The sequence below is a fragment of the Chanodichthys erythropterus genome, chromosome 3 (assembly GCF_024489055.1).
Source record: "Chanodichthys erythropterus isolate Z2021 chromosome 3, ASM2448905v1, whole genome shotgun sequence".
Lineage (NCBI taxonomy): Eukaryota > Metazoa > Chordata > Actinopteri > Cypriniformes > Xenocyprididae > Chanodichthys > Chanodichthys erythropterus.
In genome coordinates this window covers 16,183,243-16,327,421 of record NC_090223.1, presented here as the reverse complement: position 1 = coordinate 16,327,421, position 144,179 = coordinate 16,183,243, and the positions used below count along the sequence as shown (strand labels likewise).

The 144,179-nt window shown below is 37.8% G+C and overlaps 4 protein-coding genes and 3 pseudogenes across 4 annotated transcripts; 3 read left to right on the top strand and 4 right to left on the bottom strand.

The window, feature by feature from the left end:
• Positions 1 to 9,709: 9,709 nt before the first annotated feature.
• On the bottom strand, positions 9,710 to 25,393 carry LOC137008874 (alpha-2-macroglobulin-like protein 1; annotated as a pseudogene).
• A 650-nt stretch (positions 25,394 to 26,043) lies between these two features.
• Positions 26,044 to 33,804, bottom strand: LOC137003726 (NAD(P)(+)--arginine ADP-ribosyltransferase 2-like). The gene is made up of 4 exons (XM_067364019.1): positions 33,767 to 33,804; positions 28,068 to 28,169; positions 27,265 to 27,991; positions 26,044 to 26,084 (listed from the first exon to the last, which is right to left on the bottom strand). The coding sequence occupies exons 2-4, from the start codon at positions 28,116 to 28,118 to the stop codon at positions 26,044 to 26,046; spliced, it is 819 nt and encodes a 272-aa protein (XP_067220120.1). The 5' UTR covers positions 28,119 to 28,169; positions 33,767 to 33,804.
• Positions 33,805 to 49,417: 15,613 nt separating this feature from the next.
• LOC137009005 (interferon-inducible GTPase 5-like) lies at positions 49,418 to 52,645 on the top strand (annotated as a pseudogene).
• A 5,437-nt stretch (positions 52,646 to 58,082) lies between these two features.
• LOC137008867 (nuclear factor 7, brain-like) lies at positions 58,083 to 63,303 on the bottom strand. Its single transcript, XM_067370618.1, has 6 exons — positions 62,735 to 63,303; positions 62,550 to 62,645; positions 59,921 to 60,151; positions 59,817 to 59,839; positions 59,617 to 59,735; positions 58,083 to 59,434 (listed from the first exon to the last, which is right to left on the bottom strand). The coding sequence occupies exons 1-6, from the start codon at positions 63,125 to 63,127 to the stop codon at positions 58,935 to 58,937; spliced, it is 1,362 nt and encodes a 453-aa protein (XP_067226719.1). The 5' UTR covers positions 63,128 to 63,303; the 3' UTR covers positions 58,083 to 58,934.
• An 11,134-nt stretch (positions 63,304 to 74,437) lies between these two features.
• On the top strand, positions 74,438 to 114,445 carry LOC137017185 (uncharacterized; annotated as a pseudogene).
• Positions 114,446 to 117,234: 2,789 nt separating this feature from the next.
• On the bottom strand, positions 117,235 to 125,525 carry LOC137017186 (nuclear factor 7, brain-like). The gene is made up of 6 exons (XM_067381175.1): positions 124,960 to 125,525; positions 123,945 to 124,040; positions 122,807 to 123,037; positions 122,714 to 122,736; positions 122,514 to 122,632; positions 117,235 to 118,152 (listed from the first exon to the last, which is right to left on the bottom strand). The coding sequence occupies exons 1-6, from the start codon at positions 125,350 to 125,352 to the stop codon at positions 117,668 to 117,670; spliced, it is 1,347 nt and encodes a 448-aa protein (XP_067237276.1). The 5' UTR covers positions 125,353 to 125,525; the 3' UTR covers positions 117,235 to 117,667.
• Positions 125,526 to 129,426: 3,901 nt separating this feature from the next.
• Positions 129,427 to 143,781, top strand: mcoln1b (mucolipin TRP cation channel 1b). Its single transcript, XM_067370603.1, has 13 exons — positions 129,427 to 129,604; positions 131,426 to 131,676; positions 133,105 to 133,272; positions 133,829 to 133,985; positions 135,182 to 135,263; positions 135,541 to 135,637; positions 136,969 to 137,068; positions 137,144 to 137,250; positions 137,334 to 137,483; positions 137,569 to 137,670; positions 138,296 to 138,418; positions 140,663 to 140,869; positions 141,403 to 143,781. The coding sequence occupies exons 1-13, from the start codon at positions 129,562 to 129,564 to the stop codon at positions 141,532 to 141,534; spliced, it is 1,719 nt and encodes a 572-aa protein (XP_067226704.1). The 5' UTR covers positions 129,427 to 129,561; the 3' UTR covers positions 141,535 to 143,781.
• The last annotated feature ends 398 nt before the right edge of the window (positions 143,782 to 144,179 follow it).

Sequence of the window (144,179 nt, the reverse complement as noted above, 5' to 3'; positions counted from 1 at the left end):
TCAATCGCGGCACAAGTTAGTTTTCCACACCCAACACGCTACTGCTTACTCCACTGAAGTCATTAATCACATGTGTTGTTTTTAACCTTGTGTGACATTGGTGGGCGGAGCTACTGTAAATTTGCAGTTAGTAATAGACACTCAAAATAATCTTGTTTTCCGTTTACATTAAGATTGTTTTTATTACCACACTGACAGATAATTTTACTTAAGTAAAATACACTTAATTTAGACCACCAGGGAATTTACTGTGTTGCATCCCAGACAGCAACATAGTGTGGCCCAGATCCAGCGAACATGTGGTACATGTGGATTACATGCAGACCAGATGTGGGCCGACACAATGTTGCTCTCAGATATATATTTAAAAAATCTTAAACAATATTCCATGAGAAACTGTTAACCCATTTTAATAAATTACATGTGGATTAAGATTACCATAATTTTTTAAAATGTCAACAGAACTGAACAGTGTCCTTACCTTGTCTATTCTCTAGAAACAGAAAATCATGCAAACGTCAGTATTGCAAAATGTCAGTCCAATGAAATCTGCTGAATTTTCATACTCATAAAAAAAATATCACTGGATTCTCTGTTGTCACTGTTCAACAAAGAGGATTTCCCAATCTGCTGTCTAGTCAATTATGATGATTGAGGAGTGTTTCAGTTGTGAAACTTTAAAACATAGTAAAGTTTAGGGCGTCAGCATCAGATTCAGCTCCTCCTCCAGCTATTTAAACTAAACTGAGATGTCAGTTTAATTTAGATCTATGTAGTTTTTGTGGGAATGTGTTCATAGGTTTCGCAGATTATTTATTTAAAAAAAAAAAAGATGTTGAACTAATTATTTTATTATTGTAGAATACAATATTTAATATCATCTTATTGTAATTATGTTCAGAAACATCTTATGTGTTTCATGTTCACAACCATGACTTGCACCATAACCAAGATTTAGGCATAATCATTGCACAGTAAGTCTTTTACAAGTCATTCTGGAAAGTTGAATAACGTTCATTATAACCTATTTATAATTCAGTCTTGCTCTTTATTCTCACAGTTTTGTGTAGGAAAAAGAAGCATTTGAGAAGCTGCAGGGTTGCAAATGCTGATCTGAATTTGAAACATTTAGGAAACTGTGGTCAGAAATTTCACTTGTGCATTTTATGGTGACTTCCGCTACCATTTAACTCGTCCTGTTTTGAAGATGTGTTAATATTTAATGGGTTGTTTAAAACTGACATTAAAGACTATAATTGTTGGAGTGTTTATATCTTCTGCACATTGAGTTTTATCTCTCTCTCTCTCTCTCTCTCTCTCTCTCTCTCTCTCTATATATATATATATATATATATATATATATATATATATATATATATACACACACACATATATAGTACAGTCCAAAAGTTTGGAACCACTAAGATTTTAAAAGAAGTTTCGTCTGCTCACCAAGGATACATTTTATTTAATTAAAAATACAGTAAAAAACAGTAATATTGTGAAATATTATTACAATTTAAAATAACTGTGAACTATTTAAATATATTTGACAAAGTAATTTATTCCTGTGATGCAAAGCTGAATTTTCAGCATCGTTACTCCAGTCTTCAGTGTCACATGATCCTTCAGAAATCATTGTAATATGCTGATCTGCTGCTCAATAAACATTTATGATTATTTTCAATGTTGAAAACAGTTGTGTACTTTTTTTTTCAGGATTCCTTGATGAATAGAAAGTTCAAAAGAACAACATTTATCTGAAATACAAAGCTTCTGTAGCATTATACACTACCGTTCAAAAGTTTGGGATCAGTAAGAATTTTTATTTTTTATTTTTTTTGAAAAGAAATTAAAGAAATGAATACTTTTATTCAGCAAGGATGCATTAAATCAATCAAAAGTGGCAGTAAAGACATTTATAATGTTACAAAAGATTAGATTTCAGATAAACACTGTTCTTTTGTACTTTCTATTCATCAAATAATCCTGAAAAAAAAATATTGTACACAAATATTTTGTACAATTGTACACATTAAATGTTTCTTGAGCAGCAGATCAGCATATTAGAATGATTTCTGAAGGATCATGTGACACTGAAGACTGGGGGCTTGGGGGGTGTCAGAGGGCAGAGTTCAGTAGGGAAAAAGCTGTTCCTGAATCTGCTGGTCCTTGTCCGGAGGCTTCTGAATCACCTTTGAGAGGGCAGGAGGATAAACAGCCCATGGTCAGGATGAGAGGAGTCCTCAAGAATGCTGTGAGCTCGACGAAGACAGCGTTTTCTCTGTATGTCCTCAATAGCTGATAGTGGTGTCCCTGTGATGCGTTGGGCAGTTTTCACCACCCTCTGCAGTGCCTTGAGGTCAGCAACTGAGCAGTTCCCATACCAGACTGTAATACAACTGGTCAGGATGCTTTCGATCGCACACCGGTAAAAGTTCATCAGGATGGCTGGAGACAGCTTATTCTTCTTCAGTGTCCTGAGGAAGAAGAGGCATTGGTGGGCTTTCTTGACCAGGCTAGAGGTGTTTGTGGTCCACGACAGGTCCTCCGAGATGGTGGTTCCCAGGAACATGAAGCTGGAAACACGTTCAACAACCCTCCCGTTAATGTGGATGGGGTCATGCATGCTTTCTTTCTTCTTCCTGAAGTCCACAATGAGCTCCTTTGTCTTGTTGGTGTTAAGGAGCAGGTTATTGTCAGTGCACCATGTGGCCAGGTACTGTACCTCCTCCTGTAGGCAGTCTCATCGTTGTCTCTGATGAGGCCAATCACTGTGGTGTCATCAGCAGACTTAATGATGGAGTTGGATCCATGCACAGGCTTGCAGTCGTGGGTGTAAAGGGAGTAAAGGAATGGGCTCAGCACACAGCCCTGTGGTACGCCAGTGTTGAGTGTGATGGTGGTGAAGCAGGTGTGGCCTGACCTAACATGCTGAGGTCTATTGGTCAGAAAGTCCATAATCCAGTTGCAGAGGGAGGTGTTAATGTCCAGGTCTCTAAGTTTTGTGGACAACTAGGAGGGAATGACAGTGTTGAACGCTGAGCTACATACTAAGTCAACAAACAACATTCATACATATGTGTTGTTATTGTCCAAGTGAGTACAGAGTGCAGCACTGTTCATACTGCATCCTCTGTGCTCCTGTTTTTACGGTAAGCAAATTGGTGTGGGTCCATTGTGGGTGGGAGACAGTCTTTGAGGTGTGCTAGAACCAAACGCTCAAAGCACTTCATGATAATAGGTGTGAGTGCTACAGGACTGTAGTCATTCAGGCACATTGGGGAGGAGTGTTTTGGCACTGGCACAATGGATGTGGACTTAAAGCATGTTGGCACAGTTGCTTGGGTGAGGGACAGGTTGAAAATGTCTGTAAAGACCCCTTCAAGCTGCTCTGCACAAGCCCTAAGCACACGACCAGGAATACCATCCGGGCCAGCAGCCTTATGTGCGTTGATCCGGCTCAGTGCGTTATGGACATCTGTGAAGGTGAGTTTAAGAGTTTGGTGGTCTGCTGAGAGTGCGATTTTGTTGGCTGTCTCCTTGCTGTTGCTGTTGAAACGAGCATAAAAGTCATTAAGCTCGTTAAGAAAGGAGACATCTGTGACCGTTGGAGTACAGTTACCTGTAAAATAATAAATAATAAAATAATAAAATAAAATAATTAATCCTTATTTAAATAAATAACAAAAAATGTTTTACAGAAAACACTGTTATTTTACAGGTATTTCCTGAATTAATTCAAATGACTGGCAGCAGCACAACATAAAACAGTAACAGATCTTTCAAGATCTCAGCATCTTTTCTTATTACAATCCAGTTTGACATTATTTTTTTCATATAAAGATGTCTGGAACAATAATAACGGTTGCCTTAAAAAAACTCACTCTGGGGGTTCAGATAGAATATTTCACATGTGAAAGGGTTAAGATTCTTACACAACTTCTTGATTTCCTTGTGAGTCTATGATTCTGGCTAAATATTTTCTCCATAATGACTTCATAAAATCTTTCAGAGTATCACAACACTGCCGGAAATTCTGCAGTAGTATTTGCAGGAAAAATTAACAACTAATATTAAACAATTTAAGCAGAAATTAGACTCTGGTATCAATGAATCAGGCCACTATATGACAACTATAACATCACTAAAAAGTGACCAACAATATCTGATCAGAGTTTTCCTTGCAGTTTTTTATTTTCAATAAAACATCAACATCTAAACATCTGTTAATTCTCAATAAGAACTTAAGTATGAAAGAAATAAAGTCTGGCTTGTAAGTGAAGATGCTGAAAAAAAGAAATTGAAAATTATATAAGTTTTAACCTTAAATGCTCATCTTGAACTAGCTCTCTTCTTCTCCTCTATTACAATTCCAGCAGTGTAGACACTGCTAAGCATAATACTGCCCTCCACAGGTCAAAGTTTGAACTAAATTGTCATATTCAATATGCTAGTGCAAGTATATAACAATTAGTTCAAACTTTGACCTGTGGAGGGCAGTATTATGCTAAGCAGTGTCTACACTGCTGGAAATCTAATAGAGAAGAAGAAGAAGAAGAAGAAGAAGAAGAAGAAGAAGAAGAAGAAGAAGAAGAAGAAGAAGAAGAAGAAGAAGAAGAAGAAGAAGAAGAAGAAGAAGAAGAAGAAGAAGAAGAAGAGAGCTAGTTTAAGATGAGCATTTAAGGTTAAAACTTATATAATCTTTTTTTTTTTCAGAAAATGAGCGTTGGTTTCTCTAGATAAGACCCTTATTTCTCATCCTCAACATCAGTCACAGACCCTGCATATTATCCACCCTAAATAGTATTGGATATTACTAATGTCACATACTATTTAGGGTGGATAGAATGCACATTGAGACGCAGCCACAGAGTCTTAATAGTGTTGCTGTAGTGCTGGATATCAGTCATGTGATCAGCCAAGAGTCATGTGATCAGATGCAGCCCAGTCACAGCTGTACTGATATTCAGATCAACAGCACTCTTACTCATGTGCTGTGGATTAAATACATGATGAGTGTAAAAGATGAAAGCAGCTCGATCCAGATCTATTGGTGTAACAATTATTGACTATTGACCGGTAAGATCCTCAGAGAGGAAAAGCACTCAATCACGAAATCATCATGTTACATTTAACAGTGTGTAGTGTGCACACTGCGCAGTGTTCATTTCATCTGGGCTAACCTATGTGGGGCCTACGTGGAAACTGAGGGCAAAACTGGCTGGGACCCAGTTAGGCAGCCCAGGTGACACCGTTCTGGGCCCCACATGGCTATGCTGGCTGGGTCATTCACTGAAACATATGTTTAGCTGCATTAAATTTACTTCATGTGACAAACATTTTCCCACTCTGTGACCCACAAATGGGTCGTGACCCACAATTTGAAAACTCCTGTGTCTACCAATATTAGTCAATGGAAACTCTGAAAAACAAAAAACCTCTGTTTTAAATAAGCTGAAAAACACTGTTATTGTACAGGTATTTCCTGAATTATTATGACAACTATTATGATCAAACACATTCACTGTAAAAAAAAAAACAAAAAACAAATGACTGGCAGCACAAGGTGCCAAACAAAAACCTTAAAATGAAAGTAAAATCTCTAAAAATTAATTTCAAATGACTGGCAACAACAGAACATTAATCACTCTCTTAAGATCTCAGCATCTTCACTTATTACAGTCCCATTTCTTTCTTTCGAATCTTAATGAGAATTAATTGAGGTTTAGATGTTGATTTATTGAAAAGAATAAAGTTTGACATTACCATTATTGTAATCAGTGTTTGCTTTAGTTGGGCTCTTGACCCTGGACTTCATATTATCATCTTTTATCATTTTACTGTAACAGGCTCCTGAAGCACATTTGTTATTGGAAAAATTGCAAGAGAAGCTCTGGTCAGATGAAATTGGTTACTTATTGATGATGATTCAGTCATTATATGGCTTGATTTTCTGATCTAATCCAGAGTCTATTACAGTAGTTGTGCATTAGATAAAAATCACATATTCAGATTGTTTTTTACTAATTATATAGAAAGTGTTCAGCTGTGTATTTTAGACTCACACAAACATCAAGAATCAGCAAGAATTTGAAGACGTGTCAGTACAAGTTGCTTTCAGTTAAAACAGCTCAAACAAGCATTTTAGTCGAGGACTAGCTATACTAGAAACTGGGGGAAATTCTCTCACGCGTAGAAGGTACAATTAAAAGCTAGAATCAGAAGGAGGAAGACTGCATCTGTATGCAGTTAAAAGTTCAGACAGATATTGTGGCACTAAACCATTCAAGGTCTTGTCGGTGAGCATGAGAATTTTAAAATAGATGCGAAACCTGACCAGGAGCCAGTGCAATGACTCCAAGATGGGAGTGATATGCTCACTTGTCCTTGTCCCACTGAGTTTTGGACATACTGTAATTTGTTTATGGTAGATTTAGAAACCCCAGCAAGCAGCGCTTTACAATAGTCGATGCGAGAAAAGACAAATGAATTGATCAGTTTATCAGCCACCGAGAAAGATAACATGGGGTGCAATTGTGCAATATTTCTAAGATGAAAAAATGAAGTTTTGACCATATTTTGGACATGAGGATCAAATGTTAGATTTGCATCAAATATCACCCCCAAATTTTTTAATTTAGTTTGAAACTCCAAAGCAGAGCCATTCACCAGGTTACAGCATCAGCTTTGCGAATTTGTTGGGTGAACCGATGAGCATAACCTCAGTCTTGTCGCTGTTGAGACAGAGAAAATTATGAGACATCCAAATTTTTATCTCAGAGATACAATGTTCTAGAAAGCCAACATTCGCCAGGTTTTGAATGAATATAAATGTGGGTGTCGTCTGCATAAAAATGGAACTTAAGACCCAAGAATTTGAGAAGTTGGCCCAGGGGAAAAAATGTACATACTAAAAAGCAAGGGACTCAAAACAGATCCCTGGGGAACTCCAAATTGCACTGCCCCAACTTTGGATCTGCATCCACCCAGGGACACAAACTGCCTTTGATCTGAGAGGAAAGACTTGAACTAATTTAATACTTTGTCAGTAACAACAAAAACAGTTTCCAAACGATTAAGTTAAAGAAAATGATCCACTGTGTCAAAAGCTGCGCTGAGATCGAGAAGAATCAGAATTGAAAGACAGCCAGAGTCCGCAGCAATTAACAAGTCATTTGTGACCTTAACTAATGCTGTTTCAGTGCTATGTAATTTGCGGAAACCAGATTGGAGAGGCTCAAAAAGATTATTGACAGAGAGGTGAGCGTATAATTGAGAAAGGGGAGATTTGAGATGGGACGAAAAGTATTGAGGTTGTCCCAGTCTGTTTTGGTCTTTTTTGGTATAGGTGTTACAGCAGCAATTTTAAGAGCAGCAGGCACAACACCCATGCGCAGTGAGTCATTTACTATACTCAATTTTGAAACCTCCTTTCCAAGGGAAACAAAATCATGAAGAAAAATATTGAGAAATAGGAGCCATAAAAATGTGTGATCCTAAAAGCCGAATCAAACGATGCAGGATTAATAATGCATTTGCGAGCATTGGCAATCTTTGAACTGAAATGATCAAGAAATCTATTACAAAGATACACTAGAGGAGCTGTTTCCTTTGAGAAGTTTGTTAATGGTATGAAACCAAGCTTTGTGATGCACATTCAGGCCAGAAAGACGCCACCTTCGCTCCATCTTACGACAAGCTGCCTTCATAGAGCGCAGTTCATTATACCAGAGAGCAGAATGCACAAAAGCCACAGACCGGGATTTCATAGGTGCAAATCAGTCCAGACCAGACGTAAGAACTGTGGGATTTTGATCCACTCTTTACAGATCCTCTCTAAATCTTTAAGGTTTCTTGGCTGTCTTTTGGCAACTCGAAGTTTCAGCTCCCTCCACAGATTTAAGGTCCGGAGACTGGCTTGGCCACTCCATGACCTTAATTTGTTTCTTGAACCACTCCTTTGTTGCCTTGGCAGTATGTTTCAGGTCGTTGTCATCATGCTGGAAGACCCATCATCAGTGTTCTGGCTGAGGGAAGGAGGTTCTCGTCCAAGATTTTAATGGTACATGGCCTCGTCCATTTGCTAAATGCAGTGAAGCAGTCCTGTACCCTTAGCAGAAAAACAGGCCCAGAGCATAATGTGTCCTCCTCCAGGCTTGACTGTAGGGATGGTGTTCTTGTCTCGACACAGTTGTCCACGTTTCCACCGCCACACCTGACACAGGCATTACATAACATTTCTAAATGGCTTGAGTTGTCTCATTTAACTCTTAAATGTTAAATAAAAAAAAATAAAATTTCCATATGCTTCTCCATAGGAAAGAGACCTGAAATGGATGCATTTGAGCTGCAAATCAAGAATGAAGTAATTGAAGCAGTGAATGAAGTCAAGTATCTTGGGATCATTCTAGAGAATTTAAAAATTTGATAAAGTTTTTGTTTGACCTTCTTACAGATGTACTCAACATGACTTATTAGAAGGGATTTCTCATGTGATTAATACCATTGGAAACTATAGGCTGCTGAATTTAACCCACTAGTGTCATTCGGTCTTTTGTTAAAAAAAAATAAAATAAAAAAAATATTGCAATGGTGACTGCTGCAAAAGTTAACTTTTTGTACCAAGTAAACTCAAATGAATGGAATAGGCTAAAAATACTTAAGTCATATCAGTGAAGATTTGACCATCATTTGGACTAAGAATGGATAAAAGAGGTTATAACCTAAACTATTAAACCATACCCATTCTAGAGCATCCTAAAAAAAAAAAAAAAGCTGCAGCTACCACTTGGATTATCTGCATTTAAAAAGGGATACACACCAAAACTTTTATTTTAAGTCTTGTAAAAACGGGTATAATTGGTGCCCTTTAAAAGTAACAAAATGGACATAAAATAGGCCTGTATTATAATGTTAAATATCAATATGAATTTCAATTATATGCAACAGAACCAGATTTAAGGTTTTTTTTTTTTTTTTTTTTTAAATCAAAATACTATTAGTCTTTCAAAGCCATTATCAGAGAATGTGAGCAGACAGCAGGGTGGATCAGTGAATGAAGGTAGCATAACTTTACCAGCTTTGCCCAGTACAGCCGTTACATTAGAGTAGAGCTATTGCACGAGAAGTTTCATGTCAGTATGTTATTGAGCAGACTTTTCCAGTGAGTCAGAGGTACATTGAGCATTTGGGCCATGGTGCAATTGTAGCCAGGACTGAGCAGAAAGCACACAGACCAGAACATTGAGCAGATGTCTAATGCCAACCAGTGTTTAACAAGCATGTTCATTAAAATTCAGTACTAATATGTTTATATAGACATGCTTGATCTCAGGCATCACCAATATCTAGTTCATATACATAGTCTAGACCCAAATGCCCACAAGTTACAAAAAAAAAACCCAGTAAATTAGCACCATTGATGGAAAAGTTTCGCTTAATTTATATAATGCCTATAAAGTTCACCTGCATTTAATGCACAAGTATTTTTAAAATGCTAGTGGAAGTTAAAAGGCTCCTACAACTTGGTCCATTTCAAGTTAAATGGACTTTATCCCCCTAAAGTCAATAGCATAGGAGCCAGTAAAGTAAGCCTTTTTGGAAGTGTATACTTACTGGCGTTAAGACCTGCAACACTTTGCAAATGTCCAACAAAAAAGGCAAACTACTGATTGCATAAAAGGGACTTTATTACCATTTAATTTTTGTCCTATAGCATAATCATTGACAGGGGGATGTGTAGGTCGTCTCAAACGCATCACCTGAAAGAGCAACATGAAATGAGCTTGATCATGTTCAACAAGGAAATCAGCAAGAGCAAAGCATGATTAGGATGAAAAATGTACTTGTCTGATAGTAGTCATAAACATTGATGACCGCTGGCTTGAGATTTTTCACTGCAAGAACCTGTTTTAGCTGCAGAGTGTAAGTCATGGGGACGCCTTTGGGAACCTGAAAGACAGGATGAACAGCAGCACATACACTAGCACTCAAGATAGCAGCTCCTGAATACATCCAGTATACACAGTCTCACCTCTTTCAGATACACTAGGACACGATCATCTTCAGAATCGACCCGCTCCACCAGCGGGGCGAACGACTGGGGTGGAGATCCAAGCTGAGTGAAAGACCATCATTTAAATGAACAATTACAACTGAAGTAGGTTCAAGCATCTTAGGACTTTCCAAATCTTACGAACCAGTGACGTATCAGCTTCGAAGCCTGACAGGAGTTTAACATCCACTAGAACCATGTTAGTAGTTGCTTTGGCTCCATTGTATCTGAAGATAAATAGGAAGTTCAGTCAAGAGGATCAAGAAAGCAGTTGCCCTTTGTAAGAATCATAAGAGTTGGTTTCAGGACACAAGTCAACTCTTCTTACGTCACTGTGAAGTTCAACATGAGATTGGCTCCAAGCGGTCGGCAGTCTGCCTTCACCTTTGCGTCGACGCTCAGCGTCCTGGCAACTTTAACGGGTGTCGGAATGTTGTAGAAACACGCAACCTGTAGTACGAGAAGCACAGTAAGATTTTGATGTGCACAAACAGACAGAGGGGTGGGGGGGGGGGGGTGGTGAAGATACAGACCTGCACAGACACACAAGTGGAACCTGATGCTTTAACAGTGTAATTGCCGGTAATGTTCTTCAACGGCTTCTCCTGATACAGCAGCCTGTTGTCCCGATTCACAGTGAAGCTATAAGACTCTCCTCCTGCCACTGAGGACTGTACAGTAACAGTGCTGGAGCCCTCCACGCTGAACACTTTAGCAGCATACACAGACAAGGCATGAAGAGCCACCACAGTGTCCTAAAAACCAGCATCACATTAAAGATTTGACCCGTATAAAGAGTGACTGAACTGGTTTGGTGGTCAGAGGTACCTGGGTGGAGGAGAAGCCTCCAAAGGGATTCTGCTGGGTCACGAGCCAGTTGACAATGCGGTTAGCATAGCCCAGGGTTGCCGTCGTGAGAGGCTGTTCAGTGAGAACCGCTAGCAGCACGTAAGAGCTGATCTCCACCGCCAGAGTATCACCAGATGAAGTCTGAGACCAATGCAGCTTAGTGCCTAAAGACGAGAAGGTGGGGGAAAAATTGACGACAAACAGCCTCAAGTATAAGCCCACTCAGGTGCACCAATCTTTTCACATTGGAGCTTGGGCCAAGGTGCAAACATACAAAATACAAGAGTTTGGGCCAACGAGAATTAAAATCAACTCAATGTTTTTGAAAGATTCTAATGCAGTCACAGTATTACCGTTTTAACCATTTAAATCATTTTCAAACGTAACGGATACAAAGCTCATTTTCATTGGCCATTATTCCAGTCTTCAAGTGTGGAAACTGCCATAGTGTTTTGCATTTTTGAAAATGCACGTCTAAAAATGAACAAGTCAAGACTTCATTAGAAAAGCCTCAGCTCAAGATGAGGATTGTTATTCTCACTTTCAGAAATGGCAAGGTTGTTTAAGGAGGTTAGAAGTTGTGATCGAGTGCTCATCTCTCCAGCAAGGCTGAAGGTGTAGGCCAGCAGAGCAGTGGCGTAAGTGTTTCTCAGGTTCCCAACGACAGGCCTCAAGCATGACAGAGCATTGGTGATGACAGGATCCTGAAAGCAAAGCAGATTAGACAAAAGCCACAACAGGAAGGTCATCTGCAAGCAACTCAACTACTGGAGATATTTTACCGTGACAGGGACACCTAGTTCAAGCAGAGATGCAACAATGTAGGCGGTCATGGTCACATTATCCCCAACTCCACCCTTTAAAAAAAAATAAAAATAAAAGCACCTGGATTAGAGACAGTCTGAGTCTATGGGTTACAGTCCATTTGATAACACGTACCTTCATTTCATTGTGGTACAGAGTTCCCTGTTGTATGAAACAGCCATTTGAACCCTGCTGGCTTATTATCCAGTCCTTCGCACTCTGAAGGACATTCGGGTCAATGAAGACAAAGCGCTTCGCTAGACCAAAAGACCTCAGGACAAAGGCAGTCAACCTGGTCATGGAGGAAGTTTCATTAAACTAAAATCACTGGTGATAAAGGATAAACACTAGAATGTGCAGCATTAAATTCACCATGTATTGGATGCATCATAACCAAATGTGCTGAATGATCCATCACTGTGCCTGTAGTTCAGTTGTCCTTGGTATCCTGTTCAGGGCAAACAAACATGGAAATTCATCAGGATGTACAAGCAATGATGGATAATTTGGTAATCAAGGTCCCTTGAATCACTAAGGTTTTGGAAAACCTGGATAAGAGGATATAGGTGTGATTTCTACACCTATAGAGTTGTGCAGTTTAATTAGGAACAACAAATTATCAGGTTTCTATGCCCTTGACTCAAAGCACCAAAACATTTTAGTCAGTTAGAAATGGGAGTGGGAGAGACTTGATATTTCATACACTTTAAAGAGCAAGCAATCTCACTACAGCAGAAGTACCAGAAAGGGTCTTGTCCAAATCATTATTTGAAGGCCCTCAGTGTAAACCAATAGTCCATATGATTTAATGTAGTGAAACCTGAATTATGGCTAAGTCCTGTGCCTTCACTGTAGTTTGTCAGACTGTTTAGTCTCGCCAACACTCAAATCCATACCGCTCTGAAGGTAGCCTATGGCGGTCTCTCGGATGGCTGCGGTGAGTTGCCCCGTGACTTCCAGGTATAGCAAGATGTAAATATTGGGAGCAAGAATAATCATATTCTGCTCTCCACAGCCAGATGGCATCTTTAATAACCCATCCAGATTCTTCAGCGCACGACCCATTATGTCTCCTATGAGAGGTCAAACATAAAACCCACATCAGAAACAAGTTATTCTGGCAAACATCACATGTCAGTTTCTACTAAATTAAATGCTTTACCAAGGACTGAAACAGAGCATCTGGCTGATCCCTGAACCACATTTGTTGGAAACGTCACAGTCACGTTTTCTGAAAGAACGCTTCCTGCAGACCGAACAGAAGCGAGCGTTAGGCTAATGTTTAGCTGTACAGGGAGAACTTGTTTGGGAATCATTGATTGCAAACAAACCCTTTGGACACAGTAACCAACTCTGGGTGTTGGTCCTCTCAACTCCTTCAGGCTAAAAAGCAGTAAAACACCCCATCAGTAAAGCAGCAGGAGCTCCATGATCAAGCTCCAGAAGGCTAGTTAACTCACCAGGACAAGTAGACTTCGAGTGACTACATCAACGCGTCCTCTTGTCGGCACGGTCACGGCTTCAGTGCCACAGAGTCTGGGACGGTTCAGCTGAAGCATTGACTGTCACATTGACAGCTCCTGCAGAGACAGACAGTGAGTAACACCTAATACACTCAATTTAAGAGGGAGACAGCACAAGACTAACCAAGAACAGAAGCAGTAAAAACCCATTTAAAGGTCTTTCTCCCATTAGCACAGAGACAGGATGAATACGGCTCATTAAATGCTCCAAGAGTGAAGGCTGCAGATGAAGCTGGAGTTACTTTAACCTGCCAATGAGAGCACATGGAGCAAAGACACATGACCTTCTATACAGATTTGTATAAGAGGAAAATAAACCATGACAGACCATGATGCACTTGGACAGATAGTTGAAGACAGTGGCCTTCAGCTCAAAAGACTCTCCACGGACGATGGAGTATGGCAGGGAGAGCTCCAAGAAGAAGGGCTGGAAGACTGTCAGCAGAGCAGGAGGAGCCAGACCAAGACCTTTGGAAGACAGACAGAACGCCTCCGTCTCCCATGTGGTGATTGTGTCAGGAACCGTGAGAGGAACTTGTGTGGATCCAGTAGCTCTGAAGGACAGAAGAGAGAAAGAGGGAATAAGTAAACACTGTGCGCAAGTAGCTTTAAAAGGGAACAAAAAGTGTATTACTAACCCCACTTCAGAAAGCTGCCAGATCCATGTTTCTGGAAAGTAAGTCCTGATGGTCACATCAAGAGAGGAAGAGTCACCCTCACTTATTTCTTCTGGACCAGCCGCCATTGCCATGGCTCCAGGATGACGGAAAAACATCACTGAAAGAGAGTTTGCAACTCTAGTCTTGTTCTCATCGGTCTATGCAGGAGTATTTGACTTGCACAGACCTGATTAATAAACCATACAAAATTCATCTGCCAATTTGTAGAGCAAGAACAGACATACCATCACGGAAGTTGCGGTAATAATTCTGGCCTCTGTACATCAGACACTGAGGTACTCTGATAGGCAAATTTGATGAGACCTTCAACCCCATGCTCTGTCAGAACAAGACAAGACATTTGAAAATGAAGTTGTGTTTAACAGGATAATGAACCGTTTTCTACCTTGAAGGTGTCGTAGGCATAGTCTACAGAAACAGCTCGACGGGGTCGAACATTCAGACACTCCTGTTCATCATCAACTTCATACGGATAATTTGATAGTGATAGAACTGGGAGCAAGTTGAACACCTAAAAACATGGGGAGTGAGGAAAAAAAAAAAAAAAAAAAAAAAAGCCACATTAATCTAGTACATAAGTCCAGCTGAACAGACTTCGTATTACTTTTGACTTTCTGCGGCTTGTCAAATCTGTTGCATTTGAATAGCATGCCACTTCAGTTTACTAAGTTAAAGCTCAAGACATGGTAACAGCCAGTGAATACCTCATTTTCAGGTCAACCTGAGCTAAAATGGCTCACATTACAGTGCATTCTGGGTATAACATTTATGAATTTGGCAGATGCTTTGATCCAAAGTGACTCATTGCATTTAACATCTGATCACTTCATTAAACTAACTAGTCGTTCATTTAAAAAAGTAACTTTGTCACCACTCATTTAAAATGGTCCGTTTGTCTTCATTGATGCCTTCAAGGATACTAAGGAAAAAAGGCACATGAAGGCACCCTTTTTAAAAAAGGCACATGAATACCATTTCAGCACTCAGACGTCTTCCTGACTCCAAGATCCGGACACTCTGATCTACAGCACTGAGGCCACACAGAGATCCTGCTTGAGCAGAGACAGTCAGAACATTTCCCTCAGCAGGAACGGCTGTAGCTGGAGAGAACTGCAAAGACACCTGGAACAAGGACAAATAATGCTGTAGGACACACCACCATTCCCCATTTGTAGCCAAAAGATAGTGCACATCATACCTTGTTTTGGAAACATGCTTCTGTCTCAAATGATGCACTACCAACAACTACATTCTCACTGGGCAGAACACAATAGACCAGAATCTGCACTGCTGGAGCCATGTCAACACTGACAGACAGCTGGAACGACACTGAGCCGCTTGTGACTTTATTAGAAACACTTGCTGTGACCGTCTGAAATCCATGGAGGACGATCACTCCTCTGGACAAGACCTGACCGAAGACAGTTGAATGACGTGCTGAAAAAAAAAACAAAACAAAAAAAAAAAAAAAACACCCAAACACGCCACCATCCCACAGTGTTTCCTCACCATATAGACAATGTCAGCACTGTAGCCACCAGACTCTCCAACAAAAGAATATTTCACAGTCACTGGAAATGTAGCACCACATTTGAGCGGCTGCTCGAGCTTCACTATAGTCAGTTCACTAAATGATGGGTTATCAGGAGAAGCAGGTTGGAGAAGCTGAACAACCCTCATATCTGTAGTGAAGTATGGCGATTTGTAACTATAAACCACCTCTGGAGTCACACTTGCCTGGGGAGCAATGAATGAAATCAGTGAGAGCACAAGAAGTCTTCATGTCACAATATATAAAGAGCAAATCGTACCACCAGATTCAGATCCGCTTTAGGAAGATTAACGGTGTTGAGAGAGAATGTGACCAGTCCGTTCTGGTTTGTGGTCAGATTTAGCAGCAGTTTGTTATTGTTACCATCAAGGAGATACACAGCTTTGTTCAAAATTGGAGTCCCATTGAAACGAGACACTGTTATCTGTTGGGAAAGATCAAAGTTAGGAAACAGCTCATCCCTTTCTCAGAAGCCTTATTGGCTTTTACTTGCCTTTCCATTAATCGTTGATCCAGGTTCAAAATAATCCAGGAGGTCCAAAAATGTGACCTTGCCAACTTCAAATGTAATGGACACGGTTGCAGATTTTGACATAACTACATCTGAGGTAAAACAAACAAAAGTGCACAGAATGAGCAAGTCAACTTCAAACACATGCTGTTGATTCAGATCAGCCAATTGCTCACCTGTTCCCTCCTCCGTGACGTTCACATTTATAAGAAATGAGTCTTGCATATTATTTTCAAATTTGGTGTTGAAAAACACTGCCGTATCGATAATAAGGGAGGCACAGCCTGTGGCATTCATCTGGTAGCAGGACAAAGTCACATTTAAGTCAAGCACAAACAGAAGGAAAACCCCCCACAAGGCAACGGTCACAGACCTTCATGGTTTTACGCAGGCACTGGCGGGTCACGTCTGGAACCTCAATATATGGAAATGGATCACGGCACACCTCCACCAATGCTTGACCAGGTACAGGTTGGCCATAAGTGTATCTGAGAAACATCACAAGGAACAAGATCAGGAACAGACCAACCACAAGACAAGAAAATAAGAGCCTCACTCACTTGGCACAAGCCTCAACTTTCAGTCCCACATCTGCAACACTGTATGTCTGTGGTGCGTTTATGGTCACGTCAAACTTGGGCAAAACTAAACCAGAAACACCACACACCAGATTAAGACCTTGGTTCCGTTATTGTATGTGCACATTTTATGCACTACTTACCATATTTTTTCACCTCAAAAACCTGGGAGATCATTCGGTCACCAATAAAAGCACTTAGTGTGTACATCCCTATCTGAGCCTCTGGGTTTAACTCATGAGAAAGCTGCAAAATCCACCTCGTTGAAGAAACGTTTGTCCACTGACCAATCCGGTTATTATTATTGTCCTATTAAAACAGTTAACAGCTCAGAAACTGCAAACAAAGCAAAACTACAAAAAGCTGTGTCGGCTCAATTTAAAAGACTTGCACCAGAGCAAACTCACCTCCACCACGACCAGATTGTACTGCAAGACACAAAGACAGGCATTTAAAAGCACACAAAAAAAAAAAAAAAACAAAAGCCACAAACAGTCAAACTTCAAAAGTGAGAAACTGAAGTTTGTAAAGTGAACCCATATTTAAATTTGTAATGAGCTCATGGTGAGACCTTACCATCTGATCAAGAGGCACAAATTTGGCATCCATGGTGACAACTCTGAAATTCACTGCAAAGGCAATTAACACATTCATTGCATAATGCACTTCAAGACATCAGAACTTGTAGAGCAGGAGTGTCCAACCCTGTTCCTAGAGAGCCAAGCTGCACCCAGACACCTAGGTAGCGGACTTGCTGCCTTATCAAGCAATGACTTGTAAGGCAGCGTTTGTGCATGAAGGCACCTCAGACTTCTGAGGCAGCATAAGAGTTTAATGATCTACAGCAATATTGCGTGAGCATTGGTGAAAACTAAACATTTAATTACTACAGTTTTCATTTATCGCTAGAAATGACATCAAGTGGAAAATGTTGGTCAAAAATGTACATGTACTCGAACTGGCCAGCAAACGCAACTTTCAAATGCAATCTTTAATTTTCTAGCTCAACTGACAGAATGGAAAGCACAGGATTGTGGGACATCAAAGGCAGCGAAGGATACATCTATGCTGCCTTCTAAAGTCGATCAGATGAAGGCATCTCAGGAAACCGGAAGAGAAGCCAACAGTGAATTTGGACGTACCTTTATGCCTTCTTAATTTGGAAAATACGGTCTTCGGAGGACCCATTTCAGTTTTCGGACACAGCCTTACTGTCCTGCAGACTTCAGTTCCAACCCTGCTCCAACACCTGTCTGTAATCAAGCAACCCTGAACACCTCGATTAGCTGCTTCATGAGAGTTTGAATGGGGTTGGAGCTGAAGTCTGCAGGATGGTAGCTCTCCCGGAGCAGGGTTGGACACCCCTGTTGTAGAGTAATGGACTTGAGACACCCAATATTCAACCTAGGGTCATTCACAGCTCACCCATTTGTCCTGGATTGTAGATGGGTTTGTCTGTTTGGATGAAGGTCAAAGGTAGGTAACGTCTGAGCATGACTTTCCTCTCTTCGGTCACTCTGAAGACCCTCCCTTGAACTTCAACCTTCATCTTCTGCACAGACTCAACATCTACTCGAGGAGCCTGTGGAGAAACTTATTTAACAAACCAGACAAAGAATAAAACAGCCACATGAGTCTAGACGACAGACCTGGAAACTAAAGCTGCGGTGAAATGGTGTTGAAGAAACCTGCTGCACAAGTTTAGTTGTCCTGTTTTTGTCATCAAGCAGAGAAACCGTCAGTGTGAGACTCTCTTGGGGTTTCAGAAGAGAAATGCATAATTTGGCTTCAGATCCAGACTCAATCACTGCAGGGAACGTCACCATGAAGAACCTGAAGAAATATGATTAAAGAAACCAATGTCTGCTTAACATGCAAGAGTCACTAAATTTTGAAATTACATAATTGTGCATTTTGCCAACAAAATGTTTAATATACCCTGCACAGATTCATAGTAACATGAACTTGCACATGGTTTAGTGCAGGGGCTCCAAACCACACTGATTCAGTTCATCAGACTCCAAGACCTAAAATAATGTTTAAGAAGAAATGGTTGGGAACCCCTGGTTTAGTGGTAAACTGCTGCCATCTACTGGAAAACAAATTACCTGAATTTTCAGATACCTGCAGAGGATTACATTGGCTCATTATAATTATATAATATTTATACACATTACACACACACACACACACACACATCAAGTTTATTCATTTAGAGGTTTAAACATTCAAGTACAAAAAAAGTGAATTCTATAAATACGTTGTTTTTGGGGGGCAGTTATGTAAAGATTAAACCGGAGCATGGTGGATAACCTTGTTTCACAAAGTTCTTTTTGGAAATCATAAAATCGTTAGCAATTTCATCAGCCTATGAGTAGAAAGCATGAGGGTCCGTGTACGTTGTGATATTTCATTTAAAATTTGAAAACTACGCATAAACGAGTAAACGGTCGTTTCCCGTTTTTTCATTTGTTAAAAAAAAACAAAAACAAAAAAAAACATGATTTTGACTCGATTTTCGTTTTTTCTGTCACTGATAGAAAACTGAAACACGACTTCAAAACTCCTTTTCCACATGGGCGATCATTACACGCCCCTTTCAGCCGATTGGTCAATCAAATCTGAGCCAGTGATGTCATCTTCAGTTCTTTCAACAAAATAAGTCCTCTACCGCTAGGGGAGTCCGGCAAGATGGCGGCGTGAATAGTCAAAAGTTGCGAGCTCTCAGTACCAAACCTTTAACAGGAAAGTAATAGACGTAACTGTCAGCAAAATTCATAAGCGTTTGTTTATAAGATAGTTTTTGCTTAAAGCATGCCCAAATCTGCACAAAAAAAAAAAAAAAAAAAAAAAAAAAAAAAAAAAAAAGTCAGTGACTCCGGAAAAAGTGATTCACATGTGCCTGCTAATAACGATCATAGCTACGAAAGTGGTTTGATTCGAGACAAACATATGACGGAAGATGAAGACGATTTTCCGCCATACCCTGTAACTCCGTCTAAACCTCCACTTGCGAAAAAGCCAACATTCACCAACGTGAAAACAGGGAATTCTAATCCCGATGAAATAATCTCGACGCTCGCCAACCTTATCAATACAAGAAGTGATGCTCTGGAATCGATGGTCCAAACCGCCTGCGCAGAAATAAAAGAGTTGAAGAGCAAAATGCTTTACATGGAAAAACGGATCGACAGGGGTGAACACAGCCAGGCTGTGCATGAGTCGGGTGACGGATTTAGAGCGGTACGGTAGGCGTTGGAATTTGCGTCTATATGGATTATCAGAGGCGATAAAAGTGAACGTGCGAGAAGAAGTTATCCGTGTGTGCCAAGAGTTGCTTCCACATGAAGCGACGAAACTACCAGATGCTATAGATGTCGCTCACCGACTGGGGCTGCGTTCCAGTTCGGTTTTAGACACGCACTCGCGAACTTCCCTAAACACTTCCCCTCGGGGGAATCCCTGCCGCCATTTTGAAGTGCGTTCCACTTCGTGAAGTGGACGAGGGAAGTTTATATGGACAGACCCTCGCTCCCTCGATTTTGACCGAGGGAGCGAGTCTACTTCATATGTACACTTCAGGCAGCTCCATAACCCACAATGCAACACGATTGTGACGTCACCGCATATTGCGTTTAATTTACCCCACCACAAACAACTATGATATTCTAATTATTTTTTAAACATTTAAAACACACATATATACATATAGAATGCTGTATTAAACAATTTTGTAAGGGGAAAAAATAAATAATAAATCAGCTCCATTGCGGATTCCAAGTGATCAAGGGCTTAGGACGTTCCAGTTCAGCCCATACAAAGGTTCCGCCAGAAGTGGGCACTCGTGCAACGTAAGCAATGACGTACATCCGAGTCAACGAGACTGAGTGAAGTTAGCGAGGGAAGGGCATTTAAAAACCGAACTGGAACGCAGCCTGGGTACCAAGCGCGCTAACGAATCGAGGCCCCGTGCAACAATCATTCGCTTCACGGCCAGGAGATTCAGAGATGCTGTTTGGAAGGCGGCTAAGAGCAGCGAGTTTCTTCGGAACCAAGGCATGCAATTTAAAGAGGATCTGACGAAGGAGGACAGAGACAGTAGACTAAAGTTATGGCCTCTGATCAAAAAAGCCCGTGATGATGGAAAATCTGCTTACTTTGTCGGAGGTCGCGGATTCATTGAAGGCACTGAGGTGACAGAGTGAGAGGAGCAGCCAAGGACTGATTTCGATATTTTCTCAAGATTTTCAAAACGTTAATTTCTATGTTTCCATTGCTGCTATAAACTCCAATAATACGGTTATGTTTACACTCAAGTTCGAGTCGCAACTTCGGTTTGAAAGGGTGTGACCTGCCCTTTGGAATGTTTCACAGTATTTAAATGCTGTTTGTTTAGTTTTTTCATAATATGGATGTTTAAAGAGACATGTTACGTTTCGTCAGCCACCGTTGGTAATCTTGTGTTTAAAGATTACTTTCCTTATGTTTATTTAGTGGTGTTAAAGGTGCTGATCTTGATACTACTTTGATTTCAGCGTTTATACACTGATCAGAGGTTTCATTTGTTTAATATTCTTTAACTACGTTGTCATTTCTATCACTTGTTTCGTTTAATGCTAGGGGGTTAAGAAATAACGTTAAAAGGAAAGCTCTTTTTCTTTTTGCTAAACAATTTAGGGCAGATTTGTTTTGTACAAGAAGCTCACTCTACTAAAGAGGAGAGTAAATTTTGGACGTCACAATGGGGTAATTTGGTATGGTTTTCTCACGGGTCTGAACACTCGGCTGGAGTTCTTACCTTAAAGAATAGATTTAATGGAGAGGTTTTACATACACAATGTGATCCTGCAGGGCATTTTATTTGCCAAGTAATTAAATATGTTGATAATATATTAATCTTGGGGAATTTATATGGATATCACAATCTGGATAATAATAATCTTTTTGAATCCATAGAAAATATTTTTATTGTTTGGTTAAATAAATATCCAAATGCCACTGTATTACTTGGAGATTTTAATATTGTATTGGATGGTTCAATTGATAAATGGCCACCAGGTCGACCAAACATAAATAACAATAGTCTCAGAAACTTCATGGATAAATTCAATCTCATAGATATTTGGAGAGCCAAATTTCCACATAAGTCATTTACCTGGAGCAATAAAACAGGGTCCAGTCAATCCAGAATAGACTTTTGGTTAATGTCTGAGAACTTTAATAAAGATGATGTGGTAGTTGATATAGCTTTATGGTCTTTTAATGGAGTAGAAGTAATAAGTATTAATATTAAGTTATCTAATACGAATTGTTTCAATAATGGATCATACTGGAAACTCAACAATTCATTGTTGATGAATGAGGTGGTAAAACAAGAGATTTCTAGATTGAGAAGCCAATTTTGGTTTAAAGCCAACAAGGAGAATTCTTTTTGTTCAAATTGGGAACTTCTGAAATTTGAGGTCACAAAATATTTAAGAACATTTGGAAGCTGTTTAGCCAAATACAAAAGAGCTGAAGAAACCAACATTATTGTTGAAGTTACAAAATTAGCAAATAAGTGTCCAGACAGTTTATTAGATGAAGAAATTATTATTATCAGATCTACAAATTAAACTAGATGAACTCTATAGAATGAAAGCTGAAGGTGCATTTGTTCGATCAAGGAGACGTTGGCTTGAAGAAGGCGAGCAAAATTCACAATACTTCTTTAATTTAGAGAGGCACCATATTAATAGTAACATTAGTAAATTAAATGTGAATGGGGTTGTAACAAAGGACCATAAACTAATTTCTAGTTATTGCTGTGAATTCTATAAGAAAATATATACCTCTAATTACTCCCCAACTATTTCTGATGCTTTTTTGAGTTCTATAGAGGTGAAAACTATTGACAAAAACGTAAGTGAACTTTGTGATATGCCTATTTCTGCTGAGGAAGTGAAGGCGATTAATCATCTGAAAAATAATAAATCGCCAGGTACGGACGGTTTGACCGGATAATTTTATAAGCTATTTGCTGACGATTTGGCCCCTTTTTTACTCAAAATGTTTAATGAAAGTATTATTAATCAGTGCCTTCCTCCCACCTTAACTCAAGGATTAATCACACTAATTCCCAAACCAAAAAAAAGACTTATTTCTTCTTGATAATTGGCATCCAATTAGTTTACTCAATAATGATAATAAAGTATTTGCCCTGATTTTTGCTAAAAGACTCAAATCTGTGTTAGATTCAATTATAGAAGAAACACAATCTGGATTCATGAGGAACAGGCATATTACAAACAATATAAGATTAGTATTAGATGTTTTGGATTATCCAGAATTTAATGTAGACGATGGATTTATTCTTTTTCTTGATTTCTGTAAGGCCTTTGACTCTGTAGAGCATCAGTTTATTTTTGAGTCACTTGTAAACTTTCTTTACTAACGCAATTAAAACCCTTTATAAGAATTGCAACAGTTCAATTAAGTTGTTGGGTGGCACTTGTAGATTTCATTTGTCTAGAGGGATTAGACAGGGTTGCCCTGCTTCTCCATATTTATTTTTGATAATAAGCCAACTCCTTACAAATCATGTTAAAGCCAGTGCGATTAAAGGTATGTCTATTATGAATAGAGAATTGGTTATAACGCAGTTAGCAGATGATACCACCCTTTTTCTCCAAAATGAAAACCAAATCCCTATCGCAATTAATGTTATAGAAGAGTTTTCTAAAGCATCTGGTGTTTACTTAAATGTAAAGAAGTGCGAACTTATGGTAGTTAAAGAATGTTCTGTGGCATCTTATTGTAACATTCCAGTCAAAACGGAAGTCAAATACCTAGGAATTATAGTAAGAAAGAATGAACAGAATAGAAGTTTTTCTAATTTTAATCCCATTATTCAAAACACTCAAAAGAGGTTAAATCAATGGCTTTCAAGGGATTTATCATTAAGAGGAAGAGTTTTGATTTCCAAAGCAGAAGGTATATCTCGACTAACTTATACAGCTATGGCTCTTCATGTTGATAATAAAATATCAAAGGAGATTGATAAGATGCGGTTTAATTTTGTTTGGAGAAATAGAATACATTATATAAGGAAAAATATTTTAATGAACTCTTATGAGAATGGTGGCCTCAACTTCCTAGACTTTACTACACTAAACAATACATTTAAATTCAATTGGATTAGACATTGTTAAATATCCAACTTCTATTTGGAATGTAATTCCCTTTCATATTTTATCCAGCCTGGGCGGTATACATTTTTTTCTTGTTTGTAACTTTGAGATTAACAAAATACCAGTGAAGCTCTCTGCATTTCATCGTCAAGCTTTTCTTGTATGGAATCTGATCTTCAAACACAACTTCTCACCGCACCATTACATTATTTGGAATGATAAGGACATTTTATATAAACAAAAATCTATTTTCTTCAAAAATTGGTTTCACAATAATATTGTTTTAGTAGATCAGCTATTTAACTCAGAGGGTCTTCTTTTTACATATGAGGAATTCTAAAAAAAAAAAAAAAAAACAAATATTCCCATAACACCAAAGGATTTTTCAACTGTTTTTGGTGCAGTTTCTTCTAGAATATGCATGTTGTATAAACAAACAAAAAAAAAAAAGTTAATTATCAGCAACTTCCATGCCTCTCACCAAATCATTCCCCTGTAGGTAAAATATGTTTCTCTTGTAATATTTATAATAGATCAATAAGAGCTCTTTTCCAGAAGGATGTTGTGTCGAAACCAAATGTAATTCTAATCAGTTTGTGAGTGATGTTGATTGGAAAAAAGTCTGGCTTCTGCCTAACCGGTATCTCTTAACAAGGTTAAAGAAGTGTCTTTTAAGCTTCTCCACAAAATATACCCTGCTAAACATTTTTTAATTAAGTTTAAAAAAAGATATAGATGTAAGCTATAGCTTTTGCAAGCAGAAGCCAGAGACAGCTGTTCATTTATTTTGGCACTGCCCTTATGTATCTTTTTGGCAAAATGTACTTGACTTTATTGTTGGAAATGTTGATGGAAATTTTATTTTACAGTGGAAAGATGTTCTTTTAGGCATTATTGTAAACTCCAAAAATAAACAGACTTGCACTTATTTTATTAATTTTTTTTATTTTAATGGCCAAATTTCATATCCATAAATGTAAATTTTCAGGTAAAAAAAAACATGTTTTATAGCATTTAAAAATGAAGTGAAATTTTATATTGAATCTATATTGCCCTCAAAGAAACAAAAAGCTATTAGAATTTTGCAAGAATGTACACTTTTTTTATTTTTTTGTATATCCCCCTAGCATTTGAAATTTCTGGATTGTTGTAACTGTATGGAATGTGTTTTTAGAGATCATAAATCGGCTTTCTGTGCAACCTAACGCTTATTTCACAGAAATATGTATGCACAGATAAAAACAATGGTTAAAAAACCTACAGTAAATTTAATTAAGTCTGTTTTTAAGATGTCATTGTAGATGCCTCTACATCTGTTATCAAGTGTGACATTTGGGCTACTACCACCGATCAATAATGATAGACTTCTCTATTATAGATCAGTGGCTACTCCACTCATTTTTTGTCTTATTATTCAGGTTGTTTATTCATTTTCTACCCCTGAACGAAAATGCGAGAAAAAAAAAAAAAAAAAAAAACGAATGACCAAAAGATACACGGACCCATGAGCTTCTGTTCACTTCAAATCCTATTTAACGTTAATGGTACTTACGGTCCTGATGGCTGTCCGCCAACAGCAAAGAGAAAAAGAGCTAAAATGAGCCCTTTCCAAACACAAATCTCCCCCACAGCCATGAATAGCGATCATCCAACACTAAACGCGAATCAATTGTCTCTTTCAGAAACCCCACAGATACTACCGTTTACTGCTCTACAGTTTCTCTCAATCATCTGCCCCAATGGCAGCGATATATAAAAACGATCTTAATCATCGGAACAGGTTGATTTAGCACTTTATCCTCAGGCAATGAGGGCGGACAAAATTAATTCCAGGTGGTGGCCAATCAATTAAATGAATGAGATTCATTCCCCGACACTTAAGAGTGTTAAGACCTCTGTGGTGAAAACCAAGTTTGTAATGTTTTTAGTAACCGTGTGTAAATTCAGTTTTCTCCTTAAAACTCCTTTGTATCCAAAAAACCTTAGTAAAAAAGACTGCCCCAACGCAGTTTGAAACCACTTTTACGAGATTTTCAGTGTCTGACATTTTGTTTCAGTGGTCGGAGCATACATGAATTATTTCATGAGTTTGTGCCTAAAATTAAAAAAAAAAAAAAAAAAAAAAAAAAAAAAAAAATATAATATATATATATATATATATATATATATATATATATATATATATATATATATATATATATATATATATATATATAAAATATTAGGAGGAGCTCAATACAGGACTGAAGTACTTATAAGAGTAACTTCAACACAAAGAAAACATTAAAGGAGAAAATGAGGGTAGGGTACCATTTGGGATTCAGCCTTTGAGTTTCTCTCTGTGTAAACTGCAGATCTCCTCTGATGAGAAAACAAAGTTCTTCTACAGATACATTTAGTGAATCCATTTTTACTTTTTGAGTTCCAGCAATCTAAACTTTACTTTATGAATGGCAGACAGAAATGAGAAAGTCAGTCTCTTTCTGGTAAGAACTGCTTTCTGCTTCAAGTCCACTACTATTTTCACTTTATTAAGAAACATCCTGAGCACCAAACCAGAGTCATTTGACCTACTACAATTTGTGTACAGGGCAAACAGATCCACAAAAGATGATATTTTTAATTTATCATTCACAAAATTCAAACCCACTTGGAAAGTAAGGACAGTTGTACATTATTACTTTTTGTTGACTTGACAGTATATTCAGAATAATTGAGTTGTTATACTTTAAAGCCTTTTCTCCCATAATATTATGTTATACTTTAAAGCCTTTTCTCCCATAATATTATATTTTTTAATATAATATTAAAAAATACAATGTTGGATTTACGTAAAGAAACGGCTCTACAAAAGTTATATAGATTCTGCTTGTTAACAGCAAGTGTTCATCATTAATGCTCAATCATCACTTACATATTCACTTAATTATCTCACTGCAGCATGTCAAAGTTACTTGTAGTGTGGACATTACATGACTTACCTGTGGGGTTGAAAGGGTTAAAGGTGCAAGAAAAAAAAAAACACACACTCACAAAATGTATTTTAATAGTAATAAACTGTGAGAAAAAAAAACAATGATATACTGGACACATTTGCTGGTAGTTTAATGTAAAATTTAATTTTTTGGGTCACCCTTGTGCTTCAGTTCAGGAGAAGAGAAGACCCAAAACATTGATGATGCTGCATGTTGCTTTATTTAACAGGTGGTGACTGCAGTTGCTGATGCAGTGAAAATCTCTTTATTTAAAATATTTTTAGTGGAATCAAATGAAATAAGTTCACAGTAATAATATGGTCTCATTATTAGCATATTATATTAGTTTATACATTTAAATGCCAGTCTGACAATTTAGGGCAGTCTATCTGTGTGGTACCTTTACAGTACTGCAGATTACAGTTAATAATTAAAAGCCTGGTAAGGTATAACAGTGTCCAAACCATAGCACTTCTTAATTAAAATATACATTACATAACAAATAATAATAATAGTTATAATAACAGAAAACCCAATAATAAAATTAATTGAAGGAGCATTGGTACTGATATCCATGGATGCCACTGCACAGTTCAGGTCACTTCTTGTTCCAGAGCTGTGCAATATGAACACAGTGTCACACCAGAGATCCTTCTGACCTTTTCTCGTGTTGACAGCAACGACTTTGAACTTCTCATATGGAGGAATCAGCACCTCTTTCTCAGAAGGAAATATAGAGTAATGTGACACATCAGCACCTTCACAAGTTTTGATTTTAAAACAAGATTTAGTTCCAAAACCTTGTGCTACACTTTGATATAAAGAGGAGGATGTAAATGATCCAAAACGAACATCTTTGTTCAGAACATTCTTATCAAATTCCTCTGGAGTACCACGATACGTGAAATAGCATCTATTTTGTGTTTTCTTCAGAATCTGTATCGCATCTGTTAACAGAAAATGAAATGAATACCATTTAAATGTCTTGTCTTTGTATTTTTGTTTCTGACTACGAACATCATTATTGAAAAATTCATACAGTGGACTTGAATGTGTGTAAACATAAACAGCAACTGAATGATTTTTTGACAAGTTATCTTCTGGTGTTTTGGCTTCATGGACACCCTCTTCCCAAAGTTTTGCAAATTCATGTTCAGACTGAGATTTTTCTTTCTCTAGAAGTTTTGTCTCCACAAGGTGTTTCATGTTCTCTATACAACCCTTATACTGATCATCAACAGAATTTGGTGCCATATCCAATGGAAATATCTGTCCTGCAGATCCTCTGTGATCCTACAGCAACAGAAATCATAATGATCATATAATCAGTATTCATGTCTGTACTAATTATACTAGAGCACAAGCTTACCTGTCCTAAATCAGCAAAAATGAGAAGAAGAGCTTCAGTAATCAGCAGCATCTTGATTTAGCCAAATTCCCAAATGAAATAGTTGATATAGAAGAACAGATGCTGAAAGAAAACCATAAGTACAACAGCATTTCATAAAGACTAAATCTATTACTCTAATATGTTGCACAATTAAACTGTTTCCAACATAAAACAGTTTTAAAATTATAGAAGTGGCAGAACTTTTTGAATAATAATCATATTAGCGTGACATTTACTGATATGTTGACCTTTGACTTTAACCTCTAACCTTTTACTTTAAGATTATTATTCATGTCGGCACCAATGATGTCCAACTTCACCAGTCAGAGATCACTAAAATTAACATTAATGATGTGGGAACTCGCAAGTACGATGTCAGACCCTGTAATTTGCTCTGGCCCTCTTCCTGTTCGTTGGAGTGATGAAATACTTAGCAGACTGTCATCACTCAATGGCTGTATGTCTAAATGGTGTCCACAAAATAATATAGGGTTCATAGACTTTTCAATTGGAAAAGTTTTTGGGGCAGACCTGACCTGTTGAAAAGAAATGGTATCCATAGTGCCGCTCTTCTCTCTACACTCTAAAAAATGCTGGGTTAAAAACAACACAATTTTGTTTATTTGACAACCCAGCTCTGATGTAAATATTGGACAGAACATATGCTGGGTTTTATACACTAAACAATTTGCCTTTTTTTTTTTTTTTTTAAATCAGTGCTGGGTCAGTCAATTTGATAGTTTTTTTTTATTTTAAATAATAAAAAAAATTGTTTGATGGAAACTTCCATGATGGTGCCGGCATATCTTTCACTCTGAGTGTAGTTGGTGTGTCTATTTTCCCCCCACAATATGTTTAAAAATGAAATCTCAAAACATCTTATCTGTGGCATAAAGGTACTGTTGGTTATAATAACAATAATGAACAACCACTCTTGGTCAGGGATGAGACTAGACAATTGGTTTTCTTCTTGATGGTGTAAACCATATCACCCAATTGCTCTTGTTTGTGGCCTCTTTTATAACAAATGATGTGCTTCTGTAAACATTGTTACAAAGACCACAAACTTAACATAAAAACCAAATTACAGTGCCCAACTAAATGAAACACTGATAACCATAATGGTCAGTTTCAATAAAACATCAACATCTAAACCTGTTAATTCTCAAAAAGAACTGTAGACAAATGACAGAAATAAAGTCAGTCTGCTTTGTCTTTTCAGTTGGTTTCATCTATGGCTGTGGTTAGATGTCAGATGTAGTTATTGTTTTTTCTCTTTTCTTCAGCGATTGTGATCGTTATCATCAGGGGCCCATTTCAATAAGGAGGTTCAACCAACTCTGAGTTAAAACTTGAACTCTGAGTTGACTTACACTGAGATGGGAAACTCTGACCTTTCTGTTTCAGAACAGCTGAATTGAGTTAGTTCAATCAACTCTGATGACTCTGTGTTAAGCTTGTGCACCACGACTATGAAAAGCCACGATCAATGGAGCTCCAATATTATGATTCACCATGGCAACAGCACCCAACAAAAACTGGCAGAACGTTAAGTGCTATTCATGTTAAGTACTATTCATTTTCATGGTATCCCACATGCAAAAAATAATAATGAATAATAATTTAAAGGATTAGTCCACTATTAAATAAACTTTTCCTGATAATTTACTCACCCCCATGTCATCCAAGATGTCTTTGTCCTTCTTTCTTCAGTCGAAAAGAAATTAAAGTTTCTGATGAAAACATTCCAGGATTTTTCTGCATATAGTGGACTTCAATGGGCACCAAACAGTTGAAGGTCAAAATTAGTTTCACTGCAGCTTCAAATTGTTCTACACAATCCCAGATGAGAAATAAGGGTCTTATCTAGTGAAACCAACGCTCATTTTCTGAAAAAAAATTTCAAATTATATACGTTTTAACCATAAATGCTCATCTTGAACTAGCTCTCTTCTTCTTCTCTATTAGAAATCCGGCAGTGTAGACACTGCTAAGTATATTACTGCCCTCCACAGGCCAAAGTTTGTACTAATTTTTATATGCAATATGTTAGTTGAATAGTATATAACAATTAGTTCAAACTTTGGCCTGTGGAGGGTAGTAATATACTTAGCAGTGTCTACACTGCCGGATTTCTAATAGAGAAGAAGAAGACAGCTAGTTCAAGATGAGCATTTATGGTTAAAACGTATATAATTTTAAATTAAAGTCCACTATATGGAAAAAAATCCTGGAATGTTTTCATCAAAAACTTTAATTTCTTTTCGACTGAAGAAAGAAAGACATGACCATCTTGGATGACATGGGGGTGAGTAAATTATCAGGAAAAGTTTATTTAAAAGTGGACTAATCCTTTAAGTGAATTAATTTATTTTGCAAATTATGTTCTATTCATTATGTAAAAGTAGCAGTTCTTTGCAATAAGTGTAAACAGTAATTAGATGCTATTTATACTTTATACTGGTAGATACACACTATTCGTATAATAGTGTAATTTAATCGTATAATTTAATAATAATTTATTATTATTAAACCCTCGTTAGGCATTTTACTTCCTGAAAAATAAATGCCTTTCTGATGTGATATGTGATGGGAAGAGGGAGAAGAGTGAGCTCGGCAAAAGGTGGATTCAAACCCAGTCAATCGCGGCACAAGTTAGTTTTCCACACCCAACACGCTACTGCTTACTCCACTGAAGTCATTAATCACATGTGTTGTTTTTAACCTTGTGTGACATTGGTGGGCGGAGCTACTGTAAATTTGCATTTAGTAATAGACACTTAAATAATCTTGTTTTCCGTTTACATTAAGATTGTTTTTATTACCACACTGACAGATAATTTTACTTAAGTAAAATACACTTAATTTAGACCACCAGGGAATTTACTGTGTTGCATCCCAGACAGCAACATAGTGTGGCCCAGATCCGGCGAACATCTGGTACATGTGGATTACATGCAGACCAGATGTGGGCTGACACAATGTTACTCTCAGATATATATTTTAAAAATCTTAAACAATATTCCATGAGAAACTGTTAACCCATTTTTAATTAAGGTTACCATAATTTTTTAAAATGTCAACAGAACTGAACAGTGTCCTTACCTTGTCTATACTCTAGAAACTAAGAAAATCATGCAAACGTCAGTACAAAGTCCAATGAAATCTGCTGAATTTTCATACTCTTAAAAAAAATATCACTGGATTCTCTGTTGTCACCGTTCAACAAAGAGGATTTCCCAATCTGCTGTCTAGTCAATTATGATGATTGAGGAGTGTTTCAGTTGTGAAACTTTAAAACATAGTAAAGTTTAGGGCGTCAGCATCAGATTCAGCTCCTCCTCCAGCTATTTAAACTAAACGAGAGATGTCAGTTAAATTTAGATCTATGTAGTTTTTGTGGGAATGTGTTCATAGGTTTTGCAGATTATTTATTTAAAAAAAAAAAAAAAAAATGATGTTGAACAAATTATTTTATTGTTGTAGAATACAATATTTAATATCATCTTATTGTAATTATGTTCAGAAACATCTTATGTGTTTCATGTTCACAACCATGACTTGCACCATAACCAAGTTTTAGGCATAATCATTGCACAGTAAGTCTTTTACAAGTCATTCTGGAAAGTTGAATGACGTTCATTATCATGCTCTTTATTCTTATATATGCAACCCTGCAGCTTCTCAAATGCTTCTTTTTCCTACACAAAACTGTAGGAAAAAGAAGCATTTGAGAAGCTGCAGGGTTGCAAATGCTAATCTGAATTTATATATATATATATATATATATATATATATATATATATATATATTTTTTTTTTTTTTTTTTTTTTTTTTTGATGAAGATACTCAGTTGCTCCCCTGAACATAATAATCACCAGTACTGTTTTTGGGAGCACTTTATTTAAACCCTTCATGTATTATGCATTATAAAAGTATTTTTAATGCATTAATTGTGCTTTGTAATGCACATTATAATGCACTGTATTAATAATTGTAACCAGTTATAGTACATTATAATAAATCTTTAGAAATTATATTGCATTAAAACATGACAAACAACCAATTTCAAAATATTTGAATGTTATAATGTATTTTAACTTTGGTTGCAATTATTTTTGAAATGATATAGCACATACCTTTATAATGCAGTATACATAAAAGCTTTAAGTAAAGTGTTACCCCATTTTCTTTAAATGTAGGCTACCATGGTATTCTGTGAACCACCTTGAAGTATCATGTAAATAACATGGTACATGAATTTGTCACATTAGACTATTAGGCTCATAATCTACATCCCACATAGCAAGCGATCTTGGCAATTGTTGGTTGGAGGAATGTGGCCCAGATCAATCCCGTGATCATCTACTCCAAATCAGGATTGTGACCTTGGGCCAATTAAGTGCACTTTAATGCAGTTGACTTGACTGATTTACAATTTACTTCATTTGAAATGATAATGTTTTATCTGTCATGACTTGGCATTTTAAAGAATAATTTTAAACAATACTACATTTTTAAACATACTTAAAAATATTATTGATTAAATTGTCTGTGATAATTTAACTATAATCAATATTTCTTTAATTTGGTTCATCATCATAAAATACACTGTGTTTTATTCCTGTGCTGCAATCCAGATCCTCGGGATGTGATGCTTAGTGTGAGGAACTGTTGTAGAGTGAGATTTAAAAGTTGTATGTGAAAATTTACAACAAGTCTAATGCAGTTCAGATTACCTTAAAAAACAGCAAAGAAGAAGCTGTTGTTTGTGCATGTGGAGACACCTGTGATGTGGTTGATTGAACTGCTTCCTGTTGAACTCAATCTTTAATTCTCTGACCTATCTCTCTCAAGTTATTGCAGGAACAGATCCAAATTCATGCTTTTATTCAGGGATATGTATCTCCTTCCTCAAATGACTGGCAGCAGTGGCTGTCAAACGACAACAAAAAAAAAACGTTAAATTAAAATAAATTATCCTAATTTAAATAAATTACAAAAAATGTTTTACAGAAAACACTGTTATTTTACAGGTATTTCCTGAATTAATTCAAATATTTTCTCCATAATGACTTCATAAAATCTTTCAAAGTATCACAGCACTGCAGGAAATTCTGCAGTAGTATTTGCAGGAACAAATTTAATCGGAAATCAGGCCACTACATGACAACTATAACATCACTAAAAAGTGACCAACAATATCTGATCAGAGTTTTCCTTGCAGTTTGCTGAAATCTTGTGAGATCTGTTAGTGTTTAATGTTCTTTTGGGATTTTAAGAGTTTCTGTATCATCTGTTTTGTGGGTCACTATTTTTTTCTGTACAAAGTTTAACCCTCAAAGACCCAAATATAGAAAAAAGTCACCGTTTACATGTTGTTGAAAGAGTCCTCTAATGCATTTAATAGGCTTATTACCGTAATCATTATAGTAAACCAGACCTCGATTATTGACACCAAAGAAAGAAATAAATACATTCATATTCTAAGTTATACAAAACTTTAAAATTTCAAAAAGGTATAATAGTATTCAATAGTATTCTCTCAAATTCTTGATTCTCTCAAAATGAAGCTCTAGCGCAAGTTCTGCTGGGAAGACTCAAATGTTGCGTCACTTATTAATTCAGATCTAACCAATCATTATCTAACACTTGGAGTATAAAAGAATGGTACTTACACTTGTCTGAGTTCGCAGATGCTGACGCAAACTTTCACCTCCATCCTCCCCACCACCACCAGGATGGTCCCTGTCCATACTCCCCGGGGGTCGGCTACACCCCTGCCTTCAGCTTCAGGCAGGAAACGCAAAGCGCAAAGTCTGCAACCCTCAGGGCATGAGCTACGGATGGGGCCTACGCCAAAGAACATTAACTTTTATATATTCTGCTTGCTGTTTGGTAATAAATACCAGTGTTATGTTATCTTGCCTCCCGAGTCTTTCTGGTAGAAATGCTAATTAAATACAAATATCACATGATTGGAAATTGACCTACACTATCAAAACATGATCTTGAAACCGGTGGTTCAAACAATGTAACCATAAATACACGTCAAACATGAATGAAAATTTAAATATGAAATACATTATAAAGACATGATCTTGAAACAGCAGTACAAGTCAAAATTTACAAAAAACAGTTAAGAATCAGTTCTTCGTTCATACCTAGAGGATATAAGCATTTGAGATCAAAAATACATTTGCACTCTCTCTGTAAAAGTCTTTGCTCTATTATCACCTCTACTATTATTACTACCAATAATGCTGTCACAGACACATCAGGTTCCACCTCACTCCCTTACCCACGCACTCAATCACCAGCCTACTAATCACCGCCACCTGCACATCATCACCGCAGTCATCAACCACAGGATATAAGCCACACACTCACACACACACACATCGTCCGGTCTTGTTTGTGATACAACCTGTTGTACGCTTACCTTCAAGGATGACAAAGAGTGATACTTACCTGTCTCCATTATCGCCTTCATCTCCTGGTTTCCCTGTGTGCTTACCTCCCTGTGTGTGAGTGTGTTCATCTGCCAGCTCCAGCGTCTTCCTCCAAGATCACCTGCATAAAGAAAAAGGACAGTATTATCTACTATTCCCTTCCATTATCCTCATTCACCAGTTTACTCACCTGTGTCTCTGCTGATCACGTCAATAAACCACTGCATTGCTTTTATCTCTGCCTCCGGTGTCTCTGTCATAACAAATGCAATGTACTTAATAACTACAAAGTTTAGATCCAGGCAGTTCTTGTCCTCCGGGAAGCGGAGGTGGACATTGCACTTGCTGCAAAGTATTTTGGTGTATGCTTTACCACAGAGTCCGCAGCATCCTCTATTTTGTTCATATCTTCTGACACAAACTTTTGGAAATGCTCCAAGGAGACGGGGGCATCATTGGTGATATCCTGACCTGAAAGTGTTGGGACTAAAATCCTTTATCAGTCAGCGATGCTGTTCTGGAATGACTTGATTTTGTTGGCATAATGTTCACATACTCATCAGGTCGGTGTTTTCTGGGTGTTTCTTTCCATTTTGGACGGTATCAATGACATCATACACTTTGTAGATAACACTGGTGGTTGGTGGCATCCTCAAATGAGAGGAGAAAAAAAAAAAAAAAGGTTAATTTCCATATCCCAGTCATACTTACACATTCCACAGAATTCACACAGTACACTCTGGCTAGCTTTTTGTCCTCTACTGATCATGCTAATAGCACTGATACCCACATTCCCGAACATTATCACCTGTCCCTCATGCAGCAAGCAGATATTTGGACAATCAAGTAAAGCCCAGAAATGAAAACAGCAGCAGTAAAGTATATTTTATAACTGATAATGTACAGATAGTTTCAAATATTGCTGCACATACTTTCAATTTCTCCAAGAAATAATGTATTCCTTAATTCAACTTGAAATAATTAAATTTAGATTAAAACTACTCAAAATTGAAAGAAAGGAGAAATTTAAAACTTAATCAAAAACATTGTTTCTATTAGTATTTCTTTCACATGAGTAAAATTCATCCATGTAAAAATGTTGCTACCCATTTCAACCAGTGTTGAACACAACATCATTACAAGTTCAAAATTGATGATTAAAGTAATCATAGTAATATATATATAATTATAATTGGCCATTTTACTTGAATCTTGATTTATCCAGTCCAGTAAAACATGAAGGTGTGCTTCAAGGCAGGTTCGCCGGTTGAGTTCATGACAGACCTATTCACAATATATTCCATCCAATAGCATTATGAGGCTGAACAATAGAACCTATTAGTTGTGTAAATGTGTTCTTTGAGAGAAAAAAACATCTGCAATTTTATTTTAGAAGACCTAAAATTGATGTTATAATATTACAACAGTGGGCCTTATTGTAAATTTACAACATTTGACAGTGATTCAGCCCAAGATATTGCCCCTCAAAAACAGTTTCAGTGCTTTACAACTATAGGACAGGAAGAGCTAAATAAACTTATCATTGCGTCAAAACCAACATCTTTATCCAGTACACACTAAACTACTGAAAGAGCCTCTTCTCGCTATAGGTCATCATGTCCTAAGATCGTTCAAGCTGGCAGTTATTAAGCCTCTCATTAAGAAACCACAATTAGATCCAAATGTATTGGCAAATCACAGACCCATTTCAAATCTTCCATTTAATAGTGATGAAATAGACTAAACTGAACCAAGTCCATAAGACAGAAATCTTTTAGCTAAATATCCAGATGCTGATTGTAAAGCTATAGACGCAGGTGTAGATTGTAATGCCAGAGATCTGGATGCTTTGAAGCTTGACAGAAATGACATGAGAAAACACAATGTAAACTAGTGACATATTCAGGCCACCAGATATCGCCATTAGGTCAGCAATGCCCTTCTTGAATATCAAGTCATAGAGGTATATCTTAGAGATAATTACAAGGACACCAGCATAGACTTTCTGAGTAAATTTGAAGGTTTATGAAATAATATAGTCAAAAAAACATGCACAGACAAACTGTTCGGTTTCTTGCACAAACCAATTGTTTCGTGTCTTAGGACATCAATGTATCGTCACGAGCCGCAGGGTTTATCTCTTATAGATAGAGTTCCCGTTGACATGCATTATACGACTGACAGACTGCAACGGTTGGAGTTAAAAATCATCATTTGTGTTCTACTGAAGAAACAAAGTCACCTACATCTTGGATGAGCTGGGGGTAAGCAGATAAACCTCATCAGTCACAGACCCTGCATATTATCACCCTAAATAGTATTGGATATTACTAATGTCACAAACTATTTAGGGTGGATAGAATGCACATTGAGACGCAGCCACAGAGTCTTAATAGTGTTGCTGTAGTGCTGGATATCAGTCATGTGATCAGCCAAGAGTCATGTGATCAGATGCAGCCCAGTCACAGCTGTACTGATATTCAGATCAACAGCACTCTTACTCATGTGCTGTGGATTAAATACATGATGAGTGTAAAAGATGAAAGCAGCTCGATCCAGATCTATTGGTGTAACAATTACTGACTATTGACCGGTAAGATCCTCAGAGAGGAAAAACACTCAATCACGAAATCATCATGTTACATTTAACAGTGTGTAGTGTGCACACTGTGCAGTGTTCATTTCATCTGGGCTAACCTATGTGGGGCCTACGTGGAAACTGAGGGCAAAACTGGCGGGGACCCAGTTAGGCAGCCCAGGTGACACCGTTCTGGGCCCCACATGGCTATGCTGGCTGGGTCATTCACTGAAACATAAGTTTAGCTGCAGTGAATTTACTTCATGTGACAAACCTTTTCCCAATCTGTGACCCACAAATGGGTCATGACCCACAATTTGAAAATCCCTGTGTCTACCAATATTAGTCAATGGAAACTCTGAAAAACAAAAAACCTCTGTTTTAAATAAGCTGAAAAACACTGTTATTGTACAGGTATTTCCTGAATTATTATGACAATTATTATGATCAAACACATTCACTGTAAAAAAAATAAAAAAAAAATGGTCAAATGACTGGCAGCACAAGGTGCCAAACAAAAACCTTAAAATGAAAGTAAAATCTCTTTATTTAATTAATGTCAAATGACTGGCAACAACAGAACATTAAACACTCTCTTAAGATCTCAGCATCTTCACTTATAACAGTCCAATTTCTTTCTTTCGAATCTTAATGAGAATTAATTGAGGTTTAGATGTTGATTTATTGAAAATAATAAAGTTTGACATCGCCATTATTGTAATCAGTGTTTGCTTTAGTTGGGCTCTTGACCCTTGACTTCATATTATCATTTTTTATCATTTTACTGTAACAGGCTCCTGAAGCACATTTGTTATTGGAAAAATTGCAAGAGAAGCTCTGGTCAGATGAAATTGGTTACTTATTGATGATGATTCAGTCATTATATAAGTGTTCAGCTATGGAGTTTCTTTTGTGTCTTTTTTATTCAAACAAACATATTGTGTTTGAGAGTAAAACTAATCATTTTGTAATTAAAAAATATATATATTGCAAAAAAAAGTCTTCTTAAGGTTCAAAAATAAAAAGTTGATAACAGAATTATTTGCAGTGCGTGTAAATCTTTAAAAACCTTTATTATTTTTTTTGCACTTCGAGAACTTTTCATCCCAAACCCACACATTTTGCTCTCTTTTCTGCTGTCTTTTTTGCGGGTCAAAATATTTTGCTTGCGAGGTGAATAGGTTTGCAAGCTGAAAAGTTTTGCAAGTTGAAAAGTTTTGCGAATTGAAAAGTTTTGTTTGCACGTGAAGCTGTAGCTCAGTGGGCGGTCTCTACCAACCAGGATGAAAGGCATTTTTCTATTGGTCACCCTCGATTGAAGTGACAAGTTGGCCACGCCCACTACGGTTTCCCGCCGCTGCTGCTGCCACCGAGAAGATAGAGAAGCGAGAATGGCGAGCAACAGGTCGTTTACTGGGTAAGATAACTAATTTAGTATCATAAACGCAGTGACAAGTGAACTGAATGATTCTCTCTTCTTATGCTGTCCCATTTAAATACTTAACGTTGGCTAGACCAGTCTGTAGTTAGTGTTACCGTTGACTAGATTTTGTTAACGTTAGCCAACACTAGCAGCCAGAGCCACCTTTAGTAACGTTTGCCGTGTGGTCGATGTCCAGTGTTGCTAGCTGAGCTGACATTCATAATCACATTGTCTGCGTCCGAAACCGCCTACTTCTCTACTATTTAGTAAGGGAAAAGCAGTAGGCGAGCGAATAAGTATGTCTGAAGCAAAAAGAGTAGGCGAAAATTACCTGCGTGACGTACTAATTCTCGCGAGATTCGGACGAGTGCCTACTTAAAGTGCGTCCGAAACCGCCTACTTACCTAATATATAATAGGGAAAAGCAGTAGGCGAGCAAATAAGTATGTCAGAAACCTCAGTAGTCATAAAATAGTGGTCGAGGAGTTCCCGGATGGCCTACTACTTCCGCCCGGATTCTGAAGTATTCCTCGCTGGATACTTTTCTATCCCAGGAGGCCACGGCTGAGGATACGTCATAAACAAACACGGAGGAGAAAAATGTGTCCAAAGTGAGTATTGAAAACCAAAAACACATTTGCTGAACTACTGTAGAGTAAACTGCTGAATGTGTAAAGATGCTAGACACTATTGTTGTGATTTTGCAGTAAAATCACGATTTATTATGTATAGATAACGGGATCTCTATTAAACACCTTAATTTTCCAAAGTGGTTTTACATATTCTAAACCATATACATCTTAAAGATGCTTACTAAATGTTTATTTAACATCTGACACGAATATCTTCTGCAAGTATTATGATTTATGAGTGCTGGATTATGTATTATGAGTGATGTGTTTGTGCTATTATTCACTGTTGTCAACACTGCTTACATTACATGAATGAAAAGAATGTAAATAAACAAATCTACAGTAACTACACAAGTTTAATCTATTTTATTTGTCCATTAGTACTGTTAATAAATTAAGGAACATTTGTATTGGATAAGAAGTGAGTTAACACATCATCAACATGTGAATGTAGATTTGAGCACATAAATCTCAGAGGAAACTTGAATCTGGGGAATGATGCCATCAAAGGCTTTGAGTGTGGATACTACAGAAATGAATACAAAGTCTATTTAAATCTAAAGTCTAGTTTATTTTAATTATTGGAATTTAAACAGTTATTACAGCACTTTTCTGATTCTTGATGTCTGCATTTGCTGCAGAGCTTTGGTGGAGCAGGACCTGCAAGAAAAGCTGACGACAGTATTTGTTAGGAAAAAAAGAGGAAAACCTGAAACAAAATAAAAATGTATATAAAGTAACAAAATATAAAGTAAGATCACTTTGTTATTTCTAATGCAGAAATCAAGTGACATTGTGCTTTTAAAATGACTGCTTTTGTATTATATTTGTGCATTATTGTACAATGTGAATGACCTCAGACTGGATGGAGAGACACAGCAGATCCTGGGAATGGTTCAATGTCATGGACGAGATCCTCCATCACTCCTCCTTTCAAGTGTCTCTATCAAGGACACACTGGAGGAGACGCTGCAGAGATCGAACCAGCAACCTTCTGCTGACCAGCTCAGTGGTTTAGACCATAAAACCACAAAACGAATGAAGCCACGACAAAAATTAGCAAGTAATGGTAAAAATATGAAATGCCATATGCCAGAAACAGAATGCTGACATGAATTAATTGTAAAATGTTTTAATCTGCTGATTGAGCGCACATGAATGTTTGCAGCAGCAGATTGTCCCGCACAACTTCTCCCACTCCTGCTTCAAAGTTGAGGGGTTATGGGGTCCATCATCATCATCTTCATCTTCAGCAGTGAGGGACATGATGATGAAGGTGTTCATCAGCTGCTTCATCAGAATAAAGCTGCAGAATTGGCACAGCTGTGTTCAGATGACAACAGGACTGTAAATACCTGATTGTTAGATCAATACATTTGAATAAAGCTTTGTTTTGTGTGTTGTTGACTTGTATATGCATTTATTTGTCATTATTACTTTTATTAATTCTTTACTTATTTATTATGCTATTATCAGTAAATGTATATATTAAGCAATGAATTAATGCATGAATTCACATCAGCTGTGTTCATGCACAGCTGTCATATAACTAAACATTACATTTTCCTTGTTTTATTAAAGTAGTAAAATGAAAAGTAATAAGTTTTTGTCAGCATTTATCATCATTATTGTGTTTGTTAGAAAAGCAGCTCATTCTGGTGTAATCTTAATTTTAAGTATTTTTTACTACTTTGAGTACAAAGACGAGATCTTCGAGCAGCTGTCTGATGTTGCCTCTGTGCAGACATCACTAACACTGAGGAAAACCACTCTAGGTAGGGTTCAGTTACTGGTGCTGTGAGGTGTTGGTGCACCTGTCACTCATACCTTTATTTTTATTGCAGGATCTACAATTCGTATAGTTTGGTCTGGGGTAAAAATATCCGCTTGTTAACTCGTGACGTAAGAAAACAACAAACGGTGCTAATATACAGACATAATGTGGTGTAATACTACAAAAAATATATATATATAATCATAACCTTTACCTCCATACCAAAATCCCAGATGGCCAGACAGTGATTCATCTTTTATAAATCGTTAAAATATTAATGTCTGTGACGCTGTGACCATGGAGACTGTTGTGTAGACTAAGTATTTTAAACGTGTAACTTTAAAATGATAAATGTTTATTATGAATAAATAGCGCTCATAAACGGCCGCGGAGATGGCATTCTCAAATCAAACTAGCCGGGGCTTGGACCCAGAAACGGCGTTCCTTACGTCACGAGTTATCAAGCGGATATTTTTACCCCAGAACCTAGGCCCAACTCTACGAACATCGAAAATAGTGCCTCTCAACCTTTACGCTGAGAAAATCCAAATGTGATTATGAATGTCAGCTCAGCTAGCAACACTGGACATCGACCACACGGCAAACGTTACTAAAGGTGGCTCTGGCTGCTAGTGTTGGCTAACGTTAATAAAATCTAGTCAACGGTAACACTAACTACAGACTGGTCTAGCCAACGTTAAGTATTTAAATGGGACAGCATAAGAAGAGAGAATCATTCAGTTCACTTGTCACTGCGTTTATGATATTAAATTAGTTATCTTACACAGTAAACGACCTGTTGCTCGCCATTCTCACTTCTCTATCTTCTCGGTGGCAGCAGCAGCGGCGGGAAACCGTAGTGGGCGTGGCCAACTTGTCACTTCAATCGAGGGTGACCAATAGAAAAATGCCTTTCATCCTGGTTGGTAGAGACCGCCCACTGAGCTACAGCTTCACGTGCAAACAAAACTTTTCAATTCGCAAAACTTTTCAACTTGCAAAACTTTTCAGCTTGCAAACCTATTCACCTCGCAAGCAAAATATTTTGACCCGCAAAAAAGACAGCAGAAAAGAGAGCAAAATGTGTTGGTTTGGGATGAAAAGTTCTCGAAGTGCACAAGGAAAAATAAAGGTTTTTAAAGATTTACACGCACTGCAAATAATTCTGTTATCAACTTCTTTATTTTTGAACCTTAAGAAGACTTTTTTTGCAATATATATATTTTTTAATTACAAAATGATTAGTTTTACTCTCAAACACAATATGTTTGTTTGAATAAAAAAGACACAAAAGAAACTCCATATTCAGCTGTGTCTTTTAGACTCACAAAAACATCAAGAATCAGCAAGAATTTTAAGACGTGTCAGTACAAGTTGCTTTCAGTTAAAACAGCTCAAACATGCATTTTAGTCTAGGACTAGCTAGACTAGAAACTGGGGGAAATTCTCTGAAGATCTTAGCAGAGGAGGATTAAACAACTCCACAAACAGCATTACCAGCTTAATTTATTAGTAACCAGATTGACTTTATTTCTGTCACACATCTACATAAGCTCTTTTTGAAAATTAACAGAGGTTTAGATGTTGATGTTTTAATGCTCAAAAATGATTCCCCCATCATGGTGGTCAGTGTTTGTTTTAGTTGGCCTCTTGACTCATTAATTTTATTAGAATAACTTGCTTTTAAGCATTTGGAATAAGCATTTCACAGCAAACTTTTGCACATTGGGGAAAGAAAAGATTGAAGGAACAGTTCAGCTGACATATTCTGCTTGTAAGCCATTTGAATGAACAAGATCTTTTTTATTCAGTTTATTGGCCATGGTTCAGGTTTTACAGAATTACAAAAAAAAAAAAAAATTAAACAAATGCCACTGTAATATTTCAGTGCTGAAAATGAACGACTATTACCACTAAGGCTTAAACATGAACATTTCTCATACAATCCTCAACAGTGGTGACAATAATTATTCATACTGCAGTCAGTGCATGATGGGAGTTTTGTACTATGGCGATACCCAGCATGCATTGTATCAGTTTCAGCTTTTTGTTGATTATCACCATTGTTGAGGTTCATATGCTGATTCCCGATGTCTCCGTGTCAAAGGGTATATTTACACAATTATTAAAATTCATTTCTATTGCAAATAATAATTGATCTGATGTCAGCCACTTAAACAATCAACTGCAAACAATTAAAGATCTCAAGACATCAGCAGAGGATGATTAAACAACTCCAAAACAGCTTTATTTGTTTGTTTGTTTGTTTGTTTGTTTGTTTGTTTGTTTATAATTTAAAATAATTATTTTTGAAGTTTCCGTTTCCTTTAGTTGTGCTCTTGATCCTTGAATTTTTTGAATAACTTTTTTTGCTGCTTTAACTCCCTCGGGTCGGCGGTCACGCCGGCGTGATCACCGCGTTTTTTTTTTCTAACCAGTGTGAAAGAGACTCAAAATACTCCATCAATGTTGCACATACAATTAAGAGCTATACACCATTTCAATCTGTGGAATATCTTCTTTTATTTGTGTACACTCAGAGTAAAAACAAAATGTTGTGCTTTTTGTAAAATAAAGAAAAGTAACATGATGCGTGATCTCTCGTCTCCCTCTGAACGAAGTCCAATCTGATAGTTCTCAGAAAATGAACTGTAACTTAGTGAATACTAATCACAAAAAAATTAGACTTGTGTCTAAAGAAACGTTGAAATGTCAGGTTTTAAATCGTGCAAGTCAAATCGAAAACAAACATTCTGTGTTTATGTAATCTGTATGAAAAGAGAGCCATGTCAGAACTCCTTGATTCAGCTCATTATCCGCTAATGCGGCCACGCCCACGGAGCCAGTGCTATTCAGACGCAAATTCAGTCAATACATGCATTCATTGTCTCAATCGTGTATTTATTGTCTTGAAAAGTGTTTTGAATAGCCATAGTTAGCGATCTCTGGCCTCTGTTAGTTCATTTATTTCCTGGATTGCCTATTCTTCTTTAGTGCTCAGGCATTTGTGGACTAAAGGTGTACAGAGCGCCCTCTGGCTGCAAGCATGAATTCAAAACACAGTATCCAGCACTCATAGTAATGACTATAAATCCTGAATAAATATTACTCCTCTGTATAGAAAATTTACATAAACATGAGAATCCATCAATATTTCTCCAAATGTGCATGCTTTTAAGCTAAAAGCCTATATAAAATGCCATAGAGGTAACATAACTGTTCAGACACTTTGTATCATAGAAATGCATTATATTTTAATAATAGAATACCATTATTTTAAATTGTAATAATATTTCACAGTATTGCTGTTTTTTCTGTATGTTTGATTTACATTATGATGAGCTTGAGACATGATCAACAGAGGGTTTTTTCACAGCCTACCTGACTGAAAGAGCTCATTATTATGCAAGTCATTTCAGGTCATTATTATGTGATTATTTTGTCTTCTCAGGTGAGAACCACCCATTATTCATGATTATTCAAGCCTCCACGCATACTGTGTTTCTTGACCAAAGATGTTTTAGAAAATTTAAATCTCTCTATTGTTTTATATGAAGGAGTAGGAATGATAATTTTTACATAATTTTGAAGCAAAAACTCAACAGTCTACAACCTCCAATACCCAGAAGTTTTGTGAACACAGATTTAATATATATTTTTTGGCTTTATTTCAGTGACTTAAGTTTTTTGTTTTTTCAATAACCACTTGAAAAAAAAAACTTGTTAACGATAAAAGCATCATAAAGTAGTTTGTGTCACTGATTGTTAAGGTTTAGTGTTATTAGTGCCTATAAAATGTCTATACTGATCTTGTGATACTGCAGCATTTGCTCCAGCAGTGTCACAGCAATCAAAGCATTTGAAGCACTTAAAAATAAAAACATGCTGGACAGTAAGTTTTGAACTATGGTATCATTCAGACACACACTGACATCAAGAATCAGCATGTGACAATCAGCAAAAACAATCAACATGGTGTAACCCCCTCTTCTGGTTCTTTCATTTGTTTCAACCCTCCCAGAAAGGATCACACGCACACAGAGGCTGAGCTCACACGTTTTTACTGGACTGGAATAAATGAAATGACACCATACAGACGTGAAATATAGTCCATCCGGTCACATAACATTCTCCTCAAAAGCTTAATGCGACTGAGGAGAAAATGGCCGACTTCACTGATAGATTACCCTAGTTACCTGTAGGTGTCCCCATATGCCCTTCTTTCAGGTACTTAATTCATTCTATTCAATTAATATTTTAGAATTATTGTACAAGATAAACAAACATTTTGGCACAATTCATTACGATTTTCTTTTCCCCGTTACAGTGGCATTGTGCTTGCCTGTGGTGTCTCCTCCTCTGGAATCTCTTCCGATTGCTCCACGACCATGGAATGATATGGGGCAAGTCGATCATGATGGAGCACCACCATTCACCGCCGTTGCCCTCCCATCTTGACCCGGTACACAACATCAGATATCTTGGCCAGTACTTCACATGGGCCATGCCAGTAACTATAAAGCTTCGGAGAGTAGCCCTTTTTTCTTTTTGGGGAGTAAACCCAAACCTTGTCCCCAGAAGCAAAGTCTCTGTCATTACTGTGGACATTGTAAGCCCACTTCTGTCTGGCTGATGCAGCTCCCTGCCCGGGCTCCCTCGTGTACTACGTGGAGTCTGTTCTGCAGCTTTTGCAAATACTCCAACCCCGGCCCCCCAGGGATCTCTAGTTCAGGTGGGGAGTCTAAGACTAATTCTACCGGTGCTCATAGGTTCCGGCCAAACATGAGCGTAGCCGGCGTGCACCTCGTACACTCTTGAACTGCTGTCCGGTAGGCCCAGAGAACCAAGGGTATGTGCCTGTCCCAGTTGCACTGGTGCTCACTGGTTATGATGGTTATTTGGGTGGTCAGGGTATGGTTGAAGCATTCCACCAATCCTTCGCTTTGCATTGGCACACTTCTTGGAACACTTCGGGTTCGAAATTATGTCACAGATCACTGTGGATCTCATCTGGGGCTCCGAATCGGCAGAACACCTCCTCCACCAACTTATCTGCCATGGTGGCCACACTCTGGTTGGGTATTGCATATGCCTCTGGCGACTTAGTGTAGTAGTCCATGGCGATTAGGATGTAACATTTCCCAGCCCCTGAGACTGGGAAGGGGCCCAGGATTTTGACCCCCATGTGCTCCATGCGAGCCCCAACCTGGTACTGTTGCAGCAGAGCATGGGGTCGCCACGTGGGTCCCTTCTTGGCCATGAATGCTTTGCGGCAGTGGACATAGAGTTCACTTTCCAGCAGGCATCCTGCCCAATAGAACGGCTTCTCAATCTCAACAGGGTCTTTGACACTCCAAAATCCCCTGCCCCCACTGAACAATGCATGAGCTGTAGGACTTGTCGCCGCAAGGAGTGGGGAACTAGCAGCTGCAGTAAGCTAGCCTCACTGTCGGGTGTCTGCCACTGACAGTAAAGCAGACTCTTTACCACCCACTCTTTAGATTTTTTCTTCCGTGCTTTTGAACTCCCTGCATGAATATAAATGCAGGTGCAAAATTAAAAGACAATTTCAAAAGAATTATAAAGATTCTATGCGCTATAATATTTTATTTTTTATAAAACTTAGCTGTGAGAGAAAGAGCACTATGTATTAACATTGACACAAACTGAGAATATTGTAAACATCTTTCGGGCAATAATTTCAATTTGGGCATTTAGACAAACTTTGACATCAACACTCACCATACAAACCTCAACAAAGGTGAAAAACACTTTAATTCATGCCACAATGCATGCTGGGAGCCCTGGATGAGTTTTGATTGGTGCACCCAGATTGCACGGCAGCATGAAGCTTTTTGTTGATTGTCACCATTGTTGAGATTCATACGCTGAATATTGATGTCAGTGTGTTTCTGAATGAAACTATAATTTAAAAAATTGTATTATTTATTTATTAATTGTTATTCTTCCAATGATCAGGTTGCCATGACATTGCTGGAGCAATAACAATCCCTAACAATCAGTGATAAAGTTTCAGATGTGATCAGTGACACAAACCACTTTATGATGCTTAAATCAAGTTGCAAAAAATCATCATATCACATTTCTGGCTTTCTTTACCACAACAAATATGATATTTTCTTTTTTAAACACAGTGTTAAAGCAGCCAAATAAAAAGTTAATTTGAAAAATTCAAGGATCAAGAGCACAACTAAAGGAAACGCTGTTCACAAAAATGGTGACTTCAAATACAGTTATTATTGTCATATATAAATAAATGAAGCTGTAAAGCTGTTTTTGGAATTTTTTAATCATCCTCTGCTCAGATCTTGAGAGATTTAATTAAATTGCATACAGTTGATATTTCAGTGGCTGACATCAGATCAATTATTTTTTGCAGTAAAAATGAATTTGAATGAAAAAAATCTCAACCGTAACCGGTTGAAACATTGAAATAAAACAAATATTTACAACTGACATAAGAACAACTGAAATAAAATAATTATTTATTTGGTTTAACTAAGAAAATAAGTCAAACTGGGTTAAATGAACATGAAACTTAAAAAAGTAAGTTCACTTTACTTTCTTAAAGTTATTCCAACTAATTCTAGGCAACCTGTGTTTTTGCAACCTTCTACCTGTAAAAAAGTGCACTGGAATGGCAGTCAAACCCGTGACTTCCCACCCGTGAACTCGTACTAGATCGATGTACTTCCAGTTCTGTGCTTTGTTGTCACATAGCCCGCGAAACAACAATGGCAGCTCCTACAGATGTGGTGTTTATGCAAGTGGTACATGGTGAGAATATAGACTTTAGGACAATATAACGTTGCAATCAAATTAATAGTAATATAACATCTAAATACCACAATTCCTTGCGCTCAGGCAGTTTGGCGTGACTTGCCTGGAACGCTACAATGTTGTGAGTCGTGGTTGGAAGTGGTGACTTACGGGCTCAAAAACCTGCCTTGAACGCAGCATAAACTATATAAGTTCAAAATAACTTAATTTGTTAAGTTGAAAATACTTAAAAATCTGAGTAAATTCAACTTAACTCAGTCAATGTAAAAAGATTTACCCCCGGCGTGACAGACAAGGCTTAAGCTGTCCTGGACTAAAATGCGTTTTTTTTAGCAGTTTTCACTGAAAGAAATTTGTACTGATACATCTTAAAATATGTTAGTGCCATTGTTATCAAATATGTTATCGCCACTTTAGTAAACGCTCCTATGAGTCATATTTCAGGGAAGTGACAAACGACCTATATGGTCGTATTGGTTGGAGAACATGTTGTGTTTCTACCACGCATAGCCATATGACGTAGACTGACGTACACCTCTTCAAAAATGTAACAACGTGTCAATTCTATGCAGACCGCAAGCGCTGTGATTCGTCTGCTAGATCCCATCCCTCTGGTCAAAAAACTGGCGCGGAGCAATCGGAGAAGAGCGAGCGCTTTCAACTTCCATAGGAATGATAAACGCTCTGTTTCAGGGGACACATGCAGTCAAACTGCAACAAAAGTCATTACCTATTTGCCGCTTCTCTGCCATTTCTATTTGTAGGCTTCTCTGACATCGTACATGACGAGCTGCTTCTTCTTCAGCTTTTGCCTTGATACTCAACATTACCGCAGACACTGCCTACTAGTGGTCTGCATGCACGTGACGCGCACAATGACGTAGAAGTATAAATGAAAACAGATGCATAGCCTACGGGGCAGAGGCTCCGGCGTAAGTCCAAAGCAAGAGTGTAAATCAGCCTTTAGGCTAAGCCCCGTCTGCGAAACCGGGCTTACTTTCTTAAAGTTGTTCCAAATAAATTTTATGTTCAAAATAACTGAATTTTGTCAAATTGAAAATACTTAAAAATCAGAGTAAATTCAACTTAACTTCACTAGTCAATGTAAAAAGATAACTCAAAAAGTTAAGTAAGTTTTCAGTGGCTAAAAACAGATCTTAACTTAAAAAGTAAGTTCACCTTGCTTACAAAAAGTGAATCCAACTAAACTTTATAAATCCAAATAACATTAAATTTGGCAAGTTGAACATTCTTAATATTCTACGTAAATACAACTTAAATGAGTCAGTGCAAAAAGATAACTCAAAAAGTTTTCACTGAGTGAATGATTTTTATGTTTTTACAGTGTGAAGTGCATAACAGTTTGGGGTTGGGTAGTCATATAATGTCACAAATCATGGTTTTAAAATCATATTAGCTAATCTTAATTGTTGTTTAACAACATAACATGCAGAGCAATGCAGAAACAATCATATAGATCCTTGTAACTTAAGTGCATCATTCCTGAAGTTCCAAAGATGAGGAACGTTACTTTAGTACTACCAATAAATAAACTGCTATCATGCAGTCCTTCCAAGGACTGACTATCCTTCTTATAAGATCATTTTTAAGATAAATGAGATTTATTACAAGTAGACAGTTGTGCTTATCAACGCATAACAGGTCATAACAGAAAGTAATGCAATTTTTATGTCATCCAGCCCATTTCTTATAAATGTGGGTCTACAGAATCACAGGCTTTACTTTCAGATCAGATGCTATCGGTGCCAGCTTGCTGTCACTTACTCAGAAGAATTTGGTAAGAAAGATTTACACCTCTCTCCATGAGAGTGTATAATTGTTAATTATAATTTTTATAATTGTTTGAGAATGTTTAATTGATCATTCATATGTTTAGAATTCTGATAAACTCTTGACAGCAACATCATTCTTGTTTTAAACTGAAATAGAACTTAGCAACATCTGATCAAATACAGTCTGCGTTCTATTCTCATACACATTATTACATTTATAATTCATGTAAAGTTCTGCAATGTGAAATGTATTTGCCAGATGCTTTCTTCCATAAGGGTAATGATTGAAAATGTCTGACGAATCAAGTAGGGTTCATACTGTTATTAATGTATTAATGTATGATATTTAATCATATGCCTAGTCTACACTTAACATAAAGTATTTACATCAAATAGACTGGCTTTAGCTGCAAAACAGTTCTGATCATTTGATCGTGATATATCATTTTGTATTGGGAACAACAGCACTTGCATCTGGCTTTAATTCTTCTTGCTTTGTTGGTTCTGAAGCATAAAGGTAAGATTTTTAAATTGTATTTTTTGATAACTTGTGTTTACATTTTAGTTAAATACAATGATATACAACCTTAAGACAATGAAATCAAAAACCTGTACTTTCATAAATTGATTTATTTAATTTTAAGGATGTTAGTCTTTTATATTTTTATAACAGTGCTCAAGGCATTTTTATAACACTGTTTACATGTTTTATTCATTTTTTTTTTTTAGATGGCTACAATTTTGCCAGCAGAAAATTCACCTGCAAAGCTCCTGGAAGATATAAAAGAATCCATAGATACTCAGGATCTCCCATCAGCCATAAACACGATTAAAAAATACCTTGAAAAGCAAGAACTTGAAGAACTTAACATTGGTGTTACAGAGGAGACTGGTTCTGGAAAGTCCTCATTTGTCAATGCTTTCCGGGGTTTAGGAGATGATGAGGAGGGCTCTGCCAAAACTGGTGTAGTGGAGACCACTATGGAACCTGAGGTTTATCTTCACCCAAAATACAAAAATGTAAAATTGTGGGATCTTCCTGGCATTGGAACACCAAAGTTCCAAGCCCAAAAATACCTTGAACTGGTTAACATTAAACGCTATGATGTATTCATTATCATTGCTTCAGATCGATTCAAGGAATGCCACGAACATCTGGCCAAAGAGATCATAGGAATGGGGAAAAACTTTTATTTTGTTCGTTCTAAGATTGACTTTAGCATTACTGCTGAGAAGAGGAAGATGAAGAACAAATTTGATGAGAAAAATACACTTCATTCCATCAGAGAGGACTGTAAAAATGGTTGGTCAATGCAGTGCTTGGCATTACAAAAAACTGCAATCACTGCTCTGTCATCTTTTATCAACTTTTTTCTCGCACATAAATATAAGAAGTATATATTTCAAATAATAATATATTTTATAAGTAATAGTCTTCTATCAATTAAAATGTTATTCATTTCTTTTTTGCTGATTTATAGGGCTGAGAAAGATTGATGTGAAGGATCCTGTTGTTTTACTCATCTCTTCCTGGGAGTTGGAAAAGTATGATTTCAATCTGATGGAAGAGAAGATAGAGCAAGATCTTCCACAGCATAAGAGGGATGTGCTGCTATCAGCTTTGCCAAATATCACGCTGGAGATTAATGAGAAAAAGAAGAAAGCTCAAGAGAAAAATATTCCAAGAGTAGCCTTTCTGTCTGCATGTGTGGCTGCGGTTCCTCTTCCTGGACTTTCAATTGCTGTGGATTTAGCCATTATACTAAAAGAGACAGAAAGGTATTTCCATGTTTTTGGTCTTGATGATAAATCCTTGCAGAAACTCTGTGAAAGATCTGGGAAGAGCGTAGAGCATTTAAAGAGTTTGATGAAGTCACTACTGCATGGTGGAATAAACCCAGCTTCAGTGTTAACCTTGCTGGGCACTGGCTCTGGCTGAAGATGCAGTTGAGTATGCTGTGAGTTTCATACCCATTATTGGCTCTGTGTTGGCAGGAGGAATGTCCTATTGGACAGTCTCAACAATGCTGCAGAGAGCTCTGGATGACATAGCAAAGGATGCCAGAAATGTGCTTTTGGATATAGTGCAGACTGAAGTGTAAACAGAGTCACAGACCTAATTGTCTATTTCTAACTGCTATTGGGGTGTTAAAAGAATAAACAAAACTCAAATATCTATTTATGATATGTTATGATCATTTAGCAGCTATCTTTTAATATACAAATGCAAACAAATCATTTATATGCAAGACTTGATGGAAACGTATTACTGTTAGTTTAAACAGGTTTAAACAAACAAACAAAAAAACAGGTTTACATGTTTTTTGCACATAATGCTATAGTAGAGATCTTGTTGGGATTTAAAGGGTTTCTATTGAGTTTTGTGGGTCACCATTGTGCTGAAGAGTAGATCCTGTGCTTTAGTCAGTGATGAGCTGATGTTTTGCTGCATGTTTCTTTATTTAAAGGCAGTAACTGTGTAGTTGCGGATGCAATGAAAATCTCTTAATTCCTGTTGCACATGCATGTGTGCTGTGGTTAGTTTGCAGTTATCTTCAAAAGATTTTAGTAAAATTGATGTTTTTGCCTAATTTGGTTAACTTTACTTTAAGATTTTTTAGTAGATTCAAATGAAATAAGCTCACAGTAATAATATGCTTACATTACTAGCACACTATAAATATTAGTTTTTAAACTTAAATGGTAATTGGCCAATTTAAGGCAGTTGATTTCTGCAAATGAAATGAGTTAACTCAAGTTTTCAAGTTTTAATGTAATGCAGCTGTGCTGCCAATATATTGTTCTTTTTTATATATATATATTTCTTTTTCTTGTCATTATTTTGTGTGATAATGCTTTGGCAATATTGTATGTAAACACAACAATGACAATATACTTTACACTGGATTTAATTGAAATTAAACTTGATTAAAAAAGCTTCTTTCTATCTTTCTTTCTTTCTTTCTTTCTTTCTTTCTTTCTTTCTTTCTTTCTTTCTTTCTTTCTTTCTACTTACTTTCACCCAGTGAGTAAAAGCCAAAGGCAATATTGCTTGAACCTGATCTAAACAAGAATCTTGATTGTTTGTTTTTCTGGAAAATATAAAACACAGGATACAGTGATTTAAATAATTAAATACATGAAAATAAAACATGATTTGGTTGCAAAATTAGCTTCTGTGTGTGAGTCAGTGAGAGGATTAGGAATGAAATACTGCTGCAGAACACCAACAACAACACTGATGTTATGCTGCATGTTGCTTTATTTAAAAATGCAGTATGTCATTTTTTCGTCCGCTAGAGGGCACCTATTTCAAAACAAAGGCGTAGCTTGATGACGCCAAGTTTGAGCGTGGAATCCTGGGACATGTGGTCTTCACCTCACAGTCAGTGCAAAAGAATAGGGATAGGACTCGGACAGAAATCCTGTTCATGGATGAGATTATTAACGTTACTGTAGTATGAAGCAGAGTAGGACCGAGTGTTGTGGGAGCTGAACGAGGAGCTGGAGCAATTGATAATGAGAGATGAACATAACACATGCCTCGAGAGCAGAGGAACCTTTGTTATGCCACAGTCGCCAGCACCACTTCTATTTTTCCCGGTCAAGCATATGAGGTAACACAGCTCTGTTTATCATATTATATACATTTGACTGTGCTGAAAATTATGTTATAATATGTTTCTAAGTGCTATTTCTAGAAAGTTCCTCAATGCCACACATAGATTGCAATATTGTACTTGACTATTACGTTTTTGTCCTTTTCTCTGAAAATAATGGGAGTATGTCCATCTCACAAATGTAGAATCCATCGCTGCGTATTAACGGTCATCAATATCGTAAATCCTGCAAAGTTTTTTATATTTTCATTTTTTTTTAAAACTACTATTGCATTGAATTACAAAAAATCTAGTTAACGCTGCTGTGAGGGAGTTTCTAATACAGCGGCTGTGGGAGTGATGGTAAAAATGACATCTTTCTCTCTTCTGACTGCTGTTATCAACTACTGCTATTTATAGAAGTCTCTCATTCACCGCTATATAAGTTTACCCTACTATGACGACTTGTGCTTCTGAGAAACAGAAATGTGAAAATGGTATTCCAGCAGCAGGAAATATACATACTATTTTACCCGATTTTTTCCTCTGGTGCTGAAATGTCTTGCGCTGTTGGTAAAAATAGAACAAAACTAACACCACTTAATTTCGGGTTAAAATGCATTATTGTAATGTGCGTTACTGAGATTGTAATGAGTATAATATTACCAAAATTTTATTAGTAATGCGTTATATTACTGCGTTACAGCAAAAAGTAATAAATTACTGTAATATATTTACTTTTGTAATGCGTTAATCCCAACACTGAATTATTAACACTCTAGTAAACTACTATTAACTAACAAGAAACTCTGATTAATGAATTAGTAAGTAATAGTGCTCAGTTGAAGGTGGTAGTTCACTATTAGCTAATCAGTAACTACTGTTTTTTCATTCATCCCAGAGAACTACTAAGAACTATATACAGGTTTATAATTAACATGAATAATGTATAATTAATTCTAAAGTGAAGGCCATGGTAACACACTAATGACTGAAGTATTACTAAATACTTAAGAAGAAATTACTAATTATTTGGATCAGTATTCTAAAGTGAGAAACATGATAACTCTCTAGTAACTACTGAAGTCATTGTAAACTTCAGTTTCTTGTTAGTTAATAGTAGTAGAGTGTTAATAATGCATTACTCATTTGTTCCTCTGTAGTTATTCATTAATGAAGGATCAGTATTCTAAAGTGTTACCAAAAATACTTGTCCATTAAAGAGGACAAATAAAAGAGATTATCTTGCTCTATCAGTGCAAGTGTATATATAGTTGATAATATATAGCTATAGAGACTTAAACATACAAAGTCACATGTAGTCATTTTTAAAGAGTATATTTACTCCTTATTTAGGCCTATATTACATATGATCTATATATAAATTAATAACCATTGAAACTAAGTGCTTAATAACTACTGTTACACTAAACTTGCATGTGTGTAATGGATTAATAAAAATATAGATCATATAATTATACAAATCATATAAATTATATTATCATTAAAAACAGACAATTTCATCGTTAAATATTTGTTTTTACTATATAATGACCTTTAATTTAGAGGAAGATAAACTGGGGGAGTGACTTTATTGTGTTGAGTGTGTCAGTGTCACTTAGCTTACATCTGATTGGTCCAATTTCAGTTTAAAATCTCTAACCCAGAACATAACCTGCACCGGAGCAGGTTAGCCGTGGAGTGTATGTTACTATGGCGATGAACACCGAATGAACATCTGAAACTTACCTGGCTAGCCAGCTAATCCGGCTTCATGGTACAGGCCCCTGGTCTTCACAGACACTCATCGCTAGATCTTGTTTATGTTAGTACTGTGTTTCTGTGTGAATATTTGCACCACGTTAACTAATCAGGGGCTTACTCTAGTAGTGATGTGATTACGACGTAGCGAGCGGAGGCAGAAATCCAAAACAACAATGGTGGACAAAATCATCATCACAGTATGTGGATAACCGGAGCTGCTGTATGATACACAATTTAACGTGCAAATGAAGCGAATTTCACACACAAATGAAGCGAGTAAACTCAAAATGTTCAAGCGTTCAACTACGCGCAAATAGCATGATTTATTAGCACAAGTCGCGTCTGGTGTGAACGCCCTATAAGACAGATGCCAGTCACAAGCACTGCAACCAAAACAGCAGCCACGTTCCTGAACCAAAACAATGAGCTTATGCTGCTTTCACACCATAACTAATGTAATTTGGAAGAGATTGTATCCAGTGACGTTATACTGAAGAGTGGTTTATGACTTGAATTAATGTATTTTAATGGCAACACTATCATTGCCGAAATAAATCTGCAGCAGTCAGGTGGTACGGTCAGTGCTCTTCAAGTTGTTTACGTTAATGTTATGTGCTTCGAGACATGAGGTATTTTAATGGCATCTTTTGTTTGCTTCCTGCTCAAAGCGTTCATATGTTTTGAAGGAGGCATGGCTTTGGAGACACTCCTTTAAAGCTAGCTCGCTATTGCTAGCCTCTCTCCTCTCTCCCTACTTTTAAGCAGCAGTGTGCAGAAAAGCGCAATTCAACCCTTTATCACCTGAGCCCTGATGATAACCTCTTGTATGTCAAAAGCTCAAGGAAAATTTGATTTCTCAATTCATGACCCCTTTAACATATTATCAAGTAACTTATAACCTGTTACGAACTTCTCTGAAACACGGTTAGAATAATCAAAGGCAGTCGTATGCAATTCTCTGTGCCTCTGTGATGCCACCTGGGATCCAAACTAAGCTTTTTTACAGCTTGATTTTAAAAATGCTTTTTTATTGATGACAAGTACGCATCAAGTTATCGAACTTGAACATAAAGACCTCTTATAAGCCAAAAGATTTTGATTTCTCATGTCATGACCCCTTTAAGTGTAATCGACAATCGTAATCCACATAAAAGAAAAATAATCCAAATATCTAACAGAGTCCAGGACACAGGCAAACAAGGTAATCCATGAAAATAGACCATAACATATGAAACAGTAAGCACTCAGAAATGCAGTGGTAACATAACACAACTTCACAAAGTGAGAGTGAAAACATAGAGCTTATATAGGCAAACACTGGCAACTTAATGACAATGCAATCACACCATAATGAGTACAGGCAATGAGGTATTGGAAATAAAGTTCATGAAGGGAAAGCAAAGGAGTCGCGACGATGCCCTCTGGTGGAGATCAGGAGCTCTCCAGCTGATGGATATAACAACCCAGGAGAAAAAGAAAAAAAAAGTACATTTCTATAATGTGCTCTATTTCCACGCACTATTTGTGTACTTAATATACAAAAAATTATTCTTTAGTACTGCTTAATCTTAAAAACATCTAAGTGTACTTAACTGTGCTATTTTGAGACACCATGAAATGTGAACTAAAATATGCTTTTAATATACTATCTCTGTATTTAAAAAATGAATTTAGTTACCACTTACCAAGTGTACTATTAGTGGTAACTAAATACATTTTTTAAATACAGAGACTGCTTCAGAGCTTTACGAATCAAATCAGTGAATCGAGCGCCAAAGTCACGTTTGGCCGCTTGATAGGAGATCCGAATCACTAATTCGAAACAAAAGATTCATAAAGCTCAGAAGCTTCATGAAGCAGTATTTTGAAATCTGCCCATATAGATGTTGTTGAAAAGTCATTATTTTGTTTCTTTGGCGCACAAAAAGTATTCTTGTCACTTTATAATATTAATATTGAGCCACTGTACTCACATGAACTGTTTCAAATATGTTTTAGTACCTTTATGGATCTTAAGAGTTTGAATGTCATTGCTCTCAATGGAGGCCTCACTGAGCCATCGGATTTCATCAACAATATCTTAATTTGTGTTCCGAAGATGAACGAAGGTCTTACGGGTGTGGAATGACATGAGGGTAAGTAATAAATGGCATTATTTTCATTTTTGGGTGAACTAACCCTTTAAGTCTCTTTGTTTTCCGCACTTTGTCATACAGTGCTTTGTGCTGCAAGACGAAATGGATCAACTTGTCAGACAACATTCTGGATTTTGGCGTTCGCTTGTACAGTGGCTCTGAATTGTTAAAACACCTCTTAAAATGCTTGCTACAGATGCAAAAAAAAAAAAAAAAAAAAAAAAAATTCAGAAAATTTAACCCGATCCGATTTTTTTATTTTTTTTATGACGGAACGAAACTTTCGAAGGCAGTGTGTAAACGTGATTGACACAACGTGAGGTAGTATTTATTTTTTAATATGCGAGCATTTCGGACAAGAATTTCAGACTCAGTGTGCAAGGACCTTAGTTACTCCCATGCTCACGAGCACATCGGGCGACAAGTTTTCTCCATCAACATCTGTCAACGTAGAGGACAGCTGACAGGATGCGTTGGAAGCATGGTCTCGGAGCTGCTTGATTTTTTTTCCCCTCTTATCGATGAGCTGCCAAGAAAAATCTTGGATCCATCTCTCGTGACGGGTAGCATGGCGGCGATTAATTCACTCAGCCTTAGAACTGCAGATTTAATTACATTTTAGCTTTCATTAATTGTCATCCAGAGCAGGTGATAATGTTGAGTTTTCAGCTTTAGCTTTACACTGGCCACAACAAGGTAATGGTTAGACCCGACTTTTGCACCTCGAAAGACACAAACAGAATGATGTCCATCGTCACTGGCTTATAGAAACGTGGTCAATTTTATTTTTTTCAGTTTTTCCATCAGGTGATCGCCAGGTTTTATTATGGATGCGCTGGTATTGGAAAAGCATGTAACATCAAGAAAACTGGACATTTTAATATCCCCATAACCAAAACTGAATGTTTGGAAAACATTCTTAGAACAAGCATTTGCTAGCTGGGCAGTCTTTGTCTCTGAAGAAACTTCTCTAGTCAGGAGTTCCAGGTGTTAAAAGAATAGACTTTATTGTTGCCAGCTGCTCATCTAGCAGTCACATTCAAAACTCTCCTACAACTTGTTTACAACTTTACTTAACCAATGAGAACCAAAATAACCAAAATAATCTTTAATACTGTATATGATTTACAATGTCATTGCATCATCACTCTTGATACATGAATCTTCTTATTAAAAACACTTCACGAAATGCACTATAAATATTGTTGAAAAGATACAATAAACTCAAAGACGAAAAGACACTGTAAAAGTGAGCAGAGTGTACTCTTATGTGAGACCCCCTCTTATGGACATCTCCAGATCTTATTTCAGAGAATTCATAATTAAGACTGAGAGGAATCATATTCATCCATGTCAGTGCAGAATATCATGTGGATTCAATCCAAACAAAGAGTCATTTTCACTCCATTAGTCAGATATCATACATACTGCAGAAAATGATTGAACTCAAAACCCCTGATAAACAAGACCGGGATCTGAACAACACCAGTCACTCATGTAGGACATGTAAAGACTTCTCTTTGAGTCAGAACAACAAAGACTGAATATCTGACAAACAGACCTACATTACAAATGATCTAATGTTGTGAGACTGAATCTGAACAGGAGCTCATGGACCACTGAGAAAATCAGAATCATGTTGATTCATGGAAAGGGAAGAAAGAGCTTGATTATGAGAAATTAGATAAGGGTCTTCAGTCTGGACTCAGAGAGCGTGTATTGTACAAAAGGGCAACATCATTTTTGTTTTTTTGTCATGAATCTTCAATGGGAATTTTGTAGAATATGTTTAGTTACATTTGACAAAATTCAGACTATGTAAGATGGCTAGTTACAATATAAATTTTAAATTATTCACTGGCAGGATCAGATGATGTTTCGGTGATTTTCTGTTGTTACAGTTTAACTGGTAAAATCCTTAGGAAGTTAATTTCATCAAGATTACAGAAGAAAGGAAAGAGTGTGTCAGTGAAGGTGGTTGTGAATGTGTGTAGATGTGTATTAGTTACAGGATCAGAGAATGACACTGTTCCTCTGTAATAGTCCAGATCAACTCTCACACGATCAAGCTTCTGTTTAACGTGAAAACCAGACCCAAGCAATCTGTATGGGTCATACCGCACACTCCAGACATCAGAGTTAAAGAAATCACGTCCCTTCCTCTGGTTTGATGCTGTAGTTACTCCAAGACTCCAGTCTAAACTCTTTTGAACCTCCACATCCCAGCAGTGTGTTCCTGAGTTAAATCCCTCTGAACCCAAAACACAGTAATAATTGTTAAATCTCTCTGGATTATCAGGAAGTGACTGTTCGTCCCAGCTGTATCTCAGACTGGTCAGATCATCTGAGAGGACAAGAAATGGATTTGCAGTGTTTGGATCCAGAATCACAGGAGCTGATGAGACACAATCAACATCTGCTTTTATTCTGATGTTCATGTAATGATCAAGAGTGAACTGACACAGATTATTATGAATTATGACACTCATCCTGTTGATCAAACACATCAGAGATCTTTAAATCTGTAAAAAAATAAATAAATAAATAAAAAAACATGTGTCATTTAATCACACTTACTATATTGGACAATGTCATACATTTTCTTCCAGACTCTGAACTGCAGGTTGCCCAAGTAACATGACACATGAATCAAAGCTCCAGAAGCCATCTGTGGATCCGGCTGTAAGATCTGGACTCTGGAAGAACATACAGGAGTCAGAACTGCAGTGGCTTTGAATCAGAATCAGAGAGACCAGAAACACCAGCAGATCACTCACCTTTCCATTGAGACTGGAAACTTCTGCAGAACAAACACACTGTTTATCATCAAGAACTCAATCAATCAATCAATCATCAATCAATCAATGATGTGAAATCAGACCTTCAGAAAGTAGACGTCATTGTCTTTCATCATCTCCTCCATATCTTTGATTGTGTGTGAAAGAGTTGAGATGTGTCTGTTCATCTCCTCCAGCTTCTTCTTCATCATCTGCTTCTTCTGCTCCTCTTCCTCCCTCAGTGCAGTGATTGTAGCTTCTTCTTCATCTCTGAGAAACTGATGAAGCTTCTCAAACTGATATTTAATCCAACGCTCTGTGTGCTCAGCTTGAGACTGAAATCAAATCACATTCACTTCAGTCATCTCAAAGGCCCATGAGAGAATTTGTGAATGGCAGTGAAGCAATACTGCTGACTCTAGTAGGTCTAGTAGGCCCTAAAAGTATGTACTCTTTCTGTGAACAAAAAGTACTTACTTTTGAGTGTGTAGCAATAGAGTAGACAAGCTTTGGGACATACTATCAGGTCATACAATTACGTCTTTCCTCTCTATCGCATCCAGTCACCATAAACTGGCCTGTCAATCATCTTACATCCTCCACATTTAATTTAGCTAATTTCCTACCGTATCGGAGAGAAATGCAGCACGTTGATCTGCAGTCGGGGTCTTTCATGTGGAGAACTCTCCTCATATTAATGCATAATGATGCATTTAAAAGTTAATGGCCAATCAGATCTTTATAAAAGTCCACATTGGTATTTGCAGATGAAAAATAACACATATCACATTAAAATAAATATTTTCTATCAGGTTAAACTGATTATTAGTCACTCAAACAACCTCTCGGCGTCGATCGTGCATATTCGCCATGTTTTGTAGTTTTTAACACTTTTTACTCGTGTTTGTAGTTCATAGTGTGCACGGATCCACACTTCGAAAATCTACCGGAAATAGTAGACCATCCGGGGACTTTTGGCATACTCTTTTCAACATACTATGCTTTGGGACACACTTATTTTAATTTCACATACTATTTAGGATGGATAGTATGGACATTGGGACGCAGGGACAATTTGGGTATCTCACATATTCTTTGGCAGAATTCAAATGAGCCATTTTAATCTAGATTAATCTAGATTAAAAAAAATTAATCTATGCCCACCACTAGTTTTTACTCATTTTTACATTTATTCCAAAATAATAACTAAAGGCAGTTTAAACTATTATTTATATTATTATTAACTAACATTCAGATTTTCTTTTAATAATTTTCCTTTTTAATTAAGACATTTGCAGAATGAAATGAGAGGTAGAGCAGAAGAAGCAGAAGACACAGAAGAGATGTGAGAAGCAAAAAGGGCAAAGAAAAGCTAAACTATTAAAGACCCAGTCCGTTTTATACCATAAGCATAGGAAAACTTGCATCCCACTCAAATGTATGTTTTGGTCTAATAAGAAAAGGTCAAACAGATTTATCCATTATGTCATAGTTGGTGTAGGTGGTTAGGTCAGAGTGACTGGTCAAATGTCAAAAATAGATGAAAATAGATACAAAAGGTGTTGTTTTGACACTCTTAAGGGAATTTTGCAGATCTTGCATTATCACAGCTCTGAAGAAATGAAAACAGACATATTTTCATACAAAGGTACATCAAGTTCAAATGAGCAAAACATTGTCTCTTCTGCAGTACTTGGCAGGCGTCCAGTATCTAACCACAAACGTGTCAACATGACCTGTCACATTGGAGCACTTTGAAGAACAATGAATATAGCAAGCATACCCTTAAAGATAAAAGAAGAATAACCATAAAGGAGTACAATAAAGAGTAAATACTTGAAAATATGATATGATGAGGATTAATATATGATATCAGGGTAAGTAATTATATGAAATCAAAGATAATGTTGACAAATCATAAGCCATAAATGATAAAATGATTAACATGAAATATGAATATGAATATTGACCATTTTGGATCCAGCATTTTAATATCGATTATTTTCTCATCCAGTTTTTTTGAGGACGCACTGCCTCCCTTGACTTATCAGTGGAAATGCCACTGATGAATACACACATTCATACTATATCGAACAAACTTTTAAGCAGACATGAAGTAATTACTTATTCAAAATAAGTACACAGCAAAATCTCCAAAGTTAAATCAACTCTGCTCAGAGAACATATGGTCCCTCTCTACATAGAGTTAAAATAAAACAGAAGCAGAGTTAAAGTTAATGAGATAATATGCTGTTTGTGGAGTTGTTTAATCAGATCTTGAGAGATTTAATGTATTTTATCTTCATTTAATTTCATCTAAGACTGTGGCTGGAAGTCCTTTGTAGTTTGTGTTTATTTTTATATTATTATTATTGTGTTTATTTTCAGTGATTATGCTTGTTAACAGCAGGTGTTCATCACTAATGCTCAATTATAACTTAATCACTTAATTATCTCATTATCTTTCACTCTGCTTCAGTGTTACTTTAACCATATGTAATCTGAGCAGAGATGATTTAACTCTGGAGATTTTGCTGTGTACCTGCTCAAGAGAGTGATGCAACTGTGCATTTGTGCTTAAATGGTCTACTGAGTTGCACTGTAAAATACATAATTTTACTAAATGTTTACTCTTACTCTATATCTTGTTAATATACATAATTTTACTAAAATTTTACTTATGTATATTATTATTTTACTAAATTTGTGAATGACAGAACTATCAATCCTCACCTTGATGTGTTGAACTGTTTTCCCAAAGTCTCCTTTAATGTTTTTATTGTGTTTCAGTTTCTCTTGTAAGGACTTCAGTGCTGTATTGATCTCCTCCTGGAATTATTAAAATTATATTCTATAACATGTTCATATATTTAATACATAACATGAGATTAAGTGTTTATCATATGCAAATATATTACCTTATATGATGAAACCACTTCACTGATGGGTCTGAATTTATGATTTTCGTGTTGTTGTGAATCTCTGCACACTAAACACACAGGCTGTTTGTCCTCCAGACAGAAGAGTTTGAGTTTCTCACTGTGTAAACTGCAGATCTCCTCAGATCCTGATGAACGCCTCTCATTTCTCTCCTTCAGGAACGACTCACACAAGTTTTTTAATGCAAGATTAAGTGGAGGCTCGTGTCTTGACACTCTCCTGCAGACAGGACAGTCCTGAGTTTCCTTGGTTCTCCAGAACTGTTGAAGACACTCTTTACAGAAACTGTGACTACATGACAGAAGAACAGGATCCTTGAAGATTTCATGACACACGGGACAAGAAAAATCATCTTCGGACAGTGAAGCCATTTTCACTGTTTGAGCTCCAGCAATATAAAAATTACTTTCACTTTCTGAATGTGGTTTCAGAAATAAATAGCTATTAGAATCACAAAGTTCTTCCGTTCAGAAAATAACTTTGCAAAAATCCTTCATGAACGAGTTTTTCTTTGTTCTCCACAGATCGCTGATTCTTATTTGCTTTTGTCAAGACATAGCATGACCGAAAGAAAAAATAACAAGTTAGTGGGTGCCTCTCAATCAGCTCCTCCCTCTGAAAATCTCAAGGACCACCCTCAAAATTTTTCACAAAGTTACTGAATATGAAAAGAAAGTACATACAGGTCTGCAATATGAGAATATATATATATATATATATATATATATATATATATATATATATATATATATATATATATATATATAGTTTATTTATTTGTTTTTAAATCCACTATTAACATTATTAAAGATCCCCCCCTCATATAACATTACTATTATTATATCTGCTACGTTGCTGTAAGCTCATTGCAGGAAATAAGCTCTGCCCTAAAGAGAATAATGGAATTGCCAGCAGTTTGGGTTAAAAGGTTAGTTCACTTTCAAATTAAAATTAGCCCAAGCTTTACACACCCTCAAGCCATCCTAGGTGTATTTGACTTTCTTCTTTCTGATGAACACAATCAGAGAAATATTAATAAATATCCTGACGCATCCAAGCTTTATAATGGCAGTGAACGGGACCAATAAGTATGAGCTGAAGAAAGTGTTTTTATCCACATCCATCCATCATAAATGTACTCCACACACCTCTGAGGGGTTAATGAAGGCCTTCTTAAGCTAATCAATGTGTTTGTGTTAAAAACAAAAAAATCCATATTTAACAAGTTGTGAAGTAAAATATTTAATTTCCGCCAGACCGCCTTCCGTATTCAAGTTACGAAGAAAGTGTAAACTGGTGTCGTGTCAGTTTCACATTTTCCGTAAGTTATATACAGAAGGTGTAGGATGTAGTGTAATCATTTTGAACTGCAAGAGTTCTACACTTTCTTTGTACGTTGAATGCGTACGTCTGGCGGAAGCTAGATGTTTTACTTCATAACATTACATTTTTACACAAACACATCACTTCAGAAGGCCTTTATTAACCCCCGAAGCTGTGTGGACTATGTTTATGATGGATGCAGTTTCTTGGATACAGCTCATACTCGTGAACCCTGTTCACTGCTATTATAAAGCTTGGATGCATCAGGATATTTATTAATATTTCTTAGACTGTGTTTTTTTAGAAAAAAGAAAGTCGTATACACCTAGGATGGCTTGAGGGTGAGTAAAGCTTGGGGTAATTTCCATTTTAAAGTGAACTAATCCTTTAAGGACCTATCAGCCCATGGCAATTTGGTTTCATGACAGAATTTTGTAGTTCTGTCATGACAACTCTTGGAGGGTTTGGCATGGTAATGAATATGACAATGATAATGTCTTTGCTCTAACCACTGAGCTTTCCTGTAGCTCAGTGGTTAGAGCATGGCACTAGCAATGCCAAGGTCATGGGTTCGATCCCAGGGATTGCACATACTCAGATACAAATGTGTAGTATAATGCAATGTAAGTCGCTTTGGATAAAAGCGTCTGCCAAATGCATAAATGTAAATGTAAATGTCTTGGCAGAATAGATCTGCTACACTGCTGCTGCTCTTGATAATAGCTGCCATTGATTAAATATTTTATTTATCCTACAGAAAACAATTGTAGAACTAGTTTGCTTACTATAAAAGCCAGAAATGTTTTGAGGCCTCATGGCCTACGTGACTGTAGGTCAAATGTACAAGGGTCGAATGTATCTGATAGTTAGCTTGGCCACTAAGCATATTTTCTTGGGGGTTTTCCACTAGACAACAGGTGGCTGTGAAATAAATAAGATTAAAGGTGTCACGTGAAGGCTTCTTGCCTCTGGGGAATGTTGATTGCATGTGAGAAAGGGTTGACCAACAATTGGCAGAATTCCACAATTGGGGCGCAAGTCAAAAGAAGAGTAGTTGGCAGTCGGCCACCCCTACAAAGAGAAAAAGATAGCCAATTAATGAAGTGGCTGTGGTGAACATGTTGGAGAGTACTTAGGAGATTCCAGGAAGAGAAAGGGATAAGAGCACCTGTAAATGAGATAATAGGAAAGAACTGTAATCTTACCAGAGAATTATGCCACTTTGATGTAAAATTACAGATAAGAAAAATGTATAAGAACTACGCTTTGGCCAATAAACCAACCAGAGTCTCATCTCCCATGCCCTTTTAAAGCCAGTTGTGCCCTCGTCATGGTGGATTCGCTATTTACATAGCGGAATTTGCAAGTGGATAAACTGAACGCTTCTCTAACGAGGAAGAGGATTTCCTTGTGTGTGAGATTAAAGCGTGTGAACAGACCATCCAGGGGCTGTTTATAGAGACCAATGTGAATAAATCTAGATTCAAATTCAAAGAGACAAGATAGTCTATGCATGACCTGTTGTTTAATTCTTAACCAAAATGTGGCGATCTAAACATTACGGAGCGCTCACTCTCGTGTAATGTATTTCATTCATACTGGAAGCCGGGGCGTTCTCTCACAGAAACGGTTTCGTATAAGTAAATCAGCTGTAGCAGCAGCTGAATAAAATCAAAGAATATACACTAACAAGAAGCGACACTCAACAGAATGTTCCATTGCAACACCAGTGCCCAACAGCAGCCCTGCATTTCCGCCATTTTGTGGTGAAAGCGACTAGGCAGTCCACTAATTTCTATGGCAATATCAGCTGCTTTGTCAAGGCATTTGATTTAGATGACTATGTGTAATGGTTTAAATAATGTTAGTTAAATTCATGCATAAATTGGGAAAACTTGCCATTGGCTATGTCATCAGAAGCAGAGTCTCGCTAAAAAACTAAGTTTGGATTGTTTTCAAACTTTAAAAGTATAAACTTTCTCAAAGTCAGTTTTTGGATTACGCTTTATTGACTGTTGGTTCTCTGTTTACTGTGGGTGTCGCGGAGGAATGCGACACCTTATCTAGTCATGTAATGGCTGCCGCACCAGAGGACACTCACAAAATGGTGGCTACCATAATAACAACACCAAGTCAAGTTAGCACTGACTATCCTGAACCAAGTCAAGTCACAGCTGATCTCCATGAAGAAAGTCAAGTCACCAATGATCTTCATGAGCCAAGTCAAGACACAGCAGATCTTCATGAGCAAAGTCAAGTCACCGCTGATCGGCCAGACTCACGTCACGTCTCCACTGATCACCCAGAGTCATGTCACGTCACTGGTCCTGTCCGAGAGCGGAGAGGATTGCGTTCCAGTGTGGCTGATCCACCGCTGACTTTAGCACGAGTGGCTGACATTCCTAAGCCTCCGCCAGCCGCCTCAAGCCCGCCGGCCACTTCGCTCTCAAGCCAGCCGTCCGCTTCGCACTCAAGCCAGCCGTCCACTTCGCACTCAAGCCATCCGGACGCTTTGCACGCAAGCTCACTGGTTGCAACGCACTCAATTTCGGCGGTTGCAATGCACTCAAGTTCGGCGGTTGCAACACATTCAAGTTTGACGGGTGCAACGCACTCAAATTCGTCAGGTGCAACACACTCAAGCTCGCCGGTTGCTATGCACTCAGACTCCCTGGATGCAATGGACAAGATGGCCGCTTTGCCAGTGCCCACAGGCAAGATGGCCGCCCCTTCGGTGTCTGTAAACATTGGGGTCGTTCCAGCCATTGAGTCCGCTCCAGAACCCGCTCCAGCCAGTGAGTCCGCTCCAGAGCCCGCTCCAGCCAGTGAGTCCACTCCAGAATCCGCTCCAGTCCTTGAGTCCATCCCAGAGCCCGCTGTGGGCCCAGAGACCACTCCAGAGGTCTTTCTTGCTCCGCCCAAGCGTCTTGCCTTGCCAGCATTACCCGAGCTCCTTGCCCTGCCAGCGCTGCCCAAGTGTCATGCCCTGCCGGCGCCTCCCCAGCTCCTTGCCCTGCCGGCACCAATCAAGCTCCTAGCCCACAAGCCCATCACTTCCACCATTGAATCCCCCAAGAAAATTTGTTGGGGGGGGGGGTATATACCTGTGGTTGGGGAACCTGTGGGTAGGTTTACAGGCCCGAACTTCAAAGCCTGTAGATAAAACTAAATGCAGTTACTTGTAATTTTAACTACTTAAATAATTATAAACAACTTTATTACCTATAATACCTTTCGAGTTGGGATAACATAAGTGCTCCCTAAATGCAGCTCCCTTGATGCAGCATCTTCCACAATGGAAAAGTCCTTGATGACCATGTTCATCAGGGCCTCATTCACTATTTCTTTTTTGGAATCTATAATGAAATACAATGCTTGTGTATTGTAGGAGCCTAACACATTATTTAAATAAAGAATTTTTTTAAATGATGTATTACTTTGAGTACTGTTTGGATTGTTAGTTGTTTCTGCATTTTCATGCAGTGCTCAATAATGGAGGAGGTGTTATTCCTGTATGTCAGCTCCTTCTGGCACAGCAAGCATTTCACCTTGAAACATGAAAATAATAGACATAAAAGATTATACAGCCATATAGTGAGGATTATAATTATATTAAAACAGTAAAATATAACAATTACACATACCTTAATGTGAGCAACCATTTCAAAATGCTCCCAGACAAGGGAGGATTTCCTCTTTCTTGCTGGCTCCATTAAGGGGTCACAAAAAAGCAAACAAATCCAAAAGGGCAATCCAAATCATAAAGCAGTCCAGTCCAAAAATCCAAAGCAATCCAACTAATCTTATCTAATATAACAATAATATAATATAACTAATATAATAATGAAAATATACTAACACTAATATAACCTAATATAATGTAATAATATAGCCCTAATAATACAATAACGACAATGACACAACTGTCTAACTCTGACTCTAACTCTCCTAAACACCGACAAAGGTTGGTGCGTTTCAAAACCCCTTTATCCAGAAGAGACACTCGCACCAAAACCGATGACGTATTCCACACAAACCAAGGCCTCGTTTGTCATTGGTCACGTGATTTCACAACACGAATCAAGGCTTCATCTGGCACGCCCATTTATGCTCAACACAAACTTCGAAGCCTCGGTTCAAATGTCACATAACTAACAATAAGATGAAGAGTGTGTTAACTGGCCTGCTAGTGAACTCCGAACTTCTATTTCGTTTAAAATTTCTCATGCAACATCGATGCACTGTATTCTAATCAGCCATTTGGTCGTGTTTGTCCCAGGTGTTTTATTCAGTTTTATCATGTTAAAGTAAAATATCAGCCCTAAAAATAATATCAGCCCTAGTGTTAGCTATTAGCACCATTTTTGGGGTGTGTTCTTCTCTCTGTATTTCATTATATACACTATGTAAAATATTGATCTCTTAAGTACATAGTTTCTCTGTATTAATGTGAATTGACTGTATTAGTGATTTATATTTTATTATTTTTTTAATATATGTTTTATTTAGAATTTTGCCTACTACATGTTTACGATCACTTTGTAAAAATGTGTAATCAGTCTCATATCTCATCCTACTTACTTGAATCAACATCAATGCACTGTATTTTGACCAGCTTTTGGTCCTGTTTGTACCAGTCTTGTCCCAGGCCCAGTAAAGCAACCTTGAGTGACCATCCACCTGATCTCAGTGTGAATTACTCCATCAACACACACACAGTTACATTGGTGCCGTGGTCCAGATGGGAGTGAGGTTTAGGGGGGTGAGCGTAACGGAGGACAGGTAGTAAGAACTGTGCTCTAGCGACTGATACTAGGGGTTGCAGCCTTTAGCTTCCATGTTAGAGTGTCCAACTCCCATGCCAGAGACCCAGGTTCGAAGCCTGCACAGAGCGAGGCAAGAAGGACCTGGGTAGAGGGTTTACATATAGTTAAAGGGCTAGTTCACCCAAAAATGAAAATTCTGTCATTTATTATTCACCCTCATGCCGTTTCACACCCGTAAGACCTTTGTTCATCTTCAGAACACAAATTAAGATATTTTAGTTGAAATCCGATGCCTCCCTGAGGCCTGAATAGGCAGCAATGACATTTCCTCTCTCAAGATCCATAAAGGTACTAAAAACACATTTAAATCAGTTCATGTGAGTACAGTGGCTCAATATTAATATTATAAAGCCAAGACAAGAATATTTTTGGTGCGCCAAAAAAACAAAATAACAACTTATTTAGTGATGACCGATTTCAAAACACTGCTTCAGGAAGCATTGGATCATAAATGAATCAGTGTATCGAATCATGATTCGGATCATGGTTCAAACTGCCAGCGGCTGAAATCACGTGATTTTCCAAACAGCAGATTCAACACGCTGATTTATTTATGCATTTTATCAAAAATATCTGAATTTGTGTTTCGAAAATTAACGAAGGTCTTACGGGTGTGAAACGACATAAGGGTGAGTAATAAATGACAGAATTTTTTGGTGAACTAACCCTTTAATATGTTGATGGTGATTAATGATGGTTAAATGTTGGTGTAACACAGTTTGTATATATGGGAAGAAGGAGGCGGGAACCGGCGAACATTCAACATAACTTTAATATAAAATAAACAAATCCAACATAAAAGTAATGCCAGCAGACCCTTGCGGACATCTGCCGGCCACACCAACATAATAAAACATAAAATAATATCCAGGCCTGGTCCTCTCTCGTCCTTCACTGTCATCGCTGCTCCTTTTATGCTCCCGGAACTCCTCCGTGAGAGACTCACGGCCGGTGCGCCTCCCAGGTGGAGCTCGTTAACTCACGCCTTGCGCCATTCCCTCACGGCTCTCGCTTGCCCTGGTCGCCACATACCCCCATCGCCCCTCGCAGGCCAGGGGGTACTCCCGCGACTGCGCTTACTCCCCCCCCCCCCGGGGCCTGTCTTGGCAACCGCAGCACCTGGGGGTAAGGACAGACGAGACGAGAGAAAGGAGATGGAAGCAAGGGGAGCGGCAGGAAGAGAGGGGAGAGAGGAAAAAGAGAAAAAAAAATTCTGGGTCCGGCTTCCAGACACACTGCCGCTCGGTCCTCAGCCAGCCGAGAGGCTCTTCCTCGCGGTGCCATGCGATGGCACTGGACGCTCAGTGTACGGCCCGATCCTCGACCGCCTCCTGGTGGCCGGCGATGGCTCCTCCGGTTGAGGGCAGCCGGCAGCAAGTCCGCCGTCCCCTGCTCCTCCCCTTCATGGCGGACGGTAGCAGCTCCGGCCCACGGCAGACAACGGCACTCCTCCGCTGCCTCCAGGACGGCAGCCACCCCACCTCGCCCCAGGAGCACGGCATCCGGGTCTCCGTCCCACCTTTCACAAGGCTCCAGTACCACTGCCTCGGGCAGCCTCTCGCGGTCTTCACTCCCGCGCTGCCCGAACTCTGCAGCACCGCGATCCCCCTCAGCAGCGAGGGCTCTCCGACAGCATGTCACTCCTTCCTCCCAGGTTTCAGCACCAATGTAACACAGTTCATATAAACGGGAAGAAGGAGGCGGGAACCGGCGAACATTCAACATAACTTTAATATAAAATAAACAAATCCAAAACTAAAGTAATGCCGGCAGACCCTCGCGGACGTCTGCCAGCCACACCAACATAATAAAACATAAAATAATATCCAGGCCTGGTCCTCTCTCGTCCTTCACTGTCGTTTCTCCTCCTTTTATGCTCCCGGAGCTCCTCCTTGAGAGACTCAAGGCCGGTGCGCCTCCCAGGTGAAGCTCATTAACTCTCGCGTCACCGGCCTCTCGCCCGCCCTGGTCGCCACAGTTGGTTTAATAAAAACCTTTATTTATATTAATGCATATTTTGTTTTTATTTTCTTTGTGAATCTACCTTTTAAAGATTAACACGTACCACAACTACTGTACTGCTGCTTCTTCTATTACTTCTGCCAATACCTCTGCAAACAGAAGTAAATAAAAAACAGTAAAGTTCGATGAGTTGTCCTCTTGCATCCTTCAGACTTTAAAAGCCATTTTCAAGTTTGGGCAGAGCTGAAATGAAAATCTGTAAAACTTGACAATATGAAAGCGGCAATTCCTTATGTATAAACTTTATTACAGGCTCTAGACCCAACAACAAGACCAACAACATAACAGAAGGAATAGATACATACATAAACACATAAAAACATATTTTGATTCATGAGAGTCTTAACAGGCACCCATACCAATATTTCCACTAATATGATTGATATCTAATCGAGCTGCACCTAGGGCTTGTGAGCATCATTATAATACAATTTTGAGACTCATCAAGTCGGGACATGAACTTAAACATTAGGTTCCTCAGGAGAGCCTGTAAAGTGCTTAGCCCTGTAATGTGTACAATAGCTTGGCAAAAAGAAAACATCATAGTGCTGTAACAATAAATGTAGACACACACACATATGTGTATGTGTGTATATACATATAATCACCTGTATCACCTGTCTCATAGACAGATTTATTGCACCATTCTGTTTGGAAGTGAAAGGAGGGAAGGGAGAGAAGGAAGACATGTTTGTTTCATTAATTTGTTAGTTCTTGTTTTGATTCAGTTGTATGTTCTCCTGGAGGGCAAGGGGGAGATCTGATAATGTCCAGGGTGAGTGGAATCCTTTACAATACAACCATACAACTAATATCTTGGGGGATATTACACACACACACACACACACACACACATATACATTATTATATATATATATATATATATATATATATATATATATATATATATATATATATATATATATATATATATATATGTAATTATGCCCTTTGAAGGTTATTGGACACTGTGAAATTTTTGTTCTTTAAATTTGTGAAAAGCACTTAAAAATTATTACTTTTTTTCATTAGAGTAATAATAAAGAGGCTGTCCTACATTCATTAGTCTAACTGTGTTGTGCTTGGAAAACTGCAACATCACCAAAAAAAAAAAGAGAGAGAGAGAGAAAGAGAGAAAGAGAGAGAGAGAGAGAAATGAATAAATGTATAGGTATCGGTATTGACCGTATCGGTACTCGTACTCGGTCCTTGAAAAATGGTATCAGTGCATCTCTAATATATATATAGCTGCATGTGCTAAAAAAATATTCATACCCTTAGTAAATATGACCAAAAATGGCTGTGAAAATAAATCTGCATCATTAATCATTTTGATCTTTTATTTTAAAAATCTACAAAAATCCAACCTTTTATTGGAGATTAATAATTTTAAATGGGGGGGGGAAATCTCATTATGAAATAAATGTTTTTCTCTAATCCACACTGCTCATAAATTGAACATACCCTTTTATTCAATACTTTTTGCAATCTCCTGTTCCCAAGATAAGTGAGTCGTCTTCTATAATGCCTGATGAGTTTGGAAAACACCTGACAAGAGATCAGAGACCATTCCTTTATACAGAATCTGTACAGATGTTGATCAGATACATGGGCTGCGTTCCAGTTCAGTTTTTAAATGCCCTTCCCTCGCTAACTTCACTCAGTCTCGTTGACTCGGATGTACGTCATTGCTTACGTTGCACGAGTGCCCACTTCTGGCGGAACCTTTGTATGGGCTGAACTGGAACGTCCTAAGCCCTTGATCACTTGGAATCCGCAATGGAGCTGATTTATTATTTATTTTTTCCCCTTACAAAATTGTTTAATACAGCATTCTATATGTATATATGTGTGTTTTAAATGTTTAAAAAATAATCAATATATCATAGAGTTGTTTGTGGTGGGGTAAAGTAAACGCGATATGCGGCGACGTCACAATCGTGTTGTATTGTGGGTTATGGAGCTGCCTGAAGTGTACATATGAAGTAGACTCGCTCCCTCGGTCAAAATCGAGGGAGCGAGGGTCTGTCCATATAAACTTCCCTCGTCCACTTCACGAAGTGGAACACACTTCAAAATGGCGGCAGGGATTCCCCCGAGGGGAAGTGTTTAGGGAAGTTCGCGAGTGCGTGTCTAAAACCGAACTGGAACGCAGCCCTAGAATAATGGATTCTATTGTTACGTTTGGCTGTTGTAGAGATAAGGCGTTCACGGATATCCACAAAAGATATGTATTTATTAGCAACAAAGGAGATCAACATCATAACCAAACACAAAGCATAACCATCAGCTTAACATAGCATTAACATAAGAACAGACAGGGAGTGAAGGGAGTGAGTCCATATATATAGGGAGTGCTGATGAGGAAGTCCAGGTGTAGATGATCAGTGATGATGGAGAGATGACGAGAGAAGTGAGTGCAGGTGTGGAGACAAGAGGATGATGGGAAATGGAGTTCTGGAGACATGGGATATGTGACATCTATCAAATACCAAGAGATAAAAAATCAAAACCTGACTGTCCCTGTTAGAAGTCATATAATGGGCTGTGGTTGGATCTTCCATCAGGGCAGTGATCCACACCAAACATCAAAACCAACACAAAAATGTGTCACTGAGCACAAAATGAAGCTTCTGCCATGGCCATCCCAGTCCCCTGACCTGAACCCTAAAGAAAATGAGTGGAGTGAACTGAAGAGAAGAAGCACCAACATGGAGCTGGGAATCTGAAGGATCTAGAGAGATTCTGCATGAAGGAACGATCTCTGATGAGTCTGATCTCTTCTCAGGTGTTCTTCAAACTTCAGGCATTATAGAAGAAGACTCAGAGCCATTATCTTGGGAAAAGGAGGTTGCAAAAAGTATTGAATAAAAGGGTTTGACAAATTGCGAGAAATGTGTATTAGAGAAAAAACATTTATTTCATTTAAAATTATTATTCTGCAATGAAAGGTTGGATTTTTGTAGATTTTTTTTTTTAAAGATCAAAAGGATTAACAATGCAGATTTATTTTTCACAGCCTTCTTTGGTCATATTTACTAAGGGTATGAATAATTTTTAGCACAACTGTATGTATGTATATATGTATATGTGTGTGAAACGGGTGGTTTCTTACGGTATGAACAGAAACCAGCCTTTTGTGTTCAGAGAAAAAAAAAAAAAAAAAAAATTATATATATTATATATATATATATATATATATATATAATATGTATATGTATGTATGTATGTATGTATGTATGTATGTATAATATAATGTGTGTGTGTGTGTGTGTGTGTAATATCCCCCAAGATATTAGTTGTACAAGAACTAACAAATTAAAAAAACAGCTTTCCAAAGGAAGTTGACCCCCGCCCTGACCTTCTACTATGGACTTTTTCCTGAAAGTCATGTGATTTACTGAAAGGAGAGAGCTGATGTCTGATAGCTCTGTAACATCCAATTGGTTGGCATGCACCTTGTTAAACTTGAGTGCAGTTATTTAAGCCCACAATGTAGTGGCAAAAGAATACAACAAAAGAATTCAAGGAAGACACATCTCTTATAAGATAGGCCTATCCAGCAGGAAAAAAAAAACTAAGTTTGCTGTTTGGAACACAAATTTTCTCAGGTTTGACTTTTTTTTACATTTACATTTATTTGTTATGTTACTTTTATTAAAAGCCAACTAATTGTTTATGATTCATGGGACAATCTGAGAATGTTAGTTCTATTGAAATGTTCCCAGAACAGACCTTAGAGAGTCTTGGTTAGAATGTATGTTTTATGTTATGTTTTGTCTCATGCAGTTTATAGGTGAATAAGGGATGTTCTAAAATGCTCAATGCGAAAGCGCATAACATGGTTTAATGCATCAAAAGACAGTAATATTGGAGGGCACACCTTATTAATGATACATGCAGGCAAGCAAATGAGCCAAGAATATAATAACAACTCACTAAGTTACACGTTACACTGTTTCCCCCATAGAAACCTGCTAATAAAACGTTTAATGTGCCTTAATATCTTGTAGTATGGACCTAGAAATATGACAATAAGATTTAAATTTGAATTGTGTAAATTTGAATTATAGACAAGTGTTATTTATCAAAATTGAATATTAAGTGCCATTTTGGTCCGTGTACTTTTGCATTCATTCCTTTTTCTTTATTAAAGGGATAGTTCACCCAAAAATGAAAATTTTTTATCTGTTTACCCCCAGGGCATCCAAGATGTAGGTGACTTTGTTTCTTCAGTAGAACACAAATGATGATTTTTAACTCCAACCGTTGCCATCTGTCAGCCATATAATGCATGGCAATGGGAACTTAAGTACACAGACCCATTTTATATAGTTTTGACTTTTTTTTTTTTTTGAATAATTAGCGTCGCTAATAGATAGATAGGTGCATAGGAAAGAAGACCAGTATAGTCAAAATATGAAAAAACAAAAAAATGAATCCCGCACACTATCAACTTGCAAAACAATAAAAAAGACACTTTATTAGCAACGTTTCAAAAATCCAGAACAATTCACGTCTCTGTAAGAGCAATTCAATATCGCCCCCTCTAGGTGGCACACTCACTTTTTCAATCCCACAGAAGCGTAAGGAAGAAACATCATGATTAAAGGATAAAAAATGGGCAGCGACTGGATAGTTAACATCTTTTCTTCTGATAGAACTTTTATGTTCACTGATCAGTGGGGGGCGATATTGAATTGCTCTTACAGAGACTTGAATTGTTCTGGATTTTTACTCTTCAGACTTTATCACCTATGGGTATGAATGATGAAGCATTGTTTAATGTGATGTTATGAAATATGATCATTAGATATATGATATCATTAATAATACTCATATATATATATATATATATATATATATATATATATATATATATATATATATTATATATATATTATATATATATATATATATATATATATATATATATATATATATATATATATATATATATATATATATATATATATATTTCTATAATTGTTGAGTTAATAATGTGATGTGGTGTTAATGATTATTTAATCACTGATCTTGATTGGATATTGATGATTCTTTGTTATTCATGATGTTCTAAATACAATGTAGTTTGAATACAATGTTTATGCCTGATGAAGATCTTATGATCGAAACGTTGCTAATAAAGTGTCTTTTTTATTGTTTTACAAGTTGATAGTGTGCGGGATTCATTTTTTTGTTTTTTCGACTTAATTTTTTTTTAAACTTTAATTCTGGAAATTTGATATTTAACAAAATTGAAATTATGGCACAATTTTCTTCATATGCATTTTAAAACAATGATTTTTTTTGTTCTGAATTCTTAGACGGCAAATATTCACTTCTTAAAAATACAGCTTCAAGTTTTCAAGATGAAGAACAAATTTGAAATACTAAATTCAATATCCTAAAATTCAAAACACAGAAATTCAGATCATACAGAAAGTAGGTCATAGGTCCAACTTCTGGGTTCCACAGGGAAGAGTAGAGGTTCTCGGAAAAGTTGAATGTTTATAATTTATAATGTTTAATTTATATATTTATTGGTCCTTGGTTTTCATTGATTTTTAACTTCTATTCACTTTTGCATATAGTTCTGTCCCACATTTTGTGTACACAATTTATCTTTTTTTTTTTTTTACTTAGATTTATTTTTCTGCACTAAATAAGTGTTTATATATTGTTGTGAGTAGATGACTTGACAATTAAAGCAATGAAATGTCAAATTTATCCATCAATTATATAACTAAATTATTATACAAAAAGTTATGACTGTATTTTCAATAATTTGTCACAAATATTTAGGGAAACTGATAAAAACTGAAAGGTAATTAAAGATAGTGAAACACTTAACTAATGGTGGCCAGTTATAGCACCTAAAATATACACTGTTCCTTACACATTCACATATTTTAACTTAATGTTGAAAAAATAGACATTATTTGTCAACAACCTATGTACAGTGTGCTTATTATTAGTGATTTCTTTTTCAGTGCAGTTGTCATATTTGTAGTGGTTATATATTTTGAATATTATGTCAATATCTGTGAGGCCATTTATTATAATATTTTCTAGGTTGCCACAAACTACAGGCCGGCCCTATGTGAACTTGACAAGAGTGATTAGAAGATCTAAGTCATCATAACCTGGTGTTTTAAAAATCAAGCAGTATGGGTAAGATATTGTGATTTATACAGTTGTATAACATCAATATGCTATACGTGCTGAGCATATTTTAAGATGTTAGTATTTCTGATGACATTTGATCTTCCTTCTTCCTTCAATTGTTGCAGTGCCAGAAGAAGCAGTAGAAGAACAAAGGGCAACTCTACGATACACACTGCAAGCAACATGGAAACAAACACCCCTAACAGTAACAATAGCAATGACAGTCGCAGTAGCTGCAGCAGTAGTAGCAATGGTGGGAACAACAATAGCTGAAGCAGTAGTAGGAGCAACAGCAGGAGCAGCAGCTGGAACTTGCATTTTACATTCACTATGGGAAGAAAGTAGAACAGGAGCAGCAGCAGTAGCAGTAACAGCAGTTGCAGGAGGCCTGGCAGGAACAGCAGCAGCAATCTTGCGATCACTGGTAGCAGCACAATCATTAACAGGATCAGCAGTAGCTGGAGCAATGGCAGGAGCTGCAATAGTAGCAATAGCAGGAACACAATTACAGTGGGTGATAAATATACTACAGGTGGCAACAGATAAACTACAATGGGTTTTAGCCTTTGTTAAAAGAGTAAAAGCAGCAGTACAATGGGGCAGACATGTATTACCCACAGCAACACTAATTGTAGGATTAGGATCAGCAGCAATAGCAGCAGCAACAGCATCATCAGGAAGGGAATCAGAAAAACGAACAGCACCACCACGAGAAGAACCAACAGCACCACCACGAGAAGAACCAACAGCACCACCACGAGAAGAACTAACAGCACCACCACGAGAAGAACCAACAGGACCACCACGAGAAGAACTAACAGCACCACCACGAGAAGAACCAACAGGACCACCACGAGAAGAACCAACAGGACCACCACGAGAAGAACTAACAGCACCACCACGAGAAGAACCAACAGCACCACCACGAGAAGAACTAACAGCACCACCACGAGAAGAACTAACAGCACCACCACGAGAAGAACCAACAGGACCACCACGAGAAGAACTAACAGCACCACCACGAGAAGAACCAACAGGACCACCACGAGAAGAACCAACAGGACCACCACGAGAAGAACTAACAGCACCACCACGAGAAGAACCAACAGCACCACCACGAGAAGAACTAACAGCACCACCACGAGAAGAACCAACAGGACCACCACGAGAAGAACCAACAGCACCACCACGAGAAGAACCAACAGCACCACCACGAGAAGAACCAACAGCACCACCACGAGAAGAACCAACAGGACCACCACGAGAAGAACCAACAGCACCACCACGAGAAGAACCAACATCACCACCACGAGAAGAACCAACAGCACCACCACGAGAAGAACTAACAGCACCACCACCACGAGAAGAACCAACAGGACCACCACGAGAAGAACCAACAGCACCACCACGAGAAGAGCCAACAGCACCACCACGAGAAGAGCCAACAGCACCACCACGAGAAGAATCAACAGCACCACCACGAGAAGAACCAACAGCAACAGCACCACCACAAGAAGAACCAACAGCACCACAAGAATCAACAGCATCACAAGCAGCATCAAGCGGAGCATCACAGTTAGTACCATCAGCATCAAGAGTAACATCATTTGCAGTATCAGCAGCATCAAGAGGAGCATCACTGGCAGCATCAGGAGTATCAGGAGGAGCTTCACTGGCAGCATCAGAAGTATCAGGAGGAGCATCACTGGCAGCATCAGGAGTATCAGGAGGAGCCTCACTGGCAGCATCAGGAGTATCAGGAGGAGCCTCACTGGCAGCATCAGGAGTATCAGGAGGAGCCTCACTGGCAGCATCAGGAGTATCAGGAGGAGCCTCACTGGCAGCATCAGGAGTATCAGGAGGAGCCTCACTGGCAGCATCAGGAGTATCAGGAGGAGCATTACTGCCATCATCAGTAGTATCAGTAGGAGCATTACTGGCATCATCAGTAGTATCAGTAGGAGCATTACTGGCATCATCAGTAGTATCAGGAGGAGCATTACTGGCATCATCAGTAGTATCAGGAGGAGCATTACTGGCATCATCAGTAGTATCAGTAGGAGCATTACTGGCATCATCAGTAGTATCAGGAGGAGCATTACTGGCATCAGGAGTATCAGGAAGAGCATCACTGGCAGCATCAGGAGTATCAGGAAGAGCATCACTGGCAGTATCAGGAGTATCAGGAGGAGCATCACTGGCATCAGGAGTATCAGGAAGAGCATCACTGGCAGCATCAGGAGTATCAGGAAGAGCATCACTGGCAGTATCAGGAGTATCAGGAGGAGCATCACTGGCAGCATCAGGAGAATCAAAAGTATCATCACTGGCAGTATTGGCAGCATCAGAAGGAGTATCAGCAGCATCAACAGGAGCAACTACATTAAGCCAAGGATTACTGGGAGGAGTATTAGGTTTTGCAAAATCAATTTTTGGATCACAAGGGCGCAGACAATTAAAGACAAAAGCAGCAGGAATGGTGAGTTTTATTATGTTGGCCCACCTCAGGTTTTGACTTAGCATGCTATATCTTCACTATAAAAAATAAAACAAAAATAATAATAAAAATTCCTAGTTTTACAGAAAGTAGTTTTTTTTTTATTAAAGATTTTGTTTCATTTTTAATTGTACTCAAAACACTGTAAAATTGCTGAAAAACTCTGCTGTTATTTTAGTTATTATGACATTAATGACAAATTACAGTAATTCTAATTTTTTAAACATAAATATTACTGTATTTTATACAGTATTTTTTTTTTCTGAAATTACATACAAATGTATGAAAAATTGCAAAAATAATCTGTTTCTTCTGCAAATGAAGAAAACATTTACATTTACATTTATTCATTTGGTAGACGCTTTTATCCAAAGCGACTTACAAGTGAGGAATACAACAAGCAAGTCGCCATGACGAGGCATAGACAAGAAGTGCTCATAATACAAGTTATAGGCAGTGCTCAGATTATCCTAAGCCACAATAGAGAGGGATTAGAGGAAGTGAAAGGATAGGAATGAGAAGTTTTTTTTTTTGTTTGTTTGTTTGTTTTGTTTTTTTGCACATGCAAATAGAAAAAACACCAGCAAATAAAGAAAACAAATTCGCTGCAAAAGTCCACAACACTTACAAATAGACAAACGCGCCGCAAACGTCCACAACACTTACAAATAGACAAACGCGCCGCAAACGTCAACAACACTTACAAATAGACAAACGCGCCGCAAACGTCAACAACACTTACAAATAGACAAACGCGCCACAAACGTCAACAACACTTACAAATAGACAAACGCGCCACAAACATTAACAACACTTACAAATAGACAAACGTCAACAACACTTACAAATAGACAAACGCGCCACAAACGTCAACAACACTTACAAATAGACAAACGCACCGCAAACATCAACAACACTTACAAATAGACAAACGCGCCACAAACGTCAACAACACTTACAAATAGACAAACGCACCGCAAACATCAACAACACTTACAAATAGACAAACGCGCCACAAACGTCAACAACACTTACAAATAGACAAACGCGCCACAAACGTCAACAACACTTACACATAGACAAACACGCCACAAACGTCAACAACACTTACACAGGGCTCTCAAGTTTTGGAGACAGGCAAGAGTGACATCTAGCCTAATTCTTGGAAGAAAAAAAAAGCTATGGAATGGCTTCAGATGACTTTGAATATAGTGCACGAAAACTAAATTAATGCTAGTCTACTAATTTTGCTCTATGACTCCCACTTTTGCCATATAAAGGAGCGCAATTATCAGACGGTAATTTAAATATCGCATCATATCCGTATTCATATTTTGAGACTGTGGCGGGACCAATTAGAATGTGGCGGGCCACCACAGTCTAGTCAATGTATGGGAAACACTGATCCATGGCCAGGATATAAAATGTGACATGATTTTAAAAGTGACCTATAACATCGACGATGCAATACACTTTAATTTATTTAGTGCTAATAAAATTATTAAAACTATTTAGAGAGAGATGTAACAAATGTAACAAAATGTCAGTCATCGTGTGATAGCAAAACATAACTAGGCCTAGACTACTTGTTCTGAGCAGGTGTCAATGAACAGGCTGTAAAACTGTCTAAGTTCACACTCATGAAAAACTGAAGCTGATTATCTGATTATCTAACAGCAGTCAAGTTGTCATTGTTTGTGTCAAACAAGTTTTGAATTTGTTGTAACATTAAAACAGGAGATCATGACTTACTCTGTGCTCAAAGTGATGCTCGAGGATGATGGTGAACAATTCCAGGATATGCTTTTTTTTCATTGGTTGTTGCGTTAAATCTTACCCAGATACAATAGTGCTATTTTATGATTGGCTATTGTGTAGCCTCTTTCTTTTTTTTCTTTTTTTTTTGATTGGCTGATAAGTGGCAGGTTCGAGACGCGCTTGATTCCTGCCCGGTTCCATAGAGAGAGCGGCGCGGCCAGATACATTTTGGGCGCTGCGGCATATTAATTGCGGGTAGGGGGGGTGGGGGGTTCAGCTTCAGTCCAATCTATAATTTTGAGCGGTTAAGGCCCAGGTATATTTCATAAGGGTATTCTTATTCTTATTATTATGCTACTTTTATTATTAAAATAATATTGTAATTCACTTGCATGCGATATCATACCACATCACCGCATAACGATGCATTCTGCAAGAAATATTTTTTTAGATTGTCTAGACTATTTTAAGTCGTAAAGTGAGTAGGATATATACAATGCAAATGCAAAAATGAAAAATTTAAACCAGACGTTCATTTTCCTTGTTTTTCGGTTACATCATCAATGGATATTTGCCATTTTTCCCCCTTTTTTCAATTTTACTTTTGCTAAATTATGACTTTAGAAACAATCATTTGAATAAATGAAATCTAACCGATTTTCTATTTTTCCATTTTTTGTAATTTGCGCCGTGGGCTGTACCATTAGCGCGGGGGTGTGGCCGCGGACTACCATCTCGCTGATGTAACTGCTTTATTTACAGTGCATGCAAGTTGAGGATTAGTTTAAAAGAATGGAGGATGACCTTTTTCACTCAAGGTGCTATCATTTTTAATTATTACTATAATAACTGTGCTAAATATAAGGCAGTCTCAGACTGGCCATCGCGAGCAGCTGGGAAAAGTGAAATCCCGATGGCTTGGCTGATTTGGCACATTCCAGTTTGTTTGTATTTACTTATTCGTTATTACTTTATTTTATTAATATACATTATGCACTTGGTCAGGGGGTGCATTTTACTTGGTAGTACAACCACGAGATAGAAGCATTTAAATGCTTCTAACAAATAAATGAATCGACTTTTCTCAGTGTGTTGATCACATAGATTTATTTGGATAAATCGACACGACAGGTTAGGAGTAAAATATAACATCATATGGCTTTGGTGCATCAGTGACAGGTGAAGTACAGACAGCGGGTTGTTCATGTATTGCAGGGCCAGGATTTTAGTCATGCAGCAGCACTTTTGCGGAAGGTCAGTAAAGTAAAGGGCAGTAAAGGGCAATTAAGGGCACGAAAACAGTTTATTGTATTGTGATATTATTAACTAATATATGTAAACTGAAATGTTGTCCCTGAGCGCTGTAACGATATCTCTCATAAAGATTTGCAACTTTACAAAGTAAACAATGATCCGAAAAACACTTAGCCTCTTCGCTAATTAGCACACAAAATAGAGGGTATGCATCAACGTCACTTTCCCGCCGAAAGCGCGCTCCCTCAGCTGGACTGAGTGGCATAAGAACCTGCTGCGTGACTGGATTTAATAGGGGAAACTGCGAAAATGCGAGCAAAACTAACGAATTACACTAAAGGTTTGACTCGAAAGTGTTTCTTACAACTTGTCGAATAAACCTAATCCATGGATATTGACATGCAGCCTGGAGTCGTGTTTCCTGACATTTATATGTGCCTGATTTTGACGCCGGGGAAATACATAAAGCAAATCTGCCTGTGAATATTTTATATAACTACAATATAGGTAGGTTTAAATCCACGTAATCACTTATATCAATGTTATATCGTTATATTGTCCAGCCCTAAAACATATTTTTATAATACAGTTTTTGTCAGTGTTTATTTAAAAACACATTATGCAGAATATAGGCTAAGATGGAAAATATTTAATTGATGAGTTGTCAACATAATATAGGCTATAACAATACAATATATACGGTATGATTTTACCTCAAAGTCCAACAATTTGACACAAAATGATAACTGCAAATCCATGTTTCTCTGCCTGGAGTCCAGGGGCCTGTTCTTCGTACGTCGCTTATCCGAGATCAAATGACACATCCAAGATGAAATCATCGTGCTAATCATGATCCGGCTAATTGGGTTCTTCGAACACACCTGTTGTGTATGATTAGTATCGCTGGATTGAATTATCTGAGATAATTGCGCGTTCATGTGTTGGCTTAAAAGGGGATATGTATCGAGAGTAGAAACATTGATCAGCAATGCAGCGATTGGCTGGAGTCAAGACGGCAACGTAATGACATCATAGAATGAGAAAAGACACCTGACGAAAAACTTGATGAATTTCTAGACATTTATAAGGAAACAGCCAAGCGAATAAATGACAGAAGAATGACATAAATGTTAGATAAATGAAATGTGCACTATTTTTTTTTTTTACATGATTACCCAATTATTTAGGCTATATTCACAATTTCTAGTATTTGTACAGGCATTTTTTTATTTCAATGTTGTAATTAGCAACTAATTTACCTTTGAAGCATATTTGACAGCATTAATTAAAGTTTCTTAAGGGTCAAGATCAAGTTATCTGCATCTCCTGCGCTTCATCAAGCCACTCCCATAATAAATGTCGCGGTTCAAATGCACAAATGCATGTATGGCATAGACATCTGTACATCATGTGTGTAAAACTCCAATAAAAAATATTACGTAATTATTTCCTCACGAATGAATCTCTCACAGAGTAAAACTGTCGGTGTCTATGACACTACACGGCATTATAGTGTTATTTGCAAATTTATTTTTAAATCATTATTATTGTCCCTGGTTTACATTAGGGTACTCTTGTGGGAAAGTAGCAGTGGCTGGGACAGACTTTAAACATCACCTCCGCTTAAAAAGATGCAATCTAATCCTGTTTACATGAAATAAGCCTGCTCCCGAGCAGGTTTGAGCTTACGGACCTGTTGCTATGACAGCAAGTCTAGGATGAGTTTCGAAGAACCAAACGATCCAAGATCATGCCAAATCGTCAACAATCAAATCCAGCTAACTGAGTTAGCAACGTACGAAGAACGGGCCCCAGATCGACGGCGCTTCGGATTTGAGGCTAGTATTTCTGTTTTGCCTCAATACTTTAATAAAAAGAAAATGTATATGATACTATATTATTAATATAATAAACTTGCCTGACAATATTGTTGACATGGTTACACACCTACAGTTGTGAAATTTTCCCAGTCAGACGTCACTCATTTGTTGGGGCGGTGTGAACATGAACATTTTCTCATAGAATTCTAAATCCAACAGCCAACTTGTTAGATGGTGTTTGTTGGCGTTTGACGGTGCAAATTACAAAAAATGGAAAAATAGAAAATCGGTTAGATTTCATTTATTCAAATGATTGTTTCTAAAGTCATAATTTAGCAAAAGTAAAATTGAAAAAAGGGGGAAAAATGGCAAATATCCATTGATGATGTAACCGAAAAACAAGAAAAATGAACGTCTGGTTAAAAATTTTCATTTTTGCATTTGCATATGGTCTGAAAACTGAAGTGAAGCGTTACACGGACCCCGACAGGCATGTATTCATAATAGTAAGTGGGGCAGCCGGCCCTTCCCAGCTCAGCGCCAAACAACTTTTCTATGTAAATCTGTGGTGTAAAAATGGAACTGCAGCACCCTCTCATAGAGAGCCATTGTGGCAGATTTCTGGCTGCCCCTGGCTTTCCACGTTAAACACACCATGCTCCAGACCAAGATGATATCAGGTGCTCTAAGCGAAGTCACGTGTTTTTAGGCCAAAACATTTTTTGTCACATACAGCAAACATCTCCTCACTATACTAGCTGCCTGTACCCTGAACACACTGTAAAAAAACACGGTCTCTGTAGTCGCCACAAGCTCCGAAGATGACAACAAAAACAAACTGGTGCAGCCTGGACCACTTAACATAATAAACATGCTCCAGCCATTAACCGACAAGCAGCATCGATACGCAAGCTACTTACATTTTAAATGCACGTTCATGACTGTTTCAGGAAGCACGGAGGGGAGGGCCAGGAGGAGTACGAGGGAGGGTCTAGCTAGCCTCTGTTTTGTTTGACAACACTTCGAACGTCAACAGGAAGTTACTCCACCCAGGATCGCTTAGAGAGCCTTTAATGAAAGTATAAACCCTTTCATTTAAATGTGCTCATGTGAATAGCTTCTGTTAGTAGTTCTGTTGTTTATGTTTATTCTGAAAATAGACATGACTTCTTTCCTCACTCGAATTCCAACATAACTATTCTAAAACAAAATTCGGAAGCAATAAATACTACAATTTTAAGATTCTGGGTGTGTACTAAAGTCTTTCATTCATCATTAGAGCACCACCCTCAGGCTGAAGGACATTCGAATTCTGCCAAAAGTGTGTCTGATGTGTTCAGCGATTAGAATATAAAGCTAAATGGTTATCATAAACTAGCACTAACACTCCGAATCTGCCCAACCTATATTTATAGAAGCCGCTACTGTTCTCTAGTGAGACTTCTTCACCTGCATAACTCTCAGGCAAAGTTTGCACATTGCACATTGTTTGTGTGATATCAACTGGCTCACCTTCATGGTTTAAAATGGAAATATTTTCAATATTGCGACGTGGCATTTTCTTTATTACCAGTTGCTCGTAAAATGATATACACTGATTCACATATCATCAGCGTAATTTCCCGTGATAATAAGTGAATTATTAAATAAATGAGTAAATAAACAACAAGCAAACTTAAAGGGTTTCTGTGGTAAAGGTTCTTGTGTAGTGGGAAGGAAGAGGACAGGGATTGGCTGTGGCTGCTGACAGTCTTTATTCTCACCAGAGAAAATATCAAACACATAAACAAAAAGATGGTGCAACGCACACTCAATAATTCCACATCCAAGGATGGGCTTCACTCAATGAAACGAGCACAGCTCACTCAGTCTGACTGTCAGCAGTCCCTCTCTCTCTCACACGCTCCTTCTCCTGGCGTTTTATCCACGGCAATTACTGGAACAAGAAACAGGTGTTCGTGATTTACATTCAACCCGTTCAATCACCGCACATCCCCAGATGCTCCCTCCTGCTGCAGACCCCGCTAAACCACGCCCCCCTCGCCACATACCCCCACCGCCCGACTCAGGCCGGCCTGCCCCTCTCAGCGACCTCAGGACAGCCCTCAAATGCTGCATATGCCGCTGCCAATCATTACTAAAAATAATAATGTCATCCAGGTAGCCGGTGCCCCGAACAGCCCGAACGGAAGGGTCACGAATTGGTGTAATCCAAACGGCGTCGTGAAAGCGGTCTTTTCTTTGGATAATGGAGACAAGGGGATCTGCCAATACCCTTTCGTTAAGTCCAGTGTCGAATAAAAGCGAGCTGTACCGAGCCAGTCAAGCAATTCGTCCACACGCGGCATTGGATACGCGTCGAATTTCGACACTGCATTCACCTTGCGATAATCCACACAGAACCGCACTGAGCCATCTGTTTTGGGAACCAAAACTATCGGGCTCGCCCAGTTACTGCTGGATTCCTCTATTACCCCCATTTCAAGCATTGCCTCTAATTCTGCCTGAACCACTTTTTTTTTGTGTTCTGGTAACCTATACGGCCGGCTGCGAATCACCACGCCCGGCTCTGTCTCGATGTGGTGCTGAATGAGGTCAGTACGGCCTGGTAGGGGAGAGAACACGTCGGCAAACTCAGCCTGTAATTTGGAAACATCCGTGAGCTGTGAGGACGAAAGGTGATCTCCTCCTGGGGCCAGAGCGAGAGATTGTTATTTTACATTCCCCTCTGGCCCGAGATCATCCTCCCCGCTAATCACCGTCGGCAGCATCACTGACGCCGCCTCACTCCATTTTTTAAGGAGGTTGAGGTGATAAATTTGATGTGCCCCTCTCCTATCGGACCGTATTACTTCATAATCGAGATCACCAACTCGCCGTGTGACCTCAAATGGTCCTTGCCACTTCGCCAGTAATTTTGAGCTTGACGTGGGGAGTAATACGAGCACTTTCTCTCCCGGTGCAAATTTACGCAGATTAGTTCCCCTGTCATACAACCGGCACTGTCTGTCCTGGGCTTGTAACAAATTCTCCATAGATAGCCGCCCCAAAGTGTGGAGTTTTGTTCTCAAGTCCAACACATACTGAATTTCATTTTTCGGTTGAGATGGTTCGTCCTCCCAAGACTCCCTTAGGACATCCAACACCCCGCGGAGGGTGGCGCCCAAAGAGAAGCTCAAAGGGGGAAAACCCCGTGGAGGCTTGCGGGACCTCTCGCAAAGCGAACAACAGGGGTTCCAACCATTTGTCCCAATTTTTGGCGTCTTCTTGAACGAACTTACGAATCATGGATTTAAGTGTGCGATTAAAGCGTTCGACCAAACCGTCTGTTTGTGGGTGAAAGACGCTGGTTCGAATCGATTTAATGCCCAACAATTCGTACAGTTCGCGTAGCGTATGTGACATAAACGCCGTGCCTTGATCAGTGAGGATTTCTTTCGGAATCCCCACTCGGGAGATTAAACTGAAGAAATTTCCACTCTTAGCGGAAATGTTGCGGAGAGCCACTGCTTCTGGATATCGTGTTGCATAATCCACAATGACTAATGCAAAACGATGCCCTCTCACTGATCGCTCTAATGGCCCGATGAGGTCCATGCCAATTCATTTGAAGGGGACCTGCATTAATGGAAGGGGGCGCAAAGGCGCTTTTGGAGTGGCCGGAGGATTTACCAGCTGACATTCAGGACAAGACGCGCACCACCTGCGCACGTTCTCGTGAATGCCCGGCCAAAAGAATCGGGCCATGAGGCGATTTAGTGTCGCTGTTTGTCCTAAGTGTCCAGCCATTGGGTTAGAATGAGCCGCATGGAAAAGCATTTCCCTGCGGTTCTTTGTGTAGGGAAAACACCCTAGGAAGTAAAATTAGCTCAAATGAATAAAGAATTGTTTAGATTACGACTGAGCAACTGATTCGTCCAGCGTTCATTTGCTCGAGCCGTAATAAGCTCTTGTAACGGATATAAATATCCAACAATCGTGAAATCGACAGTTTAAGACATTAAATCATAAAGCACATAATACAAGACACTTTCTTTTTAAAATCTACAAGAGATTTTATTTATTCTAACACAAACTAATCTAACACAAAGGCACGCACATACACACACACACACACACACACACACATACATTCATACGCGTTGCAGTAAGAAGGAAATGAGAGAGAAAGAGTTTTGAGAGAGAGGGAGAGAGAGAGAGAGTGATCTGATTAACAGAATTCATATCAATGCATTTCAAAGATCTGACCTGAACGAACCCTGAATCAATTTAAATGCACCAGTTCAGTTTAATCTGGAGGTACTTGCTTGCGTTGACTTTAAATGTGAATATCCCTCGTTCCCTCAGAACCAACTCCCTGTTCTTTTACTAACCAACTTCTCCTGTTCACTATCTTGCAATATGATCATTTAAACTTAGTTGTTTGTCACCCCTCTGAGGAGTCCTGGCCAATCAGACATTGTCCTGTTTCAAGAGGGCCTTCCTCTGCCCCCAATAAAACATAAGTGTTACATCCTGTTTCTGCTTCAGCAGAAAGTGCCATTTTAACATAATTTCTATTAAATGGAATACAATACATTTTAAACAGATTTCATTCAAGTCAGGATATAGGAAAGGGGGAAAGAGTCAAATTAAGTCCAAATAAGGCATACTTTCAGTCATTCAGTCAAGAGTTAACACATTTACATGAATTGTGAGTGTTCTAAAGCCTAACTGTTTACAGGTAGTACTTGTGGACACATAATGCAAAATGTATGTAGTTAAAAGATGTTTGATAAGTCCGTTAAAATTGTTGGAACAATTTTGAGGCAGATTTATTTGTTCAACAGTCTCTTTGGCTTTCCTGTGAAGTAAGGAAACAAAAGGGTCTGGATTGTCTCTCTGTCTTCTTGGGTGACCCTTTGGTATGTCGCTTCTGCTATCAGGAAGCATGTGTCGTAAAAGTAATCAGCCTGGCTTTATCTGCAGACAGGCCGGAGCCGGAACCTCAATTCTGAATTAGAACTATGTTTTGAAAGAATCATCTAAATGATTCATTTGTCTGGTTCGTCCACAGTTCCTACATTTGGTACTAATAACTGGGTTGTATCTGCTTTTGACTGAGTGTCTTGGATCACTCGATACAACCTATCTTTAATAATCGCAAAATAGGGATAAGTCACTGGTCGTCCAGGCTGGAGAGGCTGACCGTCGATCGTGCTGACCCTCTCAAACGCATTTTTCAGCGTGTCATCATGAGACTGCTCCAGGGGGAAATCATCACGGTCCGAGAGAATCAGTCTCCCGATTCCGCTCTGTTCCCCTGAGGCAGTCGCCACTGGTCCCCGGTCAGTCTCTCCCGCCTGCACTCGCACTTCCTTTCCCTGCGAGCATTTACTCCAAGAGGCACCCGAACATAAATGTCCCAATAATTTATTAAATGCGGGCCAATTCGTCCCCAAAATTATCGGGTGCCGGAGGTGCGGATTAACTGCCACCTCCACACTATGCTTTTGACCCCTAAATAGAATCCTGACTGACACCAACGGATAACTCGCGATATCCCCGTGCACACACCGTACCTTAACCATGCGGCTTGTATCCAATGCCCCGGATGAAATCAGGCTTTGATGCACGGAGGTTTGGTTACAACCTGAGTCCACCAAAGCCTGATATGTACCCCCCTTGATACACACTGGTATCTGGTACTGACCAGCCTGACCGGGGGCGACCTGCAGGTCGTCCGGGACCCGGATCAATGTCCCCACCTCCATCACTGGACACCGGTCTATGAAGTGATCCGGGTCCCCGCAACGCCAACAGGCCGGCCCAGACCTGCCCGCCGCTCCAGTGGCGGAGAACGGGCCGAATGATTGCCGTGGAGGGAGGGGAGAAGCAGGCGCGGGGTCCAGCCCGGCGGTGGCCAGTCCCGCCCCCCTGGGCGGGGCTCTTGACGCCACAAACTGCCAAGAATCCGTTCCACCCCGCCCCCGGGGCGGAACACGAGGCGGGCCGGGCGGACGGGACCTAGGTAGAGGGACAGGTCTTGAGAGAGAGAGGGGAGGAAGAGAGGGAGAGGGAGAGACAGATGGCAAGGGTTCACCGACCCCTGGGCACGCCACCAAGTGGTCCTCCGCCAATTGGATGGCCGAATCCAGCGACGGGGGGGGCGGTGGCACTGGACCCACTCGGCGATCTTCTTCGGGAGCCGAGTGGTGAACTGTTCCAGCACCACGCGATCGATCATCTGCTCCACGTCGCCTCCGTCGGCCATCACCTATTTGCGGCACGAGTCCCGGAGCTGTTGGGCCAACACGAAGGGCCGGCCTGCCTCCCCCAGCTCCAGAGACCGGAACCGCTGACGATGCTGCTCGGGGGAGCGGCCGACCCACTGTAGGATGGCCCTCTTGAGGTCGTTGAAGACCAGGAGGTTCTGGATGGGCAGCTGCTGTGCTGCCACCTGCGACTCGCCCGAAAGCAGCGGGAAGAGCCGCATGGGCCACTGGTCCCGGGGGCAAACTTGACACCTCAGCAGACTTCTCAAACAGGTCCAGGAAGGCCTCCGGGTCATCTTGCGGGCCCAACTTCTGCAGTGGCAGCTGGAAGGAGCCAGCAGCTGCCGCGCTGGTCTCCGCGGGAACCAGCTCCGGAACCTCTCGCGGTCCTCCTGTTGGCCCTGGACGATCGCCTCGAAGCGGCGCTCCTGATCGTTTCTGAGATCTAGCAGGGCCCGATGTTGTTCTTGATGAAGGGCCGCGAGGGATGCGATGATGTCCGCAAACGGCGTCCCAGCGGCGGAGGTTGCCTGCATGGCGGCGGCTTCCGTCTTCCTTCCCGGGTTTCGGCACCAGTGTGGTAAAGGTTCTTGTGTAGTGGGAAGGAAGAGGACAGGGATCGGCTGTGGCTGCTGACAGTCTTTATTCTCACCAGAGAAAATATCAAACACATAAACAAAAAGACGGTGCAACGCACACTCAATAATTCCACATCCAAGGACGGGCTTCACTCCATGAAACGAGCACAGCTCACTCAGTCTGACTGTCAGCAGTCCCTCTCTCTCTCACACGCTCCTGCTTCTCCTGGCGTTTTATCCTGCCTCCACGTCAATTACTGGAACAAGAAACAGGTGTTCGTGATTTACTTTCAACCCGTTCAATCACCGCACATCCCCAGACGCTCCCTCCTGCTGCAGACCCCGCTAAACCACGCCCCCCTCGCCACAGTTAGTTCACCCAAAAATGAAACTTTTGTCTGATTCTGCGTCTGACTTTTTATTACTTTCCCTCATGCCGTTCCACACCCGTAAGACCTTCGTTAATCTTCTGAACACAAATTAAGATATTTTACTTGAAATCCGATAGCTCCGTGAGGACTTCATGGACACTTCCTCTCTCAAGATCCATATAGGTACTAAAAACATATTTAAATCAGTTCATGTGAGTACAGTGGTTCAATATTAATATTATAAAGCGACGAGAATATTTTTGGAGCACCAAAAAAACTAAATAACAACTTATTTAGTGATGGCCGATTTCAAAACACTGCTTCAGGAAGCATTGGAGCACAAATGAATCAGTGTGATGAAAAAGACATTTTGTACCTGCACAAAAAAAATAAAAAATGCCCCCCCCCTAACTCGAGAGTCAAATGTCGCCCATGTATGTATAAAATATATATTTTACAAAACATGTTCAACTCTAAAACTAAATATATTATAAATATATAAATAATCAGTTCAAATTAAATATTTGAACAAGTTCTGTGCCAAATTGTAGGTTGATATCTCAAAAAAAAAAAATAACTTCCAGTAAGACTTTTTGTGCGCAGTACCAAACTTTTTCGCTAGATGACATTCAGACTCTACTGGTGGTGACCATATAAGGACTCTTCAATTTCCATATATGGTTTGAGTAATCTGAACCATATTTTTTCATACTTTTCAAAATATTTATGAAGTAGACATCCTATTCAGAAGGTTTTTGAGCAGTAATGTTAATATTTGTATTTGATCCCTAAAACACATATAAAAACATATGGAAAGAATCAAAGTGTGTGTTATAGTTTGGCACCACATCACAAATGAAGAATCTACCAATATTATATCAGCCACCAAACATGAAAACTAGAGTCTGAAAACTTTCAAATGGTTTGTCAAGATTACTTTAGGTTTAGACTAAGATATTGTTGTTATAAATGTATAATGCTGAATGTCCCATGGCTGTGGGGAGAGGCAGTCTTAAAAATAGTGGTTAAAAACATTTTTATAAATCATAAGTTCAGATGTTTATTTTTTCTAATGCGTAAAAAGTATTGATATTAAAAGTTAATTATTTGTACATGATGGAATGTTTTTTCAGTGTGATTTTTGTGGAATTGTATTGAATCCAAGTAGGCTCAATTTGACGTAGACCATACAGGGAGTCGCCAGAAATCGAATGGTTCATGAGGGTTAAATAATCAAAAAAAAAAAACAATGTTATTTTTACAGGCATTTTCTGAATTATGATCAAACATCTTCACAGTAAAAATCATAAAAAAAAAACAGTCAAATGATTACAGATACCTGTAGATCTCAGCATTATTATGGAGATTGGTGTTTGCTAAGGAACATTTCTAAGTTGTACTCTTTTTTAAATTAGGATATTTTACTTTAATTTTATATATTTTTTTATTTATTTATTTTGCAGCTGCAGCTGCCAGTCATTGATTGTTTTGTTTTTTGTTTTTTGTTGTTTTTTGTTTTTTAATTTGGTGTATGTCAGTTGTAATGATCTTGAAATGTTATTTCCTTTAATAGCAAAAGTTTGTCACCCTGTGCCTGATCTATCATATTAGTTAAAGAACTGTAAAATATAAAATTATAATGTGTTTTAGACAGTGACTTGTTAACATAAAGGAACATTAAGCAAAACAGTGCAGCAAATTAAAAATAAAGCACTGGCCCCTAAAAATATAGGAGCTTCATTTATGAAGACAGGTCTAGAATGATCCTGAATGATCCCTTTTTATAAATCACAATTCATTATAAATTTAAGCTAAATGTGAAAAAGCACATCGACTCCACCCACAGAATGGCAAAAAGTATCTTTTATGATTCAGAAGCAGTCTTAATCATCATGGGCAAGGAAATCCAATCATGCTCTTAGAAAACATGCTCTCTGCGTAACTCTCTGGTTTCTACCCAATTTTTGTGTTTATGCGTTCAGGAATTCATTAGCATAAATAATTAATTAATTTCAGTAGATTAAAGTTATAGCAATTAAAATATTGCTTATTTGCACATATAATAATACCAATGCAAAATGTGATTCCCATTGTTCTTTACATTTGCATTGCATGCATCCTTTTCATTAGGCATATGAAAATCTTTACATCAGTTTCTGCCTTTATACATTTAGATTTGTTGATGACTTTTGACGTAGGATGAAATTCATGGAATTTTGAATACAATATCATCATACATGCATTTTATAAATGAAGCCCTAAGAATTGAAAGTCGATCTCATGCAATCTCCTGGACATTTCAAAGTTCACATGTTCGGCTTGATCCTCTATTTCCAGTTTCTCAGACCGATGGTCACACAACATTCATGAGTTAGAAATGTTTTTCATTTATTAGAAATTATACCTGATTTTTTATTTTCACATGTACTTTGTAACTCACACCATCTTTCATGAATTTTCCCAGAGATACAAATCTCCACAGATGGACAAGTCATGGACTGAGAAGACAACAGTTTTAGGAGGAACATCACAACCAGAATCAGGAGAAGCATCACACGCAGAATCAGTATCATTTGGAGGAATATCACAAGGAGAATCAGCAGCATCGGGAGGAGCATCACAGGCAGAATCAACTGTATTCAAAGGAGTATCACAAGAAAAATCAGCAGCATCAGGAAGAGCACCACAAGCAGAATCAGTAGTATCAGGAGGAACATCACAAGCAGAATCAGTAGCATCAGGAGGAACATCACAAGCAGAATCAGTAGTATCAGGAGGAACATCACAAGCAGAATCAGAGTCATCAGAAGCAGAATCAGAAACATTGCAAGCAGAATCAGCAGCATCACAAGCAGAATCAGTAGCATCAGGAGGAACATCACAAGCAGAATCAGCTGCATCAGAAGCAGAATCAGTAGCATTAGGAGGAACATCACAAGCAGAATCAGCTGCATCACAAGCAGAATGGGTAGCATCAGGAGGAACATCACAAGCAGAATCAGAAGCATCTCAAGCAGAATCAGAAACATCACAAGCAGAATCAGAAGCAGAATCAGAAGCATCAGAAGCAGAAATATCACAAGCAGAATCAGAAGCATCAACAGCAGAATCAGCAGCATCACAAGCAGAATCAGCAGCATTAGGAGGAACATCACTAGCAGAATCAGAAGCATCTCAAGCAGAATCAGAAGCATCAGAAGCAGAATCAGAAGCATCACCAGCAGAATCAACAGCATCACTAGCAGAATCAGAAGCATCTCAAGCAGAATCAGAAACATCACTAGCAGAATCAGTAGCAGAATCAGAAGCATCAGGAGGAACATCACAAGCAGAATCAGTAGTATCAGGAGGAACATCACAAGCAGAATCAGAGTCATCAGAAGCAGAATCAGAAACATTGCAAGCAGAATCAGCAGCATCACAAGCAGAATCAGTAGCATCAGGAGGAATATCACAAGCAGAATCAGAGTCATCAGAAGCAGAATCAGAAACATTGCAAGCAGAATCAGCAGCATCACAAGCAGAATCAGTAGCATCAGGAGGAACATCACAAGCAGAATCAGCTGCATCAGAAGCAGAATCAGTAGCATTAGGAGGAACATCACAAGCAGAATCAGCTGCATCACAAGCAGAATGGGTAGCATCAGGAGGAACATCACAAGCAGAATCAGAAGCATCTCAAGCAGAATCAGAAACATCACAAGCAGAATCAGAAGCAGAATCAGAAGCATCAGAAGCAGAAATATCACAAGCAGAATCAGAAGCATCAACAGCAGAATCAGCAGCATCACAAGCAGAATCAGCAGCATTAGGAGGAACATCACTAGCAGAATCAGAAGCATCTCAAGCAGAATCAGAAGCATCAGAAGCAGAATCAGAAGCATCACCAGCAGAATCAACAGCATCACTAGCAGAATCAGAAGCATCTCAAGCAGAATCAGAAACATCACTAGCAGAATCAGTAGCAGAATCAGAAGCATCAGGAGGAACATCACAAGCAGAATCAGAAGCAGAATCAGAAGCATCAGAAGCAGAAATATCACAAGCAGAATCAGCAGCATCAGGAGGAACATCACAAGCAGAATCAGAAACATCACTAGCAGAATCAGCTGCATCACAAGCAGAATCAGTAGCATCAGGAGGAACATCACCAGCAGAATCAGCAGCATCACTAGCAGAATCAGAAACATCACTAGCAGAATCAGAAGCATCTCAAGCAGAATCAGAAACATCACTAACAGAATCAGAAGCATCTCAAGCAGAATCAGAAACATTACTAGCAGAATCAGAAGCATCTCAAGCAGAATCAGAAACATCTCAAGCAGAATCAGCAGCATCAGGGGGAACAACTGGATTAAGCCAAGTATTACTGGAAGGAGGATTAGGACTTGTGGCAGGAGCAAAATGCGCAATTTTTGGATCACAAGGACACAGACAATTACAGACAAAAGCAGCAGGAATGGAGAGCAGAGAGCAATCAGGTAAAACAAACAAACAAAAAAAAACAATCCAACAGTCCCCATTGACTTTATATAGCATGAGACTGCCTCTTTGTAATTTCTGGCTTAAAACAAAAAACAGAACAATGTCTAAAAGCTGTATTTGACAGGGGAGTATAATCCACTCATCCTACTCAGCACTTAATTATTGCACTGAGAAGGCTGTGCGCTAAACACTTGTTCCTTCAGGAGAGCACAAACCAGCCTAGGGCTGAATTTTAGGAGGAGGCCTGATTAAGGCCTACCACCATGATCAGCTTAGGGAGCTAAGCACTATTACAAACATAACCCAAAAGGAAAGTGCAATGGGTACCTAATCATGGAGGCCAATAGTAGCTATATGTGAAACAGAAGTATATTCAGAAAGTGGCCTGGAGGGGCCACCCTAAACACCTGTCTTGCTGGGGCAGACAGACAACTTCAGTGGCAGCATAAGAGGTTGCAAAGTGCCCATATGACAATCCACCTAACACAATTCAACAAGCAGTGTACTCAGTAAAAGCACCTTTTACTCTTTAAAGCAAAAGGAGTGCAGTGTATGCCAACACATATTAAGGAAGGCCTGGATAAGCCTATAACCTTAACAGACACGTGGCATCAGCTCGTGGCAGTGTTTAGGCACCAAGAACGAAAAATAACCGAACCAAAGGAGGTTAGATTTATCACCTGGGCCTCTGGCCAACCAGAAATGTATACAGATAATTCTCAGAGAGAAATATACACAAACATACACCAGTATATTCAAAAAGGCAGCACATAGGGCCTAGCAACCTCTAAGACATATGGCGTAAGTCCAGTGGCCACATTTAGAAGGCTGTGCTAGAAACCCAGATACAGGGGAGCACAAACCACACTAGGGCTGAACCTCAGGAGGAGGCCTCATGAAAGCCTACAACCCATGATCAGCTTAGGGAGCTAAGCACTATTACACAGACAACCCTAACAGGGAAGTACAAAGCTCACCCTAACAGGTAGACCATACTGTGGGCACATAATGGGCACTCCTTCCCATTACGTCATTTCCGATTTGGTGTTTTTCAAATGTGGAAGTAAACTTTTCTCACAAAAAATGACTCCAGAATATTTATGGATATTTATACGTGAATTTTAAAGAAAATCTAGTTCCTACATAATTTTTTATACACCAAATCACTGAAGCTCTAACCTACAATATGCCCTTGAACAATGAAGATGTTTGTGAAATGTTTTGAATTGAAATATTTACAGCTTAAATATACAACCATGTTGAATTTCAAACCATAAAACTGCAAGCTCTAAAAATACAATGCATTAAAATACAAGCACGGTTAATGCAATGTATTTTTTTTTTTTTTTAATAAGTGCAATTCAACAAGCTTTTTTGTTTCAAAAACATATGGCATTATTTTACTTCCATATATTCCTGACAGATGCTTTAAAAGGATGAAAACTATTCTTTGGTAACATTACTTGTTAAGGCCTCACACAAATAATAATCTAGATAGTGTAAGAGTGTATGAAGTCAATTAAATCAATAAAAGTTCCTAACTACAAATTTGCAATTGCAATTAAAAAAAAAAATGTTTTCATGCTCATAGAGAAATAATAATTCTGTCATCATTTACTCATCCTCATGTAATTTCAAACCAAACATTTATTTTGTGTTATGCTGGTGGAGTCCTTATTGAGAATAAACAGGGTTAGATTTATATGAATTACTGAAAGTAATGAAGTAATACAAAATAATAAAGTTTGTAGTTACCATTAGGGTGATCAGTATTTGCTTTAGTTAGACACTTGGCCCTTGACTTTGTAATATTAATTTTGATTTTGTTTTCTTCTGGCTGCTGTAACTCAAATTGTGAGACAAAGTTGTTATGACAAAAGTCATTATGACAAAAAAAAAGCCAAGAGAAATGATAGGGATAATCTGTTGGGTATTTAGTGATGATGTCATAAACATAATTAAATATCCCAGGATGTATCTGTATACAGATACAAATAAATGCACAGTCTATCATTGTCCCAACACTTTTATATGTTTTGTGATATATTATAAGAAAAGTGTCAAATTCCTTATTACCGTATTCCTTATTACCAATATATTAATTAACGCACTATATTATTTCGGTAACACTTTACAAGGTTTCATTATTTAACATCAGTGAACTACATTAGTTAACATGAAATAAGAATAACAATACAAATGCAATAACAATGCTAATTTCAACATTTACTAATACATTATTCAAATCAAAAGTTTCATTTGTTTACATTAGTTAATGCACTGTGAACTAACATGAACAAACAATGAACAACTCTATTTTTATTAACTAGCATTAACAAAGATTAATAACAAATGTATTGCTCATTGTTAGAACATTTATAAATTAACTAATATTAACAAATGAGACCTTATTGTAAAGTGTTACCATTATTTATTATTATTATTATTATTATTATTTTTATTTTTTTTTGTATATTTAAACCATTTTGCATATTGATCATAAATATCTGGAAATATATTTCTGTTCTTTAACACTGTCCGTGTCTACACCAGACGCGAGTGGTGCAACACAATGCGTAAAAATACAATAGAACCCAATATAATCTGTGATATTGTCTACGCTGGATGCTGCGTGACGCGACAAATTCCAGACAATTCTATTTCTGACATAGTCCCAGTGCTTCGCAATGGTTGGATTGTCGCATAGACATTGTCTATGGTTGGATTGTCATGTAGACAATCCAACTAATCGACCAAACGACTATGGTTGTGTCTGGTGTAGACACGGTATAAGGGAATAACAATATTTCACAGTAAAAGAATGCTGTTTTCTGTCTTTCAGATTCACCTGAATACGAAAAGAAGTGTGTAACAGAAAACAGATTCCCAGAGCAAATGACTGAGCATTCTACATCGAATGACTCAGTTAAGGTATTTCAGAAAATCTCTAGAGAACTGTAGCTTTTAGACTATATTCAGTAGTTTATGGTAACTTACGGGCAGTGTTGGGGAAGCTACTCTGAAACTGTAGTTTGACAAACTAAAAGCTACTCATAAATTAAAATAGTTAAACTACAGTCAAGCTACCCTTTTGAAAAAGTAGTTAGCTACACTACAAGTTACTAACAAAAAGTAGCTAGCTACATTGAAACTACTTTGATTTTTGATTTTTTTTTTTTTTAAATGACGTAGCCATAATTATTTGTAAAATGAATGACTTAAAAAAATCTTAAATGTCTCACTGTACATTGCTAATCCTGTTATGGTGGAGCCGTTGTTTACACATTACATCTGCACTTTGCACCCTCACTTATTTCAGAGGTACCCTCCATGATTTGATTCTGGAAACGGACCTGCACTTAAACCGAACCAGAACTTAAATTAGATGCACAGAAAAATGTAGGTTAAACACAGCACATGATAAAGCTTTGAGATGTGAATCATGCGCTTCTCGCGTGAACATTCTGAAACCCGAGCAACCTATATTAGATCAGCCGTGTGACAAGCGCCCTAAGCTATATCGCGATTTTGTTTTCTGTTCAATTGACGGATACTTTAGCAATGCAAAACACTGCGTTAGTGAATTAGGTTCATTAAAACTATGGTGGGACAGATAGACTATGGCGGGTCACCACTGTAATAAAATAGTTTGCATAAATTTGATACAGACTGCAATAAAGCAGGACAATCAATTTAAAAAGGCTATTATTCGCCTGAATGTGCTTCGACAGACAGCGTTTAAATTATTTGTTTATAAATTAAGCGTAGCCTACCCTTTACTAATCGATTCGTCCAGTTTGAACCCACTCCTGTCCTTTACATAATCATCAGACGATCTCTTCTCGAACTGCTGATGAACTGATAAAGCCGCAATGCGTGATATAACAATAGATGGCGGTAATGCACGATGTTAGTTCGTGATCTGAAGACTCTGTGCTGCTTCATGAATGAGCTCGTCAGAACGCAACACAAAACAGAATGAAGCTTGTAGCTTTTGGTCGCGCTACACCGCTACTTGCTGGAAAAAGTAGTTAACTACTGGAAAAGCTACACTGTTTTAAAAGTAGCTGAACTACATACAAGCTACTGAAAAAATTTAGTTAAACTAGTAGCGCCGCTACATGTAGTTAACTACTCCCCAACACTGCTTACAGTACATAAAATTAATTCAAAACAACCTGATCTGGATATCTTTAGCGTGTTTAGAACTTTGATACATGTGTACTCAAAAGAGTGTGTTTCTAAATTATATTTAACACTGAATAAAAAAATCTATTTTGTCTATAAAACAGGGAGAAAACAAGGACATCGGAACAGCAGGAGTTGGTTCAAATCAATGCCTACAGCAGGAAAATACAAAAAAAATACAGGATTTATTTCACAGACTTCATCTTGAAGGCAGGCACCACTATAAACTGAGAGCCGCAGATGTTCTTCAGATAACTGCACATTCATTACAGTCCCATGAGTATTGTGCTGAAGAGGAGCTGATTCAGACTTTCACACAAAAACTACTGATGATGGACTACAGAGTAAGATACATTAATGTCAATAAGGACAGTGAACAGGATCACACACAACAAAGACACAATGACTCAGCTGAAGATAGTGATGATATATTCAAAGCAATGTCTTTGTTAAACCAAAGAACAAGCCAGTCTGAGCGAATCCACCCAATGGATGTTCAGATGGCGGTGTTTCATTGTGCTGATGGTTTCCTGAAGCAGCTGATGGTCACTAAACTGTCCCAGTGTCAGTACGCTCTGCCTCTGCTTGTTCCTGATCCATTCACACAACGGATTGAGTTTCCTCTCTGGACATTCAGACAAATCAACAAGTGCTGGAAGATCAGAAACACCAACAATGAAATCATCAGTAAAACCCAGCCGATCTACAAGGCAGACACTCCAATGGTGTTTTTCTTCAGGTTTGGCTCTGTGTCTTCATCCAAGTCTCAGCTGATGAACAGTCTGATCAATGAGAAACACAACACGTTCTTCCACAGGAACTGCCCAGGCAGCAGCAGAACCAGAGTCCTGATGGATGGAGTGGTGGAGATCGCCTGGTTCTGCCCTTCTGGGAAAAACATGGATAAATTCACTGGCTGTGTTGCGTTCTGTAATCTACATGGTGATGCAGGAGACCATGAGAAACAGCTGGAGATCCTCACTGAAATGTCCTCAGTCAATGTTGTTCTTTTACCACAACTGGACAGGAATGACAAACACGCAGCAATAATGCAAAACCTCTACAAGGACAAAAAGGCACTCATTTGTCTTTTTACAGAAGATGAATCTACTGTAAATGAGATGAAGAGAGGGAAATTCAAAATCGGTCTGAAGGACAGAAATCAGTCAGATGTATCTGAAGAACTCAGAAGAGCTATAAATGATTGTCTGTCAGAATCATCTTCCACTTTCAGACTTGAAGATGTGTCCAAACACTCAGACATCAGAGTAGATGAGGAAGATGACGAAGACTGCAGGAAAGGAAGAGAAGCAGCACAGCAAATGTTGAGTTTACTGGAGAAGAAAGATCTGACAGAAATCAAAGAAACATTTCTGCCTCATCAGGGGAAACTGTGGCATCAGTGGAGTCAGAAGAACAAAGAACTACATCAACCTCAAGGAGAAGAGATAGAAATGGACATCAGTGGAAAACAAACAGAGATGAAGAACATCCGTAAACAGCAGCATGAATCTGACATCGGAGAATATATGAAGTTTTTCATTAAAGAAATGAACTCACATGCTGAACACGAGAAGGCATTTTTCCTTAAATGGCTCCGAATCCTCCTGTATAAATATACTTCAGCTGACATTTCAGATCTACATCATAAATATGATGAAAAGTGGTCAACAGTCTTAAAACTGAAAGAGAACACTGATAAATCTGAGCAACTCGAGGCTGAACAAACTGAACTTGAGAAAATATCTGAGGAACTTCAAGCAGCAACCTTTGGTTTGGAGCACATCATGAGGGAGATCGGTCAGATCTATGAATCATGTTCATCTGTGAAGCAGAACAAGAAAGACCTGCAGTTTCACTTCTCTTCTCTCCCGAGTCTTGCAGCAGAAATGATGATCTCTGGATTTCCACTGGAGCTGATGGATGGAGATGCTGCTCATGTTCCTGTGGTCTGGATCTCTGCTGTTCTAGATGAACTCATCCAGAAACTGGGAGACCAGAGAGTCTTTGTGTTGTCAGTTTTAGGGATTCAGAGCTCTGGGAAATCCACCATGCTGAATGCCATGTTTGGACTCCAGTTCGCCATCATTGCTGGCAGGTGCACCAGAGGAGCTTTCATGCAGCTGGTCAAAATGTCAGATGAGATGAAAACACAGATGAACTTTGACTATATTCTGGTTGTTGATACTGAGGGTCATCATGACAATGAATTGGCCACATTTTTTGCTGGTCTTGGAAATCTAACCTTGATCAACATTTATGGAGAAAACCCACCTGGGCTGCAGGATATTCTTCAGATTGTTGTTCAGGCCTTCCTGAGGATGAAGAAGGTCAAACTGAATCCCAGATGTGTGTTTGTGCATCAGAACGTCTCAGACGTCAGAGCTGGAGAGAAAAACATGGAGGGAAGGAGACAACTGCAGGAGAAACTGGATGAGATGACAAAACTCGCTGCTAAAGAAGAAGACTATGACGCAGAATGTTTCAGTGACGTCATCAGATTTGATGTTCAGAATGATGTGAAGTATTTTGCTCAGCTCTGGGAGGGAAACCCACCGATGGCACCACCAAACCCAAACTACTGTGAGAACATTCAAGATCTGAAGGAAATTATTATCTCTCATGCTGCAAATTCACATGGAATGAGGTTTACACACTTAAAAGATCGTATTAAAGATCTCTGGGAGGCTTTACTGAATGAACAATTCATCATCAGCTTCAGAAATTCTCTGGAGATTTCAGCCTACAGGAAACTGGAGACTGAATACAGCAAGTGGTCCTGGAGGCTTCGCAGTGCCATGATGGAAACTGAGAACAAACTACAAAATAAAATAGAAAATGAAGAAATTCATGAGGTTGAGGAAGCTGATCTTCAAAGAGAACTGAAGAAGACAAGTGACGAAATGGAAAAATCAATGTCTGAATTCTTTAAGAAAGACAGAGATAAAAATATACTGATTCAGTGGAAAACATCATTTAAAAAAATCAGTGAGCTTCAGGAAAACATTGTGAGAGAAACAAAGAGGAAATTAAATGAGATTCTTCATCAGCGAGACCTGAAGAAAAAGATTAACGCTCAGAGGACAAATCATGAAAACACTCTCTATGAAAAGAGCAAAGAACTTGCCTTAAAACTCAAACAAAAAGCAAATGATGAAAAAACACTGAAGAAAAAGTTTGATTTGCTTTGGAAACAGAGTGTAAAGAAGATCATCAGAGACACTCCTCCAATCAAAGATACTGACATAATAAGAGATGTGAGAAAGATCCTCAGTGACATCTATGGAAGTGTTTCTGTCGACCACTGGAAGGTGAGCAGAGATATTTTCTCTGTGCTGGGTTATTACGATTATATAAAAGTAAAGAGATCCAGTGGATTTTTGGCAAATGCCATCAGATCATCTAAAGAGAGACTTGGTTATGCTCTCTCTAAAGAGAATGAAGCTCAAATAAGATCATTAGTCACAGATGTTGTTCAGCAGACAGACAGAATGATTCAGTCATTTAACATTGCAAATATGGGCTTCAACATCAGCTACATTCAACAACTCACAGAATACATCAAGAAGAGAGTAACAGAACATCAGGACGGACCAGTGAATTATGAGTTCAAGAAAAAATTCTTCATGGATTTAGTTATCTCCGTCTTTAAGAGAGCAAACAAGATTATCACTGACCAACACAGACTGTTCAAGGAAGCCAATGATCCTGTTCTGTATTTGGAGAGGAAGAGAGAAGAGTACTATAGTATTTTCGAGAAATATTGTCATGGAGCAACGTCCTCTGCCATTTTTGGTGAGATCATCTGTCAGAAACTGAAAGAGCCCCTTGAACAGAGTGTCTACAAGAAGACTGCCAGAGATCTAAGTGATGAAATGAGATCAAACTGTCAATCACTGAATGGAAACAGATTAAAACTGGAGAAACACATCCTGAAGACACTGGCAGAAGAGGAGGACTTTAACAAATACATGAACTACATTCATAATCCCAGAGATCACTTGAAGAGTTTCATCAGAGATGAAGTCAGTCGGTACATCACTGATAAGTTCAGTGTCAGTGTTTTACCCAAGATGAAGGAGAACATTGAACTCCTGCAGAAGAAGATCATGAAAGCAGCACATGAATCTACTGAACATGTTCAAGTGAACAGAAGAGATGCTGGTTTGTGGTTGAAGAGTTTCACACAGAAGCTCTCAGATATGCTGATCTTCTCTGAAAAAGACCTCAGTGGAGTGAATCATGATGATGTTGATGTGAATCTCCTAGAAGATGTGATAAGACAAGAACTTACCGCAACAATTTTTGACATCAGCAATAAATTTAAGACTTTTCCAATAAAGCTGGACTTTAAGTTCAGGCCAGATGAGCTTCTGATTGATCATTTGTGTCAGTGCTGTTGGGTTCAGTGTCCGTTCTGTAGAGCCACCTGCACCAACACCATAGAGAACCATGATAGAGATCATAGTGTTCCTTTCCATAAAGTGACTGGAATTGCAGGGATATTTTACAGAGGAACAAGAACCCTGCCTGTTGAAATCTGCACATCAATGGTAGCAAACAGAAATCTTTATTTTTATCCCAATGCCTCAGACGATTTATTCCTCTGCACAGAATACAGAAGAGCAGGAGGAGTTTATGCAGACTGGAACATCACCCCTGACCTTTCTGAACTGCCCTACTGGAAGTGGTTTGTATGCAAATTCCAAAAAGATCTGGAAAAACACTACAATAAAACATTTGAGGTGAAGGGGACGATCCCAGATGAATGGAGAAAATTCTCAAAACAGGAAGCTATTGGGAGTTTGGATCGATACATCTCTGGTAATTTCATAAGAATAAAGTATATTTATGATACAATGCTAATCAACACCATTAAATATATATAGAACACTTCAAATTAATATACTGTCTGCCTCATTCTGTGATAAGAAGCCACAAACTCACAGTACTTACAGAGACCATTTACTCTATGAAACATTATTGTTTAGCACATTATAAACATCTATGTTTGAACAGATATCCACGAACACATTACAAACATGTTTCACAGTAAACACTGGTCTAAACATTCTTATATTCATTATGTTACAGTATAAATACTCATATTACTTTGATATCATACTGTTTGATATTATAGAGCATAAAACAGTCTTGTGTTGAACCACATTTAGAATTATTTAGAGATTTAGCTTATTTCATATTTCAACCTTTATTTTTTTTTTTTTAAGGTTGATTACACACATTTTAGTCGGGCAATAGTTCATCTAGTAAAACGTATAAAAAGTTTATGTAACAATAACACATTAACTAATGTAATTGAGAATAAATTACTTACTGATGATATCCTCTGTTGGATCATACAAGGCATACAATACAATAATCATACAATGATCTTCTTCTGAGGTAAATTCAAGGTTTATTCCTCACACAGCGTATTCATCCAAACTCAATGAAAAGCAAAGGAATCTGATGAAGCTTGATGCTTTGTTTTGTCAAGGCATTTACAGGTTTGCGTGGCTCATGTGGATGATTGCCATATGAATAGCTTGCGCTGTGCTTGGGTGTGGGCACATTAAAAAATAATGCTAAGATTACACTAGAGGTTTTATACGGATTACATAAACAGTGAATGCTTGTTTTCGATATAAATTCCTTTATTTCGGTAGACACATTAAGCTTTTTAGAGCTCTCATGTCTGTGTGGCAAGTATTTACTGAGTTTTGGTTAATTTTTCTAACGCATTTCAGAAAGAAGTTCACAGAGACTGACAAAGCAGAAAGTGCACCCTTTTTATATATTATAAAAGGTTTATATTATTTAAAGGTTAAATATTTTAGTTCTGTAAGTGAATGGCCATATTTCACAGTGAAAGAATGCTGTTTACTTTCTTTCAGATTCACCTGAAAACACAAAGAAGTGTTTAACAGGAAACAGATTACCAGAGCAAATGACTGACGATTCTACATCAAATGACTCAGTAAAGGTAATCACAGAAAATCTTTAGATAACTGTAGCTTTTAGACTGATTTTATATTCAGTAGTTTATGGTAACTTACTGTACATAAAATTAATTCAAAACAACCTGATCTGGAGCATGTTTAGAACTGTGATACATGTGTACTCAAAGGAGTGTGTTTCTAAATATATTTAACACTGAATAAAAGGAAAAAAATATATTTTGTCTATAAAACAGGGAGAAAACAAGGACATCGGAACAGCAGGAGTTGGTTCAGATCAACACCTACAGCAGGAAAATATTGGAAGAAAAAAAATACAGGATTTATTTCACAGACTTCATCTTGAAGGCAGGCACCACGATAAACTGAGAGCCGCAGATGTTCTTCAGATAACTGCACATTCATTACAGTCCCATGAGTATTGTGCTGAAGAGGAGCTGATTCAGACTTTCACACAAAATCTACTGATGATGGACTACAGAGTAAGATACATTAATGTCAATAAGGACAGTGAACAGGATCACACACAACAAAGACACAATGACTCAGCTGAAGATAGTGGTGATATATTCAATGCAATGTCTTTGTTAAACCAAAGAACAAGCCAGTCTGAGCGAATCCACCCAATGGATGTTCAGATGGCCGTGTTTCATTGTGCTGATGGTTTCCTGAAGCAGCTGATGGTCACTAAACTGTCCCAGTGTCAGTATGCTCTGCCTCTGCTTGTTCCTGATCCATTCACACAACAGATTGAGTTTCCTCTCTGGACATTCAGACAAATCAACAAGAGCTGGAAGATCAGAAATACCAACAATGAAATCATCAGTAAAACCCAGCCGATCTACAAGGCAGAAACTCCAATGGTGTTTTTCTTCAGGTTTGGCTCTGTGTCTTCATCCAAATCTCAGCTGATAAACAGTCTGATCAATGAGAAACACAACACGTTCTTCCACAGGAACTGCCCAGGCAGCAGCAGAACCAGAGTCCTGATGGATGGAGTGGTGGAGATCGCCTGGTTCTTCCCCTCTGGATCATATGATGATAAATTCACTGACTGTGTTGCCTTCTGTAATCTACACAGTGATGCAGGAGACCATGAGAAACAACTGCAGATCCTCACTGAAATGAGCTCAGTCAATGTTGTTCTTCTACAACAACTGGACAGGAATGACAAAAGTGCAGCAATAATCCAAAATCTGTACAAGGACAAAAAGCCACTCATTTGTCTTTTTACAAAGGATGAAACTACTGTAAATGAGATGAAGAGAGGGAAATTCAAAATCAATTTGAAAGACAGAAATCAGTCAGATGTATCTGAAGAACTCAGAAGAGCTATAAATGATTGTCTCTCAGAATCATATTCTACTTTCAGACTTGAAGATGTGTCCAAACACTCAGACATCAGAGTAGATGAGGAAGATGATGATGACTGCAGAAGAGGAAGAGAAGCAGCACAGCAGATGATGAGTTTACTGGAGAAGAAAGATCTGACAGAAATCAAAGAATCTGTTCTGCCTCATCAGGGGAAACTGTGGCATCAGTGGAGTCAGAAGAACAAAGAACTACATTGACCTCAAGGAGAAGAGATAGAAATGGACATCAGTGGAAAACAAACAGAGATGAAGAACATCCGTCAACAGCAGCATGAATTTAACATCGGAGAATTTATTAAGTTATTTATTATAGAACTGAACTCCGCTGATGAACATGAGAAGGTATTTTTCCTTAAATGGCTCCAAATCCTTCTGTATAAATATACTTCAGCTGACTTTTCAGATCTACATCATAAATATGATGAAAAGTGGTCAACAGTCTTAAAACTGAAAGAGAACACTGATAAATCTGAGCAACTCGAGGCTGAACAAACTAAACTTGAGAAAATATCTGAGGAACTTCAAGCTGCAACCTTTGGTTTGGAGCACATCATGAGGGAGATCGGTCAGATCTATGAATCATGTTCATCTGTGAAGAAGAACAAGAAAGATCTGCAGTTTGACTTCTCTTCTCTCCCGGGTCTTGCAGCAGAGATGATGATCTCTGGATTTCCACTGGAGCTGATGGATGGAGATGCAGCTCATGTTCCTGTGATCTGGATCTCTGCTGTTCTAGATGAACTCATCCAGAAACTGGGAGACCAGAGAGTCTTTGTGCTGTCAGTTTTAGGGATTCAGAGGTCTGGGAAATCCACCATGCTGAATGCCATGTTTGGACTCCAGTTTGCCGTCAGTGCTGGCAGGTGCACCAGAGGAGCTTTCATGCAGCTGGTCAAAGTGTCAGATGAGATGAAAACACAGATGAAGATTGACTATATTCTGGTTGTTGATACTGAGGGTCTTTGTGCTCTAGAACTGGCTGGAAGATCAACAAGAGATCATGACAATGAATTGGCCACATTTGTTGCTGGTCTTGGAAATCTGACTTTGATCAACATCTTTGGAGAAAACCCATCTGAGATGCAGGACATTCTTCAGATTGTTGTTCAGGCCTTCCTGAGGATGAAGCAGGTCAGACTGAATCCCAGATGTGTGTTTGTGCATCAGAACATTTTAGACATCACAGCTGGAGAGAAAAACATGGAGGGAAGGAGACGACTGCAGGAGAAACTGGATGAGATGACAAAACTCACTGCTGAAGCCTATGATGCAGAATGTTTCAGTGACGTCATTAGATTTGATGTTCAGAAAGATGTGAAGTATTTTGCTCAGCTCTGGGAGGGAAACCCACCGATGGCACCACCAAACCCAAACTACTGCGAGAACATTCAAGATCTGAAGGAAACTATTATGTCTCATGTTACAAATACACATGGAATGATGTTTACACACTTAAAAGTTTGTATTAAAAATCTCTGGGAGGCTTTATTGAATGAACAATTCATCATCAGCTTCAAAAATTCTCTGGAGATTTTAGCCTACAGGAAACTGGAGACTGAATACAGCAAGTGGTCCTGGAGGCTTCGCAGTGCCATGATGGAAATAGAGAACAAACTACACAACAAAATAGAAAATGAAGCAATTCATGAAGTTGAGGAATATGATCTCCAAAGAGAACTGAAGAAGACAAGTGACGAAATGGAAAAATCAATGTCTGCATTCTTTGAGAAAGACACATATGCAGATATACTGATTCAGTGGAAAACATCATTTAAAAAAATCAGTGAGCTTCAGGAAAACATTGTGAGAGAAACAAAGAGGAAATTAAATGAGATTCTTCATCAGCGAGACCTGAAGAAAAAGATTAACGCTCAGAGGACAAATCATGAAAACACTCTCTATGAAAAGAGCAAAGAACTTGCCTTAAAACTCAAACAAAAAGCAAATGATGAAAAAACACTGAAGAAAAAGTTTGATTTGCTTTGGAAACAGAGTGTAAAGAAGATCATCAGAGACACTCCTCCAATCAAAGATACTGACATAATAAGAGATGTGAGAAAGATCCTCAGTGACATCTATGGAAGTGTTTCTGTCGACCACTGGAAGGTGAGCAGAGATATTTTCTCTGTGCTGGGTTATTACGATTATATAAAAGTAAAGAGATCCAGTGGATTTTTGGCAAATGCCATCAGATCATCTAAAGAGAGACTTGGTTATGCTCTCTCTAAAGAGAATGAAGTCCAAATAAGATCATTAGTCATAGATGTTGCTTTACAGACAAAGAAATTGATTCAGTCATTTAACATTGCAAATATGGGCTTCAACATCAGCTACATTCAACAACTCACAGAATACATCAAGAAGAGAGTAACAGAACATCAGGACGGACCAGTGAATTATGAGTTCAAGAAAAAATTCTTCATGGATTTAGTTCTCTCCATCTGTAAGAGAGAAAATGAGATGATCACTGACCAACACAGACTGTTCAGGGAATCCAATGATCCTGTAATATATGTTGAGAAGAAGAGGGAAGACTACTATAGTATTTTCCAAAAAAACTGTCATGAAGCAACATCAGCTGCCATTTTTGGTGAGATCATCTGTCAGAAACTGAAAGAGCCCCTTGAACAGAGTGTCTACAAGAAGACTGCCAGAGATCTAAGTGATGAAATGAGATCAAACTGTCAATCACTGAATGGAAACAGATCAAAACTGGAGAAACACATCCTGAAGACACTGGCAGAAGAGGAGGACTTTAACAAATACATGAACTACATTCATAATCCCAGAGATCACTTGAAGAGTTTCATCAGAGATGAAGTCAGTCGGTACATCACTGATAAGTTCAGTGTCAGTGTTTTACCCAAGATGAAGGAGAACATTGAACTCCTGCAGAAGAAGATCATGAAAGCAGCACATGAATCTACTGAACATGTTCAAGTGAACACATGAGATGTTGATTTGTGGTTGAAGAGTTTCACACAGCAGCTCTCAGATGTGCTGATCTTCTCTGAAAAAGACCTCAGTGGAGTGAAACATGATGATTTTCATGATTTCAACCTCCTAGAAGATGTGATAAGACAAGAACTTCTTTCTGTAATGTTTGAAATCAGCAGTAGATTCAACACAGAGACATTTCCAGTAAATCTGGACTATAAGTTCAGGCCAGATGAGCTTCTAATTGATCACTTCTGTCATTGCTGTTGGGTTCAGTGTCCGTTCTGTAGAGCCATCTGCACCAACACCATAGAAAACCATGATGGAGATCACAGTGTTCCTTTCCACAGAGTGACTGGAATTGCGGGGTTGATTTACATGGGAACAAGACACTGCTCTATTGAAATCTGCACATCAGCAGTTGCAAGTAACTGTCAGTATTTTTATCACAATGCCTCAGGTGAAAATGTCCTCTGGAGAGAACACAGAACAGCAGGAGGAGTTTATGCAGACTGGACCATCAGCCCTGACCTCTCTGAACTGCCCTACTGGAAGTGGTTTGTGTGCAGATTCCAGAAAGATCTGGAAAAACACTACAATAACACATTTGAGGGGAAGGGTGAGATTCCAGATGAATGGAGAAAATACTCAAAACAGGAAGCTATTGAGAGTTCGAATCAATACAGCTAATGGAGCAGATACAGAATGTGACTTCATCTGTGGATTATCACAGTTAGAAATGAGTTACTGTTACACATCAGTGAGACTCTGAACTCATCAACATCTCAGCAAATACATCAGATACAAGAGGATTAAAAACTATGATCAGTCTAAGTATTCAGTTCTATTGAGTTCGATAAAAGACATTTGAATTTTAGACATGCAACATAATTTTTTGTTTTTTTAGATTTATAGATGTTTTAAACAGTTGTTTGTTTTTGGTTCTGTTTTTGAAATTAGCTTAAGATATTCTGATTATAAAATTATAACATCAGATGTTTTTTAAGTTCGGTTTTTGCTTCAGAAGGCTTTTATTAACCTCATGGAGCCAAGAGGACTACTTTTACATTGGATGGGTGCTCCTTTTTTTGCTTCAGAATTGGGCCACCCATTCACCGCCATTATAAAGCTTGAAAGAGCCAGGATATTTTTAAAAATATCTCAGATTGTGTTAGTCTGAAAGAAAATATGATGGCTTGAGGGTGAGTAAATCATGAGATCATTTTCATTTTGGAGAGAACTAACCCTTTAAACTTGACTCCTAATGAGACAACCTGCAGAAATAGGTGTCAGAGTGGGTCACATGATGCGAGGCTAACAATCTCACACTGAACATCAGACCAAGGAGATGGTTGTGGATATGGGGAGGAATGAGCATTTCTATCAGCCACTACTGATCAAAGACTCTGGAGTAGAATGAGCGAAGGCAGATAGTAGGAAATGCCAACCAAAGACTGTACTTTCTTCAGAAATTGAGGACCTTTGGCATGTCAACACAAATACACCACAACTTTTACAGATGCATTGAATAAACCTGCTGTATAGCTGTGTGGTTTGGCAGCAGCACAGTACATGACAGGATAGCACTACAGAGGGTGATAAGGCTGGCCCAGAAAACCACAGGAACATACAGTATCTCCCATCACTACGGGACATCTACTGAAACATCATCTGTAACCCCACCAATCCTGCCCATACGTTTATCACTCTCATGAAGTCTGGCAAGCAGTAACCGAATAGACTCATCATCAGACTGATCAACAGTCAACATCCACTTCCTCTTCCATTGGAGTCATCAGGATAAGTGCAGGACCTGCTCTATTGCAATCTGCACTTTACCAACTGGACTATTACATACACTCCTCATACTGTATTGGACTGATTAGCATTGAGACTAAAAACACTTGACTATACACAGTCACCTTATTGTTATTTGTCATTTAGATGTATATTATTATTATTATTATTATTATTATTGTCTACTGTCTTTATTTGTGTATCCCAGGCTTCTCATGACTTTCCCAAGTTAGCCATCAACCCTCTTTGTATTCCTCAGTATATTCATTATCAACAATATGTAATCGAAAAAAAATTTAAATTATAAAAGAATGTCTTTTTTAATTCATTTTTTTGTAAAAAGTGCATAGGGTCGCTAGCGACCCGAGGTATGTAGTAGTGTAAGTATATTTTTTGAGTGACAATAATTGAATATCTGATGACTCAATAATTGCTGTTCTTCTTTATTCCTCAAGATGGCAATGTCTGATACTCGATGACTTGAGATTTAATGTGTGCAGGCAGAAAACAAAATAATACACAAGTATTTCAAGTAAACTTGAAATGGCTCAGCGATTTACTGCAGAGCAAGTGCTGTTTGCAATCAAATATTAGTGTCACTGTCACTTGATGGTGGATCTGGTGAAGAAGCTGTCAGCAATCAAAATATGGATTTTGAAGACGGTTTGAGAATATGGTTGAGATCAGCAATATGAGCCAGATTCTGAATGTACTGGGAAATGAGCTCTAACGATGACAGCAGTGATGAAGCATCTGCTCAAACTGAATCCTTCCAAGTTCCAAAATGTATCAAAATATGCAAAACATTTTTCTAGGCTTGATTGTGTTTTAGGGGCACAGTTTAACATGTCTTAATGCTTCGGTTTTTTTAAATGCTGTATTTTTCATATATTTTTATCTTAATTCTACACCTCTGTTTCCACTGTCATATGAACGGCTCGTTTGACTTCCCGCTACTATGAAGCCACTCCCTCCGACATACGCAATGTGCTCAGATTGGTCAGCAGGTTGGTTACTGGCCCAGTCTGTCGTGATTCGCTAAAGCGTCCGGAAACGCCACGCCCCTTACCATTCGTAGTTACGCGCTTAGGTGGAAAGTAAATAATAGCGCCTACATTGCTGTATCAAATTGAGCCGAATCAGACCCAGATGAAGAGGAAAAAGTAGAACCTCTGCAATCGCGGCTTTTGAAGGATGTTTATGAATGGTATTTCATTTAGTATTTGTGTCAAAGTGTTTAGATAAGCTGTCACTGCTGTTTGGTAGCTTTCAATATACAGTTTTATCCTGATTAAAGCTTTCCTGTAGTAAATACATGCCTGAGTAGTCGCATTTTTGTAAAGGTAGCGTTTAATTTATAGCATGAACAACTGTTTGTCTATGAACAAAGAAGTTTGTTGGTGTTTGTTGCACTAGAACTTAGCTAACTGGCTAGCAAAAACGAGTTGCTCTTTGTATACGTCTTAGATGCATTAAAAATAGCAACAGAACTATAACATTACGTTTAAAAGACAAACAATAAAACGTACTTACAGTTTGGGGCTGATAAACAGCAGCTTCTGCTTTTAAAGTGGGAACTGCTTCATATTTCAGTAAAAGTCTTTGTGTAAATCCAGCACTGAACTCGTGTAGATTCAGGAAGCTTCTTCAGCGCCGCATCCAGTGTAGAAAATATCACAGATTATAATGGGTTCTATATCTTTTGATGCGTCGCGTCGCACAGCTCGCGTTCGGTGTAAACAACTCTTCCGCTTTCATCACGCTGCGCCACATGGCCTCGCCCACTTTGTTGCGTGTTCCCGGGGGCAGTGTTTATGTTAATAGCAAGGGTTTATGATGTCACCAACCCGGGAAGAAGCTTGTTGTAGTCCAAACCGCCCGTTTTTGTAGGCAATAAAATGCCATAACTTTAAAAGACAATATCTCCGTGTACATTGAACTTTCAGCGCTGTAACTTTGCAGATAGTGTTTATGCTTAAGCAGCAACATTACACACTAACTAAAGTTAAAAAAGTGAAATTGCATGCCGTACTGATATTCAGATTAAGAGCACTCTCATCTCATAATATGTTAATCCATACTGGAAAAATGATGACTGTAAAAGATGAAAGCAGCTCAATCCAGACCTACAGGTGTAACAATTACTGACTATTGACTGGTAAGATCCTCAGAGGGGAAAACCTATAACAACAGAAGAAAAGAAAGAGTGTGTCAGTGAAGGTGGTTGTGAATGTGTGTAGATGTGTGTTAGTTACAGGATCAGAGAATGACACCGTTCCTCTGTCATAGTCCAGATCAACTCTCACACGCTTAAGATCCTGTTCGACAGGACACGATGGTTCATACAGTCCATACCACACACTCCAGTCATCAGTTTTGAAGAAATCACGTCCCTTCCTCTGGTTTGATGCTGTAGTTACTTCAAGACTCCAGTGTGAACTCTCTGTAACCTCCACATCCCAGCAGTGTGTTCCTGAGTTAAAACCCTCTGAACCCAGAACACACTGATAACAGTCAAATCTCTCTGGATTATCAGGAAGGGGTTGTTTGTTCCAGCTGAATCTTACACTGGTCAGATCATATAAGAGAGCACTAGATCTGGATCCGCAGCGTTTGGATCCAGAATCACAGGAGCTGATAAGACACAATAAATATCTGCTTTTATTCTGATGTTCATATAATGCTAAAATCTGTAATATTCCCTTATGCATCATTTCTAATGTATCTGTAAGAGCACAGATCTTCTTCAGACTCATTGTTTTGGACAATGTCCTGCATCTTCTTCCAGACTCTGAATTGCAGGTTGCCCAAGTAAAGTGGCACATGAATCAAAGCTCCAGAATCCATCTGTGGATCCGGCTGTAAGATCTGGACTCTGGAAGAACATTCAGGAGTCAGATCAGAATCAGAGACACCAGCAGATCACTCACCTTTCCTTGATTGTTTGTTTTATGTTTGTTTACAGTAATTTTGCAGTTAGATACAAGAGAAGTCCTACTGTGGAATTACTGTGAAAGTCATGCAATTATTAACCTGGAACATACTTTAATTTCACTCTAATTTTTTTAATAGTGTATTTATTCATTAGACATTTGTTCTTATTATATACTGCTCATTCCAAATAGTTTCTAAAATTAGTTAAACGTTACTATACTTAAACTGCACTTAATTTTTAGTTACTATAGTAACTTTAGATCAAAGATATCCTGAACTTGATGGGTACTAGTATTTTTTATAAATCCAAAGCTGCTTTGATACAATCTTGTATAAAGACGTGACAACATGATTCAAGGTTTCAAGACTTTTATTTTTTATTTTTTTACCATGCTTTAAAACTTAATTATCAAGCCAAACATTTAATTATCATCAAAATTTGATCTGAAACTGAGTCAAACTCAAAGATTTCAGTTATTCCCAGAGTTACTGAGCATTTGTTTTTATGAATCAGATGTGTGAACAGCTGTAATCAAGTATTTCTATACTAAATATATTTTATTCAACATTGTTGTGGATTAGAAAGAACCTTTTACATCCATTTATTTCAATGAACAAATGATCATTTAACCTCTATAACTGAAATATTGAAAATGTGCATGTTGAATTAACTCTTTCAGTGGCATAATACAAAAATAAAAATTATACTATTATAAAATTATGTGAAAATTAACAAAGTTACACGTCACTGAAATAATTGGGTAAATTAACCTAAAATGTGACTCCTAAAATGGGATTTGCGACCCATCAGTGCTTCTCATTGGTCAGAAATCATAAATAACATTATTTATTTTAACCTTCATCGTGTGTTTTAATTCAGTGCAACATAACAGTTGATTAAATATTGTGTAATGAATAAAAATATATTATTGACAACTTTTTCCATAATTTTCCCCTTCACTTTAAAATATTAAAGTTCCCTGATATTTGCAGGTTTTCCATGAGAAACCTTGAAAATATCTGAATATATTGTGTTACAACCCTAGTCTAGGGTCGGGGAAGTTAACATAAATTAAGAGGTCGGAAACTTTTACAGTGAGCATGTTTGTTTATTTATTTATTTTTTTCTTTAGGTCTCTTTTGTCACTATACAGTAACAAGGAAATCTCTTCAGGATTGGGTAGTGCCAAAATAGTAAACAAAACAGGTTTTGTGTTCCTTAACTAAACCCAGGTACTCTAAATAACCTATGTGAAATAAAAAAAAAGAAACATAACAGTCTTCCCTGTCTAGAGAGAGAGAGAGAGATAGAGAGAGAGAGAGAGAGAGAGAGAGAGAGACACCGAAAACCAACCCCAAACGTGACAATTGGGACTAAAATGGGTAATTTGATATTAACTTTACCTCAGCAGACAATATGGGATGAACTTTATGAACAATGATTTTACATACTGATTAATCTTAGATAAATACACTTTCAAACTACTTGTTTATTGATCTGTTGTATAACAGCAATAAGAGACTTGCCCTGCGTTCCAATGTCCATACTATCCATCCTAAATAGTATGTGAGATTAAAATAAGTGTGTCCCAAAGCATAGTATGTTGAAATGAGTATGCCAAAAGTCCCCGGATGGTCTATTATTTCCGGTAGATTTTCGAAGTGTGGATCCGTGCACACTATAAAGGCTAATATTGCCCACAACCCATTGCGCATTGGACGAGGATTCAGTTCAGAACTACAAACACGAGTAAAAAGTGTTAAAAAACTACAAAACATGGCGGATACGCGCGATCGACGCTGAGAGATTTGAGTGACTAATAATCATTTTAACCTGATAGAAAATATATATTTAATGTTACCCATGTTATTTTTCATCTGCAAATACCAATGTGGACTTTTATAAAGATCCGAATGGCCATTAACTTTTAAATGCATCATTATGCATTAATATGAGGAGAGTTCTCCACATGAAAGACTCGCGACTGCAGATCAACGTGCTGCATTTCTCTCTGATACGGTAGGAAATTAACTAAATGAAATGTGGAGGATGTAAGATGATTGACAGGCCAGTTTACGGTGACAGGATGCGACAGAGAGAAAAGACGCGATTGTATGACGTGTTAGTATGTCCCAAAGCTTGTCTACTCTTTTACTACACACTCAAAAGTAAGTACTTTTTGTTCACAGAAAGAGTACATACTTTTAGGGCGTAGTATAAGTAGGCGAATTGGAACGCAGCATGTGAGTGTTACTGTAGTGCTGGAAATCAGTCATGTGATCACCTGTGGCCCAATCACAGCCTTACTGATATTCAGATTAACAGCACTCTTACTCGTGATTTGGATTAAATACCAACAACATGATTACTGACTATTGACTGGTAAGATCTTCAGAGAGGAAGAAAATTCAAAGAACGGAAAGAGTGCGTCAGTGAAGGTGGTTGTGAATGTGTGTAGATGTGTGTTAGTTACAGGATCAGAGAATGACACCGTTCCTCTGTCATAGTCCAGATACACTCTCACACGATCAAGATTCTGTTTAACATGAAAACCTGACCCACTAAGTCCATACTGCACCCACCAGACATCAGTTTTATAGAAATCAAGTCCCTTCCTCTGGTTTGATGCTGTAGTTACTCCAAGAACCCACCATGATTTCTCTGTAACCTCCACATCCCAGCAGTGTGTTCCTGAGTTAAAACCCTCTGAACCCAGAACACACTGATAACAGTCAAATCTCTCTGGATTATCAGGAAGAGGTTGATTGATCCCGATGTATCTCACACAGGTCAGATCATCAGACAGGTCGAGATGTGGATGAGCCGTGTTTGGATCCAGAATCACAGGAGCTGATGAGACACAATCAACAGCTGCTTTTATTCTGATGTTCATATAATGATCAAGAGTGAACCGTACACTGATTATTATGAATTATGATACTTGTCCTATTGATCAAACACATCAGACATTTTTATTATCAGTGTTTAATAGGGGTGTAATGATACACAAAAATGACGGTTCAGAATGTACCTCAGTTTTGAAGTCACAGTTCTGCACAGGTTCGGTACAGCAGAGTGAGAAAAAAACATTGTTTCTATTTTTTATTAAACACTGTTTTACTGAACAAACTGTGTCTCTGTCTTTAGATGTTTTCAATTATAATTAAAATTTTTCATAAGGATAAAAAAATCTATCTCTGCTAATGCTGTAAACTATTGGGAAGCCCTTACTAGGTTACAATTAACAAAAGAGCCCAAATTATTGAATTCAGTTGCTGTTTATGTTTCAGATATAATCATCAACATTCAAATAATATGTATTGTAAGCATGTAAATTACACATAAGGCAGTTCCCTTTCAAGGGAACTCGTGCTGCGTCAAATGCTTTGGGAACACCTCTGCATGATTGCGTTGTGAAGCACTTATGAAATTAGTCCAATAGAGTGACGGAATGTCATTGGCATGTGACGTCACCAAGCCAACCCAAAAACACATTCATTCATCCGATTTAGCAGGGTTCTACCCGCAGTGGTGGGCCCCAAGCAGGCTCTGGTGTTGGCACAAGTAGAGACTCTGCTGCAAATGGAGGCTATAGAAAGGGTCCCTCCTCCCAACAGGGAGTCAGGATTTTACAGACAGTACTTAATTGTTCCAAAAAAAGATGTGGGGTTGCGTCCGATTTTAGATGTACGTCAGCTAAATCGAACTGTAGCAAAGCTCAAGTTCAAGACGCTCACAGTCAAACACATTGTGTCACAAATCAAGTCCGAGGACTGGTTTGTCATGATAGATCTAAAAGACGCATAATTCCATGTATCAATCCTCCCACAACACAGTAAGTTCCTGAGGTTTGCTTTCAGGGGCAAAGCATACCAATATCGGGTTCTTTCCTTCAGCCTAGCATTGTCACCCCACACCTTCACCAAAAGTGTAGACGATTGGTTGATTCTGGCTCAATCAGAGCAGATGGCAGATGTTGTTCTTGCCCACATAAAGAAGTTGGGGTTGAGGCTAAACGCAAAGAAAAGTGTGCTTTCTCCTGCTCAGAGAACCAGTTATCTAGGAGTGGTATGGGATTCGAATGTCATGCGTGCTCGTCTGTCACCTGCTTGCATAGCATCGATTCTCTCAGCTGTTACAGACATAAAGCTAGGCCAGTCACTCACTGTCAAACTGTTTCAGAGACTGTTAGGTCTGACGGCAGCAGCATCCAACGTGATACCTTTTGGCCTGCTGAAGATGAGACCGTTGCAGTGGTGGCTCAAAACCAAGGGGTTCTCGCTGAGGGGGAATCCTTTTCTTGTGATCAAGGTCACGCAGTGATGCCTTCATGCCCTAGTCATATGGAAACAACCTTGGTTTCTGTCCCAGGGACCTGTGTTGGGAGCTCTCGGGCGTCGCGTCACGCTAATGACAGATGCATCCCTCACAGGCTGGGGGGCGATCATGAGTGGTCGCTCTGCTCGGGGTCTATGGCAGGACCATCATCTCTCCTGGCTCATACATCACCTGGAGATGGTGGTGTTTCAGGCCCTGAAACACTTCCTTCCAGACCTAAGTTCCAAGACCACTGCCCATTATGGTTCTCCATGACAAACCCAGCACCTCTGGGGATGGACGGTAGGGTACAGCTGTGGCCGAGGCTATGTCTGTACGCATTTCCCCTGACTGCGCTGCTCCCGGGAGTTCTGGAGAGAGTTTGCCAGGACGGGGTCCGTCTGTTGTTAGTAGCCCAGTTTTGGCCAGCCCGAGTATGGTTCTCAGACCTGATGTCCTTGCTAGACGGCTTTCCAATGGAGATTCCGATCAGGAAGGACCTTCTCTCTCAGGCGAGCGGGTCCATCTTTCACCCCCTCCCGGAGTTGTGGAAACTATGGGCTTGGCTTCTGAGGGGGCAACTGAGGTGTTTGAGACCATCCTCTACTCCAGAGTCCCTCCACAAGGAAACTCTTATGCCTTGAAGTGGAAATTATTCACTTCTTGATGACCAGTGGGACCCAGTTAACTGCCCCACTGGTGTGGTGCTGGAGTTCCTGCAGGTAAGGTTTTCCACAGGGCTTTCACAATAAAGGTGTACGTGGCAGCCTTAGCTGCTTACCACGCTCCTTTGAGTGGTGTATCTTTGGGGAGACACCCACTTATAACTCGTTTCCATCATGGCACTTTGAGACTTAGACCTGCAGTTTGCACAAGGGAACGGGCTTGGGACTTGGCCGTTGTACTACAAGGCCTTTCTCTGGCCCCCTTTCGAGCCTATTGAAGAAGTTCCTGAGAAGTTTCTCACATTAAAAAACATATTTCTGCTTGCTATCTAGTCTCTGAAGAGGATTGGAGACATTCAAGCCCTTTCAATATCTCCCTCATGCTTGGAATTTGCGCCCGGCATGGTTAAAGTCTTCCTGCACCCAAGACCGGGTTATATTCCTAAGGTCCTCACTAATACTGTGAGGCCCATTGTTCTTCAGGCCTTCTGTCCTCCTCCTTTCCAGATGTCAGTGCTGTGCCCTGTCAGGGCATTAGATGCCTATGTTCACAGAGCTGCCCTGTGGAGAAAATCTGATCAGTTGTTTGTCTGTTTTGGGTCACCTAGGAAAGATCACCCTGCGTCTAAGCAGAGAATGAGCATGTGGGTGGTTGAGTCCATCTCACTTGCTTACAAGTCGCTGCGTCACCCTGCCATACTCCCAGCATACCCGTAAGTGCCTTGCTTCAGGTTTCAGAAGCTGAATGAATGTGTTTTATGTGTTTTAGGGTAGGCTTTATAGTTTCCTGGTCGGTGATGTCACCCGCCTATGACGTTCCGTCACTCTACTGGACTGATTTCATACGTGCTTCAATCACGCAGAGGCGTTCCCAAAGCATTTGACGCAGCGTCTCGTTCCCTATTCAGGGAACAAAGGTTACATACATAACCAAAACATTTTTGCATTAACTTCTGTTTCTCCAATTCGCTGCTGAAATCTAATCATTTACATAGTGGCTGTCATAACTTGTTTTCATGATGGATTTATTTAGGCCTTACATTAACTAACAGGTGAAGTAAAATATAATTAATATATAGACTAATGTAGTGCCTATATTTAACGAAACAGTTCATTTTTCTAACGAACTAACAAGCTGTTGACTCTGAATGGCTTTTCTGAGGTAAACAATACTACATGACATATTGTTTACAAACTGTTTTACTAACATCTTTTCGCGGTTGAAACATTGATTGAACGATTACACGAGATATGATATGGTAAGCTGTACTGTATGTTTCAACATACCTTCAGCTGTTCATTCATGTTAGTTCTGTAGTATAAAAGAGCTTCCTCTTTTATACTATCATGATGATCACGTTCACTCACGCTCTGCGCTGCTGTTTGAACTGAGGCGCTTATACAGCGATCCGTCATGCCACATCAAAAAGCATCAAAACGACATTAATTGTTTGAATTTTGTGATAAAATGGACAGAATTTGAAAGATGGCACTTTGTTTCTTATCGTAAGTAACAAAACACAGAGCTTATTGCGATTATTGGTGGTTAATGCCGGTTAAAAGTGGTTAGGCTAAATAGCATTTAGCACTTATGCCCCCTTCTGGATTGGAGTGTGGATCGCCTGTGACTGACAGTATTCTTCGTGTAACTGCATAACGTTCATACCGTGATGGTTCGGAACGAAAACGTACCGTTACACCCCTAGTGTTTAATGGCATCAGAGACAAACAATACATTAACACAATTTATTCAAACCACAGTCTTTAAAAACTGATTAAAGTTCTTCTTAATGTTGTCAATCTGGCCACAGCTTTCTAAGGAGATTATAAAAAAATAATTTTCTACATGAACTTGAGGGACTGTCAATAGTTCCCCTAGTAATGAAATCGTAATGGAAACTCTACATATCTTGGAATACATATTGAAGTTCTTGATATTTGAGCTTCAATGTGTCAGTCTGAAGAATCTCAAATGAAACCTCAAGTATCTTTTCACTTTTACACTGTTGAGTTTGTTGAGTAGATGTTGAGTTGAGTTTGTTGAGTCTTCATCTACTTGAGTAGATAAAGAAAAGATAAACATTTCCAAAAAAGAGTGATAATATTATATACCTAAACTAGTATGATTTTCACTTATTACAAACTTAAATAATCTACTGCGTTTGTGTTATGAAAAACCCCTGTGTGATTTCCAGTGTGTGTATGAGCACAGATCTTCTCCAGACTCACTGCTTTGGACGATGTCTTGCATCTTCTTCCAGACTCTGAACTGCAGGTTGCCCAAGTAATGTGACACGTGAATCAAAGCTCCAGAATCCATCTGTGGATCCGGCTGTGAGATCTGGACTCTGGAAGAACATTCAGGAGTCAGAACTGCAGTGGCTTTGGATCAGAATCAGAGAGACCAGAGACACCAGGAGATCACTCACCTTTCCATTGAGACTGGAAACTTCTGCAGAACAAACACACCATTAATCATCAAGAACTCAATCAATCAATCAATCAATGATGTGAAATCAGACCTTCAGAAAGCAGATGTCATTGTCTTTCATCATCTCCTCCATGTCTTTGATTGTGTGTGAAAGAGCTGAGATGTGTCTGTTCATCTCCTCCAGCTTCTCCTTCATCATCTGCTTCTTCTGCTCCTCTTCCTCCCTCAGTGCAGTGATTGTAGCTTCTTCTTCATCTCTGAGAAACTGATGAAGCTTCTCAAACTGATGTTTAATCTGATGCTCTGTGTGCTCAGCTTGAGACTGAAATCAAATCACATTCACTTCAAAAAGTTACATCAAAGTTAAAGGGTAAATGTGGGTTAGTTAACTACAACTTTAACTTTCTGAAGTACTAGTACTGTAGCCATAGATGCACTGTCTGTAATGTGAAAATACACATGAATCTCTCACAAAGCAAAACAACTTAAATGGTGTTTTAGGCCTTAGTTCAATTTGGACATTTAAGTAGATTTTATAAATATGACTTAGAAAAAAAAAAACATTACTGGTATGCATTATAAGATATGTCAGTGCAAGTTGCTTTCAGTATAAAGATCTCAAACATGCTTTTTATTCTGGGACTAGCTTAAGCCTTGTCTGTGAAACCGAGGGTCAGAGTTTATACTGTATAATCCACAGAGTGTTCAAATGAACAATAAAACAGTGTTAATGTTAATTAAGAGACTAATTGAGCATTAGTGATGAACACCTTCAGTGTTTGCTTTCGTTGGGCAGTTTGGCTTGACTTTTTAACATTATGTTTTAAAGTCACATTTGTTATGCCAAAGCAAGCCAGGAGAAAATGTGACTGGGTTTTGTTAATTATGTTTTGATAAGAGAATAATCATCATGTCAAAAAGATAACAATATCTGAACTCCTTGGACATTTTTTGGTCCCCACAAAGAAAACAGCTTATAAATCATACTAATTTTAATAACATCAATAACTAATGTAAAAAATGCAGAAAGTTTTCTGCATGTGGTTAGTAGGTTTAGGGGTAGGAGATCATTATGAAAATTATAATGTCTAATTCCCCATAAAACATGAAAACCCAACATTTGTGTGTGTGTGTGTTCCAGTCAATAATTGAACATGTATATTTGTCAGATAAATTGACTCAGCTGTTCTAATCAAACTATTAAATATTCCAAAAGTATCAATCCTTACCTTGATGTGTTGAACTGTTTTCTCAAACTCTCCTTTAATGTTTTCATTGTGTTTCAGTTTCTCTTGTAAGGACTTCAGTGCTGCATTGAGCTCCTCCTGGAATTTAAAGAGAAAAACTATAAGACACTAGATGTTTCTGTAATATATAAATATATGTAATACATAAGCTTAAAGTTCACCCAAAAAATTACACTTCTGTCATTAATTACTCACCCTCATGTTGTTCCAAACCTGACTTTTGTTCATCTTCGGAACACAAATGAATATATTTTTGATGAAATCTGAGAGTTTTCTGTCCCTCTACTGACAGCTATGGAACTACCACTTTGACTCAAAAACTTCATTGGAGATCATAAAACTATTCCATATAAATTGAGCAGTTTAGTTTTTTTCCAGGAGACCCCTATTTTACATTCAAAACCCAATTTTTGTGTTATGCAGCACGTTTGTGCTTCCACAAGAACCAATGAGGTTCATCAATTTATATGGATTAGTTATACTATCTCTTTGTGAACTTTTTGAAGCAAAGAAAAGTAACAGAAAGCTTTCAGATTTCATCAAAAAGATTTGTGTTCACACTTACATATAACTGTAGGCTAGTATAAAGGTTATGTGTATTTGGCATGCTGTCCAAGGGGAGGGCTCCGAGCTCTAAATTTTGGCCCGAACTCAGAGTACTCCCCCCAGTTGAGGTAAGAATAGTTAGAACTAGAAGCAAGGAGATGGTGTGGTGGAGGGATGGTCATAAACCGTCAAACAAACAGAGGTAAGTCTGCTGTATTTATCTCTTGTCGTTAATTGATTTAACTGATTGCGCTCCTCTCTTGTTAATTAGGTTACTTATCTGAACATGCTCTTCCCGGACTTTGTTAATGAAACATCATTTTGAAAATGAACAAAAATCTTACCTGCATGGAATAACATGAGTGTATTAATGAATAATTAATGACAGAATTTTAGTTTCTGGGTGAACTAACCCTGTAAGTGTTTATCCTCATATTAAAATCCATCTTACCTTATATGATGAAACCACTTCACTGATGGGTCTGAATTTATGATTTTCGTGTTGTTGTGAATCTCTGCACACTAAACACACAGGCTGTTTGTCGTCCAGACAGAAGAGTTTGAGTTTCTCACTGTGTAAACTGCAGATCTCCTCAGATCCTGATGAACGCCTCTCATTTCTCTCCTTCAGGAACGACTCACACAAGTTTTTTAACACAAGATTACATGGAGGCTCGTGTCTTGACACTCTCCTGCAGACAGGACACTCCTGAGTTTCCTTGGTTCTCCAGAACTGTTGAAGACACTCTTTACAGAAACTGTGACTACATGACAGAAGAACAGGAGCATTGAAGATTTCACGACACACAGGACAAGACAAATCATCTTCAGACAGTGAAGCCATTTTCACCGTTTGAGCTCCAGAAATCTAAACTCTTTCACTTTCTGAATCAAGGTTTTAAACATGAATAATATATTCTGTCTGGTCAGGAACAAACACTTCAAGTCCTTCCTGAAAGTTTTTCCTCTTTGTTCTTCATTGTTTGCTTATTCCTCATTGCTTTTGTCGAGACATTAAAGTCAGTATGACAGAAAAGAGAAATAACAAGTCAGTCTTTTCCAGGTGAGTGTTGTAAAAGGGTGGAGTTTCTGATCACATGGGTGTGGTTTTTTTAACCTTTCCCTCACACACCCGGGGCACGTTCAAGCTCAAACCGGTGCACAACGTTTTACTATGGTTTCCGGGTTGAACGACATGTTTCCTGGAAACGGTGTGCAACAGGGTTTGAGATATGTTTTCTCTTGTTTGGTGGGTGTGTCAAAAATGTCAGCCCAATCAGCAGCAGCATGTATATATGGGATTAAAGAGACAGCTTGCACAATGGGTCCAAGTAAAGTAGTTTACAAATGTGTTTTTTTTATTCTGAATGGCAAGGGCAGTGACTGTAACATTGAGTGTATTTTGCAGTTTTAAACATGTATTTATACCAGTTTCATCAGGCTCTGACATTCTTCAAAAAGAATACAAAGAATGGCCTTCTCAGCTGCCGTAGTTGCAACTCTTGCATCATCAGTAACAGGGTGTTCAACGCACCACCGTTTCCATTTAAAAAATGTTTTGCAACATTTTGTCGAGGCTGAACGCAGCCCTAGTTAAACAAACACTGAGTTTCAAAGAAGGTTTGGAGTTGACAAATCTATAATCCAAACTAATTTTTAGATCAGGCTCAAAAGGCTCACCGCGCTATAAACATTCTCTGTTAGCAAGATATATGCCTAATAATAATATATAGATATAGGTTCACAAAGAGCTCAAATGAATTGCTTAATTTGTTTAAAAGCTTTATATTAATGCATATATTATATTAAAAGCAAAGTTTAATATTGTAAATTAAATATATTTATTATATGAATAGCCTAATATAATAACCAATTTTGTCTCTACATTTCTTTCAAACTAAACTGGAATGTTTTCATCAAAAACCTTCATTTCTTTTCGACTGAACAAAGAAAGACATGAACATCTTGGATGACATGGGGGTGAGTAAATTATCAGGAAAATTTAATTTGAAAGTGAACTAATCCTTTCATTTGGAGTGAGAGATACAGGGGGAGTGACTTTATTGTATCAAATACCCATCATTTTACTCACAGCTGATTGGTTCAGTTTGGGTTTGGATGTCTAACTCAGAATAAAACCTGCTCTGGAGCAGGTTAGCCATGTAACGCAAATTACCATAAACCCCGCTAAAAAACAATCCACTGTCGTGAGCACGAAAAAACAGAGTTTGCTCAAACTAATAGCCTCTGAAACCAACTTTTTGCAACAGGCCACTGGGGTCCGTTCTTCGTACGTGGCTAACTCAGTTAGCTGGATTTGATTGATGACGATTTAGCATGATCTTGGATTGTTCGTTTTTTTGACACTTATCCTGGACTTGCTGTCATAGCAACAGGTCCGCAAGCTTAAACCTGCTCCTGAACAGGCTTATTTCATGTAAACAGGATTAGACTGCATCTTTATAAGCGGAGGAGGTGCTTAAAGTCTGTCCCAGCCACTACTTTCTTACAAGAGTACCCTAATGTAAACCAGGGACAAGAATAATGACTTAAAAATAATTTTGCAAATAATATTATAACACTGCATAGTCTATCATAGACACAGCCCATTTTACGCAAGACCTTCATTAATCTTCGGAACACAAATTAAGATATTTTTGTTGAAATCCGATGGCTCCGTGAGGCCTGCATAGGGAGCAATGACATTTCCTCTCTCAAGATCCATAAAAGCGGAATCAGTTCATGTGAGTACAGTGGTTCAATATTAATATTATAAAGTGACAAGAATATTTTTGGTGCACCTAAACAACAAAATAACGACTTATATAGTGATGGCCGTTTCTACAGGAAGCATTGGAGCATAATGAATCAGTGTATCGAATCATGATTTGGATCGCGTATCAAACCACCAAACTGCAGAAATCACGTGACTTTGGCGCTCCGAACAGCAGATTCGACACGCTGATTCATTATGCTCCGATGCTTCATGAAGCAGTGTTTTGAAATCAGCCATCACTAAATAAGTCGTTATTGGGGTTTTTTTTGGCGCACCAAAAATATTCTCGTTGCTTTATAATATTAATATTGAACCACTGTACTCACATGAACTGATTTAGATGTGTTTTTAGTACATTAATGGATCTTGAGAGAGGAAATGTCATTGCTCCCTATGGAGGCCTCACGGAGCCATCGGATTTCATCAAAAATATCTTAATTTGTGTTTTGTTAGTTATCATAATTAGAAGATCTGGGATCTATCAAATCATTGCAGATGTATTAAGCGAGGTATGAAGATCTGACCCCAGGAGTGAAGTTGCCCATCCCAGACATATACTACTACTACTAATAATAATAATAATAATAAAATACTCAAGACACCTTGTGTTTTATTGCACTTTATTTATTGGTGATTCATTTATTGGTATATTTATATAGTTTTTCCAGGGTCTGTCATGAACACATTTTTGTCAAAATGATACCCTTACATGCTGAAGTTGCAGTGAAAAACACTCATCTGCTCATCTTGCGGATGCCAGTGTTTGGAGACACGAGGAGACACGAGCAGCACTTACAACAATGTCAATCCAGTTTCTGTCTCTCCATCAGTTCTGCATCATCCTGCATGTCAAAAGAAATAAATGCATGAAACGGTCTGCAGGGAACAGATGCCTATATCAATCATGTGAAATCTAAGCATCTCTAATGAAACTGTAGCAGGATCTGAAGCATCTCAGCTCTCGTGAGGACAGAGAGAAGATAACACAGATCCTGCAGTGCTGTAGCACACATCCTACACCCCACAATGCACGGAAAGCAACGCAGGGCTCTAACTGTGTGCACATTCAAAACAAACCAGGGTTTAAAACGTGCTAATCATTCAATTCAAAGTCAAATTGAGATTTTCAAACTAAGTTTAACTATAAAAAGCAGAAATAACACCAGAGGGATAAGAGTACAGAAAGTCTGTCACTTCAAACTTTCATTATATTAAAGTAACGTTACATTTCTCTCCCTCATGTTTAACTGACTCTGAAATGCCCTCGTGGTGAACACGTGGTAACTGCGCTCCTGTCGCTTGAGGCCAAACATTTCTCTAACCGCACCGTTTAAAGATTGTACAGTATTTATTCTTGGTAAACAATATCATTAGAACAACCTGAATACCTTAAATGAATCGCTTTAATCGAGAAAGTCCAACGCTGCAGATGTTTCCCGCCGCTGCTTCTACGTTCAGTCCAGCCGTGTTGTTGAATCTGTCGATTGGAGTGGCGAGACATGCGTATAAAAGCCTAGCTCATTAATAATTCATTACGCAACGTGACGTACACCCAGTAGGACTAAAGGGAAGGCGGGAGTTTGGTGCGTTGGATAGATATTCCAGTTTATTTTTTAAATACAAAGTGCTTTAGGATGACTATTTTACATATAATATTCCAAAAGGATCAATATCAAAAAGACAAATAAGAAGCAGGAATTAAAAAATGCCAGTATACATTAGGTTATATTAGCCATATATTAGGTTACCAGGCAACTGCAGAATAAGCTAAATAATATTTATGATCTGAGATCTTGCAATTTAGCCCTAAATATGATAATTTGATTTTACAGTACTAAAAATAAATTGTAAATGCTGCGTGCTTGGGCTCTTATTGGCTTTTATTTTTACAGCGCTTGTGGTCAGAGATTGGAGTGTCTTTTAACACCCAATAAAGCGAGAATCTGCGGGTAATCAATCACTGTCAGTGGTCTTCCTAATTTCGACATAAAGTCCTAATAAATCATGAATGACCTAATGCAAAAATGGCCATTTTATATTACCTTACTAAAAATACAATGTAAATACTTCCTGCTTGGGCTGTTTTGGGACTTTTATTTTGACATCGCGGTTGTGGTCAGAGAGCGTCTGGTGTTTGTGTTTTTCTGCTCATGTTCAGACCTTCAGACTGCAGAGATGCGCTTCATCTGCGTCTCTTTATGTTTCCTAAGCACATCATCGATCATATTATTGTGATTTATTTATCAATATCTGTTTTTGCTCATCGATGGTCATAATATGACGAGCTCTTTCTCCAGACCTTCAGCTCAAGGGGCCACAGGTTTGATATTATATTGATATTATATATTTTTTTCTGTTTCTCGATGAATGGATAGAAACTTTTACGACAGATATGTGTCGAGTTAATGTGTATGAGGTTAAATTATTGTATCTTAAGAAGAAACCTAAACTGACCTCACTGCATAACAAATAGTTATTTTCGCTCGCTCTCTCTCTCTCTCTCTCTCTCTCTCTCTCTCTCTCTCTCTCTCTCTATATATATATATATATATATATATATATATAAAACAAAATCACATCTTTAAAACATATTTACTTAAAATTTTGTAAATTTAGAAAACAGCAACATTATAAAGACAAATATTCTTGTTGCTGATTTCTGTGGACGTCTGGTGGGGGTGGTCCCCCTCACCGCCGGAAAAACGCATCACGAATCACGAATGCATATAAGAGGCAGGTTAATTATGAAAAAAATGTAAAGGTAAAAAATGAAAAATTAGGAGAATCAATGAATTGTGAACAACTTTCTGCCATTGTGTAAAATGTAATCATGCAATCTTTAAAAAAGTAACTGTAGTCTGATTACGAGTATTTTAAAAAGTAGTTTACTCTAATTACATGTACTTGATTTTTGGAATCTGATTGCGTAATCCAGATTACATGTAATCCGTTACTACCCAGCTCTGTATGTGTGTATATATATATATATATATATATATATATATATATATATATATATATATATATATATATATATATACAGTGCCCTCCACAATTATTGGCACTCTTAGTAAATATGAGCAAAGGCGGCTGTGAAAATAAATCTGCATTGTTTATCCTTTTGATCTTTCATTAAAAAAATTCACAAAATTATAACGTTTCATTGAAGGAAAATAATTGAAAGTGGGGGGAACCTCACATTATGAAATAAATGTTTTCCTCCAAAACATGTTGGTCACAATTATTGGCACCTTTTTATTCAAAACATTTTGCAACCTCCAGTCTTCACCTATAATGCCTGATGAGTTTGGAGAACACCTGACAAGAGATCAGAGATCGTTCCTTCATGCAGAATCTCTCCAGATCCTTCAGATTCCAGCTCCATGTTGGTGCTTCTTCTCTTCAGTTCACTCCACTCATTTTCTTTAGGGTTAAGACCATGGCAGAAGCTTCATTTTGTGCTCAGTGACACATTTTTGTGTTGGTTTTGATGTTTGTTTTGGATCATTGTCCTGATGGAAGATCCAACCACGGCCCATTATTGGATTTCTAGCAGAAGCGGTCAGGTTTTGATTTTTTATCTGTTGGTATTTGATAGAATCCATGACACCATATATCTGAACAAGATGTCCAGGACCTCCAGCAGAAACATAGGCCCACAACATTAAAGATCCAGCAGTATATTTAATCATGGACATGGGGTACTTCCATGTGTGCACAAACCCATCTGGTGGGTTTGCTGCCAAAAAAAAATGTAAATATGAATGGGAATATACTTCAGAGATATTTTACTCATAGAATTTCTAGGGATGCCAATAATTGTGACCAACATGTATTGGAGAAAAACATTTATTTCATAATGTGAGTTTCCCCCACTTTCAATTCTTTTCCTTCAATGAAAGGTTATAATTTTGTAAATTTTTTTGAATGAAAGATCAAAATGATAAACAATGCAGATTTATTTTCACAGCCACCTTTGCTCATATTTACTAAGGTGCCAATAATTGTGGAGGGCACTATATATATATATATATCTATATAAAGTTTAATTTTTTATTTCTATAGCGTTCCCATGGTATCTGTTTGTCTTAGTTTTTTAACAGCAAATGACCCGTTGTTGTACTGTATGTGTTTTCCTCAGAGAAGGACCGGTTGCTGAGCCCCATGATGGGATACGGCTCCGGCGACCTGAATGGTGGGTGTCACGGCAGCCCCGCCTCCCTGGACGTGTGCTCGTCGGGCTCGGGGAAGGGAGCAGAGGAAGAGGAGGAGGCCCTGAGGAGGAAGCTGAAGTACTTCTTCATGAGCCCCTGTGATAAATACCACGCTAAAGGTCGCAAACCCTTCAAACTGGTGCTTCAGCTGCTGAAGATCATCATAGTCACTGTACAGGTACATCAACCCACTTAGAGTCTTTCTGTCTGCTCCATCATTCATATTTCAGGGGTCTCAAAAAGTGTTTAGACACTGAAGGCACACTTAAAAAGGTCTGAAAGTCATTGCGTTTGATAATAAAAATATCAATGCATGTGGTTATTTAATGCACTCAACATGCAGAGATCTTTAAAGGCATGCTCAGTCACCCCATTAAAACGTTTTTATTAATTGAATTTATTTAAATCATCATGTAATATTTTTTTGTAATTATTATAAATAATATTATTTGGATTATTTTACACTTTATTGCATTATGCAATTTATTGTGAGAACAATTAGTGATTTTTTTTTTCCGTTCACAGGAGATTTATTGTTATTATTATAAGTTATTGTATTTTACATATAGCCAATTTCATGAATGCAGTTTTGTTGCAGTCAGTTAAATGCTTATCATCTCTTTAACCCTCTGTTATTGGACACTTTTGCTTTTTAGTTTTGTTGACTGGTAATATACGCGATATTAATTACATTATTCCTCATTTAGCACTTATTCAAAGTGACATGCCACCATTACTTCTCAGTATTGTGATATAAATTCGCAATTGCGAGAAATAAAGCCAGAATTGCATTATATTAAGTCACAATTGCAGAATTCTTTTTTTTTCTCGCAATTGGGACTTTTTTCTCAGAATTATGAGTTTACATCTTGCAATTCTGACTTTATAACACGCAATTGCAAGTTTATAATTCAGTTTTGAGAAAATACGTCAGAATTGCAAGAAAAAAAGTCACAATTGTGAGTTTATATCAGAATTGTTAGATATAATTAGCCGTTTTTTTATTTTATTCAGTGGCGGAAACAAGCTTCCAGAGAAAGAGGCTTTCAGAGTCATTTAGCGTTTTTCACGTACAGATGACAACTTTGTCAAAACAATCCCTGTTCACATGGATCCACGGAAACGTCTAAAAACGCTGTATTATTCATGCCAGGCCAGTAGATGGCGATATCACTTTGTAAAGAAACACTACACGCCTATGTACTGAACCCATAATATGCATAACGCCACTATTTTCACAAATTTGCATTTTTGTAGTTTACACAGAGACGATAAAGGTATCATTTTCAAAAGCCTGTTTATTAAAAGTTTGCATTTTCAGGTCACCAAAACGCTGTTGTCGTGTAGAAGAATGGACAAAACGCATGAAAAGTTTTCAATTTTACATTGAAAGCGGTTCCCCTTAGTTCAGTTTTTAACACTATTTTTTTGCTTTAAGTTACTAGTTTTACTGTAGTAATTGTTAGGTTTTTGGACAGGAAAAGGAGTATTTCTGCAATGACAACAGTATCTGAAAACTGCATCTTTAAGTGCACATAGTTAATATTTATTTTTCCATGCCGCTGCATGTCTTAACTGCTGTATGACACCTCTCTGTCTCTGTCAGCTGGTGCTGTTTGGTCTCAGTAATCAGATGGTGGTGGCGTTTAAGGAGGAGAACACCGACTCCTTCAAGCATCTGTTCCTGAAAGACTATCTGGATGGTTCAGAGGAGCCGCTGTGTATCCACACGCAGAAAAGCGTCCACGATCACATCAACTACGCCATAGAGCAGGTACAGACCCACATCTGCACATGTGAGCGTCAGTGTGTTTAAACATGAGGGACGTGCTTGTTTTCAGCACCTGTGCGCGAGGCTTACCTGTGAATAACAACCTCCAGATAAAGATGCATGCCTGAAGATTTCTGTAATTCTCTGTGCAATAGATATTCAGCTTTGATCACAGAAATAAATTACATTTTAACATATATTCACACAGAAAACAGATATTTTAAATTGTAAAAATATTTCACAATTTTTACTGTATTTTTGACCCCAAACTTCTGAACGGTAGAGTAGCCTAATATATATTTAAATTAATTCAATGAATGATACTATGTTCAGTAACCGAAGTCCTATTGATTTAGGATGCTGTTGATCAATCGGTAGTTTCAGTAACCGTTGGCTAAACAGGATGTTAGCAACATTAGCACATCACGAGTGTTGAAACACTGACCTTCATGTCAAAACTCTGAGCGGCAATAAAGACAGTGTGGTTATTCATGCTGCTTTATCTGTGTATATTCTCAGATCAGTGAATATAACCTCTGTCTGTCTGTCTGTCTGTCAGTATCTGGCTCTGCCGCAGACGTCAGTGGGCAGGTACGCGTACGTTCCAGGTGCGGGTCTGAACGACAGCGCCCTCTATCTGTGCCAGCACTACTACAAGAAGGGCACCATCGACCCCGTTAACGACACGTTTGACATCGACCCTCATGTTGTCACTGGTGGGCAGAAAATCTATTTCATAATACACAAATCTATAGCTGTGATTTTAAAACATTGCCATCTCTCTGTCTGATGTTTTTAAAGTCATCATGAACAGTAGTTGCACTAGTACTCGTGCCAACATTCACTTCCAGATGTCTCACTACAAAAATAAATAAATATATATAAATGTATATACATAATAAGTAAATGTGTGTGTGTGTGTGTGTGTGTATATATATATATATATATATATATATATATATATATATATATATATATATTACAATTATATATTTTTTCCAGCACTAATATCTACTAATTATTCCTAAAACAAGATACATTTATTTGAGAAGCAAAATGACATGATATTAAGTCTATTTTTCTGAACAAAAGTTTTAAAATTAACAATGTCAGTCCAGTTAGAAAAAAATAAAGAGAAAAATATTGTTTTCCCTTTTATTTTTATTATTATTAATAATATTTTTCTTACCAATATAATTTTTCTTGGACATTTTTTGTTGTTTTAAGCACAATTTCGCTTCATTTTGTTAAATTTTTATGAAAAAGTCTTAATATCGGATGTCATTTTCCTTCTCAGGTAAGTAAATTTTTATTTAAGAATTATAAGACAATCATACTGGAAAACAAGACTAAAATAATAACTAATATAAAAAAAAATCAGTATGCAGTGCTCATTTTTTTTACAATCTAGTCCACAACCAATGGATAAAATGTTTGAGAACTGTTTCGTTCAGAAAGACGTCACAATACGTTAGTAAAGTCGGTTGCAACTTCCATTTCATGCCAAATTTAGCATATCTTTCATCAGCATTTCTCCTGATTGTGCACCATTTTGGATACATTTTATTGACCTCATTGCAGTGCATTCTGGGATTGCCTTCTCCACAAAGGATACATATACATGTGGCTTAATAGTTTAGCCAATCCATCTAAGAGAGCAGAATAAATATGCTGAAAAGGAAGGGTGGTGCCTTCAAATGCTCCCTAAGAAGGGAGCATCTCACTAGTGTTCAGAACAGAGCAAATGTATCCTAACAAGCCACTGCAGTGTTAATCCTGAAGTTCTAAAGTTCTAATCTGTGTTCTGGTTCCTCTGCTGCCTAGCAACACACACCTGCTGTCTGTTGGAATCATCACTGAATCTAAATGAGCTGTATTCACTTTTCTTCTGTGTGTTTCTGTTGTTGTTCAGACTGTATCGGAGTGGATCCACCGCCAGACCCTTCAGCTCCACCACAAAACCACTACAAGAACATCACCCTCAATTTCCAAAAGTGAGACGAAGACACACATTACTCTAGTGATTGTAAATGAGAACATATTAATGCTGCTATTGTTTATGAAATATATAAGAATCACAGACCAGCACAAACAGAACATTATTTACTTTTTCATCAATCGTTTTTAACATCCTCAAAGCGAGGTTTAGCTGTAGCTCAGTCAAAATGCAGACCGTTACTGTTCTCAAACCCCGATCTGTGTAAATGTGCCGTTTGTCTTATGAAATCGTTGCTCAAGTTCCTCTCTGAACTTCTCTCTGTCTCTCCGCAGGTTGATTCATGTGACAATCCAGTTTCAGCTGAAGGCCATAAACATCCAGACGATTATTAATAACGAGATTCCCGACTGCTACACCTTCTCCATCACTGTAGGCAGAAATTTACACATTTACAACATCTAATAATGTTTCATCAAGATATATAGTTAAATTTTATATTATATTATATTATATTATATTATATTATATTATATTATATTATATTATATTATATTATATTATATTATTAACATTTGGAGTCTTTAAGATTATTATAATGTTATTATAATTGTTGATATGTCCACCCAGGCTGCATTTATTTTCTTCATATTTTTGTGGAAACTGTGACACGTTTTTTTTTTTTTTTTTTTTTTTCAGGATTTTTGAATAGAATTAATAGAAATTAAAAAAATAAATAAATATATATATTTTTTTGACACATCTTGGTTTGTCCAATCATAAATGTGGTCTTGTTAGATTTGTGGCGTCATGCAGCCTTGAATGATATCTAATTTTCCCATATCGGCCATTTTGTGCTAAAATGCTGTATTTTGTGTTCGCAGAAGAAACTCAGAATGGGTTCGTGAAAATTGAACCAGATCATCTTCAGACCATGTCGATTAAAAAGTTCTTGAATTCAATCAATTTCTCAAACTGTTTTCGAAAAACTCGCGAACAAATTTTACATAGCATTTGTGAAAATAGACACAAGGCTCAACGCTTTATCATATTCAGACCAAACTTGGTACCTGTCATCACAAACATGACCTGAGGCTACGTGCAGCGTTTCGGTGCAGCGCCACCTACTGGTCTGGAGATACAAAAAAAGGTTATTTTTGCTTATACTGTAACTTCTGAATGGTTTGTCCTTTTTGACAGTGTCTTTACTGTCACTTTTGATCAATTTAATGTATCTTTGCTGAATAAAAGTATTCATTTATAAATTTTTTTAAAAACAACAACTTTCGAACGATAATGTATCAGTTTCCACAAAAACCATGAAGCAGCACAACTGTTTTAAACATTGAAAATAATCATAAATGTTTCTTGAGCATCAAATCATCATATTAGAATGATTTCTGAAGGATCATGTGACACTGAATACTGGAGTAATGATGCTGAAAATTCAGCTTTGATCACAGGAATAAATTACATTTTACCCTATATTCACATAGAAAACAATTATTTTAAATTGAAAAAATCTTTTTTTAATCATTTTTACTGTATTTTTGATCAAATAAAGCAGTCTTGGTGAGCAGAAGAGATATTTTTCAAAAACAAAAAATTCTAAAAAAAAAAGGGTTATATTATATTATATTATATTATATTATATTATATTATATTATAAAAGAGTAATTTATATTATAATATAATATGTGAAATAACATTTTCGTGTATGTTGCACCTTTCTAAGCACATGATGCTTTCTGTGCATGTTTCAGATCCTGTTTGATAACAGGGCTCACAGTGGTAAAGTGAAGCTCAGTTTGCACAACGAGGCGTCCATTAAAGAGTGCAGAGACCCAAATGTGTCGGGACACGGTGAGACGACACGAACCGCTCTCAATCTCTGTCTGTGATCCTGCTGAAGCTGAAACAGTCTGTCTCTGTGTCCAGCGGACAGTTACGCGCGTGTGGCGTTCGACGTGCTGGTGGCGGTGATCTGCGGTCTGTCTCTGGTGTTGTGCGGACGCTCCATCCTCAGAGGGATCATCCTGCAGAACGTAAGCGGAGAAGAGAAAGTGTGCATGACATCAACATTTGCTTTCCTAATGCATCTTAAATCACGAATCACCCGTGTTGGCAGGAGTTTGTGCGTTATTTCCGTCAGTCTCTGGGCCGTTCGGTGTGTTGGGGCGACCGTCTGGAGTTCATCAACGGTTGGTACCTGCTGCTCATCATCAGTGACGTTCTCACCATCATCGCCTCCTTCATCAAGATCGCCATCGAGACTAAGGTCATGCTCTTACCTTTGAGGTTTGAAGGTCTTGCTGCGTTTTAGAAGTGCTTGTAGCTGATTGGTGCTTGTGTTTGTGCTGCAGAACCTGTCGTCGTATGACGTCTGCAGTATTTTGATGGGAACTTCCACCCTGATGGTGTGGGTCGGGGTGCTACGATACTTCAGCTTCTTTCAGAAATACAATGTAAGTTACACTGCATTCCTGTTGTATATTGTTAATTATATATCTCATTGAGCAATGCTTCTAATATGGATGTCCAAGTCACATTTCAGCCTAAAATCAAAGTCACCTTGTAATTAAAAAAAAGTCTCATTCTCATTATTCTAATCTGTCTCAGTGTTTAACTTTTTTTAGTTCTCTTTTTCTCAATGACGATTTTTACTACTGCAATACAGTATTTTTCCTGCTATATTATTACTTTTTATTCTAAATTCAATAAGACAAATTACAAACTGCTTACAAACTTTAAATAATACATCTTTTTTTTATATTATAGTAATATATGTTTGGAGGGGAAATGTGCTTCATTTAATTGTTTACACATAAAATCATGGGTCATTAAATGATCATAAAAATATGCTTCTTTTTTTGTTTGTTATGCTAGAAAAATTTAAATTTTTCTTTTGTTTTTGTCTTAATATACAACCCAGAAATTTTTAGAAATGCTTTGTGAGTTTCACATTTTCTTTCTTCCCTTTTAATAAATTTGACTTTCTGCAAATATTAACAAGACAATAACACAAACCGTAAGAGAAGAAATGTTTAGACTGAGTGAGCAGCTGATGTGAATCGTCTGATCTGTTCCCAGATTCTTATCGTGACTCTACGAGCCGCTTTTCCAAACGTGATCCGATTCTGCTGCTGCGCTGCTGCCATTTACATGGGCTACTGCTTCTGTGGCTGGATCGTTCTGGGACCCTACCACGCTAAAGTATGCTAAATTTCATTAATATATTACCATGCTAAATTGTTACATTTCAATAATATATTGCCACGCTATAGTATGTTAAATTTCAATTATATATTATCATGCTAAAGTATGTTACATTTCATTAATATATTACCATGCTTAAGTGTGTGTAACATTTCAATACTATATTACCACGGTAAAGTGTCACTTTTATTTAATATATTACGCTTAAGTATGTTACATTTCATTAATATATTTCCACGCTTAAGTATGTTACGTTTCATTAATATAATATCACAATTAAGTATGCTACATTTCATTAATATGTTACCACGCTTAAGTATGTTACAATTCATTAATATATTATCACGCTAAAGTATGTTACAATTCATTAATATGTTACCACGCTTAAGTATGTTACAATTCATTAATATATTATCACGCTAAAGTATGTTACAATTCATTAATATGTTACCACGCTTAAGTATGTTACAATTCATTAATATATTATCACGCTAAAGTATATTATATTTCATTAATATATTGCCACACTTAAGTATGTTACATTTCATTAATATGTTACCACACTTAAGTATGTTACAAATCATTAATATATTACCACGCTAAAGTATGTTATATTTAATTAATATATTACCACACTTAAGTATGTTACAATTCATTAATATATTATCACGCTAAAGTATGTTATATTTCATATATATATTTCCACGCTTAAGTATGTTACATTTCATTAATATGTTACCACGCTTAAGTATGTTACATTTCATTAATATATTACCACGCTAAATTGTTACATTTCAATAATAATATTACCACATTAAAGTATGTTAAATTTTAATAATTTCATCATGCTAAAGTATGTTACTTTTTTAATATAATACCACACTAAAGTATGTTACATTTCAATAATATTATCATGCTAAAATATGTTTTTTCTTAATATAATACCATGCTAAAGCATGTTACGTTTTATTAATACATTACCACGCTAAGGTATGTTACATTTCCTTGATATATTACCATGCTAAAGTGTGTGTAACATTTCAATACTATATTGCCATGCTAAAGTATGTTACATTTCAATAATATTATCATGCTAAAAGATGTTTTTTCTTAATATAATACCATGCTAAAGCATGTTACGTTTTATTAATACATTACCACGCTAAAGTATGTTACATTTCCTTGATATATTACCATGCTAAAGTGTGTGTAACATTTCAATACTATATTACCATGCTAAAGTATGTTACATTTCAATAATATTATCATGCTAAAAGATGTTTTTTCTTAATATAATACCATGCTAAAGCATGTTACGTTTTATTAATATATTACCATGCTAAATTGTTATATTTCATTAATATATTACCACGCTTAAGTATGTTACATTTCATTAATATGTTACCACGCTAAAGTATTTTACCTTTCATTAATATATTAACACGCTAAAGTATGTTACGTTTCATTAATATAATATCACAATTAAGTATGCTACATTTCATTAATATATTGCCACACTTAAGTATGTTACAAATCATTAATATATTACCACGCTAAAGTGTTATATTTCATTAATATATTACCACACTTAAGTATGTTACAATACATTAATATATTATCACGCTAAAGTATGTTATATTTCATATATATAATTCCACGCTTATGTATGTTACATTTCATTAATATATTACCACGCTAAATAGTTACATTTCAATAATAATATTACCACGTTAAAGTATGTTAAATTTTAATAATTTCATCATGCTAAAGTATGTTACTTTTTTAATATAATACCACACTAAAGTATGTTAAATTTCAATAATTTTATCATGCTAAAATTACTTTTTCTTGATATATTACCACGCTAAAGCATGTTACGTTTTATTAATACATTACCACGCTAAGGTATGTTACATTTCCTTGATATATTACCATGCTAAAGTGTGTGTAACATTTCAATACTATATTACCATGCTAAAGTATGTTACATTTCAATAATATTATCATGCTAAAATATGTTTTTTCTTAATATAATACCATGCTAAAGCATGTTACGTTTTATTAATATATTACCATGCTAAATTGTTATATTTCATTAATATATTACCACGCTTAAGTATGTTAGATTTCATCAATATGTTACCATGCTAAAGTATTTTACATTTCATTAATATATTAACACGCTAAAGTATGTTAAGTATTTCCATGTCTTCTGATCCTTGTCTCTTGTCTATCCATCAGTTCCGCTCTCTCGCTACGGTGTCAGAGTGCCTGTTTTCTCTCATCAACGGAGACGACATGTTCGCCACGTTCTCGGACATGGAGCAGAGCGGGGCGCTGGTGTGGGTCTTCAGTCAGGTCTATCTCTACACCTTCATCTCGCTCTTCATCTACATGGTGCTGTCGCTCTTCATCGCGCTCATCACCGGAGCCTACGACACTATCATGGTGAGTCTTACTATCCTTAACGAAAGCTAAACTATTAAAAAACATCTGCGTTATTTGAAATAAAATTGATTTTTGCTAAAATAAAATATGAAAATACTTTTAGTAAATACAACAATCCTACTAGTTAGCGCACAGAATAAACATGAATGAACATCAAAAGGTATGTTGAAAGATACAGTACAACTTCGATAAATTAGTGTCTCACCCACCAAAAGACGTTGATAAATCAGCTTGTAAAAGATCACGTAACGTTATTATTATAAAAACATTCCTAATGTGTAATTTAGATGTAAGTAGCCTATACAAATTAAAAGTTAAATTTAATCTAGTAATGGGGTTCCCTGTATGGGCCCAAATCGAAATCAAATTGAAATAGGAATTACATCAAATGAAATTCATGTCAATAACTAGTCCTATCAACTACATTTTTTTTTTTTTTTTTAAATGTAGCACATCTAGCTTAAACAATTTAATATTTTTACAAAAAAAAAAAAATGTGTAAAAACGGCTGTATGTGTGTGTTTGTGTTTCAGCAACAAACTCAGGATGTGCCACAGGTCTCTGAACTGCACCGGTTCATCGCTGAATGTCCCGACACTCCGACCTCGGGAAACTTCCGCAGCCCGGAGCCATCGACATGTTCAATCTTCTGCTGCTTCAGCTAGAGAGACTGACTGAGTGTGTGTGTGTGTGTGTGTGTGTGTGTGTGTATGGAGGGGTTTCTGGGTAACGCTTCATTTATCTCACACACAGGACGGACATACACTCCTGCGTTTTTGTTTGTTTACAGATAAACTTGTTTTAACTACGCTTTTACAGCATTTAAATCCGTTATAATTAATGAGCAGACTGTGTTTGCATATTCATGAGCATCTTGGCTTTGTGATGAACTTATTTTGCACTAGAACCGCTAAAGTAAACGGTGTCCTCTAGTGGCGAGGAGGATTTACAGCACACGCACTAATGCCAACACAAACGGAAACAGAGCAGCAGTTTCAGGTGCTTTGGTGACTCTCATGACATGTCCAGGGCAGATTTTAGCCTAAAATCAAAGGGGAAAAATAAGAAATCAATTTAAATATACATATATTTAGATTCAAATATTTATAGGCTTTGTTGTCTTAAATGCAAAGCAATATTTATTTTAAATATGCATACATTTATGACACTATACCAGGGCATTCTTTTTTTAAGATGGTGACATTCATTTTTAACAAAGAGAATATTTGTGTTTTTTTAATAAACCACCATTTCTTTAGCTTGTAATTTATTTGAACAGGGTTAACCTCATTTAAAATGGTTGATTATTTGTATAATGAAAATAATGCAACAAAACTAGGCTTTGTTTTAGGCTGAAATATGACCTGCACATTTTTGTGAGATTCACCTGGTCATTTTTATTGCGTTCATATGGCCAGCTAGGACCACATCTGATTTTATGTCAGAAAATATTTTTTAAAATGTGTTTTGTGCATATAGATATTCTAATGCTTATGTTTCATATGCACAGTAGGATATTTGTGTTTTGCCGTCATCGTATGGATGACATTGCCACATTCAGATGCTATTTCTGTGCTTTGTTTCAGATTTCTCTAGCATGTGTGTGTGTGTGTGTATGTGGTTTACAGTAAGCATAGCTTGCAGGTTTATTCTGTCATGAATATTAATGTGAACGGTGTATTGTACCTGTCTCCAGTGCATTTGCTCCTTTCAAGGCGTCACACACTCTGATGTTTGGAGAAGCCTTGGGCGACTAGAGAGGTTTTTCCCTGCACATTGACACACGGGTCAGTCCATCAGGGAATTACTCGAGCATTGAAGCTTTGAGTGTTTTCTATGTGTTCACAAGCATGTTTTTGGTCAGTAGCAGGATAATATTGTCTGAAATGGCTGATATTTCTTTGAATTCTTAATTAGATTCAATAATAGTAATGTAGAAACAATAATCAGTGGTTTAGAATGAGGGACCATATAAATACAGGACTGAAAGGGAACATTTCCAAGTGATTATTATGATTATTGTAAGTTATTTATGAGCTCCCAGTATAGCATATTTATGATAACATTCATGCACTTTTCTACACTAATAATCATCTTCAGCTTTTGGCAGTTTAATATCAGATCCATTCAGATCTGTTGAATTCAAATTGAATTTGATTCATTGTTTTTGTGGTGAGGAAGATGATGGTTTTGCCTTGATGTAATTGTTTCTTATTCAGAATGAATTGTTGGTGTAGTTCCATGATTATTGTGACATTTACTGATGTTTTAGGGGTGTTTTAATGAGATTTAAAGTATCTGAAATGCTGTATTTTTTATTTTATTTTTTTAATTTATTGTATGTAACTGTAAGTTGAGATGCTTTTGGTCCTTGCATTTGTGTAACATTTTATTTAAAGCGTCAGATAGTGACACTCATTTTTAACATAAGAAATGTGTGGGTGGTTTTTACAATGCAGTTTTGCACTTTTTTTTCATAATTTATTTGAAGGGATTGAAAGTGTATCTGTTGTTTTTTGTATAATTAATTTAAAATTGTTGATTCATATGCACAAATTTGATGTCTCTCTCCATTCTCAGACACATTTTAAAACTCACCCTAAATGTCCGCTCTTGAAGTCACAAATAAAACACACCTGTGAATGTCAACATCAAACATTCTGCTTATTTTATGGATTAACCCCTGTGCGGTCTTCGTTTGGGAAGTACACTCCAGAGACCCCAGGCAACAAAATGTAATTTTGTAACAAAATAATAGTTTGTTTGTTTTTTAAAACAAATGTAATTTTACTCTGTTTATTAATGTTTTTACTCAATATCTGTGCAGTTTTTGGAGGATTTATCATATTTTTTAAATTTATATCAATTAAAAAATATTTTATTAACTTTTTATGTAAAATTCACTTTATAAAAGACCCACATTTCTAAATTTCATTCATGGGGATAACATGGATAATTTTACATGGTGTAGTGTAAGATTTTTGCCCATCTTTTGGAAAATGCTTTAAAAGTAAAATAAACTATCAATTTTGCCAGTATACGACTGCAGAGCTCCACTATTTGACTGACTGAAAGACATCTTTTCACAAGTTTTTTTTTCAGTTGGATCACTATTATAACAATAAATAGCTACTTTTTGTCAAAGTTCAGTATTTTTTGTAATTAAAAAAATCAGTTTTTCAATATTGTTACATTATGATGAGATCCCGCTTAGAAAATGGACAAAATTTATCCTCAAAATCAACATTTTTTTAAAAACCTTTTTTTTTTTTTCAGTACAAACAAATGCTAAACTTTGACAAAAAGTAGC

Excerpts from the sequence above, each read along its gene's own strand:
- LOC137003726 (XM_067364019.1), bottom strand. The coding sequence starts at position 28,118 with ATGCTGCTGATTACTGAAGCTCTTCTTCTCATTTTTGCTGATTTAGGA. Across the intron at positions 27,992-28,067 it reads TTTTTGCTGATTTAGGACAG|GATCACAGAGGATCTGCAGG; the intron begins GTAAGCTTGTGC and ends CTGTTGCTGTAG. Across the intron at positions 26,085-27,264 it reads AGTGGCATCCATGGATATCA|AGGAGATCTGCAGTTTACAC; the intron begins GTACCAATGCTC and ends TTTTCTCATCAG.
- LOC137008867 (XM_067370618.1), bottom strand. The coding sequence starts at position 63,127 with ATGGCTTCACTGTCCGAAGATGATTTTTCTTGTCCCGTGTGTCATGAA. Across the intron at positions 59,840-59,920 it reads ATGACGTCTACTTTCTGAAG|AAGTTTCCAGTCTCAATGGA; the intron begins GTCTGATTTCAC and ends TTTGTTCTGCAG. Across the intron at positions 59,736-59,816 it reads TTTCCAGTCTCAATGGAAAG|AGTCCAGATCTTACAGCCGG; the intron begins GTGAGTGATCTG and ends ATGTTCTTCCAG.
- LOC137017186 (XM_067381175.1), bottom strand. The coding sequence starts at position 125,352 with ATGGCTTCACTGTCTGAAGATGATTTGTCTTGTCCTGTGTGTCGTGAA. Across the intron at positions 124,041-124,959 it reads AAGTGGTTTCATCATATAAG|GAGGAGCTCAATGCAGCACT; the intron begins GTAAGATGGATT and ends TTTAAATTCCAG. Across the intron at positions 123,038-123,944 it reads AAACAGTTCAACACATCAAG|TCTCAAGCTGAGCACACAGA; the intron begins GTAAGGATTGAT and ends ATTTGATTTCAG.
- mcoln1b (XM_067370603.1), top strand. The coding sequence starts at position 129,562 with ATGACGAGCTCTTTCTCCAGACCTTCAGCTCAAGGGGCCACAG. Across the intron at positions 133,273-133,828 it reads TCAACTACGCCATAGAGCAG|TATCTGGCTCTGCCGCAGAC; the intron begins GTACAGACCCAC and ends TCTGTCTGTCAG. Across the intron at positions 137,251-137,333 it reads GAGGGATCATCCTGCAGAAC|GAGTTTGTGCGTTATTTCCG; the intron begins GTAAGCGGAGAA and ends CCGTGTTGGCAG.